The sequence below is a fragment of the Mercenaria mercenaria genome, chromosome 1 (genome assembly GCF_021730395.1).
Source record: "Mercenaria mercenaria strain notata chromosome 1, MADL_Memer_1, whole genome shotgun sequence".
Classification (NCBI taxonomy): domain Eukaryota; kingdom Metazoa; phylum Mollusca; class Bivalvia; order Venerida; family Veneridae; genus Mercenaria; species Mercenaria mercenaria.
Window position 1 is genome coordinate 108,348,792 of NC_069361.1, and position 122,604 is coordinate 108,471,395.

The following is a 122,604-nucleotide window of genomic DNA, read 5'->3' on the forward strand; positions in this document are numbered from 1 at the left end:
ACTTGTTAAAGTATCATTATTGAACGTAATTTAAAAAATTTAGACACCTGAACGAGGCGTAGCTTAGTTTTAAACATGACTGGAAACGGACCAAATTGTTGCACTTGCATTCTAGACAAATATTGCCTTGTTTATTGCACAAATTAAAAAAAATATATGATGTTTTGTCAATAAGATATTGACAGAAACTGATTGACGAACGATACATCGGAGAAATCGGTACACCTGCACACCATTGCCCAGATTTTCCAAACAAGTTGTTGATGCTCACATGTAATGTGTAACTTGGTTGATGATTTGTTCCTAGCTTACACGTCAGAATTTTAGCGAACATTTTAGACTCCAAAGGACACTGAAGTATTGCTGTAAGTCAGTGATTTTAACTGGATATACATAAAAACAATATTGCTGCACGATAACGACATGAAAATACGGTGTTCCGTCTGGACCTCGAGATTTTCTTCAGAGCACCATGCCTCGGAAGTCGAAATCATGAAACTGCGATGCTGTAAGTCGAAATCACAATGGTGGAAACTGAAAGCTGCGATGCTGTAAGTCGAAATCAAGAAAGACACGATGATGGAAACGCGACATAATTTCACGTTATCATCATTTTGGTTTCGTGTTCCATCGTGGTTTCGACTTTCATCGTCGTTGTTTCGACTTAGGACTCAAGTTCATCATCGTTGTTTCGACTTAGGACTTTCATCATAGTATTTGGACTTTAGTCTTCCAGTGCACTTGTTTTTTTATCAAATACATGCAAGTAGTTGAATATGGATACAAGTTTTACAGCTTATATCTGGGTTTGGTGCCACGCATGTCTTCTTTTCAATCAGTAGCCATCGTGAAAACAGAAGAGAAAATAAAACGCGATGGTCTAAACGGGACACCGTAAAAACTGATCTAGATCGAGGCTACCCAGAGAAATGGTCTGTCGAAAATACGCCACACTGTTCAAAGTATCAGTATCAACACTCACTAAATGTATCCAACCATATGTATACATTCAATTTTTGATGGTTAATGATAATTTGTTCCGTCCTAAAAATAACTGCACAATATATACGCAATCTTAATTAATGAAAAAAACGAGAGAAAATATTACCAATGCTAAAAATAGAAACACAAACTTGGAAAATAGTTAAAACATGTATTCGTCAGGTAGCCCGTAATAGTTCGGCATGCTACCGTCATGTACAACTTTTTATTCTATACCTATTTTATCTATCCAATCGCGAACGTTCATTTGCAACACGTGACCGTACAATATATTACGGTATTTGGATGCACGTGCGTACAAAAATCCTGTATTTTCTGTATTTGGACGCACGCGCGTACAAAAAAATCCTGTATTTTCTGTATTTGGACGGTTCAACAGTCCCATGTTAAACATACGATAAAGCCCGAAACGCGTGAAAATGTTCCGAATGTAAATCGGATGAAGTTGGCGCTCTGTGTACAGAGTTTGATGCGTATTTAATTTGAGTTGTTGTTTTTTGTTTACAACACACAAAAACGATTCAAGGGATAACAATGCTATCTGATTTAGATATTAAAACGTTCGTTAATAATCAAAAACTTAAAAATACAGTAAAAAGGATCATCAGATGTTGGAATATTTGAAAAGTCGCAAAAAGAAGCCGTTCCGGACGAAACCTAGAAATTGGTATCAGCCCTGACTATCTGAATAGCTACCTCAGCATTTTTTGTTTAACGGTTAAGAAACAAAATAAATGGCAGCGGGCGGTCAGCATCCAAAACATGTCTGCTCTATAATTCAGTTTTCGTCGGCTCTTCACCAAACTTGCTGAGAATGTTTGTGGGCATTACATCTCGGCCAATTTCGATAACCAGCCAAATTGTACAAGGCACTCTTTGATTATAGTCCTTGAATTACTCGAAAAACGGGGAATTTAGCCTTGTCCGCTCTTTTAAGTCGAACAGTTTTCATCCGATCTTCACCAAACTTGCTGACAATGTTCGTGGGCATAATATCTCAGCCAAGTATTATTACCACCCAAATCGCCAAATGGCTGTTGTAGGGAGGTTGCACCATATACATGTACTTTTCTTAATGATAATACGCAGAAAAAAAAAACATTCAATGAATTACGTATATTACGTATGAAGTGAAATAAATATAGAATAAAAAGGTTATTTAAGGTCTAACATTGTTCTGTATAATATATATTTGCACTCATGCCAAGCTGGGAAAAACTAGAAAAGGCAGGAATACAATATTCAGTGAAACATTTTTAATTTAAACTATTATTATAGTAAGATAAAACAGATATAGAATAAAAAGGTTATTTAACATTGTACTGTACAATACGAGATATATTTGAACTCGTACCCAGCTGAGAAAACCATATTGAACTCGCCTAGCCGCTCGTCCAATATGGTTTTCTCAGCTGGGTACCCGTCCAAATATATCACCGTATTGTACAGAACAATGTTAAATAACCTAATAATGCTACCTCAGATATGTCGTTAGCATATTACGAAAAAGATTGTTAATGGTTATTTTACTGAAATAAATTGCTATCCCGCTGTTTGATAATTTCCGCCAACAGAGTTGGCACTAAGAGCTGGCGAAGGCGTTGTCTGTTGCCCAAAGCTTCCCAGTAAATTAATATCTACAGAAGGTGTAGCCGTTCCAAAATTATCAAAAAATAGTGGTGTTGTTCCAATACCAGCCCCATAAAGAGCACCCATACGCATGTCCCGTAAATTATGAAGTATGTTTATTTCTAACTGATGTTGTGCTTGTTGCTGACGCTCTCTTTCCCGTTGTTGACGCCGAGCAGCGCGCATGTTTGCGTATAATATTGACTTCCTAATTATGTCTGCGTCCAGGGCAATAAAATCCACCGTATGACTTTTAGTTCCGTTCTTGTGTGTTTCCGTCTTCGTATACTTTCGCACAACTTCCGGTGTGCGCCGCGCAACTCTTTTCATCATTTCCACGTAAACGTCTCTTTCTGCCTGGTTCCGCGGCTCAGATCTCATCGCCATGCCATAATTCACCATTTCCGGACTAGGAGTCGCCGTCTCGCCCACTATGAACTTGACAGCGCCATTTAAAGCAGTGTTAACGAACGAGCTTCGGATCCCGTGCGCTATCACCCGGCCGATTCCAGAGCCCCTTCCTCCGCCTCCACCATTCAATGTTTGTTGTGCTTCCAACAACGCATCAATTTCGAGTTGGCATTCCACTGAAATAATAGAAAGTTTAATTAGAAAAGCACGTGGTTAAACTTGTTTTGTTTGCTTGTTTGTTCTGGGTCACACCGGCACAACTTGGGTCATATGGCGACTTTTCAAGGTTATGATAGCGGGGAAAGAACCCATTTTTTAGTTTTTTACTATTAGTCTGATATAAATTTTGCAAAGTTGACAATATCGGTCCGATATTGTTGCCGAAAGAGAGCGATTAAATCTTGATGTCGACTGAATGTCGGACCAGATATCGGATTGCCCATATTATTCCAATACACCAGTGTTTGTTGGGAAACGGACACGATGATCTGTACAGTTAAAATAATTCACAAATGTTTCATTTATGCTGTCAAAATGGTGTGGTCATTTGACTGGTCAAACTTTTATTTAACGGACTTTCTGGCTCGGCCCCTGTACCTTTTCCATATTTTTAAAGCCATGCATAACAGACGTTGAATTGACTTTTGGCATGAAGGTAGGTTATGTAGATGTACAGATTCAGTTCAACATGGACTCCTTTGGGTGACATTTAGCACGTGGACACACACATTGAGCCTGATCACGGACGGCGTATGTTACGTTGGCGTTGCTCTTTTTGAAATATCGTTTTGAGCCGTTGGGCAACCGTTGTAAATGGATACAACCGGCGAAATGAAGTACGTTTTATACTTTAAATTATGAAACAGTCTTTAATCGATCTTATGGAAGAGAATTGTCCGAATATTATCTGGATCAAACAAGTGCTTAGTGCAATAAAACGCTCTCCCGCGTTAAAAAACTTTATTCATTTGCACGTGTACATAGTGACTTGCCCAAGTGACATTTCGGTATCTTACACAACGTTGCTAGTTTCACGTAACATCATTTTTGTTTGTAATTTCATTGTTAACTGATAGCTTTTGATAAAACTAGATGTGTGTTCAAAGGACACTATCTCCTCCTCACCTGCCATTATGCATATATTGTCTAAATCGTAGGAAATCGAGCGCTTTTCCTCCAAGTATACGATACAAAAAAATGGCATGGGCAGGCCATCCCGACGCAAAGATACCCCCGAGAACGGCGATCATTCAGTCAGATAAACTACAACAGACGATGCTACTTAACATGGGCATGCAAGATTATGTCAGGACTTTTGACGTTTATCTTTATCGAAAGACTTTTGACAAACTAAAGTCGTGACGGCAAAGCGATGCGGAGAACATATTATGCTAGAAGTGAAAACATATTTTATCTTTATCGGTAGACTTTTTTATACGGAATGTCAAATATTTTGCCTTCAGTTTACCGAGGGCAACGACATAGCGAGTAGGTCAGTTGTACTTTTGGAAATTAAGAGTCCATGTAACAATTAATCAACTAATAATAGAGATATAACCCGTCAAACAGTCATGATTACAACACCATGGTAAGTGTACATGTCACTGCACGGGAATAACCACCAGGTGAGACTGAGGTCAAAATAGTTTTCGAAGAATATGGAGAGCTATACTACTCATCCCCGGCGCCGGTTAAAGTGTTTATAAAATGGTAATATCTTGTAAACCATCAAAGATATTTACTTCAAAACTAGGAATACTTGTTAATTATAACAGTCTCTCGTTTGTGTGTTTGTTTTGGGTTTTCGTTTGTGTGTTTGTTTTGGGTTTAACGCCGTTTTTCAACGGTATTTCAGTCATGTAACGGCGGGCAGTTAACCTAACTAGTGTTCCTGGATTCTGTACCAGTACAAACCTGTTCTCCGCAAGTAACTGCCAACTTCGATCCCCACATGAATCAGAGGTGGAGGACTAATGATTTCAGACACAATGTCGTTTATCAAATAGTCACGGAGAACATACGCCCTGCCCGAGGATCGCACTCACGACTCCGCGAACCAACAGTCTCTACTTGTTCGCAACAGTATATAACTTGGTCAAGTATTTTGGCTGAATTATGGCACCTTTTTGGACTTGGAAATTGGTTAAGATTTCGTACAAGGCCACGTTTTGTAAAAACCATTGGATATATGGCTTTGAAACTTTGAACACTTGTTTATTATTTTAGTCTCTACCTGTAGGCAAGAGTACACAACTCTGTCAAGTATTTTGGCTGAATTTTGGCCCTTTTTGGACTTTCGTACAAGTCGACGTTTTGTCAAAACTATTTGATATGTGGTTTTGAAACAATTTTGAACACTTGTTTATCGTCATGATCTCCATCTGTAGAAAAACGTATATAACTCTGTCAACTATTTTGGCTGAATTATGGCCCTTTAGGACTTGGAAATCAGTTAAATTTTTCATACCAGTCCATATTTTGCCTAACTTGTTTGTCACATGCGTGCTGTGTTTGTCTTACTTTTTAAATAATTCCATGCTTTTATACTAGAGAAGTTTGAATATTTGCTGACAGAATACGAAAATTTGTCCAGAAACACTGTCTTTCGATTTTTGTTGTTGTTACTGTTGGAAATATGTTTTAATAGTGAAGTGTTTAATAACTCCCAAGAAAATAGATGCTTATAACTTAGTCTATGATCTAATCAAGGCGATATTCAAAATGTCAGTCCTATTTTTTTTTATTTGAACAATACTGACCGCAGGTGTTGTTGACTACCCACACGTGATTTGACAGAATTTTCTGTTATCTGAAATTCATCATATCTAAAGTCACCATACCCCAAAATTATACGAGTTTGGTAATCTACTGACTATATAATATGATAATTTTAAATAGGATAACTATCAGGCAGTCAACATGGCAGCTATATGTCCAGCCGTAGAGCCATAGAGCTCCTGTGATATTGCCCTTTAGGCTATGTCAGTGTTTTATCTGTTAATTTGTATTTTTGTTCTATTTAGAAAGTATATATATCTATAACTACACATTTTCGGTCTTTTTAATTTCTTACCCTGTGTGATCTATGTAACATTCTAACATGGCTCGATTCGATTGTAAGTAATAAAGAAAAAGATCAAGATCTATATATTCTGCGATAAACAACAGTTGATGTGCAGACCGGTAGAAAGCATTTTTACGTCAATTATGATGTCAAATTGCCCAGTGACATCCGGTTCTTTACTTCTACAGCATGATTTTATTAAAATATTTCAACGAGCATGTAAGAATGAAAACAATCAAGGCCTTCTTGTGATTTATTGTCTAATTTACCACAGTTCATCGTTCAGATGCTTCAGTATTTAACCATGCACTGATTAATGTACAATGTACAAAAACATGGCTGATTATATAAGGTACGAAAATATGACTTATTATATAATAAGATACGAATGCAAAATAATGACTTACAGGTCGGACAAATAAACTTTACTACAATTCATATTGCACTAAGTCTTAATTGCGAGAAGCTGGCAACAGATTTTATAAATATGATTTGCTTGAATTTATTTTTTTTAAATGGGTTGTGGGAGGTAAGGTGGGAGTATATAACCCACACTTCACATATATACGGGCATAAAATGTATTTGAAGATATATAACAAAACTCTGTGGCAAAGTTCCCTCGGTTACAATGTATAAATTGCAATAAAACTTGTTTAAAAATTGATAATGGGGTCAATGTTTAATTCCTTTTAGTGCCTTCTTTGTGGAAAAAAAAATATGATCAGTTTTGTTTTACCTCTTTAGAGATTTCAAGCCCTTCTAAAAATGTACTGGTACAATTATTTATTTAATATGAAACAAATCTTTGAAGATTTTAGCAAATAAAATTTCATTAAGCATTATCTGCTACCTCCATGACTGCTTCTTAGGTTTATAAAAATGTAAAAAGTAAATTAGCAGTTGTTGTTATAAAAGTAAATTAGCAGTTGATCTTACAGACCCTATTTCAGGCAAGAGTGCATGTTTGTCTACTGTAAAATCTGTAGAAATTTAGAGGGTGCCATAATGAAATGTAATCTTTGCAGAGATTGCATAGAAGTAATCTGATGAATACCTGAAATATTTACACTTTGGCAATTTTTAAATGAATGGCAGTTAACTAAAACAATCCATTTGAATGTTACATTACGTAAATGTACTTTATTTGGTAATCTTTTAAAATGCTTTTTTAAGACTGCAATACATTATTTTCAACCATTTTCTTTGTTTTCAGAGCAAATGAATCAGGTAGTCTAAATAATTGTACTCAAGAGTTGAATATCGTTATATTTTTTTGACTGGTCGATATCCCCCTCCGACAACGTAAAATATTAGAATGTAAAATTGGTCTAACTGAGGTCTCATTATTTAGACTAATGTATCAGGATGGTGGCAAAGACATTTTGCAATAAATGCAGATATGTACAAAATTAATTATGCACACCTGTATACACAAAAACAAATTTATCTATAGGTCTGCTAAAAGATCTGTTCCTATATTTAACCCTAATCATGCTGGACACAATTGATTTTGACTTTGCGACCAGTGTAGATCATGATCTACCTGCACATCTGTGCAGTCTGATCATGATCCGCACTGCTCGCCATTCAGTCAGTATCATATTGGTAAGCACCCCTTTTAACAGTCAATGGTACAGTCCAAATTGAAAGATGGACAAGTTCATTATAGAAATTTAGCAAGGTAAGTGATTTCAGAAAGCTCTCTCATTGTACCCTAATACTTCGAATTTATCATCAAATGTACTGAATTTAACTATTTTAACTATATATGCATGAATATACATTTGTAAAGATATATATAAGAACAATAGGTTGTAATACAAATGGTCTATTAAAAATCACAACAAAAATCTCTCCTGATAATATTTAGTGATTCTAATATGCTTGTCTCTGTTAAAACACTCTTACACTCGAATGACATCATGTTAACGTGCGATGACTTCAACGTTTTTGTTGCGACCAAGAAAGAGCGCTTCTATATTTTATCTAGTGTTTGAGATTAAGGGCATATTAGAATCAAAATAATTTATAGCACAAGCGTGCTTTAACACAATTTATACACCCGGGTGGTAATACGTCGTTCAAATAATTTCACTCGGGCTTCCCCGTGAAATTATTACACCCGACGTATAACCACTCATCGTGCATAAATAGTGTTAAAGCACTCTTTTGCTATAAATTATTTCTTAAATATAGCATCCTTTACCTTCCAAAAGGAATGTATAAATAACTCCAAAAATTGCTGTTGATGTAAAAATCTTCATCTTCGCTGGATAAATCGAATTCACATATGTTTAAATGCTTTATTTTCCACAAGATTAAATAAAAAAGATATATTCTTCCACTGGCGAAAAAGTCCCAGATATATCCTACACACTGTACTATTAACTTATATAAAGGCCTCCCCATGTAGGGTGACACTGATTGACAGCATCAGTCATTTTTACATGTGCACCAAAGTTCTTAATTAATTTCTTACTGACAGTACAAATTAGAGATAATTATCTCCCAGACAGACAATCACAAATGACATATATGACTGTATATATTGTTTACAACCGTTTAATTTATCTTAGTGTAATGCAGGCAAATGTATATTAACTCTTGTCATTTGTACGCAGTAATTTATTCATTTTCATTTCCGTCTTCAGTAATGTCCAAGATAAATAACTACCCTTTCTTTGATACGGCTGATGGTAAAATTTCCTTAAACATTAAGGATAATTTTATCCAGGCCTAGCTATAACATGCAAATATTGAATTTATAGCATTGGTCAAGCATAGGAAGATGGGTACTACTATTAATTACTGCGTATGTTTATGACTGGACTGCTCGACTATTTCGATGTTGGATAGTGAAAATGGGCACATCTGAGGAAGCTGGAGCAGTCACTGCAGTGTTTAATAACTTCAATGTGGATGAAGGTATTGGACAATAGCTTATGTTTGTTTCAAAAGAATAAAGTAATAAGAGAGATAAAGATAAAATTATCAAAACATTAAATAAGTATAATTCTTAGCAAAAAGGGGCCATAATTCATGAAATATTGGTTCAATGATGTCATATGATGTGGGTGATGATGTGTAACAACTATTTTAAGTTTGAATCAAATCCATTTAGTAATAACTGAGATAGAGTGAAACTGCACCAAAACTTTAACATGAAATTCTAAGTAAAAAAGGGGAACAATTCATGAAATATTGGTGCAAGAGTTATGGCACTTGTGTCATATGATGCGAGTGATGATGTGGAACAACTATTTTTAGTTTGAATAAAATCCATTTAGAAATAACAGAGGTAGAGTGAAAGTGCACCAAAACTTAAACCTGAAATTCTAAGTAAAAAGGGGGCATAATTCATGGAAAATTGGTTCCAGAGTTATGGACCTTGTGTCATATTGATGAAAAAAGGATATTCAAAACTACAACAGATTTTCTCTCTGTGTTATTTATTTATAGTAACAAGAGATCACAGAGTGATCTTGGTGCCACCAATGTGTCATTTTTGAGTGTTCCAAATTTCAAGACTTATTGACTAGCTCAAAGTCAAATTTCATTTCCGTACACAACACTGTGCATGTGGTCCAAATTCGAATGCTGTATCTTGAGAAATGTGAAAGTAGGTCACTTGATCAATTTCAAGTACAAAGTTCTTTGTACACAAAACTATGCATGTGCATCAAGTTTGAAGGCTGTAGCTTGAGAAATTTGAAAGTAGGTCACTAGGTCAATCTTAAGGTCAAAGTTTATTTTGGTACACAAAACTATGCAAGTGGTCCAGATTTGAAGGCTGTAGCTTGAGAAATGTGAAAGTAGGTCACTAGGTCAAAATCAAGGTCAAATTTAACTTCAGAACACAAATCTATGCATGTGGTCCAAATTTGAAGCCTGTACCTTCAAAAATGTGAAAGTAGGTCACTAGGTCAATGTCAAGGTCAAAGTTTGTTTCGGTACACAATCTTATGCATGTGGTCTAAATTTGAAGCCTGTAGCTACAGAAATGTGAAAGTAGGTCACTAGGTCAATCTTAAGGTCAAAGTTCATTTCAGTACACAAAACTAAGCAAGTGGTCCAAATTTGAAGGCTGTAGCTTATGAAATGTGAAAGTAGGTCACTAGGTCAAAATCAAGGTCAAATTTTATTTCGGAACACAGAACTATGCATGTGGTCCAAATTTAAGCCTGTACCTTCAAAAATGTGAAAGTAGGTCACTAGGTCAATGTCAATGTCAAAGTTTGTTTCAGTACACAATCTTATACATGTGGTCTAAATTTGAAGCCTGTAGCTACAGAAATGTGAAAGTAGGTCACTAAGTCAATCTTAAGGTCAAAGTTCATTTCGGTACAAAAAAACTATGCAAGTGGTCCAAATTTGAAGGCTGTAGCTTGAGAAATGTGAACGTAGGTCATTAGGTCAAAATCAAGGTCAAATTTTATTTCGGAACACAGAACTATGCATGTGGTCCAAATTTGAAGCCTGTACCTTCAAAAATGTGAAAGTAGGTCACTAGGTCAATGTAAAGGTCAAAGTTTGTTTCGGTACACAAAACCATGCATGTGGTCCAAATTTGAAGGCTGTAGCTTGACAAATGTGAAAGTAGGTCACTGGGTCAAAATCAAGGTCAAATTTCATTTCGGAACATGAAACTATGCATGTGGTCCAAATTTGAAGCCTCACCTTCAAAAATGTGAAAGTAGGTCACTAGGTCAATGTCAAGGTCAAAGTTTTTTTCAGTGCACAAAACTATGCATGTGGTCTAAATTTGAAGGCTGTAGCTACAGAAATGTGAAAGTAGGTCACTAGGTCAAAATCAAGGTCAACTCATGTCAAGGTTCATCTTGCCACTCAAAACCATACATGTGGTCCAAATTTGAATGTTGTAGGTTATTGACAAGAAGATTTTAAAAGCTTTTCCCTATATAAGTCTACATGAACCATGTGACCCCCAGGGCGGGGCCATATTTGACCCTAGGGGGATAATTTTAACAAAGTTGGTAGAGAACCACTAGATGATGCTACATTACAAATATCAAAGCCCTAGGCTTTGTGGTTTGGACAGGAAGATTTTCAAAGTTTTTCCCTATATAAGTCTATATAAACCATGTGACCCCCGGGGCGGGGCCATATTAGACCCCAGGGAAATAATTTGAATCATCTTGGTAGAGGACCACTAGATGATGCTTCATACCAAATATCAAAGCCCTAGGCTCTGTGGTTTTGGACAAGAAGATTTTCAAAGTTTTTCCCTATATAAATCTATGTAAATTATAGAAATAAACAAAGGGCCATAACTTACTAAAATTGTTGAACCAGTCTGATTTTCAGGGGGACACAACTAGGGTACCAATACATCATTCTGACAAAGTTTGGTCAAAATCCCCCTGGTAGTTTCTGAGGAGATGCGATAACGAGAAATTGTTAACGGACGGAAGGATGACGGACCACGGACGCAGAGTGATTTGAATAGCCCACCATCTGATGATGGTGGGCTAAAAACATGAATACAGCAAGAGGCCTGTTCATACTCTAGAAAAGCTTTTCTACCTCCGATCAAAGCAACAGATGCCTTTTCTTCCCACTGACAAAACTGATTAAGGCTTTAGATGACATAAATGAAACAAGAGGACCATGATGGTCCTGAATCGCTCACCTGTTCCCAAATGACCCAGTTTTGAGTAAGACGTTGTTTTTTCTATTATTTGACATAGTGACCTAGTTTTTGAGCTCATGTGACCCAGTTTTGAATCTGACCTAGATATCATCAAGATAAAAATTCTGACCAATTTTCATGAAGATCCATTTAAAAAAAAATATGGCCTCTAGAGAGGTCACAAGGTTTTTCTATTATCTGACCTATTGACCTAGTTTTTGAAGGTATGTGACCCAGTTTTGAACTTGACCTAGATATCATCAAGGTGAACATTCTCACTAATTTTCATGAAGATCTCATGAAAAATATGGCCTCTAGACAGGTCACAAGGTTTTATTATTATTTGACCTACTGACCTAGTTTTTGATGGCACGTGACCCAGTTTCGAACTTGATCTAGATATCATCAAGGTGGACATTCAGACCAACTTTCATACAAATCCCATGAAAAATATGGCCTCTAGCGAGGTCACAAGGTTTTTTCATTATTTGACCTACTGACCTAGTTTTTGAAGGCACATGACCCAGTTTCGAACTTGACCTAGATATCATCAAGATGAACATTCAGCCCAACTGATTAATTAATGATCAATTTTCATGAAGATCCATTCAAAATTATGGCCTCTAGAGAGGTCACAAGGTTTTTCTATTTTTAGACCTACTGATCTAGTTTTTGACTGCAGTTGACCCAGTTTCAAACTTGACCTAGATATCATCAAGATGAACATTCAGACCAACTTTCATACAGATCCCATGAAAAATATGGCCTCTAGAGAGGTCACAAGGTTTTTTCATTATTTGACCTACTGACCTAGTCTTTGAAGGCACATGACCCAGTTTCGAACTTGACCTAGATATCATCAAGATGAACATTCAGACCAACTTCCATACATGAAAAATATGGCCTTTAGAGAGGTCACAAGGTTTTTTCATTATTTGACCTACTGACCTAGTTTTTGATGGCACGTGACCCAGTTTCAAACTTGACCTAGATATCATCAAGGTGAACATTCTGACCAATTTTCATGAAGATCCATACAAACATGGCCTCTATAGAGGTCACAAGGTTTTTCTATTTTTAGACCAACTGACCTAGTTTTGGACCGCACGTGACCCAGTTTCGAACTTAACCTAGATATCATCAAGATGAACATTCTGACCAATTTTCATAAAGATCCCATGAAAAATGAGACCTCTAGAGTGGTCACAAGCAAAAGTTTACGCATGCACCAACGGACGGACGCACGGACCGACGACGGACGCTGCAAGATCACAAAAGCTCACCTTGTCACTTTGTGACAGGTGAGCTAAAAACAATATTTATAACAAGAACACCGTATGCAGGCGCCATCGCTCATCTGCAAGTGCTGGACAATATTTAAGAAAGAGTTTTAGCTCAGATTTTATAAGTACAACAAGGGCAATAATTCTGACAAAATGCAGGTTGGAGTTATGGTTTTTGGCCTACATAGTCAACTTATGATGATAAACAAGTGTGCAAAGTTTCAAAGCTGTAGCTCTTACAATTTTTGAGAAAAGTTGGACCTAAACAAAAAATTTTAACCAAGAAAATCAAATTTTCTAAGTACAAAAAGGGCCATAATGCTGACAAAATGCAAATCATAGTTATAGTTCTCGGCCTACTTAGTCATTTAATGATGATAAATAAGTGTGCAAAGTTTCAAAGCTGTAACTCTTATAGTTATAGAGAAAGGTGGACCTAAACAAAAATTTTAACCAACGCAGATGATCAAGAAATGACAATACCTCCTAGATTTCTTTAAAAAAATCAGATGAGCTGAAAATTACTTAAAAGATTAAAATTAATAAAAGAACTTTTGTTTGTCTCAAATTCAGGATCAAAACATCTTTCACAAATCCCATATTATCTTACATTTGTTCAGTGTCTAAAGTTATAGGTCAATTTTATTTACTGTCACTTTGTGAAACAATGAACAGTCTGAGGTGATTGTGATCAAGTGCCTTGCCATAATGGGACTGGACACACCATAATGGGGCTGGCCAGGTATCAAACCTGAGAAAAGCACCTTCTTAGCACTCTCAGCCAATGCTACACCACTCATGAAAATTTTGCAGTTGGTGTTCACTCATAAAAGACATGTTGGTCTGACACAAAAGTAAATAAATATCCTCCATATGATTATATTCTTATGAAAACAAATCAAATAAATAAAGTTTCAATAACACAGACATTGATTTTTGTGTACATTGCTTCATCCCATTTTTTTTGACCAGCAATATTGGAAATGAAGGCTCAACAATTTAGCATTCAAAAGTAACTATTGTAAAGATGGAAACTTTTGCCAAATACTAATCCTTCAAGTAATTATTTGACGAAATCTAACCTGAAGAATATTTAGACCATACAAATATTTTAAAAAGTGATTTGTTTTCTTTCAAGGTTCTTGTTCCAGATAAAGTTTTGTGACAGACAGACAGACAGACTGACAAACAGAAAATCGGTATTAAATTTTCTCTCCCTAACTCTCCCTCATCCCCTACTTGAAAAGTAAAACACTGGTGTATGGAAAAAAAAAATTAACATCGCTTCCCTTCTACTTTTCTTGACAGGTTTACTTGCATCAAAATATTGTGATTTTTTTCCGTCTTATTTATGAATTATATCTGTGTGGCATTCACAATATGTATTTAGGGTCAGGCCTCCATATTTCTATGATTGCATGACCCTTTAAAACAAAAGTATGTTACTATTAATTGTTTATTCAATTTTCAAGTTTTTTCTACACTACATGTTTTTTGTACATCTTTTGTATCATCTAGTTCTGCTAGGGTTCTTGCTAAAACATCTTCTTGAACAAGAGGCACAAGTTCCTGAGTATTCAGAGCTTGTCTTTCTGGATTTAATTTTCTCTGTATTGATGTTATCATTGACTCACTAGTATCAGAGGTAAAGTCTTCACTGTAAGTGTTTGTTGTACTGTCTGAAATATACTGTGATGAATGCAAATCTCGGGCTTCGTGTAAACTTTGTATCATGTCTTTAGGTTTCACTGTGGCTGACTTTCCTTTTATTTTGTTTAGTCTTTTCTCTAGAAAAAAAAAGAGATTGAATAGAGCACAACTGTCAATAAAATTATAATTATACATGCTTACAATTTTTATTTCATGTAACTGATATAATATTTAATGGTAATCATCATGTCAACATAAAGAATATTATCCATAGGTGTTCAAAGCAGCCAGACCATCTAGTATGCTTCTCAGTCAGATTGAAAATTCACTTTATTCTTATACAATAATCATATTGATTACAAATTTCCAGACCCGTATTAATTTTAGTGAAAATGTATTAACTGACATTGATGAGGAATTATTTAGTCAGCCTAAGACTGTTATTTCACTGCAAAATGAGTGTGTGCTGCCTGGTATGTATATCATGCAGTATTCAAATTTATGTTTTCCATGAATATTCTTCATTTAAGGTAGTTCCGCACATTTGATAAACCGGAAGTGATGGCGTAACGTCATTTATCTGGAAAACATAGACTAAAGCCTGGATTCGGAGTAAGGAAATGAAACTAATTTTGTGAATTACTGACAACCTGTAAGTGAATTTATTAAAATGGCACTGTTACTATATTTCTAAAGTCAAAATATGATATTTAAAACTTAATTCATGTTAAATAATTAAAAATAATGTCTTAGAATTTATTAAGCGGGAAATAGTTGGTTCACTTCAAACATGGTCAAATATCTCAAAAATAAGCAAACAGGCCTATACATTTTATTTCACCATATTATAGGTCAATGTTTATTTACAACAGTATGTTTATTTACAAGAGAAGTTTCATCAAAATCTACAGTGTAGGAAAATTTCTGTTCACGAAAATGTTTTGAAAGTTATGATTTTCCAAAAGACTTTCATTATGAAAAATTGCATGAGGTCCAATTTTTTCAGATCTGTCAAGCAAAAAATCAAGCACATGACCCGATTTTTATTTGCTGAAGTTTCTAGGTATAATCTGAAGTTTTGAAAAATCAGAGTTTAATCAAATTCTACATTGTAGAAAACGTACTGAACTACCTTAAAGGGACTAACCTTGGTTAGTATGAACCTACCATTTTAGGTGAAAAATAATTTCTCATAAAAATAAAAAAGCGAGTACTCCGAAAGTGACTAGTGGTACAAACTTATTGATGTAAAATTTTTGCAAGATAATCTTATAAATATCCTGAAATATTGTGCAGAAAGTAGTAAACCATTGCAATGCTTTTGAATGTGGCAAAAAATTACATTCTTCTTGCATTTTTACCAATGTCTTACTTTTAATTTTACCCGTTTTATCACTGTTCAGTGTTATATATGATTTATAATATTATAATACAGGAGAGATCGCAGTGACGTCACGCATTAACACCTGTTTATCTGGTGGTGGGCAAAACAAAATAATGTTGTTACATCGTTTATGTATGGGATCAAAATTTTTGATTTTTAATAACTTTTTCACTCATTTATGGATTTTCAAAATTCAAAAAGTTTTGAAATACTTACAATTATCATATTCAAATATATTTTTAAGACGAATAACCGTTTTAAATGGCATTTAATTGATTTTAATAGCGGCGTAGTGGAGTGATAGAAAAGCACTGTAAGTTAAGCGTTCATAATTAATTCATTTTATATCGAAATAATAATTAAAAGTAATTAATAGATTGCTTGTTTTATAACCTTTCTATGGGCGGCAGTAACCGCCAAAATGAGTAAATATACAATCCATTCATAAACAAGTCAGTCAGTGCAGTGCATTTCAACGCCGTCTAGTCTAAAACTCCATCCCGTCCAATATATTTGCATTCAACGCATGAATTTGTATTTTGAAACCATTTAATGCAAAACTTCATTCCATCTATTTAAACATGGAACGATGCATTGAAAAACTTGTTACGATGCACCGTAATATGAAATCATCATCATATGGATTCATTAAAGCTTGACGCTGTCTAATGCATACCGTGTTGTGTGATTTGGAGCGGCGTATCAAAATTTGATGCCATGCAGCCAAATGTGAAGCCGTTTAATGAAACACGAGTACGTGTATTGTAAAAGGTAAATACGACTATCAGTTCATAAGTTTGACCTGTTATAAATATAGATTCTGGATCAGTTTTATATAAAAATATCTTAAAATTTGTCCTAAAACCGACCTTGTGGTAAAATTCTAACATTTAATTTTACACAGTTCCTGTGATTTATCTTAATATTAAAAAGGGACCTTACTTTCGAGAAACATGATCTTTCTTCTTAGTTTAAGCTTTGTCAGAAGTATGCTTCGTGAAACAGACTCAGTAACAGAAATAATAATGACAAAATTAACAAACACTAAAACTCGCCCGAGTTAATTATCAATTATCATGATTATATAAAATAAATGTTAACATGTTTATGTTTTTAGACAGTATGTCAAAATGAAATGTACTTCACTGTATAATACAGTGCAATGGTGTGTTTTTTCGGGGATGGGGTGGGGGTTGGAGGGGGGGGGGGGTGGGGGCAGAAGATCTAATGCCATTTTTAAACAGTATTTCATTTAAGATGGACAGTCAGTTTCCTGGATTTCATACGACCTTAAGGGGAATTGTGAACCAAGCGAGCGTAGCTTATACTTGTGGAGATAAAGTTAATACTTGTATGAAATCCAGGACTTACATGAAATACTGTTTAGAAATGGCAGTTAATACTTGTATGAAATCCAGGACTTGAATGAAATACTGTTTAGAAACGGCATAAAATATTCTGCCCCACCCATCCCCGAAAAAACAAACAAACAAACATTAAGCTGTGTAAAATTAAATGTTAGAATTTTACCACAAGGTCGGTTTTAGGACAAATTTTAAGATATTTTTATATAAAACTGATCCAAAATCTATATTTATAAAATGTCACACTTATGAACTGATAGTCGTATTAACCTTTTACAATGCACATACTCCTGTTTCGTTAAACGGCTTCACATTTGGCTGCATGGCATCAAATTTTGATACGCCGCTCCAAATCACACAACACGGTATGCATTAGACGACGCCAAGCTTTAATGAATCGTTTCATTTTACACTGCACGAACCCATGTTGCGTTAAACGTCTTCACATTGGACTTGCATGGCATCAAGTTTTTATACACTGCTCTTAATTACACAAAGCGGTTTCAATATGCATTAGACGGCATCAAGTTGTAATAAATCATCTCATTTTACACTGCACGTACTCAAGTTGTGTTAAACGGCTTCACATTGAGCTGCATGGTATCATGTTTTGTTGGATGATTTCATAGAACGGTGCATCGTAACAAGTTTTTCAATGCATCGTTTCATGTTTAAATAGATGGAATGAAGTTTTGCATTAAATGGTTTCAAAATACAATGCGTTGAATGCAAATATATTGGACGGGATGGAGTTTTAGACTAGACGGCGTTGAAATGCACTGCACTGACTGACTTGTTTATGAATGGATTGTATATTTACTAATTTTGGCGGTTACCGCCGCCCATACCTTTCCCTTAATCAAAAAAATATTGATATTAATTGTGTTTTAAGAAAGTTTATGGCGTTAGAAAAACATCACTGTTTACAAAAACATGGACGTTCGGCGTCTGCCCACCCGAATACTGTCTTATCAGTTCTAAAAAAAGAAAATACAATGGATTTGTATACAAACACGATCTCTCCTATTGGAGAGATCGCCGTGACGTCACGCATAAATACCTGTTTATCTGGTGGTGGGCAAAACAGATAAGAAAATATGAAAATCGTAAGCATTTCAAAACGTTTTGAATTTTTAAAATCCATAAATGAACGAAGAAGTTATTAAAAATTGAAAATTCCGATCCCATAAACAAACAATATAAAAATATTTTGTTTTGCCCACCACCAGATAAACAGGTGTTGATATGTGTGACATCAGGGCGATCACTCCTATACAATCTATGCCAAACTTGGTGGAAATGAACACGTTTGAATAATTTGATCCAAACTGTGGGCGAGTGGCTTTAAACGATCGGTTCAATTCAAAAACATAGAAAAAATTTACTATTAAACACATTCGATCTCGTTGTAACAATGTAAAGAATACACTGAAAATATAATTTACGAACTGGACCGAGTACGAAAATGCAATAATTTTCGTACCTAATGATTTGACGTAAGACTCCGAACTTATAATGTTCTTCAGAGGGTCTTGAGGAGCAGCGAGTATCGTTGGAAAAGCAGAATCTTTAGATTCTAATGGTGTCCATGGATCATTTTTGTTTTTATTGATGGGATGCGTAAAATTACTTTGGGATTTCTCCATTTCCGCATCATTTGCTTCCATACTTTTCACACAGATCAAAGTTGGCACACGAAAACGCTTGAAAAGTGGATGAGTCCATTATTGACAGCGGGTGTTTGTATATTAATTAAAAAATGATGAGCAAAACTGATACGTGTATAATTTTGTTCATCATTAAACTTTTACCAAGCGTATTTAATTTATTTTCTATCTCAATCATAATAAGTATTTCCAAACAATTTTTATTTCTTTTTTTAAGAAAAAAAATAAAATTTTAAAAGACTTCCTCCCTCTATTATTAAATGAGATGATCCAAAGAGATGCAGATGCTGGAGATAGCAATTATTCAACGAATGTGTTAGGTAATTTGCTTTTTATTTATTGAATATTCAAGAGTTTTATTAATAATCCTTTGAAAAGTCTTTTAATTGCAATAACTGACTCGGTTATTTTTCGGTAACACTTGTAGTGGGAACGTAGTTAGGGTTAGTTAGGTCACTGTAAGAGGTCACAGGAGAACCAGCCAATCAGAGAGGAGGATTCCCATCACATGGCCAGGAGGACCAATCACCGACGAGCAGCATCGCTTCACGACCAGACTCCATTGATTGTACATGTACTTTTGTATCATCCACCGAAATCCAGGGCCATCTGGGTAGTAAGTGACCTGTATTGTAGTTATTTCTGCCTGTTAGGGTTAGGAACCTTTTCTGTCTCTAATAGGAGTGTCAACTCCTGTATTAGCGAAGGCCATTTTCGCTATATTGGTGTCAGAAGTAATCGCGAACATCTCGCCTGGAAATTCCCTAGTAGGTCCCTGTCCGTTACGTAGTAGAAGGCGAAAGCCTTTGAACTGTCCCTTCGGCCAGGTTTTTTTTTTCTGAACAGGATTCCTGTGTAAGATTAGTAAGGGTTATTTCTATAATTTCTAGCCCGGTTTATACAGCCTGCGGACTGTCAAAAAACTGGGAAAATCGCCGTAAGGCTCAAACGACTATTCTTTTGGGGTTATATCGATTTAGTTCGAACATTCTTTTAGTGGATTAAATTTTCTTCGACAAAAGAAATTGTTTTGTCATATTTTTCAGAAGTTTAGGCCTCGCGCACGGAAAACGTGCCAAACCGAAAGTACTTTCATTTTACGCCGGAAGTTCCGGTAACAACAACAACCGGTGACTTGGAATTTTTCAAAATTATTCAAAAAGTTATTTCATTCCATTCTATTCAATTCAAGGATAGAAAGATAGTAAGTGTTACTGTGTACTGTTTCTTTTGGTTCATTTGTGGAAGGTATCCTTCCCTGTACATATCTTATTGCTGTTGCACCAAAGGTCAAAAAATAAAAATTAGAGAGGGTGTAGGGATATTGTCTGTTATTGAGGTTTTCAGAATTCAAGAAAACAAATAGCAAAACGTAGAGTATTTTAATTTACAACAGATATATCAGCTTTATACTTTATATCTAAGGTTATGGCTGAGAAAGTAAGTACTCCTTGCAGCAATACAAAATCCCCAGGTAACTCGGGTGGGACTGGGCCTCATTTGGGATGTTACCCGCCCTATGTGGGGATATGGGTGGCCTTCACCGGGAGGGGTAGCCCCTCACACACCGGACATGAGGGCAAATTGGGGGTTTGGATATTGGTCCCCAGGGGCGTTATCCCAGTTCACACCAGGCATTACAGCCAATAGACAATTAGAATATTTTCCCCCTGAGGTGGTATCCCCTCACACACTAGGCGTGACGGCAGAAGATGGCATGGTGGTCTTCACCAAAAACAGTAGTCCCCCACACACCATGTAAGACGACCTATGATACGCCACCTGTGACACCAGTGCGGGCTGCATCTCCGGTAAAGGTCTTGAGCCAAGGTCATGCTAATAACCTCCAGTATCTCTCAGAAACACATGTCGGGTATCCCGTGACTTTTCCTGTAACTCCCCATGGGGCTAACTGTTCGTACAATTCGCCAATACGTAAAGAAAGTTTATCACAGAGAATACAAGTTCTGGAGGGTGAAAATCAAGAACTAAAATACCAGAGGGATCGCCTCCAAAAGAAAGTAGATACATTGACAGAGAAATGCGACATATATTGTGTTTGTGTGGAGTATCTGATGACTTGTACACGAATTCTAAGAAATAAAAATAAGTCCCTGAATGACAGATCATCATGGTGGAAGAACTACTCCGACGAAATTGTTGAGTCTAGTTTAAAGAAATTTAAGGAAGATGATGAAGTCATAGGAGCCCTTAAGTCAGAAATTAAACTCCTGAATGAGAGTGTGCTAAGGGAGGAAGCCTCCTCACACTTCTCCAAATCCGAGATTTCCCCTGAAATGTGTGAGGTAAGTACCTCAACGGAATTGGGGGATTTGTCCTGTGATACTCCAGTTAAGGATCAGGGTAGTGTGTCATGTGTCCCCCGGGTTCCACTAAAATCAGATGATGACCTTGAACAAATCATAGGAGCCCTCAAGTCAGAAATTAATCTCCTAAGGGAGAGTGTGCTAAGGGAGGAAGCCTCCTCACACTTCTCCAAATCCGAGATTTCCCTGGAAATGTGTGAGGTAAGTACCTCAACGGAATTGGGGGATTTGTTCTGTGATACTCTAGTTAAGGATCAGGGTAGTGTGCCTTGTGTCCCCCGGGTTCCAATAAAATCAGATGAAGACCTTGAACAGTTCTTTAACTTTCTGGACTTTGCAGAGCAGGATTTGTCCCAAGTTACTGAATGCAAATCATCAAGCTCTCTTAGAAGTGGGGAGAGTGTGGGGAAAATGATAGTATGCTCTCATGTGGGGAGCATGTCTGAAACCTTGGGGAGAGCAGGCAAATAGCTCTGGGGTTGTTAGTTCTTTATTGAGTCCAGATTCCAGTCTTGAGGGAGTCAGTGATGAGTCTCTGCAGAGGAGCAGTACACTGACCAGTAGCCAGTTTGATAACTCTGCATCAGATAATGGTGGGAGTAATTTTGCTGACACCACTAAATTACTGATTCCCAACAAGTTAATTAGTGAAGGAGACCATTCACAATCAGAGACTGTACCCACTCATGATCTTTGCACTATGTGTGTTGGTTCAGATACCGTACTTAACCTTTCTCTGAGCGCCCCCAGTAATTTAGAAAATACGGCTACCGTATTAACCCTTAATGCCAGCACCCAATGCAATATGGGCAGTAATGCAAATACTGTACCTACCATTTTGTCCAATGCCAGGTGCAATATAGACTATGTGGATGCCAGCATCCAATGCAATATGGACAGTAATACAAATACTGTAACTACCATTCTGTCCAATGCCACGTGCAATATAGACAATGCGGATACCGTAGTAAACCACCAGTCTAGCACCCCATATGAATTGGATGGTGTTATGGATACTGTACTTACCTTTCCTTCCAACGCCATGTGCACTGTTAATGACACCGGTACCATATCAGCCACAAAAGCTAGCGCCCTATACCATAAAGCAGATACCATACTTACCATATCTTTGGATGCCCCAGAAAGTATGGTTACCCTAGTCACTCCTGTCTCTAGCGCTCTGTATAATAAGGCAGATAATGTATGTAACACTTCTCCTAGTTCCATGTGTGCTATAGACAACATGGATGCTACATTCATCCCCAGCTCTAGCACCCCATGTGATTTACACATTAATACTGATACAGTATCTTCTTATCCCCCAAGGGCCTTGTTCAATTTAAACAATACGGAAACCGTATTCTCTCCTGATCCTAATGTCCAGTTAGCTTTGCACCAAAGCATGAACATTGCAAATACCCTGGTTGCAACAACCCTGTGCAAATTAAACACTATGGGTACTCAATTAGCTCCAGTGTCCGAGTGCCCTGCAGATTGTGACAATAACAAAGATACGGTTTTTAGGGAGCAGTTATCCAATAATGTTCTTGAGCACAACACTGTGACTCTTTTTAATACTGGCCTGTATATTTTAATGGTAATTCAAGAAGATAATTATAGGAACTGCCTTACAATAAGATATCCTATAAGTGAAATTGATGTATCTCTGGTGGCTAAAGGAAATAGGCAAAATGATACGTCAGATTTGCCCAACTCGGAGACTGGTTTTTACAAGAGTAACTCTTTTGACAGCAAAGCTGGGACTTCAGACTCGAGGGGTGAAGGCCATGACCAATGTCTTCCACTAAACTTCTCGCCAAGTTTATGCCAAACTAAAGCCCAGTTCAATACAAAGTCATCTGGACCTCAAGTGGCATCTGGGGAACGTAAGGTCATAGATGAATCGGAAATAGTAGGGAATCTTGTTACTAAAGGTCAAGGCACCGGTGGAAAGCTCAGAGGCCATTGTATTCCAAAGGTTTGCGGACCTGATACTAGCAGCTATGTTCAATATCAAGAGCATGGTAGGGTATTGCCCTTCAATCATTCTGGGAAATTGCCACCTTATCACGTTGGAGAACCAACAGTTAGTTTATTCCTACCTGGCTTTGCCCATGAAGGTTCACTTGCTTGGGGGTTGCCGCCACCAGCAACCTTGTCATTGTACTCTGTACCACTCCCTCCCTCAGGGTTTTACTCGCCCCTTTGTTCAGAGATAGAAAGTTTGTACTACACTTTCCATTCACAGTCCAGGGTAATAATGTTGAATTCTGACAGGTTTAGTCAGGGCCTCATTGCCTCTGCCGCAACAGTTTCACATCATCGTGGAAATACTGAAAGAGAGGTTGTTGGTGTAGGGTCTCTGGGATGTGTTCAGGTCTCCTGTTCAGATGGACAGAACGGTAGGGGCATGGTGTGCCAGAGTCTCACTTGTGGGTCTGATTGTATTTTGGTATCACCTACTAACATTCCTAGTGTGAGACCAAAGTCTGTGCAGCCTTTATTTAACCACAGCATCCTTTGGGCTGTAGCAAAAACCTCTTCCAGATGGGGATGGGGATTCCGGGATCTGTCACAGGACCGGTCTGGTCTTAGCAATAGAGATCCTTGGGCTAAGGGCCTGGGTAAAGGGACTCCGGGTCACGGATCACCTACTTCAGATCCTTTTTTCCTATACGGATCAGTAGAGGCAATGCCTCGTCCTTCAATAGACGCAGAAACTGTGTCCATCTTCTTGGGGTCTCCCCAGCCTCCTGGTATCCCGGGTTTATCCTTGTTCTAGATGTAGAAATTGTCCATCTGCTCAGTGCACCCCAAGCCTCGTGGGCATCCCAGGTTTATCATTGGGATAACTTGTCCTGATACTGTCAAGTGCTAAACTATTTCCATAGATTATAAATTCTATTGGTCTCTTTAAACCTTAATGCAGAATGGTCCAAACTTTAGACAGCTTTGCTTCTTAAGATCAATATGGGGGTCCCATGATCTTAAATGAGGTATTTCAATGACTGGGGAGTTCTCAGATCTGAATGTTTTGCTAGGTAAATTTTGTGGTATGTCCTGGTGTACTGCAGTATGGTATCCCATGATACACTTTGATAAGACAGTTGTTCCGCAGGGTATCCCAGCACCTTAATGATTTATTATGCCTTTTCCGGGTAACCTTAAAGTTATAAACTGATGTAAGTATGTGTAGTTCCTGGTATGCATTAGTATCGGTATTAGTTCTTCCCCTGGGTATCCCAGGACCTTAATAATTTAATATGTTTATCTGGGTTACCCAGAAAATGATGAACTTAGGTCAGTATGGGGATCCCATGACCTTAATTCCAGTTATTAAAAGAGATGTTTGGAACAACCACTTCTAAATGACAATCTCCTATGGGGGAATCTCGTCCATGATTTCAGAAGTCCTTGTTGTCTGGTCTGTTTGGCACGAGATGTAAAATCGTTATTGGGGAAACCTCCATGATTATTATTAAGCAGGGTATCCCTGTTATGCCTGTCTCTGTGACGAACCCATCTATAGCCTCCCAGGCCATCTCTTTTCTGTGTGACTCACACGGACCCTGGTGACCAACTTTATAGAACGGGGGGGAGTGTAGTGGGAACGTAGTTAGGGTTAGTTAGGTCACTGTAAGAGGTCACAGGAGAACCAGCCAATCAGAGAGGAGGATTCCCATCACATGGCCAGGAGGACCAATCACCGACGAGCAGCATCGCTTCACGACCAGACTCCATTGATTGTACATGTACTTTTGTATCATCCACCGAAATCCAGGGCCATCTGGGTAGTAAGTGACCTGTATTGTAGTTATTTCTGCCTGTTAGGGTTAGGAACCTTTTCTGTCTCTAATAGGAGTGTCAACTCCTGTATTAGCGAAGGCCATTTTCGCTATACACTGTTGAACCGAGTAAAAAATACTAAAGTGATCTGTGCACAATTTCTTGAATCCAATGCCATGGGGATTTTTTTATTTTTGTTGAAATTTTGTGAATATGAAGACCGTACATCATATCTTTGTAGTTCTGGATACCATAACTAATCTGAGTGACGCTATTTTTATTAGGCAGTGGCTAGGTAGGCTAGCTGGTTCTGGCTACCTAGACCTTTAGTCTCATAATACGTAGCCGGTTCAGGCCCGCTGGCTCTATACTGGTTGGGAACCATTTTCCAGACACAATTTCATATTTTGGCTCCATTATTCCCTAAAAAAATATTTGAGATAAATGAAGCCCACACTGCACAAACTTCAGCTCCTTTCGCAGCCGATGTTGTAATCAGCATCACATTGTGATGTAAAAAATGGGTTCCATGGGGCCTCAAATGGGGTCACCAAACGAAGTTATTTTCCCCGTGAGGTAAATCAGTAGCCGGACAAATATTTTGACGGTGTTTTGCTGTTAATTTGATATCGAAATAAGTAATTAAACTATTTTTACACATTTCTTTATCATTCATCTCTTCAAAAATGCACATGAAACATAAACAGTCAGGGGTGTAACTGTTTCAAGTTATCGCAATTTATAACCCATCTGAGTTATTGGTTAAACTTCCATAACTTGTTTCAGTTATCATAAAATATTACAAAGCCCTCCTGTGCCAATTCCTCATTTTGAAAGAGACTAATGCAATTATTTCCTGAATCCTTGACCTTTTATCTTTCCAGCTATGCAGTAAATATTTTTACGCAAGGCTGATAAAGTTTTACGCAAAAGCTTTAAAGCTATAAAACTCTTAATATCTCATTATTATCCCATTATGCTTATCAGGTCATGCTCAGACTAAAAGAGAATTTGATTAACCTCAGTTTGCTACTAATTTCACTTTAAAGGTCACTTTGTGAGAACAGCAAAAAGACTTTTTTTAAATAACTTACCTGAGTTAACTATATTTTATAACTAATACAGGTTATAAAATGCTTGAAAAAGTAACTGAAATAGGTTACATAACTTAAAACAGTTACACCCCTGACTGATAAACTGACGTTAAAAAGCAGCTACGAAAGCAAACAGAAGTTGACAATAAAAATCTCGAATTTCGTCTAACACAAATTCTCGATAACTCCAGTAGATATAGAATAAAATTAGTGCAAAAATCGACAGCCCTGCATTTAATGTAACTACTACTGTGAAATTATAAGAAGCACGTGTTATCAGCAGACAATCAATATGTAAATTAATTATTTCTTCCCCACTTGATACCTCTGCAAGAGTGAACTACTGCGCATGCGCAATGCTATCTTCATGCCCCGTTAAGAACGAAAGTTGAATTGTAAACATAGGTGAGTTATCATCATAAAACCTAATTTTTATACAGTCTTGTAATAATAATTAGTGGTTTGTTCTAGACATGAAGAACAAACATCTAAATGATCTAGATGAAACAATTACATGAATAACAACGAAATAAAGCGGATATTACATGTGTCCGGAAACTGGTCCAGTCCGGAAACTGGTTCCCAACCAGTATATACATATCGTATATGAACATGTAAGTCAAGGTAGCTGGCTTTTTTTGCAGTATTTATCAGAGCTCCAGATAAGCTGCGTATTTGCGTATTTACGCAATTAAAATTGCAGAAAACCCAATTGAATTCATACAGTGTGCGTACTGAAACGCAAGTAAAATTCCTAATACCCAATTCGTAAAAAATAGCTTGCGTATCGCATTTTCCTTATAACTAGAACGGGTATGGGACTTTAACGCTAGATTTGACTGACTGGTTATACGTTACCGCAGAACAGGTTGCAATTTATCGGAAAAATCACAGGACCATTCTTTCAGCTGATCGGTGTTATTTGGACGCTTTGTAAACAATGTTACGCCGATAAAATGTAAAGAGGTTGCAGGAAAAAACATTGTTGCAGCACAAACAAACAAATTAGTGGGATATTTTGCTGTTCAACAATCACAGTTACCTGTTTGTGACGATGTAGTGTCATCAATACTGGATGACATCTTTTGGAAGAATGCATATTGCATATTGCAGTGACCACATCATTCAGGATATTGTGGATGAACTGATCTCTGACTACATTAAAAGTGAAAAAGAAAACAACAGTATGAAACATTCATTACAATTTTTAATACATTTTTGTATTAAACATTGAAGGGCGCCATTAAAATACTTAGTCAGTTCTGTTTAATGATATATACCATGTATACTGTAAGCAAAAAAATACTCAATTGTTAGTGTGAGATTGGTAAAATACCCAATTGGTTTTAGCAAATACCCAGTTACTTCTGAAAAGGCTGGGTAATGATATTATTTTTACCCAATTCAAATTTCCAGTACCCAGTTCAGACAAAAAGTGATGGGTAAATACCCAATTGCACCAAAAGCTTATCTGGAGCTCTGATTTATGCACTCATATCATATCAGCTGATATTTTGTTATGTTAAAACGTACTCGATACATATTTGAGATACCGTGATTCATTCTTAAAACAAAACAAAACAAACAGTTTAAAAACAAAAGGGCAAAACAAAGAGCATCAACGCACATTAAATGATGCGGCTCTACTGAACATACTGGCGTTTTTTTAGGTTGTTAAAGTGATAATTGTAGGTGATCATCACTTTCGCAGCTCTATGTGCGTCTTTAATTAATTAATTACTACATAATTTCTCCACCAATTTTTTTATTAGTCAATAATCTTGATAATTACACATCAAAAGACCTAATTCTAAAGGAACACCTACAATTGACATCCTCTATCAAAAATGGTTTTCAGTATATAACATAAACAACCTGCAAAAATTCATTAAAAACTTTTTTAAGAATTTATAAACACGCCGATGACGATAACGACACTCTGATCATAACAGAAAATATTGGCCGATATAATATGAGTGCGTAAATACGGCGAAATAATCAAGTAAATCACAAAAAAAGCAAATAATAAATCGCAAGAAATGTAATTTATTTAACTAATATAGTGATCCTTTATAATACAGTGTAGCCGGCTACCATGACTTGCATGTTTATATACGATATGTATATATATATATATATAGAGAGAGAGAGAGCCGGCTACGTAGACCTTGCCTTTTTATTATCTGATGGTTGCATTTTTTAATAAATATTTTCACATAGATCTAGTTATATTTTGCAATGTAGATCATACATGTGATCACTCTGAACTGCAAAAGTCCAGGTAGATAAATTTGTTTCCAAAAAGTGGTAGATTGGGTATCAAAAGTGGAGAAAAAAATTTCTTTCCGTTTAATTTACCTGGTTTCCATTGTTTCTTGTGAAAGTAGATTGAAAAAACGTGTCCGTAAATACAACAAGATTACTTGTGACACAAATCATTTATTATTATTATTCAATGAATACATTGTAGATATAGTGGACGCAACTTGACCCCGATGGTTGACCTTTGCATTATAATACATAATGAGGCACAACCTATTATTGAAAAGGAGTGTACGTAAAACACGAGCTCCACGAGAAAATGGACATAGAAATTTGTGTAAATATAAATAAGTGTATTGGAAAATTTTAACTGATCAAATGTAAGTATATATACTTTGATACTGCACTGTATACAAACTCATTCCATATAAATATACACGGCTACCCTAAGCACCCTTGATTTCTGCAATGAAATAATCGATATGAATAATCAGCCTAAGGTCAACCATCGCGGTCAAGTTGCGACTACTATACAGCATCTACATTGACAAAATATAACTAATCTAAATCTATGTGAAGATATCATACACATTGATGTATTTTCTACTGTAAACTCTTCAGTCACAAGTGGGTTACAGAAGCCAGTACTAGCTGGCTTTCTGTTCAACCCTGAAGATGTGGTAAATGGAAATGGTAAAACTTTTTAAAAGTTTGGCAACATCACAATTTCTGATTTTTTTTTAGAAATATTACAAAACTTTTGGCATGTAGGTGTTGCCTTCATGCCAAATAAGATGTACCGGCCGGGGATTAGTGCAATCAATTCAAATTTGAATGTTTCAAGAACTTGGTGTTAAAAATCAATGGGTTTTTAGCTCGACTATTCAAAGAATAGGGAAGCTATCCTACTCGCCCCGGCGACGGCGTGAGCGTGGGCGTGGGCGTCACACAAATGTTAAAGTTTGCGTACCACCCAAAATATTTTCAATGTCCATTGAGATATTGCTTTCATATTTTGCATACTTGTTTACCATCATGATCCCAGTCTGTAAAAAGGAGGAGGCAACTCTATCAAGCATTTTGACTGAATTATGGCCCTTTTTCGACAGAATAAATGTTAAAGTTTGCGTACCACCCCAAATATTTTCAAAGTCCATTGAGATATTGCTTTCATATTTTGCATACTTGTTTACCATCATGACCCCAGTCTGTGAAAAGGAGGAGGCAACTCTATCAAGCATTTTGACTGAATTATGGCCCCTTTTCCATTTAGAATAAATGTTAAAGTTTGCGTACCACCCCAAATATTTTCAAAGTCCATTGAGATATTGCTTTTATATTTTGCATACTTGTTTACCATCATGACCCCAGTCTGTAAAAAGGAGGAGGCAACTCTATCAAGCATTTTGACTGAATTATGGCCCCTTTTCGACTTAGAATAGATGTTAAAGTTGGCGTACCACCCCAAATATTTTCAAAGTCCATTGAGATATTGCTTTCATATTTTGCATTCTTGTTTATCATCATGATCCCAGTCTGTGGAAAGGAGGAGGCAACTCTATCAAGCATTTTGACTGAATTATAGCCCCTTTTCGACTTAGAATATGCTTATTGTAATGTTAAAGTTTTACTCATTGCTTATTATATTATACTATCAAGCACTGAGAGTAGTCAAGCGCGCTGTCCACTGACAGCTCTTGTTTTTTTTTCAAGCTTAAATCTGGGGCCAAAATTTGGCAAAAGCTAATTAAAATGCCCAAAGTTAAAGAAAAAAAAAATTCTTATTTTACTTTTTCAACAACTTTTTTGAAACCTGAAACATTTGAAACATATATAGCAGTATGCTAACTAAATAATGCATTTATGCCACCCAGTTATAAAGGCCCCGGCCCCATTCCCAAATCAGTTAAAAAAAAACAACACAGAAAATGACAGAAATTTACAAGTTTTGCAACTGAAAATATCCCATTTTTCTTTATGATAAATTCAAAACTTAGTTGAGATATTTTGAAAATTCAAAAAGTTCCTATGATCACACTTTGAGTTCTTAGATTGTTTTGCTATAGAGTAAAGAAAGAAAAACCTTGATACAGAAAAGGTGGATCAAAAATGGTAGAACTTCATCACCAGCTGTAGGAGAGTCGATCGCCGTGACGACTCGCGCATTAATATCTGTTTATCTGGTGATGGGCAAAACAAATGTTTTAACATCGTTTTTGTATGGGATCGGAATTTTTTATTTTTAATAACTTTTTTGCTCGTTATGGATCTCAAAAATTCAAAAAGTTTTGAAATATTTACAATTTTCATATTTTCGTATTCAAATATCTTTTTAAAATAAATTACCTTTTTAAATGACATATAATTTTGATAGCGGCATTGTGATGTTCAAAACTTTTAGAAAAACACCATAAGTTAAGCGTTCATAATTAATCCATTTTATTTCGAAATAATGATTAAAAATAATGAATAAATTGCTTGTGACAAGGTGAGCTTTTGTGATCGCGCGGTGTCCGTCGTCCGTCGTCCGTGCGTCCGTCCGTAAACTTTTCCATGTGACATCTCTAGAGGTCACATTTTTCATGGGATCTTTATGAAAATGGGTCAGAATGTTCATCTTGGTAAATTCTAGGTCAGGTTCGAAACTGGGTCACGTGCCATCAAAAACTAGGTCAGTAGGTCTAAAAATAGAAAAACCTTGTGACCTCTCTAGAGGCCATAATTTTCAATGGATCTTCATGAAAATTGGTCAGAATGTTCACCTTGATGATATCTAGGTCAAATTTGAAACTGGGTCACGTGCGGTCAAAAACTAGGTCATTAGGTCTAAAAATAGAAAAACCTTGTGACCTCTCTAGAGGCCATAATTTTCAATGGATCTTCATGAAAATTGGTCAGAATGTTCACCTTGATGATATCTAGGTCAAGTTTGAAACTGGGTCACGTGGGGTCAAAAACCAGGTCATTAGGTCTAAAAATAGAAAAACCTTGTGACCTCTCTAGAGGCCATATTTCTCGATGGATCTTCATGAAAATTGGTCAGAATGTTCACCTTGATGATATCTAGGTCAGATTCGAAACTGGGTCACGTGGGGTTAAAAACTAGGTCAGTAGATCTAAAAATAGAAAAACATTGTGACCTCTCTAGAGGCCATATTTTTCATGAGATCTTCATGAATATTGGTCAGAATGTTCACCTTGATGATATCTAGGTCAGGTTCGAAACTGGGTCATGTGGGGTCAAAAACTAGGTCAGTAGGTCTAAAAATAGAAAAACCTTGTGACCTCTCTAGAGGCCATAATTTTCAATGGATCTTCATGAAAATTGGTCAGAATGTTCACCTTGATGATATCTAGGTCAAATTTGAAACTGGGTCACGTGCGGTCAAAAACTAGGTCAGTAGGTCTAAAAATAGAAAAACCTTGTGACCTCTCTAGAGGCCATATTTTTCAATGGATCTTCATGAAAATTAGTCAGAATGTTTACCTTGATGATATCTAAGTCAAGTTCGAAACTGGATCACGTGGGGTTAAAAACTAGGTCAGTAGATCTAAAAATAGAAAAACCTTGTGACCTCTCTAGAGGCCATATTTTTCATGAGATCTTCATGAAAATTGGTCAGAATGTTCACCTTGATGATATCTAGGTCAAATTTGAAACTGGGTCACGTGGGGTCAAAAACTAGGTCAGTAGGTCTAAAAATAGAAAAACCTTGTGACCTCTCTAGAGGCCATATTTCTCAATGGATCTTCATGAAAATTGGTGAGAATATTCAGCTAGATGATATCTAGGTCAGGTTGGTAACTGGGTCACGTGCGGTCAAAAAATACATGTAGGTCAGTAGGTCGAAAAATAGGAAACCTTGTGACCTCTCTAGAGGCCATATTTTTCACGAGATCTTCATGAAAATTGGTGAGAATGTTGACCTTGATGATATCTAGGTCAAGTTTAAAAGTGGGTCACGTGCCTTCAAAAACTAGGTCATTAGGTCAAATAATAGAAAAACCTTGTGACCTCTCTAGAGGCCATATTTTTCAATGGATCTTCATGAAAATTGGTCAGAATTTTTTATCTTGATGATATCTAGGTCACATGTGCTCAAAAACTAGGTCACTATGTCAAATAATAGAAATAACGACGTCATACTCAGTTCAACACTGGGTCATGTGGGGATAGGTGAGCGATTCAGGACCATCATGGTCCTCTTGTTTTATAACCTTTCCATTGATCAAAAAGTTATTGATATAATTTGTGTTTTAAGAATTGGCCGTTAGAAAAAACATATCACTGTTGACAAAAAACAGACATTCGGTGTCTGCCCACCCGATCCCCGCCTAATAATATCAGTTCTAAAAATAGAAAATACAACGGATTTGTATACAAACACCATCTCTCCTATTGAAAACCAACTTAGTCCTATAGGCGAGAAATTGCATGATCAAAGTAAGTTGCATATAAGTCTGATGTAATATGGAATTAGGTGTTGACCTAATTAGAAATATTTTGTAATTTTGGTCCTTCCCATACTTTCTGCAGAAAAGGGTATTCCATTATTTTCTCGTTTGTTCCCTTCAATATTTCGAGTAAGCTTGAAATCATTTGCTCTTGGCCACCGTGACTGAGGCTTAGCTTTGATTAAGTTCCAAAAGGTAATTAAATAATTTGAACAAAATATATGATGTCTGAATGTGATGAAATCAGTATTGATTGGAAACCACTACAGAATATTAGATGATAAGGCGTAAAAAAAAAATGTTTTTTTCTGGTATCCCAACCTACCCTAAATTTTTGGCCCGACCCTTAATGTTTTTATGGCCTTGGAGAATATTTTTTTTCAACTTTTTCACAAAATGTTGCAAAACTGCAATTTTTATGCTTTAAACATGGCCAGTGATGTTAGAAATCATCTTACTGATGCTCTAAAGGCATAATCCCCCTATTTGTATTCATTTTTTGACACAAAAATATTTTCCGAAAAGTCTCCCTTAATAAAAAAAAATTCAAAAAAAAAAAAAATCTTCCGACCTACCTACCCTAAGGTGAGCTTTTGTGATTGCCCTTTGTCCGTTGTCCATTCACAATTTCTTGTGAACACGATAGAGACCACAGTTTGCAATCAATTTTTATCAAACTTGCACACAACTTGTATTGGCATTAGATCTCGGTTCCTTTCGAAAACTGGCCAGATCCCATCATGGGTTCCAGAGTTATGGCCCCTTACAGACCAAAATTTACTATTTTTGGCTTGTGAACACGATAGAGACCACATTTTGCAATCAACTTTAATCAAACTTGCAGACTACTTGTATAGGCATAATATCTCAGTTCCTTTCGAAAACTAGCCAGATCCCATCATGGGTTTCAGAGTTATGGCCCCTTAAACGGCCAAAATTGGCTTGTGAACACGATAGAGTCCACATTTTGCAATCAACTTTAATCAAACTTGCACATAACTTGTAATGGCATAATATCTCGGTTCCTTTCGAAAACTGGCTAGATCCTGTCATGGGTTCCAGAGTTATGGCCCCTTACAGCGTTCGACACTAACTTTTTTGCCAGGTATCCCGAAGGAATACCTGCTGGGAAATTTAGGAATCCCTGCTGAAAATTAGGAGTCCCTGATAACAAAATGTGGTTAAAACATGAAAAAACTAAAATCTAACAAACACAACTGTTTACAGTACTACATGTATTTTATTTCCACTTTATTTCCATTTTACATCAATGACAACAATAGCTTGTATGACTTTTGCTGTAAAAGAATAATGTCATTTCTGTCCAAGTCCTCTTCCCCCTCATCTTCACTACCATCGCACTCCTCTGCGATTTGTTGTAGTTCGTCTAATGTATGCCGCCTAGTTCATTCCCCCTTATAACCCCCTTATTTGTAATCATTTTTTTGACATAAAAAAAAATTCCGAAAAGTCTCCCTTAAATAAAAAAAAATTCAAAAAAAAAAAAAATGTTCCGACCTACCTACCCTAATTTTTTGAGCATGTTACCAGATACAAAGATTTTTTAGGCCTTATTAATGCAACTCCAACAGACTTTATCTAAAACTAGTACATTGGTCATAACAGATTTTCTTAAACATTTCATATTTTAATTGTTTTATTTTGCACATTGCCTAAAAGTGGGTGGGGTTTAGTGTTTGCATGCTTTTATTATCAGCAAATTATTCTAAATAAGAGCTGCTTTGGCAACAGTGATCATATTTTTCGTAAATGCAGACGTTTTATTGGCTTTTTATTTTAGTTTGTACTAGAAAAATCTTGTAAGAAATGATAAAAATGTTCGAAAATGTCGGTCTAGAAAACGAGTAACGAAAAACAAAAGTAACAGTTAAAGTTCTTGAAAAGATAACTGTTTTAACTTTATTTTCTCATCATACCACGTATAATTTCTGCTTATTTAATTTGTTTTGCCCAAACAAAGCCTCGGCAATGATAATAAATTTGTTATAGACCGTAACGGCCGACCGGCTCATGTAATCGTATCGAGCACACAAAATAATGGTACAGACACGATAATCTAAGGCTGCATTGTTTATCAATTAACTTGTAAACATTGATCAATAAACACCTTTGATAATGACAAGGCATATTGTACTAAATACAAACCGCGAGATAAGCACATGTCATTTGGCGCGTGGCGTGACTGACATCTGTCGGTAGCTAATTAACATACGACGCTCCGCCTACTGCCATATTTCCGCTTGTGCCGGCGAACAATATTGAAATTCACTGGGATTTTGATTGACAGGGGGCAGAACTATCGAACTTGAAACGCATCTAAGTAAATTTCCGCGAGTCAAGCCGACGCGCGTGCCGTAATTTATGCGGGTAAAATACGAGTTTTTCTCGATTTACGCGGGTCAAAACCCGGGACCTCGGGTCAACTGAAGCAAAAGACCGATGTTTGAGCGAACAAGACTGGGGAATTTCATTTTTTTAGAATCATATTTTATCTGAAAATCAAGAGTCCCGACGGAACACCGAAATTGTGAGTGGGATCCCGGGACACCGTTAGTGTCGAACGCTGCCTTAAAGGTCCAAAACTTGCTTTTTTGGCTTTTGCAGCAATATAGAGACTTCATTTATAGTTTGATTTGATACAAACTTACAGAATGCGTTCAACAACAATAAATCTTGGATTCCATGATGAATCTGTCAGATCCAATCATAGATTGCGGAGTTACGGCCCCTAATTGACCCCTAATAGTGCCAAGCTTTGGTGATTTTTACCTTTTGAACATGGTAGAAGTGACATTTTATATTTGAATTTAACCACACTTACATACAACTTAAGTCACAATAAGATGTCGGTTCCTTTCGAAAACTGGCTAGATTCCATCATGGGTTTTAGAGTTACTGTCCCTAAAAGAGGCAAAATTTTCTATTTTGGTCTTTTCAGCCATATAGAGGTTTCATTTATGCTTTGATTTTATACAGACTTGCACAGAATGATTATCTTGATGATCTCTAGGCCTGGATCGAAACTAGGTCAAAAACTAGGTCATCAGGTCAAATCAAAGGAAAGCTTGTAAACAGCCTAGAGGCCCCATTTATGACCCTATATTCATGAAAATTGGTCAGAATGTTTATCTTGATGGTTCCTAGGCCAAGTTTGAAACTAGGTCATATGGGGTAAGAAACTAGGTCACCCAGTCAAATCAAAGGAAAAGCGCATTAACAGTCTTGTTCATTTGATGTGCATGAAACTTGGTCAGAATGTTTGTCTGTATGAAATATCTTATGAATTTTTATCTGGGTCATGTAGGGTCAAAAACTAGGTCATCGGGTCAAATCAAAGAATAAGCTTGTTTACACCCTAGGGGGCACATATTTTTAATTCTATCTTCATAAATTTTGGTTGGAATGTTTGTTATCATTTAGTCTTGGACAGGTTCGTATCTGGGTCATGTCGGGTAAAAAACTAGGTCACTTGGTCAAATCAAAGAAAATGTTTGTTTACACTCAAGATGCCACATTTTTTGGTCCAATCTTACTGAAAATTGGTCATAATATTTGTCTCCATGTAATCACTAGGTAAAACATGTTTACACTGTAATGGTATGTTACACAGGTGAGCGACCTAGGGCCATCTTGGCCCTCTTGTTTGAGCATGTTACCAGAAACAAAGAATTTTTTTTTTTAGGCCTAAGGGCTTTTTTTGCCAGAATTGTGTAAGGAGACTGGGCCTGGTCAATTTGTGAAAATTAGATTAGTAGTTATTAAGGAAATAAGAGTTAAAAAATTGTGCTTTTTGATAAAATTGTGGATTTAAGTTAAAAGATAAAATGACTTCATTGACTTTTAAAAACTTCTTAATCAGTGAAGAAAAAAGACAATTACTGAGTTACTTAATTGATAATTTGTGAACTCTGCACACTATTGTGTTGTTTTTTTTCAAACCTGAAATAGTCTTAATCACCCCCGTGTTTTAATCTTTTCAAAGTTTACACCTGTCAGAGTTATTTCCTTCTAAAGCAGGAGCCATTTTAATTTTGTAGGCATCTTCCCCTCAGAAAATTTCTTTCAAACCATAGTTTTCCCCAAAGTTGACATTATCATGATTATGTCAGGATTTTATTTAAAATAGGTAGCTTTATTTTTCCCTAAATAACAGTCACTGGCCTCTTGCCCTCTGTTAGTGAAAGAGTTAAAACATTTTGTTGATCTTGTGTACAAGTGAAATAATTTCTAAAGTAATTTTGTTCCAAATCTCCATACTAGAATGCCAAAATCTGCTTCAGATAATTTGTTCTTAAAAGTTTACACATATTAACCTTTACCAGGTGTTAAATTTCTATAATGAACTTGTCCATTTTCCAATTTGGACAGTACCATTAACTGTTTGAAGTGGTGCTTACAAGAAAGATGACTGGCTGAATCGCAAACAGTACAGACCATGATCAGACTGCATGGATGTACAGGCTGATCATGATGTACACTGGTCGCAAAGACAGAACCAATCATGTCCAGCATGGTAAGGGTTAATGTCGTTTTTCTATGCTGGTTTCAAAATATGTCTGATTATGAGTTGTTCATGTTTTCAGTGCCTTGTAAATTGTTTACATTATTCACAATTTTTTTTATTGTTTTACAGAAACTTCAGTCAAGAAATCTCCAGGTTTTGCATTGTTGAAAAAGGGCATATAATGTGTAAATGACAGAATACAGGAAAACATACAAACATGACTTCTCATCCACTTACTACACATGCAGTAACATGTAAGTAAATTTCACAATTTTTGTCGAGCCCGCTTGCGGAAGCAAAGAAATAGTTGTCCAAATGGCTGTTCGGTGTATGTGCGTCAGGATTTGTTTGTCCGGACCATAACTTTGACATGCATGGAGCAGTCTCGTTTATATTTGGCATGAATGTTAACCTCAGTGAGACGGAGTGTCATCTGCAAACCGCAGGTTCCTATCTCAAAGGTCAAGGTCACACTTGGAGGTCAAAAGTTAAATTCAATAATGACTGTCCGGAGCGTACTATTTCGACGAGTACACAGCATGTACGCAGGAGGTCACTAGTACACTTCAAGTACGCAGCACAGACTCTGAAAATTTAAGGAGTACACTGCATGTACGCAGGAGGGACTTGTACAAGATACTTTGAAATTTGTGCAGTACACTTCATATAAGTGGGAAAGACTTGTACAATTTCTTTTGGCATTTATACTTAGTTTTTTTTTTATAAGTTAAAGTCTGAAGTAAACTTCATATACGCGGGAGGGACTTGTTCATTTTCTTTTGGTGTTTATACTTTGAATTTTTTTAGGTAAAAGTCTGAAGTACACTTCATGCAGGAAGGATTTGTACATTTTTGTTTTTTTTGAAGCAAGAACTTGATTTCCGAGTAACTTTTATCTTAACAGCATAGAATAGTTCAGATTACCAGTATTCTGAACAATGAAAATTTGCCAAACTATTTGCAATGTTCATTTGTGAAGCTTACATCTTAGTGATTTCTGAGCTGCACCTTGTATGCAGTGTAAAAATATATTTTTTTTCATTTTGAATTAATCCTGGAGCTTTCTAACTTGGAAGGGGCCTCCGTGGCCGAGTGGTTAGAGTCGCTGACTTCAAATCACTTGCCCCTCACCGCTGTGGGTTCGAATCCCCGCCGGGGACATAGAATCTTTCATGTGAGGAAGCCATCCAGCTGGCTTACGGAAGGTCGGTGGTTCTACCCAGGTGCCCGCTCGGGCCTGAAATAATGTCCGAAGGGGCACCTGGGGTCTTCCTCCACCATTAAAGCTGGAAAGTCGCCATATGACCTACATTGTGTCGGTGTGACTTAAAATCCAACAAATTCTAACTTGGATAATTGAAAAGCCTTATTTGAACTTCGTTGCAATACATTTAGTAATACATGAAATAATTACCAAGATAATGCCTCAACAGTGCCCGAATGAGAAGAATTAATAGCTCTCACTGTTATTTGAATACTCCTAAGCAAAACACCATTCTATCATGTTTTATAAAGGCTTTAATGCTCATTATGTTAACTCATTAAGGCCTAACCAAATTAAAAAGTTGTTCATCGGATTTGCCGCTCGTATATTTTCAGAACGTTTTTGGCTAACTGCGCTCGCCCCATTGGAAAAAATCAATCCAAAGTTTTTTGGCACGCTACTTTTTACGGACGTAAATGTGTATAAATGCTTATATAATTCCAGTCCTAGATTGTTCTCAGATGGATTTTAATCAAAATAAATACATACTACGCACACATCGTCTATAATAAATCATAACACTTATATTTAGTTGCATTAAAGTTGTTTCCCCTTGATGCAGTTACGCCATTTTCTTCAAATGTTTACCAAATTACATGCTACAAAAATTGATTTATTTCATTGAAAAGTGGATGAAGAAAAGCATACTAATTTATTTGATAACATCAATCTACATTATTTTGGTAAGGGTAAATACTTATTGATGCATGTCACTTATCTTTTTTCTGTTTTTTTTTCTGTCCAAATGATCAGCATTTGCATACGAAAGTTGGTGGGGTAAGGAGTTTACATTATCACAGCAGTTTCGCCACAAGAGTACACAGCATGTATGCAGCAGGAGTACACAGCATGTACGCCGCAGGACTTGGGCCAGGAGTACACAGCATGTGCGCCGCAGGAGTACACAGCATGTACGCCGCAGGAGTACACAGCATGTACGCCGCAGGGGTAGTACACCGCAGGCTCATTTGCATGTGAAAAGTGTATGTGCCGCGTACATGCTGCGTACTATTTCCCTCATACTAAATTCCTCCAGCGTACATCCTGTGTACTATGTAGTCCACAGCATGTACGCAGCAAGTAGTACGCGGCAGAGCTCATTTGCATGTCAAAAGTGTACTACAAACGTACTATCGGTGTATGTGCGGTGTATATCCTGCGTACTATTTAAAGCCCTTGATTTCAGTACACATCATGTACGCATCATATACGCTGTATGTACACAGCAAGAGTACGCAGCAGGCCTTTTTCTTCTGTAAGGGTTACTATAATTAGCTTATATTGTAACTTTTTTATTACTGGTCATAGGGAAAAATCAAGACCACTTTTCTGTAGTACAATATGCATGTTACATCCAATTTTGAAGTGTATAATGACCTATCTCTACTGGTAAAAATTTTTGTGTGGACTTAGATTTTTTTAAAGATTTACTTCCCTTTGTTGTTACTATAAATAACTTATATTGTAATTTATTTGGCATAAATGTTTGCCTCATTGAGACAGGGTGTCATGTGCAACTCCTAGTCCTTTTGACAGCTGGCGGGCTCGACATGGTGCCCGTGGGCATCTAGTTGTTATTAAGTAACTTAGTTTTAATCACTATTGGTGTGCCTGCCCAGTTAGATCATAAATCAACCATAAATTTAGAGTTTTCGAGTTCAGTTTCCTTGCAAGGCTCAGTATTACGTTAACTGTAACAAACTGACAGGAAGTCATTCTATCTCCACATTTGATCCATGCGGGGAAGTTGTTAAATACTTTAAAAAAACAAGTGAGCCTGCCATGGGAAAACCAACATAGTGGGTTTGCGACCAGCATGGATCCAGACCAGCCTGCGCATCCGTGCAGTCTGGTCAGGATCCATGCTGTTCGCTAACAGTTTCTCTAATTGCAGTAGGCTTTAAATGCGAACAGCATGGATCCTGACCAGACTGCTTGGATGCGCAGGCTGGTCTGGATCCATGCTGGTCGCAAACCCACTATGTTGGTTTTCTCATGGCACGGCTCAAGTCACTACTATTACAGAATTCAGGAACACTGGTTAGGTTATACAAGAAAGGTTACATAACTGAAATGCTGTTGAAAAATGGAGTTAAAACTAATCAATAAATTAAACAAACTCTAGGACAGTGTTGGTTGGAAGGTTTTAAAGAATTAGTACATGTACCTATGTTGTACAATGTAAGTTAATGTTCACTCTAGCAGATTTAAGCTTATGTACGTTAATTTAAGAGGAAGTATATTCAGTCAAAGACTGATTCATATAATCTAAAATTCTTGTTTATGTTAACTGCTTACTGGTATCGCACAGTAATAAGGCACTTTGAAATGTAAACAAACAAAGTAGTAGCATAAATTAAAGTCAATACACAACGTTTACGCTGCAAATAGTAAATCCTCGTTGGCCGAGCCGTATTAGCGTCTGTCTTATACTTTTTCGTTGAGAGTTTGGTTCCAGGACCTGTAAAAAAGTATTTTGAAAACTATTTCTTTTCAATTTTTTCAATATGATTCAACAAAAACAACAAAGTCTCTTAATCTAGTTCTAACTTGTTCACTAACATATATGTCATTGTTAACACGTAATCATGTTTAAATAAGTTTCATCTTTAATATGATCTAATGTTTTTGTGGCTTTCGTGAATAAATTAGAAATCAGAGACAAAGTATATAAATTAAATACAAAATAAAAAAAATGACGGATGCAAGGTTCGAACTATCAAAACTATTACTACAAAATGATTACATGTCTATCCACACAACCTGCTGCGCCATCAAGCCAACTATTGATCTTACTTTCAATATCTTTCCTTTTAAAAGAGATTGCTAAGGACTGATTGTTTATTTATATTGTGCTAAAACTAAAAATGCCATAATGCTGTGCAGTACTTATGCAAGTTCTTTGAATATTTACAAAACAGTGCTTGATTTCAAAACAATTGACATACATCACCGAATCTCAACGTAAGCGTTGACCGGTGGTATAATTACGTGCGAGCAGAGCGCTTTTTGCGGGTTTTGCCGGGCTAAGTATTTTTGAAACTGCATACAACGGTGACCGATCTGTTAAAGTAAGTATATCCTACCTGTATGACGAAAATACGAGACATTTTAACACTAATTTATCCATTTACAATGAGAAAATTAAGGGTCGGTAGGCAAATACGTGTTTTTTAGTGAATATTTCCTGAATGTTAGAAAAAACTACAAATGATAAGAAAATTTCGAAACATCCCCATAAAAGCGTGTTCATTGTAGGTCATCCTCGGCCAATTCCCAATAACAAAGCTTAAATAATGAAAAAACTGCGAAGGAAAACATTACCTTTACTGGTGAAAAATACCGCAAAAAGCGCCCTGCTCGCACGTAATTATACCACCGGTCAACGCTTACGTTGAGACTCGGTGTACATTCTAAACTTTCGTTCCAGTCACATCAAAGATCAGGAATCTACGAGATTATCACCACAGTGTATCAAACAATCTGACCCCACAACCAACTGGTGTAGATATTGCCAACACCTTGAAATACTTTTCACAAACACTTCTTAGGTATGTATAGAACAGTTTGATAAAATAGATATTATATACTGTAACTAAATACTTGACAACAATTTATATTTTGTGGTCAGATCTGTTGCTGAGGTTAGAACAGGTGTATGATCGGTCTTCCTTCTTCTATAGCCCATGGTTCTGCCTCAGCATGTTTGCTGAAACACTTTCTACCTGTTAGAATTACACTAGACTTGGTCTGTAATATCCAGTTATGTAGCGCTTCTAAATATTTCAGATGGTTACACCAGACTGTTTTTAGCTCACCTGTCACAAAGTGACAAGGTGAGCTTTTGTGATCGCGCGGTGTCCGTCGTCCGTCGTCCGTCCGTGCGTCAGTGCGTCCGTGCGTCCGTGCGTCCGTAAACTTTTGCTTGTGACCACTCTAGAGGTCACATTTTTCATGGGATCTTTATGAAAGTTGGTCAGAATGTTCATCTTGATGATATCTAGGTCAAGTTCGAAACTGGGTCACGTGCCGTCAAAAACTAGGTCAGTAGGTCTAAAAATAGAAAAACCTTGTGACCTCTCTAGAGGCCATATATTTCATAAGAGCTTCATGAAAATTGGTCAGAATGTTCACCTTGATGATATCTAGGTCAAGTTCGAAACTGGGTCACGTGGGTTCAAAAACTAGGTCAGTAGGTCTAAAAATAGAAAAACCTTGTGACCTCTCTAGAGGCCATATTTTTCATGAGATCTTCATGAATATTGGTCAGAATGTTTATCTTGATGATATCTAGGTCAAGTTCGAAACTGGGTCACGTAGGGTCAAAAACTAGGTCATTAGGTCTAAAAATAGAAAAACCTTGTGACCTGTCTAGAGGCCATATTTCTCAATGGATCTTCATGAAAATTGGTCAGAATGTTCATCTTGATGATATCTAGATCAAGTTCGAAACTGGGTCACGTGGGGTTAAAAACTAGGTCAGAAGATCTAAAAATAGAAAAACCTTGTGACCTCTCTAGAGGCCATATTTTTCATGAGATCTTCATGAATATTGGTCAGAATGTTCACTTTGATGATATCTAGGTCAAGTTCGAAACTGGGTCATGTGGGGTTAAAAACTAGGTCAGTAGATCTAAAAATAGAAAAACCTTGTGACCTCTCTAGAGGCCATATTTCTCAATGGATCTTCATGAAAATTGGTCAGAATGTTCACCTTGATGATATCTAGGTCAAGTTCGAAACTGGGTCACGTGCGGTCAAAAACTAGGTCAGTAGGTCTAAAATAGGAAAACCTTGTGACCTCTCTAGAGGCCATATTTTTCAATGGATCTTCATGAAAATTGGTCAGAGTGTTTACCTTGAAGATATCTAGGTCAAGTTCGAAACTGGGTCACGTGGGGTTAAAAACTAGGTCAGTAGATCTAAAAATAGAAAAACCTTGTGACCTCTCTAGAGGCCATATTTCTCACCGGATCTTCATGAAAATTGGTGAGAATGTTCAGCTTGATGATATCTAGGTCAGGTTTGTAACTGGGTCATGTGCGGTCAAAAACTAGGTCAGTAGGTCGAAAAATAGAAAAACCTTGTGACCTCTCTAGAGGCCATATTTTTCACGAGATCTTCATGAAAATTGGTGAGAATGTTCACCTTGATGATATCTAGGTCAAGTTTAAAAGTGGGTCACGTGCCTTCAAAAACTAGGCCATTAGGTCAAATAATAGAAAAACCTTGTGACCTCTCTAGAGGCCATATTTTTCAATGGATCTTCATGAAAATTGGTCAGAATTTTTTATCTTGATGATATCTAGGTCACGTGTGCTCAAAAACTAGGTCACTATGTCAAATAATAGAAATAATGACGTCATACTCAGTTCAACACTGGGTCATGTGGGGATAGGTGAGCGATTCAGGACCATCATGGTCCTCTTGTTTGGAACTTAAAAAAGGGAAAAATCCATTAAGCGGCTTTGTTTTCATTTAGCATTTGGTGGACATTTACTAATGAGCTAAAAATAGAAGAAAACAACAAACCTGTGACTTCTTTTGTTGAACAGTTTGATGAATCTTCATTGATGTTGGTCTGTAGTATCTTTGGAAGGACCTTTCTCAACTGTGTTCAGATGTTTTTGCTTGATTGCATTTAGCAAAAGCTTGAAACAGAAAAACCTTAAAACAACTTCATGAACTGCTTCATAGAACTTCACCAAACTTAGTTTGTAGCATCCTGTTATGAACTTACCTTCTTTGAAGCGGGTTAACTTGCTTCTGCTTGATTGCCGATAGGGACAGCCAGAGCTAATGTCTGTTCATCAGAATTGATCTGTAGAATATGACCCCATTTGCTTTGACATTTAGTGAGTTAAAGTTGCAGTGACACATTTAGTGAGTCAGAATTGCAGTGACTGTCATAACAAAAAAGATTTTTACTCTACTATTGTTTTAGATATCCTTGACTAATGATTCTCAAACTTGGCAGTCAAATTGCCCATGTGTAGTGCATGAGCCCTATTGATTTTGAAGTTAGTAGGTCAGAGACTGTTATTACAAAACGTGTTTCCACTCAATGTCTAGAAAACTCCTTGACCTATGGTTCTCTTGTCTGGGCACTTTGCCCTTAGGTATTGAATAACCCCTATTGATTTTGAGCTCAGTGAGTCAAAGATGAGCTCAAAGGTCAGGGTCACACTGACTTTCTACATGATTGTGTTTCCTTTCAATATTTTGAGAACGACTTGACTTAGGTTGTGAAACTTGGCAAACACATTGCCAGTGGGAAATAAATGATCCCTGATGGTTTTGAGATAATTGGGTTAAAGGTCAAGGTAACAGTGACCATTACAGTACCAAAAGAACTTACACCATGAACCCTCCTAAGTTTTAAGGTTTCTTAGGTAAAGGTCGTGGTCAGTGTCATGGAAAGTGGTCTGATGGACTTTTTAGACAATGGTTCTAGTCATTCATCCATCTACTTTCAATTTTGTTTTCACTCTGACTTCAGAATGCTTTGACTTTTGATGTTCAGACTTGACAAGCACATTGCTACCGCCTCGATAGCCTAGTGGTAGAGCGTCCGCTTTGTGTGCGAGAGGTTGTTGGTTAGATTCCCGGCTGCGTCATACCAAAGATGTGAAAAATGGTACTACATGTAGTAGCTCCCTTGCTTGGCACTCAGCATTAAAAGGGAAACTGGCCTCTTCTCTCATACCCTTGTGGCAATGGATTCCATCAGGAATGAGGTGTCGAGAGTGATTCATATAAGTTATAGAACTTACTTCACAATCGACCTAAAATAAATTATGTATAAACTAAGCACATTGCTTTGCGTATGTTGTGGTCCACAAAGCGATGCTCTTTTATCCACTAGAAAAAATACCTGATGGATATAGATTTTATCTTGATAGAAAACTGAAACATTATTTCAATTCTTTTTGTATTGTAGTATTCTGAAAGATGTACCAAACATACCAGCTGAGAGCTATGGTCCAGGACAGAGAGACAGTGTTCGTCTGTCCGTGTTTCCTAATAACAACTATGCTGGGTTATACAAGGCTGCACTGAATATGATAGACCTGGTTCCTGTCATTCAAATTGGACAGTTAGGTTTGTATTTTATATGTCTAGTAATGGTTCAAGTTTACTAAATGTTATACTATAATGTTATTAATCAAGCAATTTCATATTGGCCTTGTTATTTGTCCAAGGGTTGTCGTATTGGCCTGAGGCCATAGGCCGAGGGCCAATACGACTGCCCGAGGACAAATAACTAGGCCAATATGTAATCGCTTGATTAATGATAATATTATTATTCAACTTTCGACTGTTGGCGGTAACAGTACAAGAACTCACTAGTGAGTGAGTTACCTTATGGCAGCTATGCGTGTTCAGGTGAAAAATCTTGACAAGTTGTTTAGACTTATTTTAGAAATCATAATCATTTTAGCCGGTAAAACAGAATGAGTTGTATGTGGGTACTTGAGAATAATTTTGAGAGATATTTTTGATGTGACATAATCAAGAGTAACTAGAACTTAACTTATTTTTTGAATTCCTATTTATTTTCTTCACAGTAGTGAGTTATCTTATCATGTGAACTGTGACAAAACTGCTTTAAATATCATTTCCTTTTAGGCTGCAGGCAACGAGACACAAAATTGTACACATATGTGTTGATCAAGATAATACAACCAACCAAGCACACATTATACACTCCCATGCCTCGTTTAATTCTTATCTGAAATTGTTTGCAGTTCACAACTGACACTCTTGTTCGCCAATTTATTCATCCATTTTCCAGCATTTGAATCGCTATTTATCATTGCACAAATAGTCCACACTATCAAAATGTCTGTTAAAGATAAGTCTCATCCTTTTAATTAATCTGAGTTTCCGTGTTTTCTCATTATTTTCCTCGACAACTGCCAGAATTTTTGACAGGAAACACTTGCATTTTACACAATACCGAATAAGCGAAAGTATCATTGTAATCTATGAAGACGTGCACCAGGCTCAGTTATACTTGGTTATTACATGAACATGTTAAATGATTTTTTGTCAAAATGTGAAAGAAAAAATGTTATCTATAACTCTGATGTAAAACAAAATGGCGTCATTTAAAACTCTGACGGAAGTGACTTCTCCATATTGGCCCTCTCTTTTGAACCAATCAAAATGCTTGAATTCCGTATTGGCCCTGTTTTTCTCGTATTGGCCCTGTTTTTCTCATATTGGCTCAGTTATGTTTTGTATTAGCTCTGTCTGTTTCATATGATGTTTGCAATTGGTCTAATACAGTGTGTAGTATTGTAAAGTTGAATAATAATTTATAGAATTATGTATTATAATTAGAAAGGACAGTGTTCACAGAGCTGCCACGCATAGACCCATTTCAGAGAACAAACCCTTGCCTATTTTGAAGAATAACTTAAACCTGACATAAAGTTACCATAGAAAAGTAGGGTCATATATCTTCCAAGGGAAATTTTTCCTGTCACAGTCAGTCACTTAGAATTTCATCAAAATCAGAATGATGTGACATAAATACTTAAACTCGTACTGAAATTGAGTTTTAATTTGATAAATACAACCTCAATTCTCTCTCCACTTTCTTCAACATTGTCAGATATATACCCACAATGAAATTTAAAACAAAACAAAACAACTAGTCTTAGTTTAGACCCTTGCGGCCCCCCACAGTGAGAGATTACTGTCGTATAATAAGTCTGCCATTATGAGACCAGACCAGATATTCCCGGGAGTGGTTCCTGTACCTCCTTTAGGCCTTATAGTACAAGTTGAGTTTATATATAACTAGACTAAAAATTTGAGAAGTATGTAAGCACAGAATCAGATTGAGCTACTTCAAATTTATGTTTACTACATGATCAGAAATAAATATTATTTTGCTGTATTTTATGTTGATTATTAAGTGAAAATGAGTCATTGCAAAAACTCATATTGTAATAACTTTTTAATATGGAAAAAAATTATGGCATGTGTCAATATTGAACCACATGTTTTAGGATCCAGTCTCATTTTGAATTTTCTGAAATTTTGTTGAAGTGAAATTAACTAATATTAAACTAAGTAACTCTTTTTATTAGATATGGGTTTGAACTGTAGAGATCAAAGAATATTATTTGTATGACTACTGACTATATAATCTAATTTAACTTTTTAAAAACTTATTCACATTTTCAACTTCTCACTTCTATCATCTCAGCCTAAGGATTTAAAATTTGTGCGGCAAACCCGCTCGCTTAGCTCAATAGCGAGAGCACAAATCTACGGATCACGGGGTCGTGAGTTCAATCCCTAGGTGGGGCGTATGTTCTCTGTGATGATTTGATGAAAGACATTGTGTCCGATATCATCCGTCCTCCATCTCTGATTCATTTAGGGAAGTTGGCAGTTACTAACTTACTTGGGGAGAACAAATTTGTACCGATACAGAATCCAGGAACACTGGTTAGATTAACTGCCCACTGTTACATTACTGACAAACATTATGTTACGGAAACACATGAGAATTTGCTGTTTTTACTCCTTTTGACGACGAAAATCGAAAAGCATTTGTCACGCTTTTACTCCAGGTAAACTGTCTCGATTATAAATCTCTATAGTTTGAACTCATTATTCACTACTTCAGCTATAGCGCTATTGGTTATGACGACGGGAAAATGTCTTTATTACTGAGGCGGTCCAGGGTTCGACTCCAGGCGCTGTCATATATTTTTCTTGATTTGGAACTTTTAAAATATTTTAGAAACAAAAATTCATTCTAATGTTCATAATATGACCAAACTTCAATTTGAAAGAGAGATTATTTTTTAGCCAAATCTGGAGGCATGCTGCTTTAAACCCAAAACAAACAAACAATGAAAATAAAAAACTTGGGTAGCAAAACATAGGGACTGAATACAGACTTGTTTGATTTGAATTCGTTAGCAAGCAGAAATATTTTGTTATTGTAGTAATATTCAAATTTGGTATAAACTGTTAAGTTTGCTCTCATGGATGCATCTATTCTAACAGATTATTGTATTTACCCTGGTTGTTTATTCAAGTTACATAAAAGGTAATAGACTTTTGAGGTATCTTAGAATATTAGAATAAGATAGAACATTAGGGTTCTATGACTTTTGAAATTAGTTTTGCATCTAAGATTGTTCGGACATTTTTTTAGTAAAATCATAGAAGGCTGATTATGATGAAGAAATGATAAGTGCCTGTTAACTTAAAAAGACAAGGTTGCTAAAAATTATGAAATGCTGATGAGCAATAATTGTGTTTTTATGTTTTACAGAGCTGGGTGAAGCAGTTCTTAATGTTCTTGGCTGTCTGGTGCCATTTCTGGAGAGTGATCTGCTGGATTCTCTCCCTTACACAGTGGCCTCGACCTTGGCAATATTTCCACCAACTTTACACAAGGACACAATTGATTTACTCTGCAGCAACTTACTGCCTATGACACTTGGTAATTTACTTTCAGTTTATGATGTCATATTAAACTTTAAATTATATAGATGCAAGAATTAGAAGTAGGAAATCTTTGTGTTGGTTTTGCAACTCACTAATATTTATTATATCCTCAACAGTTTTGCCGTAGATTGCATATATATGTTGTATGTTTATTCAAAATAATACTTTCAGATATCAGAAAAGGGATTATATTGTTTATCGTCTGTTAGTCTCTAGTCCATGACAGAAGGATGCTTGCACATATGGCTGTCAGATTTCATAGAATAATTGCCATATTCTGACCCTTATTGTTGCTGGAGTAAGCAGGTGAAAGGTCAAGTTAACTGTGACTTAAGTAGGCGTCCACCAACGTAAATCAACTTATGAGGGATGATAGCTTGTAGTCTGTAAATGACCTCTATCATTTTGGGGTAGGGGGTGGGTAGTTCCAAAAGTCCAGACCATAGAGCCTCTTGAGATTGAAAACAATTTTGATCAGCATCAGAAGAACAAGTGGACAAGCAGTTAAAAAAACTTGATAGAATGATTGCCTATGGTCAGTAGGTCAGTGGAGAAAGCCACCCTTATTTACAAACTGAAAATAGTTTCAGAACAATAACCAGAGAATGCTGAGGTAGTGCTAACTTAACAAAAAAAGGACAAATAGATAATTTAGTACTAAGCCAAAAACTCAGATCATTGATGAATATAGGGTCATACCTTGACTAGAGATTAGTTATGGCTTGTTGGAAAAGTGGCTGTAATTTGCAAATTCAAATGGTCCGTTAGTGAAAAGTTCTTATCTGATTCATACTTGAGTGACATACCTACTTAACTGAAGCAATATAATTATATGGTCAATTTATTTATTTTGGGCTATTTTTATGGACAGTTTTATTGCATATGTTTGTTTTTGTTAAGATCATGTTTGATAAGGACAGTCTATGGTCATCACCTATTGTTCATCTACCTTCCCCTGTCATTTGTGTTTTTATAGTACAATACACTGTCATTTATGCTTTTATGATATAATACCTATAAGTGCTGTTTCACTTACATTATAAAATGTTATCTTGTGATCAGTTATATTTTCACCATTTAAAGATACCAGTAAGGATGATAAGAGACACTTGCAAACTATTGTCTTAAATGTTGAGGCTTTAACTTGAAAAAAATTGACCTTTTAAAAAAAAAAGAATTATGTGCCTGAGTTAAGTATCAATACATGTTTTTGTCTTCACCTATTGCCAGATAAAATCTCTCATTTCTCTCATTTCTCAGACAGATATACAGTGAAATCAATATTCAATGTCAGGGACTAATTTTTGTTGTCAGTTCACAAAGCTAGACTACAACAAAATAAATTCAGTTTATTTTTTTCTTCAAAATTTGAAATCCACAACTGGATATCCCCAGGAAATAGCCATATTGGCAAAAAACACAGAAGTTTAGGTGAAGAAATTATTTTACAGCGTAAACTACATAGATATCAGTTGCTTAGTGGTTGCATTCAGGATCATAGACTTCATCTTTAGGTTTTTACTCGCAGATTTTTCATGTAATAACAATCTTCCACTTGTCTGTGCATCAAACTCCATGTTATCACAGAATATACAATGCTTGATCTCTTATAAACAAATTGAGACATGTTAGAATTTTGCTTTATTTTTTGAGGTCTCTCTAGTAATAAGTTAAACTGTGGAGAAATATCAAAGATACAGGTTACAGAAACTTGTTAATGAAATTATATAATTTCTCTTCCATAATCTGTAGCAGTAACAAATTTAACAGTTACAGAATGTGAATGATTGATTGCAGGTTTTGACGGGTGTGCTGAGCCAACGTATGCCAGTGAATCAGCTGCTGCTATAATAACCATGGTGTTTCAACATACAGACAATGGATGTAAGTCAGTCATGCTCTATCCATGATGTAGTTTTACATTCTGCATATATCAGTATGATACAACTTTGAAAATTTATTCTTGCATAATTATGTCCTTATCATATATTCTTCTCAGATAACAATTTTGAATTGAATGTGTAAAATATTTTAGAATATTTTTTGAAGAAATATATAAGCTGTAGGTGTGTGGTTTGCAAAACTGTATTACACTATGAAAGGAGAATTTAGTTTTATGTCATGTTTAAACTTGCTGCTTGGCAAAGAAATTATGTGATTAAAAGATAGATATCATTGTAGAGGAAGGGAAATTCAAATCACTTTTGCATCACCAGTATGACAAACTCTTAAAAAAACCCTTCCTTTCAGCTTACCATTCCCAGATCCTGGAGTGTTTTATGAGTTTAAAGAAAGACATTATAAAGGATGTTCTGAGCATCATAGCTTATGGGCCGCCATCTGCGCGAGCCCCAGCTGCCAACCTACTGTTCTATTATTGGCCACAGCTAAATCCATCTCTGTCAGACAGAAGGGGCATCCATTATAAATACAGTGGTTAGTATTAGTATTAATTTTTCTTATATTTCCTGTTTAGGTCAGTGTCTATATTTGGCTTCATGTTGTATGGATTTTAAGTTTACTTAATGTAAAAAAATAATGTTATTTCTGGAAAATATGTTTCCCTAGGAGGGCATTTATCTGCAACTGATAGACCATAAAAGTAGCAATATAAATGATTCTTCACTATGATGGCTGACTACAAATTATTATGCTGAATAACCTGATGGCTTATACATAACGGAAAAACAGTAGAAAACTGCATGAAACTACCAAATAATACATTCTAACAATGTTCACTTGTTTGACAGTTTAAACAAAGAAGAAGTCAGTAATTGTTTATTATGGTGTAAACAATGACTGAAGCACAGAGTGTTAAGAGAGCATTATGACACCAGTTATGATGTCAAATAGCCGTTTGATGTATTATTCCTTACCGCTCAGATTAATATAGTCGGCATATTTTGTTATCGTCATGTTTTAATGAGCATGTTAGAATGAAAGACAAAGTAAACAAGGCCTTGTTGTATTTTATTGTCTGAGTTACCACAGGCTTTGATATTTAAGCACTTGGGCTAATGTCCTCTTGATTCAATTCCTAGGCATTTGAACTGTGGTAAATCATACAGTAAACAATGTGAAGGCTAACGCTACCATGTTTACACATTTAGACAAGCCCTTGTTATAGAGATAGTACCTAATTTTTTCAAATCATAAGTATGAAGTTAAAAAGCCTTGATATGAAGGCAAATGTCCATATATTTCTCAAAAATACAGTAGATTTCAACGGGCACGCCAAAACAACGGGCACGCTGAAATTGCTGCCAAAGTACAAAATAAATTTGTTCTTTATTCATTATAAATATTGACCAGTACAGTGGGCACATCGCTAATGTGGCATAGCGGCCACTTTTTGTGGAACAAATTGCTTATTTACTATGTGCTAACTGACCATAATTACGGGTAGACAAAAAGATGGAACCAGACATCCTTTGTTTATTTAACGCATTGACCTTGTTTATTTAACTTTAATTGACCTTATTGAACATAGAAAATTATGACACTCTACGTGTACATAATTGACCCAAAACATGGATTAAGATCAAACTCCACATCCAAATCAAACATATAAATGAGGGATTTTAAGTATGACACTACATGGTTATATATAGAAACAGCATTATGACCTCATAGAACAAAGGTTGTTGACCAGTCAGTAACACGGGAAATCTCAAATTCACTATTAAGGCCAGACCACTATTAAGGCCACCTTTGGACAGACCGCTGGGTGCACTTAATAGAGAGAATCTACTGTAGATATATTGACAACATTTTAACCAGAAGCATTTAGTTATGAGCATTTAATATTTTCATATAAAAGAAAATTTTGTTATCAAGGAAATGTACCGTATTTTCCCGAATTAAGGCCCCCCCTCTAATTAACGCCCCCCACCCATTTTGGAGCGGAAAAAAGTCAACAAGAACGGGAAAAAATCACCTACCTCATTTTTATAAGTCCACATAATAAGTAATTTACAGTACTAAAGTCCAATGTATTAAAAATTAAACACACTTTTAAACAGTCCATGTACCGTAAGTCCAAAACATTTGTACTAAGTACGGTACGTAACAGAAAATTAAACGGTAAATACATTTTTGATTTGTTTTTACACCACTTGCGCACACGCTTCCTGCCGACTTTAAACAAACTTGCAGCAATGTGTTTACGATATACCCTTTTCTTCGGCAGTTTAAGAACTTTTAATTTAAAAGCAGGCACAGCAGCGTGTCAAACCATTGACATTGTGTATTGCGCTATTAGCTACCCGCATGTACTAAGGAAAATGTTATCGGAGTACACAGCTGTTTGGGTCATGACGTAATGTGTAGTGTCGCGAGCGTGTCAAAAAGCCAGACATGGAATACACGAGGTACCGTATTTAAATGCATAAAAGACACACTACATTAAATTGGATGCCAAATAATTACGTTTTAGGGGGATTAAACAACACAGAAACATTTTACAGCTAGTTTGAACGATGTTTTTAAGTTTTGTAAAAATTTTCATTTTTTATTTTTTTACCTCAAATAAACGCCCCCTCTTTGGAAAATGTAACGCCCCCGGGGGCGTTAATACGGGAAAATACAGTAACTCTTCTTGAACATGGAGAGCAGAAACATTCAAGGGACATAATATATTGAATATTTTCTATTTGGGTGTACTCCATTCAACATTCAGCAGTGATCTGGATTGCTAAATAATGATCCTTGATACTGTTCTCTAAAAATATAGAACATCTGGAACAGTCTGCAAAATACTTGCTGTTACAGAATGCAAATATTTAAGCTCCTTAAGGACCTCTCACACCTAAGGCAGACACTCTACCACTTCCCTATAACAGTTTCTGCAGTAGCTAGAGCTAGGCAGTTTAAGTGCAGCTGTATTCTCTTCCTGACTACATTACGTAAACTGGAACAATTTTGTGACAATAACATGTTCGTTGTACTCCGGATTATCGGCGAATTGGCTTTGTTACCTAACAGCAATATTCGTGTAAAGAAAAAATATAACCTAATTTTGCCAACATTTTAATTGGTCAAAACTGCCCAAATTTTTCTGTGTTTCTTAAGAGTATGAACTTACTAACTGGTAGTACCAATGAAATATAACTTGCATCGAATCTTTAATATTTGCCCTTTTAGCAGCAGGTGAACGGCAAAGACAGCGAGCTTTGTCCAAAGGCTTTAAGCAATAATTTTACAAGTTTCGAGAGGATTTCAGTTGATAGGAAATTACAGTAACTGTTACAAACTAAATACCTTTCTGCAACACACAAAGTCATTAGCATTCACTGTCAATTAGTATTATGACTAAGATCGACTGTCATTCATTCATTCATTCCAGTGATTCATAGACAGAGTCTGTGTAAGATATTAGCATGACATAATTACAATTGCAGTTAACTATTTATCACTGTATAATTATGAATTGTATGGTGATTTGTAATACAGACAAAATACCACCTAGTCAATTTGACCAAGGCTGACATGAGACAGTTCTCACCAATTTATAAGATCCCTCTTCGATTTTGTAAATTAATATCCTATATTCAGTATATTGAGGTCAGTATATCCTAATTCTCAGCCATTCTGTTTTTAAAAAAATTGTGGCTATCACCTTAAAAAGTGTGTTTTTTTTTCAATTTATGTTGGTATTGTTTTAATTTTATAATTTTTATTTCACAAAATGAAAAGTGGGATTTTGTTTGCCTTGGTCAGAATTTTTGAACAGTGGGGGAGGAGGAGGATCTTGTTCTCCAATTTAATTGATGTTAATGACAGTTTGATTTAATTACAGCATGGCCTCCAGTTTTGTGTCAAAGAGAAGATTGTGTCAATTCAGGCAAATGTCAGGCTGTCAAGGTAAAGTCATGTTTATTGCTTGCTTTTATGTAGGTAATTAATAGATGTTTTTTGTGTACTTTTGTTTTTGATGAGCAGTTTTATGTAGGTAATTGATAGTTGCTTTTTGTGTACTTTTGTTTTTATGACCAGTTTTCACCGATTTATAAGGTCAAACATTCAGAAAGAAACCCAGTGTACTTTTGCAAGAAACTGAACCAAATGGCTGTGACAACAATAGAGAAAATGAAATTCTCACTGAACATACAATAAAATACCCTGCATATAAATTATTGTGTTAGAATAAAAAAAAATTCTTTTGATTTGTGTAAAGGTAGATTTTTTATCCCCATTTATCAGATATATTGTTGTTAAAGCTTTACAAAACATTTACAATTTTAATTGACATTTTTCTGATTTAAATAAATAATCTTGAAATGGAGACTTACCGGTATCTAGTGAATCAAATATGTTATAATGAAATTATTGATGATATGATTAAAAGTGCTGTTTATTTATAGATGTGCTTGAACCCATCTTTAGCGATCCAGTCGAGGGACAAGCCACCGCCCCTGTATATCTGTAGTGACTGTGCGGAGGTGTTAAAGAAGGAACACAGTGACTACATGATGGATATCCTCCTACCAATGTCGCATGTATCACAGAAATGTGAAAATAAGGTCATTATTTTTATTTGGAACTTAATTCCAAGTTTATGAGAATATGAATACATTTTTTGTTCAGAATATGTTGTATATAGTTCTGGATTTTGCACAAAACACAATGTCATGTATCTTCCCCTCTCATTTTTAGTTTGACTATACTAAGTATGGAGAGCTGTCCTATTCGACCCAGTGTTAGCGGCATCCGGCATCTTTCTGCGTCCGCATCTTTGTTAAAGTTTTGATGCACTTTCTCTTTATATCTGTAATTATTTCATGGATTTGTTTCAGACTTAAAATAGTTACGGTATTCCTCATCATCACCCACATTATATGGCACATGGGTCATAACTCTCGTGCCAATATTTCATAAATTATTCCCCCCTTTTTACTTAAAATTTCAGGTTAACCCTTATCGTGCTGGACACGACTGATTCTGCCTTTGCGAACAGTGTAGATCATGATCAGCCTGCACTGTTCGCCATTCAGCCAGTATCTTTTTAGTAAACACCCCTTTTAACAGTTATTGATATTGTCCAAATTGAAAGATGGACAAGTTCATTATAGAAATTAAGCAGGGTAAGGGTTAATGTTTTTGATGCACTTTCACTCTATCTCAGTTATTACTAAATGGATTTGATTCAAACTTAAAAAAGTTGTTCCACATCATCATTCACATTATATGACACAAGGGCCATAATTCTCACACCAATATTTTATGACTTATTTCCCCTTTTTACTTAGAATTTATAGTTAACGTTTCGGTGCAATTTTACTCTTATCTCAGTTATTACTAAATGGATTTGATTCAGACTTACAATAGTTGTTCCACATCATCACCCACATCATTTGACTTGTAGGCCATTACTCTTGCACCAATATTTCATGAATTATGCCCCTTTTTGCTTAGAATTTCAGTTTAATTTTTATGCTTTTTCACCATGTCCCATTTATACTTATTTAATCTTTTGATTTCTAGTTTTGCTTTTAGATTTTATACAGGTGATCAGCTTGAAGTGTTTCTGTGTAATACAAGTTTTTATAGAGTCAGTTGAGGCATTGTAAAATTATTCATCCTTATTTAAAATGACAAAGCATTATTGTGGAGGTAATATTCTTGCTTTTCTAGCAAGGGAGGACAAGAATATCCTGCTAACAGATCATCCTATCTTTTCCACAGGGAAAAGATAGGCTCCACTTCCACATTGTGATGCTATGAACGACTTGCATGATTTTATAATGTGTAATGTCTTTGGAAATTTTGCAGTTGTAGGCAAGAAAATTGATCTTACCTGTCTACTGGTGTCAGAAACCTCAGGACGGGACAGTGTGGATAAGAAAACTCTCAAATTCTCATTCCCCCTTGTCTTTCCACTTTGTGGCTCGGGTAGGCTACTTTTCCAGCTTTTTAAGGTGGAGGAAGACCCCAGGTGCCTCTCAAGGCATTGTTTCAGGCATGGCAACACCTTGGTATAACCTTCAGTCATCTATAAGCCAGTTGGATGGCTTCCTCAAATGGAGAATTCTACATTCAACACAAAGCAGTGATGGGCAAGTGATTCAAAGCCAGTGACCTTAATCACTTGGCTAGAGGAACCCAATCAATTTAAGTGTATAGGAATTATTTAACATTCTTCAGGGAATTTAAACAGACCATGCTGTATTGCATCTGCAACAAAGCAAGGAACTCAATTTCTGTAATGATATTGTAAATAAAAATAATAAGTAGCTGAAATGTATTCAGATAAGTATGTTTAAACAGTATTCAATGCATATTAAAGATATTACCAAAATACAGATAGTAGAAAAAATATTTCCTGAGGGCATTTGATCCTTAATTTTCATATTTTTTGTGACTGGTTGCTATTTTAAATAATTTCAGCAATTTTGATTTTTTTCAAGTTTCCTTTTATTTTTGAATTTAAAATGCCGTATCTTTACTTTATACCAAATTTGATGCTTTTCCCATAAATAGCATATTTTTTTCACCGTATGACTGCACTAATACAAAACAAGACAATGCTTTCTGAAAAGATAAACATTTTTTTTTATTAAATACCAATGTTACATTAGCTTTTTTTTTTATCTGATTTGTCATGGCAATTTTTTTTTTCAGCACAGAGTGTTTATTTACCTGAAGATACATGCAAAAAAATCCACACAAAACAGGCATACAATTTAACTACGTATACGTTTGATAATCTTTATACATTGTCGTCCTCTCTTAATCTAATAGGGGTGACAGTTTATTGAATTTTCTTGTTTGAAGTTTATATATTGTTAATATTAATATTTATTACTCAAACAATTTTGTAACATATTCGATAGACAAATTTGACAGGTTATGCAAATAGAAAAAAAGGGGCAAATTTGTCCTGGGAGCTTGGATTATATGTTTGATAATATTACTATTATATTAAAATTGTTGCTTCAGTGAAATTTAGACAGAATGTTTTATTCTTAACCTCCATCATCATATTGATTATCTGATTATAAATACAATACAAGTGTTGTGCTCTAGGCAGTGTGGCGAATAAGTGATAACCGATAAGAGATAACTATGTTACACATATTTCTACACAGTTGTACTTCCTGTGTTATGTTCTATTTTTATCCTCTGTTTATCTATTTATAAACTTGGATAGTAGCCATATTGTAAAGTTTTTTACTTTAATCTGATATAAATTTTCTGATTACATAAATTCAGAAGACAGATGATTGTAGTGTTATCTTTATGAAATATAATAAAATTAGGACTTTATTTATAATTGAACACATTAAATAGATCAAAACCAGCTGAATTAATAGAAATGAAGTTAGATCTTCTGCTTATTACATGTAATTGTTGTGCTCGTGGTGACGTCTTTGTAGAGCTGAATAAATACTGCAGAAAATCTGTACAAATCATACTTACCTGGTACAGGGAACACCGTGATCAGCAAGGCGGTTTCCCAAGGAAGAGGCCCTTCCATTGCACTTCGGTTGGGCTGACGCCTTCGATAGCCCCAAATGTGGGTTACTCGGGTACGCAATTTATTGGTGTGGGGACTGCGTTCGCGCTATCCCTGAAATAAAAAACATATAGCTGCAAACAAGAAAAAGTTTAGATGTACGGTGCTTTTTGCCAGTTTACATACTTTTAGATTTAATGAGAGTAATTTGCAATTTTTTTATTCAGAATTTTTTTTTTAAACAATTTAAATTGCTAGCAGGTACCTGTGTCAAACATGATGAAAACAATACCGAAGATTTTTCAGTTTATCTCTTTTAAAGTACAAGTAAATTACATTATTTTCTAAACTGTTCATATCTAGTTAATGGTTACAGACTACTCTTTACTATTTGTGAATAGTAAGCCTTCACATACAGAAAGGCTGTTTGTTATTCAGGATTTATTTTGAATTTTAGAACATTGCCAGGTTTCATTTGTGAACATTTGCATATAATTGATTTGTTTATTGTTATTTAATATAAATAAAGTATGGTAAATTAGTTAGAAGTTTTTTCTTACCCACACTTTTGGTAGTGGGCCGATAAATGCACTTGGCAATTACTGTGTGATTATGTATTCTCATTAGGCAGGTCAGCATTCTTCGTCTGTAAATATAGCTCGACAAACACATGGCTTTTATAAAAGGAGACATTGCTTACAGAGAATATGTGATTGTCATGATTATGAACCCACTGCCTTACAATTATTTAAATGACATAATATAATCTTCATTCACTTTGATAATAACAGCATGCTGCTTAAATTTTTAGGACTGTTTTCATAGTATTTGTTGAATTACAGTTGTATCATTTTCAAAATTCCAGAGTTGTAAATCCATCCGGACCAATACAGCAATCTCAACATGCTTCTCAATAGAGTGTGCGAGTGTGAATGGAAACCGACCGATACGTTATTGCAACAACTGTAATAGAGAACGCCATGGTAACAAGAATGGTGAAGGTCATGTGTATCATCAGAGTATAGAGCTGATCTGGTCATGTACACCAGAGATACAGAGATATCTCATGGATGCTATAATTGCGTATGTATGATCCAACATAGATTACTTGTGATGTATCCTGAGAGCTGGAGATAAGTTTGGAATGTTGAGCTTGTGTTTTCTTACTAGTGTTGCAAGCAGAATTGTTGCAAATAGACTTTAAGAACAGAAAATGATGTGAATTCACCTGCTTAAATTTTTACAGTTATTTTACTTTTCAAAAATGTTTTTATATGTTACTTCATTTCCTTTATATTGTTATTTTCTGAAGAAGTCTCAAATAGAATTACTGTGTGGGTATACATTTCTTATTATTTCACATACAAAAGTTGATCAAGAAGTGTCATTGGAGCAATAAAAACTACTTATTACCAGTCAAGCCAGCAGCAGGTGTCATATTTACCTCCCCTGTTACAGATGTCGTATTTACATCTCCAGCAGCATGTGTCATATTTTCTCCTTGGCAACAAGTGTCATATTCACCTTCACAGCAATAGATGTCATATTTACCTTCCCAGCATCCAATACCAATTTCATTAATCAGCCAGCTTAGAAAAATAGTCCGAATATCAGTCTAATCTGGGAATGAACACAGGTCACTAGCATAGGTTTTTCTGTAATTTTGCCTCAAAGTGTGTAAAAAAAAAAGTACTTGGAAATGCCAGATACATAATTTGAGAATTTCAGATTTCTCTTTCACAGATTACTGAAAGAGGCACAGCCATTAGAATCAAAGCGTACAGTGGAGATGGGAGAGGAGCATAGACATCGCCATGGTGATGATGATGTTCTGTTTGAGGTGGAGGAGGCGGGAGAGAGGAAAATGTTGAGTCGCTATGGTATCTGGCTACTGGTAGAATTGTGCACACCAAAAGAAGATATTCCTATAGTAAGACTAAAGTTACAAGATATTTCAGCTTAATATTTCAGGGTCATTAAGAGAGGTTTATTGGATTTGTACAGAAAAAAATAGTAAACAGTGTAAGAAGTGTGTATTCTCCATGAAGAATTGATTGAAGACATTTTGTCTGAAGAAATCATTTATCCTCCTCGTCTGATGTGGAGAAGTTGGAATTTACTTATGGACGACATGTTTGAACTTGTACATAGGGTAAATGCCTAACCAGTGTTAGGGTAAATGCCAGCAATGAGTAACATATCAGAATTACGTTTGAAAAAAATGGGATTAAACTCAAAACCAGCAAATCAGGAAATAAGTTTGTATGATATGCTTAAGTCATGTTTTTCAAACCAGTAAATTCTAAATTGTCAGCTAAGAAGTACATCAGATTCTGACATGTTTCAAAAGCATCCTGATTCAGTTGAAGGGATAATGTTTATTTCTTCTTAGCATTGATTTGAGGGCAGATTTCTAGATTTTCTGTTGGGGATTTGTAGTGTCTAGTAGTTTATGTCGAAAGATAGCTTGAAAGATAGGTGTCATTGAAGGTGGTTCTTCTTCGGGGTTTTCTTGTATATACATTTGCATGTCCATGAATGTGTATTATGCATATTTGTTTGTATATAAATCTGTTGTTTATTTCAGATATGTAGACTAATTATTATTACATGATCAGCATGAAGGTGCATGATTTTTCTGTGTGTAAGTGTTTGTTTGTTAGTAATTTCATTTACTTCTTCTTAATGTCATAGTAAATAAAGTTATCTTTTCAGTTTTCTTCTTTTGTTTGTCTTTTCAGATTTTATTTTATGTGCTGTAGATATTTTAGTTTTTAGCTCACCTGAGCCAAAGGCTCATGCAGGCTCTCCAGCCGTTCCTAGTTTTTCCTAGTTTTTTAAAAGTGTTCCTAGTTTTTCCTAGTTTTTCTAAAATGCTCCTTGTATTCCTAGTTTTTCATTTGCAGCGTTATGTCTGAAAGTTTCAATTTTGTGTTTTAAATGTGTTTTGAAGATTTTCTTGCAGAAAACAATGTAGAGATGTTCAGCTGACCTGCCTGTGTTACTTGCAGTAGTGGTTTGGTGTCACTGATACATTTGGACTATGCTTAAGTGATGCCAAACAGGAACTGCGGAAGCAAATTTACAGTCAGCTGAACACCAGGCCCTGATCCATGGCCAGGCCGAGGGGGCCGTGCCCCACTTTGGCTGAGAAGCAACCTATACTCATCAAAGATGCAACCTACTGTTTTAGCAAAGGAATAATTTTTTCTCAAAATTTAGACCCAGAAACGTACCAGAGGCCACCATTTAATACCTGTATTTCAAAATTTTCAAAGGGGAGAGCCCCCTGACCCCCCTCATCAAGAGTTACCCCTCGATTATTTATTTATTGACATTTAACATCAGTAGCAAAAAACACAATAACAAAGGCAATAAATATAATATCACAGCATGTAAAAACTATTATATCAAAATTTAGACCTAAAAATGCACCAGAGGCCACCATTTCATGCCTGTATTTCAAAAATTCAGAAACCCTCTAATATGGGCAAAGGCACCCCTCAAAAACCCCGCTAGGTTTCTCGGCGGTGACATCCTCGTTCTAGACTGGTGACCCCCCACCCCCACCCAGTCAAAAATTTCTGTTTAGCTTATATGTATGGTAATTGGATAGAAAAACAGCAGTAAGGTAACACTTTATCTGATAATACCTCCTAGTTTTTGTCTCAGTATTCCTAGATTTTCCTAGTTTTTTCCTAGATTTCTGCTTGAAAAATTCCTAGTTTTTATGCCCCCAAAGGGAGGCATATTAGTTTTCAACTGTCCATCCGTTTGTTAGTTAGTTTGTTAGTTCGTTCGTCACAACATTAACTTTTTGCAAGAAGGCCCTTTACTCGCAAACCACTGCACCCAGGACCTTCAAACTTCACATGCTGATAGAACTTATTGAGTACACGACCCCTACTGACTTTGGGGTCACCAGGTCAAAGGTCAAGGTCACAGGGGCCAATGTTAACTTTTTGCATGAAGGCAATTTACTCGCGAACCACTGCACCCAGGACCTTCAAACTCACTTGCTGATAGTACTTATTAAGTATATGACCTCTACTGACTTTGGGGTCAAAGGTCAAGGTCACAGGGGCCAATGTTAATTTTTTGCATGAAGGCACTTTACTCGCGAACTACGGCACCCAGGATCTTCAAACTTCACATGCTGATAGTACTTATTGAGTACACGACCCCTACTGACTTTGGGGTCAAAGGCCAAGGTCACAGGGGCCAGTGTTAACTTTTTGCATGAAGGCAATTTACTCGCGAACCACTGCACCCAGAACCTTTAAACTTCACATGCTGATAGTACTTATTAAGTACACAACCCCTACTGAGGTTGGGGTCTCCAGGTCAAAGGTCAAGGTCACAGGGGCCATTGTTAACTTTTTGCATGAAGGCTCTTTACTCGCAAACCACTGCACCCAGGACCTTCAAACTTCACATGCTGATAGTACTTATTGAGTACACGACCCCTACTGACTTTGGTGTCACCAGGTCAAAGGTCAAGGTAACAGGGGCCAATGTTAACTTTCTGCAGGAAGGAATTTACTCTCGAACCACTGCACCAAGGACCTTCAAACTTCACATGCTGATTGTAGTTATTGAGTACAGGACCCCTACTGACTTTGGGGTCACCAGGTCAAAGGTCAAGGTCACCAGCTCAAAGATCAAGGCGCAGCGGGGGCATTTGTCACCATTAGTGACAGCTCTTGTTTCAAATGTATTGCTGGAGAGCCTGCTCATGGTGAGCTTTTGTGATGTCTCAAGTTTTACATAGACTTATATAGGAAAAAAACTTTAAAAATCTTCTTGCCTGAAACTGCAAGACCTAGGCTTTTGATATTAAGTTTGTTGCCTTTCCTAGTGTTTCTTTACCAAAAATGTTCAAATTATGTCCCTAGGGTGAAAAGAGGCCCAGCCCTAGGGGTACCAAGTTCAACATAGACTTATATAGGAATATATGTAGCATTGCCTGGTGGATCTCTAACAAGTTTGTTCAAATTGTGCCCCTGGGGTGAAAAGAGGCCCCGCCCTGAGGGTCACTTGTTATAATTATGAGTTAAATAGGAAAAATAACTTCAAAAATTATCAGATCATATTTCCTAGACTGCACATGTTTAATTATAATTACCTGATGACCCCAAGCAATTAGGGATCACTTGACTGTGATCTTGACCTACTGATCTACTTTCTTGTTTTTAGCTCACCTGTCACGAAGTGACAAGGTGAGCTTTTGTGATCGCGTGGCGTGCGTGCGTGCGTGCGTAAACTTTTGCTTGTGACCTTTCTAGAGGTCACATTTTTCATGGGATCTTTATGAAAGTTGGTCAGAATGTTCATCTTGATGATATCTAGGTGAAGTTTGAAACTGGGTCACGTGCGGTCAAAAACTAGGTCAGTAGGTCTAAAAATAGAAAAACCTTGTGACCTCTCTAGAGGCCATATTTTTCATGAGATCTTCATGAAAATTGGTCAGAATGTTCACCTTGATGATATCTAGTTTAAATTCGAAACTAGGTTACGTGGGGTCAAAAACTCGGTCAGTAGATCTAAAAATAGAAAAACCTTGTGACCTCTCTAGAAGCCATATATTTCACAAGATCTTCATGAAAATTGGTCAGAATGTTCACCTTGATGATATCTAGGTCAAGTTCGAAACTGGGTCACATGCGATCAAAAACTAGGTCAGTAGGTCAAAAAATAGAAAAACTTTGTGACCTCTCTAGAGGCCATATTTTTCACGGGATCTTTATGAAAATTCGTCAGAATGTTCATCTTGATGATATCTAGGTCAGGTTCGAAACTGGGTTACATGCGTTCAATAACTAGGCCAGTAGGTCTAAAAATAGAAAAACCTTGTGACCTCTCTAGAGGCCGTATTTTTCAAGAGATCTTCATGAAAATTGATCAGAATGTTCACCTTGATAATATCTAGGTCAGGTTCGAAACTGGGTCACTTGCGATCAAAAACTAGGTCAGTAGGTCTAAAAATAGAAAAACCTTGTGACCTCCCTAGAAGCCATATTTTTCAATGGATCTTCATGAAAATTGGTGAGAATGTTCACCTTGATGATATCTAGATCAAGTTCGAAACTGGATCATGTGCGGTCAAAAACTAGGTCATTAGGTCTAAAAATAGAAAAACCTTGTGACCTCTCTAGAGGCCATATTTTTCATGAGATCTTCATGAAAGTTGGTGAGAATGTTCACCTTGATGATATCTAGGTCAAGTTCAAAAGTGGGTCACGTGCCTTCAAAAACTAGGTCATTAGGTCAAATAATAGAAAAACCTTGTGACCTCTCTAGAGGTCATATTATTCAATGGATCTTCATGGTCAGAATTTTTTATCTTGATGATATCTAGGTCACATATGCTCAAAAACTAGGTCACTATGTCAAATAATAGAAATAACAACGTCATACTCAGTTCAAAACTGGGTCATGTGGGGATAGGTGAGTGATTCAGGACCATCATGGTCCTCTTGTTTAAGATACAGCCTTGAAATTTGGATGACATGTACAGTTTTGCACACTGATAATAAAACTGACTTTCAGTTACCATGAATGTGACCTATTGTCCTACCTTCTTAATATTTTAGCATCAGTTTGCCATTTGAAACATATGGCTCATATTACTCAGGTGAGCGATCCAAGGTCATCATGACTCTCTTGTTTATTGATGTTTCTGTTTGATTGGAACAATTACTGATACTTTTTATACCCCCACCAAACATGTTTGGAGGTGGGTATATAGGAGTCAGTTTTGTCGTGTCCCGTCCCGTCCCATCCCATCGCGTCGCATCCCGAAATCTATTATCTCAGTTATTATGCCCCCCTTTGAAAAAGGAGGGGTATATTGTTTTGCAGATGTCGGTCGATCTGTCGGTCGGTCGGTCGGAATGTAGACCTATCCGTTTCCGGATGATAACTCAAGAATGCTTGGGCCTAGGATCATGAAAGTTGATAGGGAGGTTGGTCATCACCAGTAGATGACCCCTATTGATTTTGAGGTCTGTATGTCAAAGGTCAAGGTCACAGTGACCATGAATAGTAAAACGGTTTCCGGATGATAACTCAAGAACACTTGGGCCTAGGATCATGAAAGTTGATAGGGAGGTTGGTCATGACCAGCTGATGACCCCTATTGATTTTGAGGTCAGTATGTTAAAGGTCAAGGTCACAGTGACCCTGAACAGTAAAACAGTTTCCGGATGATAACTCAAGAACGCTTAGGCCTAGGATCACGAAATTTGATAGGGAGGTTGGTCATGACCAGCAGGTGACCCCTATTGATTTTGAGGTCAGTATGTCAAAGGTCAAGGTCACAGTGACCAGGAACAGTAAAATGGTTTCCAGGCAATAACTCAAGAACGCTTGGGCCTAGTGTCAGGAAAATTGATAGTTAGGTTGGCCATGACCAGCAGATGACCCCTATTGATTTTGAGGTCAGTATGTTAAAGGTCAAGGTCACAGTGACCCTGAACAGTAAAACAGTTTCCGGATGATAACTCAAGAACGCTTAGGCCTAGGATCACGAAAGTTGATAGGGAGGTTGGTCATGACCAGCAGGTGACCCCTATTGATTTTGAGGTCATTAGGTCAAAGGTCAAGGTCACATTGGCCAGGAACAGTTCAATGGTTTCTGATCTTCTTGTCCAAAACCATAGGGCCTAGGGCTTTGATATTTGGTATGTAGCTAGTGGTCCTCTACCAGGATTGTTCAGATTATTTCCCTGGGGTCAAATATGGCCCCACCCCTAGGGTCACATGGTTTATGTAGCCTTATATAGGAAAAAACTTTGAAAAACCTCTTGTCCAAAACCACAGGGCCTAGGGCTTTGATATTTTGTATATGACATCATCTAGTGATCCTCTACTAAGATTATTCAAATTATTCCCCAAGGGTCAAATATGGCTCCGCCCTGTGGGTCACATGGTTTACATATACTTATTTACAGTGTGCATATAATTTCTGTTCCTTGTGCAATTACTAAATGCATCAAGGGGGGCATTTCGTGTTCGACGAGCTCTTGTTACTAAATGGATTTGATTCAAACTTAAAATAGATGTTCCACCTTATCACCCACATCATGTGACACAAGGTGCATAACTCTGACACCAAGTTTTCATGAATTATGTCCCCTTTTACTTAGAATTTAAGGTTAATTTTGTTGTATTTTCACTATATCTCAGTTATTACTAAATGGATTTGATTCAGACTTAAAATAGTTGTTCCACATCATCACCCACATCATGTGACATAAGGTGCTTAACTCTGACATCAATTTTTTATGAATTATGTCTCTTTTTACTTAGAATTTAAGGTTAATTTTGATGTATATTCACTGTATCTCAGTTACTACTAAATGGATTTGATTTAAACTTAAAATAGATGTTCCACCATGTGACACAAGGTGCATAACTCTGACACCAATTTTTCTTGAATTATATCCCCTTTTACTTAGAATTTAAGGTTAATTTTCATGTATTCTCACTATATCTCATTCTGATTTGCTTAGGGCCAAAAGGAAGTTACCTTTTTTTTAACTTTTGTACTGAGTTTCTTCCCCTTAAATTCCAGGAATTAGTCTATTTTTAGAAATCCTATTTTTAGATTTTTGATATTTTTGGTATTTTTCTAACTTTTTAGCTCACCTGTCACAAAGTGACAAGGTGAGCTTTTGTGATCGCGCAGTGTCCGTCGTCTGTCCATCCGTGCGTCCGTCCTCCCGTAAACTTTTGCTTGTGACCACTCTAGAGGTCACATTTTTCATGGGATCTTTATGAAAGTTAGTCAGAATGTTCATCTTGATGATATCTAGGTCAAGTTCGAAACTGGGTCACGTGCCTTCAAAAACTAGGTCAGTAGATCTAAAAATAGAAAAACCTTTTGACCTCTCTAGAGGCCATATATTTCACAAGATCTTCATGAAAATTGGTCAGAATGTTCACCTTGATGATATCTAGGTCAAGTTCGAAACTGGGTCACGTGCCATCAAAATCTAGGTCAGTAGGTCAAAAAATAGAAAAACTTTGTGACCTCTCTAGAGGCCATATTTTTCACGGGATCTTTATGAAAATTCGTCAGAATGTTCATCTTGATGATATCTAGATCAAGTTCGAAACTGGGTCACGTGCGGTCAAAAACTAGGTCAGTAGGTCTAAAAATAGAAAAACCTTGTGACCTCTCTAGAGGCCATATATTTCATGAGATCTTCATGAAAATTGGTCAGAATGTTCACCTTGATGATATCTAGGTCAAATTCGAAAGTGGGTCACGTGCGGTCAAAAACTAGGTCAGTAGGTCAAATAATAGAAAAACCTTGTGACCTCTCTAGACGCCATATTTTTCATGGGATCTGTATGAAAGTTGGTCTGAATGTTCATCTTGATGATATCTAGGTCATGTTCGAAAGTGGGTCACGTGCCTTCAAAAACTAGGTCAGTAGGTCAAATAATAGAAAAACCTTGTGACCTCTCTAAAGGCCATATTTTTCATGGGATCTGTATGAAAGTTGGTCTGAATGTTCATCTTGATGATATCTAGGTCAAGTTCGAAACAGGGTCATGTGCAGTCAAAAACTAGGTCAGTAGGTCTAAAAATAGAAAAACCTTGTGACCTCTCTAGAGACCATACTTGTGAATGGATCTCCATAAAAATTAGTCAGAATGTTCACCTTGATGATATCTAGGTCAAGTTTGAAACTGGGTCACGTGCCTTAAAAAACTAGGTCAGTAGGGCAAATAATGAAAAAACCTTGTGACCTCTCTAAAGGCCATACTTTTCATGGGATCTGTATGAAAGTTGGTCTGAATGTTCATCTTGATATCTAGGTCAAGTTTGAAACTGGGTCAACTGCGGTCAAAAACTAGGTCAGCAGGTCTAAAATTATTAAAATCTTTTGACCTCTCTAGAGGCCATATTTATCAATGGATCTTCATGAAAATTGATCTGAATGGTCACCTTGATGATATCTAGGTCAGTTTCAAAACTGGGTCACGTGCGGTCAAAAACTAGGCCAGTAGGTATAAAAATAGAAAAACCTTGTGACCTCTCTAGAGGCCATATTTTTCATGAGATCTTCATGAAAATTAGTGAGAATATTCACCTTGATGATATCTAGGTAAAGTTCAAAACAGGGTCACGTACCTTCGAAAACTAGGTCAATAGGTCAGATAATAGAAAAACCTTGTGACCTCTCTAGAGACCATATTTTTCAATGGATCTTCATGAAAATTGGTCAGAATTTTTATCTTGATAATATCTAGGTCAAGTTCAAAACTGGGTCACATGAGCTCAAAAACTAGGTCACTATGTCAAATAATAGAAAAAAACGACGTCATACTCAAAACTGGGTCATGTGGGAAGAGGTGAGCGATTCAGGACCATCATGGTCCTCTTGTTTATTATCAGTCCTATGTAAAAAGTAAATACATTTTTCTGTGGTAAGATGGGTTGGTAAGACATTTTTTTGTATTTACTTTTAGTGTATCTCTAATAGAGATTTTTTATATTTACCTCATCCCTCATCCAGGGCACATAATTATACTTGTATTACTTATATGTGGAGGCCCAGGATGAAGTACTCCAAAGACGAGTAAACTTCTTTTTAAGTATTAAGCTTTTTTTGACATTTTTATAATATTCTAAGTATTTTTAGCTCACCTGTCACAAAGTGACAAGGTGAGCTTTTGTGATCGCGCGGTGTCCGTCGTCCGTGCGTGCGTGCGTCCGTCCGTCCGTAAACTTTCGCTTGTGACCACTCTAGAGGTCACATTTTTCATGGGATCTTTATGAAAGTTGGTCAGAATGTTCATCTTGATGATATCTTGGTCAAGTTCGAAACTGGGTCACGTGCCATCAAAAACTAGGTCAGTAGATCTAAAAATAGAAAAACCTTGTGACCTCTCTAGAGGCCATATATTTCACAAGATCTTCATGAAACTTGGTCAGAGTGTTCACCTTGATGATATCTAGGTCAAGTTCGAAACTGGGTCATGTGCCATCAAAAACTAGGTCATTAGGTCTAAAAATAGAAAAACCTTGTGACCTCTCTAGAGGCCATATATTTCACAAGTTCTTCAAGAAAATTGGTCAGAACGTTCACCTTGATAATATCTAGGTCAAGTTCGAAACTGGGTCACGTGCCATCAAAAAGTAGGTCAGTAGGTCAAATAATAGAAAAACCTTGTGACCTCTCTAGAGGCCATATTTTTCATGGGATCTGTATGAAAGTTGGTCTGAATGTTCATCTTGATGATATCTAGGTCAAGTTCGAAACTGGGTCATGTGCGGTCAAAAACTAGGTCAGTAGGTCTAAAAATAGAAAAACCTTATGACCTCTCTAGAGGCCATATATTTCATGAGATCTTCATGAAAATTGGTCAGAATGTTCACCTTGATGATATCTAGGTCAAGTTCGAAAGTGGGTCACGTGCCTTCAAAAACTAGGTCAGTAGGTCAAATAATAGAAAAACCTTGTGACCTCTCTAGAGGCCATATTTTTCATGGGATCTGTATGAAAATTAGTCTGAATGTTCATCTTGATGATATCTAGGCCAAGTTTGAAAGTGGGTCACGTGCCATCAAAAACTAGGTCAGTAGGTCAAATAATAGAAAAACCTTGTGACCTCTCTAAAGGCCATATTTTTCATGGGATCTGTATGAAAATTGGTCTGAATGTTCATCTTGATGATGTCTAGGTCAAGTTCGAAAGAGGTTCATGTACGTTCAAAAACTAGGTCATTAGGTCTAAAAATAGAAAAACCTTGTGACCTCTCTAGAGACCATACTTGTGAATGGATCTCCATAAAAATTGGTCAGAATGTTCACCTTGATGATATCTAGGTCAAATTTGAAACTGGGTCACGTGCCTTAAAAAACTAGGTCAGTAGGTCAAATAATAAAAAAACCTTGTGACCTCTCTAGAGGCCATACTTTTCATGGGATCTGTATGAAAGTTGGTCTGAATGTTCATCTTGATGATATCTAGGTCAAGTTTGAAACTGGGTCAACTGCGGTCAAAAACTAGGTCAGTAGGTCTAAAATTATTAAAATCTTTTGACCTCTCTAGAGACCATATTTTTCAATGGATCTTCATGAAAATTGGTCAGAATTTTTATCTTGATAATATCTAGGTCAAGTTCGAAAGTGGGTCACATGAGCTCAAAAACTAGGTCACTGTGTCAAATAATAGAAAAAACGACGTCATACTCAAAACTGGGTCATGTGGGAAGAGGTGAGCGATTCAGGACCATCATGGTCCTCTTGTTAAGATTACTTATGGTTGCCATTCTTCTGTGACAAGACCGTATGGTGGGGGTATGAGTCACTCCTGTGACAGTTCTAGTTGTTTTAGACATTGTTACTACTTAATGCATGCACATTTAGTGTGGTACCTTGGATTATATCAGAGGTGTGATAGGGCAATATTTTAGGTACTGGTTGGGAACCAGAAGCAGTTTCACAAGCCTGTATTTATGATAAGTTTTGTGATGTTTCCTCATCTGTGTTTACAAAACAACTTTTGGTCACAATGGGGCATGGAGATAGCATTACACATGCTTAATCTTTTTAATTTGTTGAGGTATGAATTGGGGAAGAAATTAACTAGGACTGGGATTATTACTTATAAAGATTTTTTTACTTATAAAATTTCTTTGACCAGCACATAGATCGCAGTATATTTCTGCTCAAACACATCAACATAATCAATAGTCTCAGATTTGCCAGTCGTGATATATTTAAAAACAGAAAACAGATTTTCAATATGGCGGACAATTAACCGGTTCGATATGATTTCACACAAATGATTAACTGATTTCAAAATTTTGAAATCTTCCCAGCCCTAAAATAAACTGCTTATTCCATTTGTGCTGATGGCATTGCTTACATTTGATATCACAGTAATTGTTACATAAAATGCAGGACTGTATTTTTGCACAAATTTGATTCTGTATCAATTTGAATTTTCAAGAATTCCTGTAAGATGAAATCTAAGTTTTTGAGAGTTGAATAATCAACAGTTAGCTTATCTTTTTGTTACATAGCTGCCTTTGAAAGTTGGGATGTTATCTTTAATGTACATCGTTGGAAAGATTGATTATAAACAGTTGGGTAAAATATGTTATTTACTTTTTCGATATTAAAATAACAGCAAAGCATCATTAAAATATTTGTCTGGCTACAGGTTTCGCACACTGGGAACATTACTACTTTTTCGACCCCGTTTAAGTCCTTAGGGAACCCATACTTACGTCATTATGTGATGCTGACTAAATTCTCGGGTGCAGTAGGAGATGAAGTTCATGCAATGTGGGTTTCATTAATATAAAAAATTATTTGAAAACATAATGGATGAAAAATATGAAAAAAAAATCTGGCTACTGGTTCCCAGCCAGTATATAAAAAGTGTACATTATTGAAATTACCAGTGCAGAAGAAGTGATCTGTATATAAATGTATTTTGAGTTTGCATGCACCCACAAAAACCTAAATTTTACATGTCAGCATTGTACTGAAGTAATGTTATTTCAGGAAATCCTTGGTCGTTTACTTGGTATGCTGTTCCAGTGGTTTGATGCAACAGCCTATCTCCCTGATGGTAGGTTCATTGTTCAAATCATTTACCTCAAAAGACTTCCTTCATGTGAGGAAGCCATCCAGCTGGCTCGTAGAACTCCCATGGTTCTACCTGGTTTATTTTTTCTCTATTTCTGGTCATAATAGTAAAGTATATGGTCCATTGTTGATTGTGAAAATTGAATTTAAAATCAGGAGTTTGTTCATTAATGAATCTGGCATAAGTCATTGACAAACAATTTTGTTCTGTTTTATGTCAAAAAGTCAAAGTCCACCAAACTAAAAAGGTAGTGTAGAAGACTTCCAGAGTTTTGTAAGTTTGAATCCCAAATAAAGTTGTGCTGTTCATGATGATTTATAGAATGCAATATGTCTCTGGTCGTTGTTTATCACATCTGGTGGCTTGATGTTCTAGTGGCAACAGGCTTGACTTTCGGTCTAAAGGTCTGGGTTCAAATCCTGGTCCAGGCATGGGATATTCTGAGATGCTCTTGAGTGTCTCCAATCCAAGATGCCAGTGTTGCTTCTTCCCAGTTGAAGAGAACAGAACTATACTATAAGAAATTCAGGAGCAGTAGTTAGTTTAACTGCCCAAATATGTAACAGAAATACTGCCAACAATGGCCTTAAATCCAGCAAAACAAGAGAACAAAATAAAAATAAAACCTTAAAGGAAGAAAGTATTTTTATGTGGGGAGCTGATTTAGATAGAATAAAAATTGCATAAAGTAATAATCCTGGTATGACTATTTAGAAAGACAAACTATTTTGCTATATCTTTCACAGTTTAGTTTTCATACATTTTTTTTCACGATTGCATGAAATAAACCAATATCCTATGAGAATTGTTTATTTCAGATAATGTTGGCAATGCCTTGGAAAGATTAAAGCCAGATGTAAGTTTGTACATTTGTATGACAACATTACTTATGATTTTTTCTAGTTTTAACAAAAATGACATGGAGATTGTATTTAAAACAGCAATGAACACTTAAGTGGCATTATATGTGTTTTGACTTATTTTTGTTTTCACCAGACATGTTTCCCCCAAGTACAGTTTTAATATTTTTGTATACTGTATAATTAAAGTTGATCTGAACCCTAGAATTCTTATCCTATAGCATTGCCTGTGTTGTTCATTTGCAGTATATCTGTAAATGGCTGAAAGACGTAAACAAGACTCATTTTGAAGTTGTGGTGTCATGTCTGTTACCCCACCCAGTGGAATATGCTAGAGTTGGAGGTTTCTGGTAAATAATCATTTATCTTTTATTAGTGGTGCACAGATAAAAACAATTCATAAGAGAATCCTTACGTTTGAATAATATATTCAGCTTACCAAGCTAGAACTTCAAAATATCTACCAATATAGTGGTCAATTCTCTTGGGAGGCAAATATTTTCTATGATGATATTAAATACACTTCTAACACTATTCATGAAATACATGTAGGGAAGTTGTCAGTGACTGGTAGAGAACAATTTGTTACTTTAAGAAAGTGAGAAACGCAGGTCAACATACATCTGTATGTAGACAAATACTGTACTGTAAAACTCAAGTATAGTTAACTCACTGGGGCTTAATGTATCCATATGATGAATAGTATGGAATGTGTTTACTATGAAAATCTAGAGAAATTTAAAGAAAATTATATATATTTCAGGGATACATTAGCTACAAGAACAACTCAGATAAAGGAAGGTCTTAATTGCTTCTTTTGTTTGGTGCCATATGATATCATCTCTTATCAGGTATTGTGCTAGATTTATTTCATCACTTTACCTTTACCATGCTAAATTTCTGAAATGGACTGGACCATCATTCAGTTTTGGCAGTACCAATAAATGTTTGAAGGGGTGTTCTCTGAAAATTTACTGACTGAATAGCGAATAGTGCAGACCAGTGCAATATCTTGGTCTGCACTGGCCGCAAAGGCCAAATCACATGCCAACTGCAGGCTAAAGGTTGAAGTTGTAGAGCACCAGAAACTACCACTTTCATGACTTTTATGCATCTAGTGTCGAATACCCAGGGGCCATGTGGTATTTAAACTGTCTGTCATCCATTTGTCCATCGTCAGTTCATTCCACTTTCTTGCGTACTTGACTCCTACAGTTTCCATCCAAGTGAAATGAATCTTGGTGTACATTGTCAATGGGAAGCTTAAGTGGACATTTGTAATATCTTGGGACTTTAGTATCTGGGTTTTTTTTTTAAGGATGGCCCTTTTCTGGACTACCAAATATTACAACAAAATTGTTCATGGATTTCTTGGTTAAATCTGAACAAACAGATAAAACTGCAGTTCACTGCAATTGAAAATCCAGGAATTCATACCCAATGAAATAGCAATTTTAGCTCAATCTGAGAAATTTATGCAAACAAAATGAAATGATTTTACAGTATTTGTACATATAAAGATGGCATATATATATATATATTATTTACATTTTGATAGTACACAGCATTTTGTTTTTGTTCATGGTTTATTCTCATTTGCACCACATTAGCACACCTTCATTTAGAAAACAGTTACTTTCCACACATTGGAACGTTAATATGGGAATTTTGATTGACATATTATTATTATTATTATACCAGATTTATATAACGCCCCTTTTCATGATAAACACGTTCAAAGGCGCTTTACATATAGCAAATGCAGCCACACAGGGCGCGAAATTCATCCTCTACTAGTACAGACACAGAGCGATCTGACCAGAGGGACAGAGTGAGATAAAGCCCCCAGAACAGACAGAGAGAATATTTTTTTAGATACAGACGTATCCAGCTAACTTAGCCTAGCTCTTTGCAAATAGACAGTCTGGTTCTTTAACGTGCCTGGTGTATAGCACCGATACATGCGAAGCCGTCTTTCCTGAGAAGAACCAGTACAGGCCTCTAGTTAGGTGGGAGACACTCAAGATTATCTCAGAAATTTCCAGTGCCTGGACCGGGATTCCAACCCCGGACCTCTGGATTGACAGTCAAGTGTGTTACCACTAGACCACCGGCCCACCTATGAATTAAGATTTACCTTGACACACCCAAAGTCATAGTTTTTCAGATCTGACATACATGGAGTGAAAATACATACAGTAAAAAGGAATTTTAATGGGACTTGAAAAATTGTTCATGATTTGCAAGTTTTGAGATACCACATTTCGTCTATATATACGTTATTAACAAATTCTTAACATGTGTTAGATTTCAGATTGTTAAGTTAACCTTAGTTTTATCACTAAATTTTCAGAACAATTTGTTGAATTTAAACAGTTTTGAACATTTATACCCATAGTAATTTAACAAAAATATCATTTCAAAGAAGGTATTTGGCAACGTCATGTTGTTGTTGTTTTTTTTTGTCAAAAATTTATGCCTAATGATGATCTTACAATTTGTAGATGTCCATTTGCTTCTGATATTCATACAAAAATGCATATCTGGGCAAGACTTTTATCAAACTTTTCTAAATTGATTTGACATTTATAAATTTGGATATTTGTTTCAATAGATATGGGACTATGTTATACCATACTGGATGGAAGCAATCAGAACTGAGGTGCCCACAGAGGACCTTCATCTCTTGAAAGTACTTCTCAGGTTTGTAGTCTGGTCAGTTAAATATTTCTTGAGTTCATTCCTCTGGTGATACACAAGTACTAAATGACCATTGTGCCATAAGTCATTCATGTTGTAGATGTTTTTTGTTACAAAATAGCATGTGAATATAGATGAGATGCTTATGAGTTTATTATGATACAGAGAGAGAGAGAGAAAGCATATTTTGATGAAGGTTGTTTGTATTAACCAATAAGCAATTGAATCTGGTCATTTCAGTAAAGCATTTGACATAGACATGTGTCCACTGCCATTTATGTTGGACAAGATGTATCATTTTGTAGAGGTGAGATTTGCTGATGCCAGTGCATATGTACAGGAACAGGCCTTACAGTGGCTACAGGTAACACTTAATCAATTTATCTACCTCGTTTCTAGTGTAGGGCTAAATACTGTCAATCTGTATGGCTAAGTAATAAAGCAAATTACATTAATTTACAGATTAATCATTACAATATATGTACATTTTTATCTACAGGGCTAAACAGAAACTCCTTATTTGATATGAATTACAGCAGTTTTTGAGATGACGATCTTGATCGTGAGGTGTTCTCACTATATTAATTTCATATTGCACATCTTGATTTAGAGCTTTTAATCTGTATAATTATAGACTGTAAGTATTTTCATGGTAGATCTCTGCAGTTTTTTATCCCCCGCCGATGAAATCGGGAGGGGGGTATTGAAATGGCGTTGTCCGTCCGTCAGTCAGTCCGTCCGTCCGTCCGCAGCCATTTCTCAGTAACTACTTGGTAGAATTTCATGAAACTTGAAATAAACATGAACCAACATACTGCGATGATGCCCGTCAAGTTTTTTTTTTGATTGGTCAATTTCCCTCAGAGTTATTGCCCTTGATTTAATAAAAAATGTCCGTCTGCAGCTATTTCTCAGTAACTAACAGGTAGAATTTCATCAAATTTGAAATAGACATGGACCAAGATACTGTGCTGATGCCCGTCAAGTTTTTTTTTTGATAGGTCAATTTCCGTCAGAGTTATTGCCCTTGATTTAATGAAAAATGTCCGTCTGCAGCCATTTCTCAGTAACTAGCAGGTAGAATTTCATCAAACTTGAAACAGACATGAACCAAGATACTGCGACGATGCCCTTCAAGGTTTTTTTCGATTGGTCAATTTTCCATATAGTTATTGCCCTTTAATTGTTTAAAAATCCACAGATCTGTACATGACAAACCAACCAATTGGAATAATTTCATTAAACTTCTTTCATTCTTTTCCATGAACATTTATTATAAACATGTGATGTTGTGTACCTACACCTGGTCACCACCTTACCTTGGTCCCCCCCCCCCCCTGCCCCACCCAAACAAACCATTCATTTTCTTTTAATTTGATTTTGACTAATGAAATTATTTGCTTCTTGGTAACATTCTTAACTTTTTGCTGGATATATTTTTTTGCTGTTCCTCAACTCTGACCCTTTCGGCGGGGGATTCCAATTCATCGAATTTGCTTGTTATATATGTCATTACAGATTAGCCCCACATGTTTATGATTACAGATTTTATCCGGTCTGGAGATTGTAATTCCCCTACATACCTTGTTCTGTATGGTGAAGCTGGGTATAAAACATCTGCAGATGATAGACATGGATCATGAAACAGCAGCTCCAGAACCCAACTTGGCTAGGGCTTCACCTACAGGGGACATACCACCTCCGCTGAGCCCAAACAAAGAAGACCCAGTGGTAGTGGAAAGTTTTGAGATATATGAGAGAGAGACAGAAATTATTCTGCCATGCTATATCATGATGCTGGATCTAGCACTGAAACAAGTGAGTAATAGCAATGCTTTTTAATACTATTTTAAAATTATTAAAGACATTGGCCTCCAGATGGTACAACAACAAAAAAAAAAGAACAAAAACGTTAGGTATCAGAAAATTCATACTATATTTGCTAAGAAAGCTTTGAAACTTTAAAAATTAATGACAGACTACATGTTATGGAAACACATGAGAATTAGTTGTTTTTACAAATTTTTACGATACAGTCAAACCTTTGTTAAAGACCTCCTCTGAACAGAGACCACCTGGCTCTAAAGACCACATGATTAGTTTCCAGTTTTAAAATTTAGAGTGTATTTTAACCTGTGAATAAAGACCACCTCCCAATAAAGACCACATTTTTGCTGTCCGAAGGGTGCACTTAATAGACAGGTTTGATTGAAAAGCATTTGTAATGCTTTACTTGAGGTAAACTGCCATTATTATAAATACCTATATTTTAACGTATTAAACATATAATCCACCATGGAAGTATTGGTAAAAACAGATGAAATGTTTTATTGTTAATCCCCCACCACAAGTTGTGGGGCGTTACAGGAATGGTCTCCATCCGTCCTTCCATCTTCCATCTTCCGTAACATTTTGTGTCCGCTCTGTATCTCCTAAACCCCTTGAAGGATTTTCATGAAACTTGGGTCAAATGATCACCTCATCAAGACGATATGCAGAACCTATGAGTCAGCAATGTCAGCTCAAGGTCAAGGTCACAACTCAAGGTCAAAGGTTCAAGCCTACCATTTCGTGTCCGCTCTGTATCTCTTAAACCCCTTGAAGGATTTTCATGAAACTTGGGTCAAATGATCACCTCATCAACACGATATGCAGAACCCATGAGTCAGCCATGTCGGTTCAAGGTCAAGGTCACAACTCAAGGTCAAAGGTTTGAGCCTTCCATTTTGTGTCCGCTCTGTATCTCCTAAACTCCTTGAAGGATAATCATGAAACTTGGGTCAAGTGATCACCTCATCAAGACGATATGCAGAACCCATGAGTCAGCCATGTCGGTTCAAGGTCAAGGTCACAACTCAAGGTCAAAGGTTTGAGCCTTCCATTTTGTGTCCGCTCTGTATCTCCTAAACTCCTTGAAGGATAATCATGAAACTTGGGTCAATGATCACCTCATCAAGACGATGTGCAGAACCCATGGGTCAGCCATGTCAGCTCAAGGTCAAGGTCACAACTCAAGGTCAAAGGTTCAAGCCTACCATTTCGTGTCTGCTCTGTATCTCTTAAACCTCTTGAAGGATAATTATGAAACTCGGATTAAATGATCACCTCATCAAGACTATGTGCAGAACTCATGAGTCAGCCATGTTGGCTCAAGGTCAAGGTTACAACTCAAAGTCAAAGGTTTGAGCCTTCCATTTTGTGTCCGCTCTGTATCTTCTGAACCCCTTTAAGGATTTTCATCAAACTCGGCCATGTCAGTTCAAGGTCAAGATCACAGCTCAGTGTTAAATGTTTACCCTTTCACTATCCATACCAGTGGCGGGGGATTTAGCTGTCTTTCAGACTGCCTTGTTTTGGTTATCTGGGTTTGATTCCCAAAGCAGGCATTTTTTGTTCATCTTGATTTTGCATTTTAAAGATAGTTTAGAAACAAAAACTCATATTCTTATGTTCATAATATTGCCAGATTTCAACAAAGGGTGGACACAAAACAAATTCATATGACCTTTGACCCCTAAGTGTAACCTTGACCTTGAAGCAACAGTCTGAAAGGTCTGCTCTGTGCGTCGTCTCGATATGTCTTCGTTTTCATTATTATAACTGTTTATAGTGACAAGGCTTTTGAAGAGTTGAATGTTGTTGTCCTCTGACTCCTCTTGATGTGTATGTTTTGGTAATTTGAAATAATAAAAATTACAATTTTCAAGTACAAGTACATTTATATGACCTTTTGGATGTACAATTTATTTATCTATATTTATGTAGCTTGAATTACAAGAAAGCCCAAGACATCTAGGTATCTATAATGAGACCAGTAAAGAGCTCATGTCTCTGTTAACACTGATGTTATCAAAGCACTGGGACGGTACTCACACCTGTGTCGAGGAGAAGGAAACTGTCAATTGTCAGTTTTGTCAGAATATAGCACTCTGGCACCAGATGGCAAGTTCTGTAATGCAGATGTTCAGCCCTAGAGACCCGTGTAAGATACCCAGCAAAGACATTCCTAGAGTAGAGGATCTACAAGGGTCTGTGGCTGCAAGCAAGGATTCTTCATCAAGTAAGCAATGTTCAGTAAATTATGGACCAGTAGTTATTGTTGATTTGGTGCCAATTTGTGGAGAAAGAAATAAAGGAGTTACTAGTTCCTGTGTACTTATTCAAAGCTTTTTGCCAAGCATTGTAATAATTGCCACCTAGCTACTATATTCCGAAATTTCGTTGTATTACTGGAAAGGCACCAGCAAAAATGTTAAGGTTGAATATTTTCAGTTGCTTTTCTAGAATAATGTTCATAGATATGGTTAAAAGATATCCAATTGGCAGATTTGATAAAAGGATTGGCAAACAGGCAGTTAAACAGCAAATTCATGGGGCAGAGAAATATCCTGCTGCAGGAATGTAAGAGTAAATTCTATCTTGAAACTAACAAGTCAGATTATAACTTTGATACTCAGTATTTCTCATTTGAATTGAGTTTCAGTAGTAACTTTGTGATGTGACAATTAGATTGATTTTCTCTTAAGGTGGTGAAACAAGAGATGTTTGTGGAAGTTTAGAGATTCCTGACGTGAGTTACGACACATCACAGATGCCAGTTCATCTCCGGTTGTTTAACGCTTTAGTACAGGTACTGTTGATATGCTTACTTAATATTGATTTGTCAGTAACTCCAGTCGAGTTAGCTACTATGTATGTAGGCTAAAATGTAATAATGAAAACTAGTTGGAAGAAATCTAGCTTCTAAAGCAGGGGTCATGACATTGTGGTCAAGCACCAAGATCTTCATACTTTTTGGGTGTGAGTGCTCACTTGTCATATAAATGAAACAGCAATGCCTGTGGAATTGGAACTTATTCATACCTTGCACCCTAAAGTGACTAAAATTCTGTTAGAAGATTTGTCCATATATGTATAATAGGTTGCACCTTTAATTAAACTTGGTTACGAACACACACTGGTTGCGACTTCATTTTATTTTAAGTGTATCAGTATGGGAAACTCTGGGTATCATTAACAGTTATAGCTGGTGGAAAGAGGTAGATCTTGTGTTATGGGAAGTTTGCTGATAAATGTCTTGTAGGTCTGCTTTATTATCATACCACTTCACATTTGAGTTGCGCCATGAGAAAACCTTTAACCAACATAGTATGTTTGCGACCAGCATGGATTTAGACCAGCCTACACATCCTCGCAGTCTGGTCAGGATCCATGCTGTTCGCTTTCAAAGCCTATTGCAATTAGAGAAACCATCAGCAAACAGCATGGATCTTGACCAGGCTGTGCAGATGTGCAGGCTGGGCTGGTCTGGATCCATGCTGGTTGCAAATGCATTATGTTGGTTTTCTCGTGGCATGGCTCATTTGTAAACTGGCATTTTTCAGTTGTTGTTAACCACTGACATTTAGTCCAGTGCCATAGTTGTGAATTGATCACAAGCCACTTGCATGAACCATGTATAAACTTTGCTATAATTAAGTGAAACCCTGTTTCTTGTTTATTTTATAGGAATTTACCACATTGAAGGATATAGATGCTCTACACTCATTGCTGTTGTCAATGAAATACCTGATATTGCATGGTGAATGTCTGAACTACTCTGTGAACCAGTACCCAGAATTTCTCAAGTTTTGTCTTGCAAGAAAACTTATACCAAAGTAAGTTCAGTGAGATGCTTAGAATTAAGTTCATTGAAGTTTGTTCTTGTGGGAATGGCTATGTTTCTGGTAACCATGGTCCCTTAAACCTCAAGAATCTGTTCTACTCTTGTAGCCTTTTTGCATGGTGATTCTGTCAAAGGCTCAAAAGATATTTGTTTCTTTCATTACAAGCCTTAGGTTAAAATACCTTTCACCTAGTGAAATTTTGCCACCTGTAGCAATGTCAAATCTAATGTTCATAACTGAGGGAAAGATTGCAAAGAACCAGTTTTTATGCCCCCAGCATCTACTGATGCAGAAGGCATATAGTGATTGTCCTGTCCATCCGTTCGTTCGTTCGTTCGTCCGTCCGTACGAGGTTAACCAAATGGGACCGTTTCGTCTAGCATCAATACCCCTTACTAGAATGAATTGATATTAATGCAGATGTAACCTGTGACCATTCCTCATCTTCAGACATCACCTGACCTCAGTTTGACCTTGACCATGACCTCATTTTGGACTTAGGGTGCTTTATATGGGCCATCTATTGGTTAACTAAATGGGACCGTTTCGTCTAGCATCAATACCCCTTACAAGAATGAATTGATACTAATACATGTGTAAACTGTGACCATTCCTCATCTTCAAACATCACCTGACCTCAGTTTGACCTTGACCTTGACCTCGTTTTGACTTTATGTGCAAAATCTATCGACAAGGATGCCACTGGGGGCATCAAGCATTTATAGAACGCAGCTCCTTGTTTTCTTCGTATTTCATGCCTTTTCTATAGTTATTAGCAAATTAGCATATTGTACAGTCATGATGTCATGAAGTCTGCACTGGAAAAAGTCAAATAATTCTACGGGAATAGATTTCATTAACATTTTAATATGATTGGTCATACATATGAATGTTTTTGTACTTATTTCAGTACATCAGTGTCTTAACTGAAACATAATTTGACGAAAATATCTGATTACTTGTAATTCATATTATTTGAAATGAATTTCAGTACGAGTCAAATTATATTTTGATTTGCTCACTGTTTGAAATACTGGATTTCTTTCTTCTTGTTTCATCAGTTATTTATATCTATAATTTACAGTAGTTTTAATAATACTTTATAATTTATTTTACAGTTTATGGCATAAGTTACAAGCTAAGCATTCCCAGGTTGCCTACGAATGTGTACCCCTATTGTTACATTGTCTAACACTGCCAACTGGCGCAGATATGTTGTGGAAAATTGTGGAGGAAAATTTTAGTAGTGATGATTGGAAAGAAAGATTTGCTGCAGGTCAGTTTAACAAAGCATCCTGTATTTACCAGATGAGTTTTTGACACAGTATGCTGGTAGGAAAGGTCTTCTTGTTTTAGCGAAAGTGTAGAAAGTTCTGAAAATTTTTGTGAAAAGTCTAAAGTTTGAGCTATTAATGCATGTTGTTAAAATGATATTAAACATATTCAGCCAAATCAGACTGGGATTGATTATTTGTCAGTTTTGTCCACCTTAAAATAGTTCAGTGAGAAAGAGCTGAAAGTCAACTGGACTGTTTTCATGTTAAAGATTTTGGCTTTTCTAGTTTGTGTTGAAGTAAAAAACAAAACTGATCAGATTATTTAGAAAAATTGTTTTGAAAAAATTAAATAATTGCAAATACAAAGAACTGAACATAATTGTCTTCTGTTCTTATGACTGGAGATATGCTGTATTGCATTTTAAATGAAATTGATACCATGTATGTCATAAATTATGCGCTATTTTTTCATTTACAAGTAAAAATTGTGTTTGGATTACTAGTATTAAATATGACATTTGCTGATACAATTATACAACATATTTCCCCATTTAATATTGCAGTTGAAAAAGCCACTGTGCTAGCAAGATTTATGGAGAATGAATCGGTGATGCATAACAAAACAATAAAAACAGCATTTGCCCACATCTTCTGTCTGCTGCTGGGATCACTGGAGGATATAAATGCTGCTGTCAGCCAGAGAACTATACAGTACCTGGAAACCATCAAAGCTTCGTCCATCAAGGTAATCTTTCTGTTGATATTGGAGGAATGGCTGTGCTCTCACCTTTGATTGTACACGTATCAAATGTGTATATGTGATATTGTATCAGATTGAATATGTACTGTCTATCTGTCTGGCCATCACCATGTGAAGCTGTAATTTGCCTGATGCATTTAAACCACCACACATTTTATCAAAATGAAATCTACAAAACTGATATTTGTTCTTAAAAGAATTCAGATCCATTTTTTGCGGCATGAATTTAGAGACTGTGGAGACTACATTCCAAAACAATTTAATGTTTTATTATTAATCACTTTAATTTGTAAATGTAATTATTTCTTAAGCAGCTTACATGGTATGCAAAATGGTATGATAATGGGGAATGGTTTGTAGATTTGCTATTAGTCTTTTGGTGTTTAACATGTTTTCAGTTGTTCCATAAAATTTATATGCCTCCTAAAGGACGAGCATATAGTTGCTGCTTTGTCTGTCCTTCTGTCCGTCCATCACACTTTTGTCAGGAGTATAGCTTGAAAAGTATTAGTGGCATTTGATTGAAAGTTAATATAATCATAGAGGCCATTGAGACAAAGTGCAGTGTCAAAGAATCATAACTTAACTTACCTTGTTTTTTAATTATCTCCCTTTATTGTACAAAATAAGGCTTGCTCGGAGCATTACTTGAAAAGTAATGATGGCATTTCATTTGAAAATTTACAAAATGCATCTTTTTTTTTATTTCTAAAACGTTATTCCCCATGTAGGGACAAGCACTTGCATTGGTGAGCAGCATTTGGTTTTACCAAAACCTTGTTTGTATTAGATTGTGTCAAAGCTCAGAGTTCCAATTTGATGCAGTGATCAGTGAAGAAGCTATAATTCTATGATTTATGTTACAGTGTATCTGTCAAAGCTCAGAGTTCCAATTTGATGCAGTGATCAGTGAAGAAGCTATAATTCTATGATTTATGTTACAGTGTATCTGTCAAAGCTCAGAGTTCCAATTTGATGCAGTGATCAGTGAAGAAGCTATAATTCTATGATTTATGTTACAGTGTATCTGTCAATGCCTGGAGTTCCAGTTTGATGCAGTGATCTGTGAAGAAGCTATAATTCTATGATTTATGTTACAGTGTATCTGTCAATGCCTGGAGTTCCAGTTTGATGCAGTGATCTGTGAAGAAGCTATAATTCTATGATTTATGTTACAGTGTATCTGTCAAAGCTCAGAGTTCCAATTTGATGCAGTGATCAGTGAAGAAGCTATAATTCTATGATTTATGTTACAGTGTATCTGTCAATGCCTGGAGTTCCAGTTTGATGCAGTGATCTGTGAAGAAGCTATAATTCTATGATTTATGTTACAGCGTATCTGTCAAAGCTCAGAGTTCCAATTTGATGCAGTGATCAGTGAAGAAGCTATAATTCTATGATTTATGTTACAGTGTATCTGTCAATGCCTGGAGTTCCAGTTTGATGCAGTGATCTGTGAAGAAGCTATAATTCTATGATTTATGTTACAGTGTATCTGTCAATGCCTGGAGTTCCAGTTTGATGCAGTGATCTGTGAAGAAGCTATAATTCTATGATTTATGTTACAGTGTATCTGTCAATGCCTGGAGTTCCAGTTTGATGCAGTGATCAGTGACAGAGCTATGATCCTACACAATATGCATCTCCTCTCCAACATCTTACCAGACCACAATATTCTTAGCTGGGAATTTTTCCTTGCACGGTTTGACAGTCTCTCACTGGAGGCCCAGATTGACTTAGAAAGTACAGGAGATCTCTCCTACCCAACAGGTAAATAAAATCATTGTGGTAAAGTAGACATCAGCAACTGTTCTGTTTTATTAAGAACATTGTATTTGAACAGTGATGTTGTGAAAAAGTAACACATGTTACAGTCATGGTAAAGAGAAGGATTAAAATTTGAATTTGTGATGATGCTGGTGATGATGATGATGATGTGGTTTTCCATTTGACATAGCTGACTGAATTTAAGTTTAAGATTCAGACAAGTTGGTTATTGTTTTTAACCAATAGAAATTTAAATTTGAATTTCAAATACTCTCAGCCTGGCAGTTTTAGTAAAATTAATTGTGATATAATTTGTTTTGGAAAAAATTTTGTTGACGATACAGTTTGTTTATCTGAAAATGTGTATGTTTTAATCAATGTTTGTATGTTTTTATATTTATATGCCATTTACTATACAAAGCCCCTAGTTAGTGACCCAGCCCATTCATTGAACCCTCAGTATATATACATGTATTTTAGTTTTGCTTGTGAATATTTCCCTTTAATTGCTACCACCCTAGTCATATGTATAAACCATTTTTGTTTTTACTAACATTCAGAAATCAAGAAAAACAGTTTGTATTAATTGTTGGCATACATGTATACTTACATGTTTATAATTCCTTGATGTGAAAAAAAAGTAAGGCAGATAATTGTGCTCTTTTAATAACTAAGTATTAAGAAAAACGTTTTTGTATTGTCAAATTCATAGATTTGAAATCTTATGTTCACTTGATAAGGTTATAAGATACTCAGTTAACCTGTCTGCCTGTTTGTCCATGTGCCTGCCATTCTTGCTGTGTAATGATTCTAATTATTTGCTCTAAAACCATTTAAGTAGATGGCAGACAGTCGGATATAGAAATATCAGAGCATAAAGAGCATTATATTTCTTTGTAGTTTGGTCTTTTTAAAGACACTTATGCGAGGTATGTGGCCTTTGGGGATGATACGGTCTGCGTATTGGCAGTAAGGGCTAATATACAAGACTGGACCAATGATAGACTAGCTTCTGTTTATCATAATAAGCTACTGTATGCTACATTATGGAAAGTTAACATAATATGATATTTGTACTTTTACTGGATGTTGCTCTTTGGTGTCGTTAGTTGTGACACATTCTAAAAAAGGTTGTGATTCAAACAGAGTTACAGTAAAACTCCACTGGCTCAAGCATTGATGGCTCAAACCTCCCAGTTTTTTCGAGCAATTTATGCATTCCCCAGCAGTTTTCCTTACATTTTCTGTTTGGATGACTCAAAAACCCTGGAAAGCTCATACAATATTAGACCTATCTGCTTGCAGTCTAGTGTAATCAGTGCCTTACTGTTATTTCTTTGGGTTTGAAATGGTTGTCTTGAGGATATGTAACATGGCTTCGTCCACATACTTTGTACTTGAATGAAAACTAGCAGTGCTCTTAGTAAGTGAAGTTGAGTATAAATTAATTTGGTCTTCCTTTTCAATTTAGTTTTGTGTCAGCTGAAATGATACATTTATTAGCTCACCTGAGCAATGCTGCTCAGGTGAGTTTTTCTGATCGCTCGATGTCCGGCGTCTGTCTGTCGTCTGTTGTCCGTCAACATTTAGCTTGTGTATGCGATAGAGGCTGTATTTTTCAACTGATCTGCATGAATTTTGGTCAGAATGATAACCTTGATGAAATCTAGGCCGAGTTCGAAAATGGGTCATCTGGGTTCAAAAACTAGGTCACTAGGTCAAATCAAAGAAAAACCTTGTGTATGCGATAGAGGCTGTATTTTTCAATTGATCTTCATGAAATTTTGTCAGAATGATTACCATGATAAAATCTAGGCCAATTTCGAAAATGGGTCACCCGGAGTCAAAAACTAGGTCACTAGGTCAAATCAAGGAAAAACCTTGTGTATGCGATAGAGGCTGTATTTTTCATTTTATCTTCATGAATTTTGGTCAGAATGATTACCTTGATGAAATCTAGGCCGAGTTCGAAAATGTGTCATCCGGGGTCAAAAACTAGGTCACTAGGTCAAATCAAGGAAAAACCTTGTGTATGCGATAGAGGCTGTATTTTTCAATTGATCTTCATAAAATTTTGTAAGAATGATAACCTTGATGAAATCTAGGCCAAGTTTGAAAATGGGTCATCCGGGGTCAAAAACTAGGTCACTAGGTCAAATCAAAGAAAAACCTTGTGTATGCGATAGAGGCTGTATTTTTCAATTGATCTTCATGAAATTTTGTAAGAATGATAACCTTGATGAAATCTAGGCCAAGTTTGAAAATGGGTCATCTGGGGTCAAAACTAGGTCACTAGGTCATATCAAGGAAAAACCTTATGTATGCAATAGAGGCTGTATTTTTCATTTTATCTTCATGAATTTTGGTCAGAATGATTACCTTGATGAAATCTAGGCTGAGTTTAAAAATGGGTTATCTGGGGTTAAAAAGTAGGTCACTAGGTCAAATCAAATAAAAACCTTGTGTATGCAATAGGGGCTGCATTTTACACCTGATCTTCATGAAATTTAATCAGAATGTTTGTCTATATGAAATCTAAGTGGATTTTGAATATTGGTCATATGGGATAAAAAACTAGGTCACCCAGTCAAATTAAAGAAAAACCTTGTGTATGCAATAGGAGCTGCATTTTACACTGGATTCTCATAAAATTTAGTCAGAATGATTGCCTTGACGAAAATCTAGGTCAAGTTAGAATATGGGTCATCTGTGGTCAAAAACTAGGTCTTTAGGTCAAATAAAAGAAAAAACTTTGTATATGCATTAGAGACTGTATTTTTCAATTGATCTTCATGAAATTTGGTCAGAATGCTAGCATTGATGAAATAAAGGTCAAGTTTGCATATGGGTCATCTGGGGTCAAAACTAAGTCGCTAGGATATATCAAAGAAAAACTTTTTGTATGCGATAGAGGCTGTATTTTTTAATCGAGGTTGATGAAATTTAGTCAGAATGATTGCCTTGATCAAATCTAGGTCAGATTTGAATGTAGGTCATCTTAGCTCAAAAACTAGGTCACTAGGTCAAATTGAAGAAAATGCTTTTTACACTTAAGAGACCACATTTTTGATCCAATCTTAATGAAAATTGGTCAGAATATTTGTTTCCATGACATCACTATGTCAAACATGTTTACACTGTTATGATATGTTTATCAGGTGAGCGACCTAGGGCCATCTTGGCCCTCTTGTTAACAGTTTCTTGGCTCTTCTTCACACTGTAAGCAAACATGTTTAAAACATTTTTTTTTATTAGATAATGGCCTGTTTTAGGTACAGTGAGAACCAGTGTCCATTGAAATTAACTGTTTTTATTTCCCTGATGCAAAACTTATACTCTAATAACACTTGCTAAAGTCTTTGTTGAGCCAAAAACAACAAAAAACTGGTGATTTATTAAAAGGTAGAATAAAAATTGCTTACATTTGTTACTAACATTTACCTTTTCAGAAGAGTTGGCTTTGTCCATTAATTTCATAGGTTTGATATCATTTTATCTGTTTCCATTTATTTGTATAATTCTCTTGTGTTGCAGTGCACTGTTCTTGGTGTCTTGTTTTGTATGTAGTTTTAACTTCTGTTCTCTGTATGGTTTATATGTACCAGTATATTATTTGTTTTGGGTTTAATGCTAAGTAAACCTTGTATCAGTATATAAATTAACAAAATATTCTTTTATGTATAACTGTGCTGCCAACAGATCTTGCAGATTTTATTGTGCATTTTAACTATTCCTCATACATGTAAGTCATCACACTTTGCTTTCCAAATGGTACTATTGTAATGCAACTAAGACAAATGCTAATAAGAGTATATGAAGTAAAACAAAAGGTCAGATTTGAAAATATGCTTGTCATCTCTGGAGCAGCTTTCTTTTTTTTTAGTACACTTTCTTAGTTACATAAGAAAAATAGTTGTTTTTTTACAACATAAACAGAAGCTTTTGGAGTCGTTCTAATAGAAAATCAACAATGTTTTCTTCACAGATCAAGTTGAGAAATGTCATGTACAGTCATCGTTTTTAGCAAGCCTTGACTTGTCATAGTACTAAAGATTTCAAAAAGTTTCTATCACCTTACAAAATGTGAGAGAAACATAAAATGCCAGCAGAATGGCAAATGTATTGTTAGACTCGCACTGTAAGCAAAATGTAAAAGAACCTAGTGTTGACAATAACTGGCTGGATTGGTCATTTATCAGAGTCAAAGTATTTTTTAAGTATTATTAATTCAAGCTGTTGGTGGTGTTTCAACTAATTGGTGTGGTTGTCTTTTTAAAGTTTTCATTTACATAAAGTATATAAAGAAGAAAAAGTTTTCTTTAAAATGTAAGATTAACTTTCTGATTAATGCACATCAAGATTATGTTTGAAGAAGAAGTTAAATGAGATAGGCATGTGAGAACTATTATTCAGCTTTGTACATGTGCTTTTGTTCATACATGTTTGTCGTTATTAATGATTCTATGTATGATGTTCTGTTGTTATACGTTCAAATATTTCTGTGGTACTGGACATCTGTATTTCATGTTTTATTTGTAGTTGTTCAACATTGTTTGCTGTTTCAACCTTGAACCTCGGTGATAATTATGTATCCCACCACACAGTGGTGTGGAAGACATATTGATTTACTCCTGTCTGTGTGTGTGTCTGTCACAAATCTTGTCCGCACAATGTGTTTGACAATAAGTCCTCGGCCAAGTTCGATAACTAGCCAGATCAGCCCAGGCACTTCGGATTATGGCCCTTGGATTACCGAAAATCGGCCTCTTTACTCCTGTCTACGCTCCAAGTCGTAACAGTTCTCATCCGATCTTCGCCAAACTTGAACCAAATGTTTTTGACCATAACTCCTCGGCCATGTTCATTAACTAGCCAAATCGCCCGAGGCACTTCAGAATTATGGCCCTTGAATTACCCAAAATCAGCCTTTTCACTCTTCAAAGGTATATTTGTAGCGAGTAAACAGTATATAAAGACTGAGTTGCTATTTAGTTGATTAGGCAGTTGTAGGAGACATGTGCTTTTCTCAAAAGCAGCTCTAGTTTCCTTAGCAGTACATCAGTTTTGTTGATTTGAATTAAACAAGATGAATATAATTATTTTGTGTACAATATCTATAAGCCCTAGTCATCTTTTTAGTCATATTTTTTTATATGGGTTTTATTAAATAATAATCATGTTTATTAATTTGAGAATGACTGAACATCTTATACACTTCTATAGTCTAGATTGTTTTATCATTTGAGAGCATATATTAATCTTACAGAACCATTCATTTTGATAAGTCTTATGTAGTAAAAATTCATCAGATTTGGTGGTCTACAGCCTATACCCCTTGCAGCTAAGCTGTGTATGTTGCATGTTGCATAATTATAATGTTAATACATTCAGGAGATCTATCAAATCATTAAATGTAAAAATGTATTTTCATCAGTCAAACATCTCAGAGAATACCTGTGCTGTGCCCTTGTTAGTGACAGCTTTATCCTGTCTTTTAAGATTGAAAATGCTTAAATGGTTTTATATTGTGTTTTTTTTTTCTTTAAAAAGTTGTGAATGGAAGAATTATAGATTCCTTTATGTAACAAGGATGTAGTAAAGGAGGGATGCATTCCAATGTGGACACTTTGTCTACTGTTGATTACACAATTAATTTATAGCCAATCATCATTTTACAGCAAGGATAATGTCTATTAGAACAGCAATTTTAGTTGTATGTTGTAAGGCATACACTATGTTGTTTAAGAAATTAAGGTTAATGTTGTGAAAATGTTGATTTTTCTTAAATATCAAAAAATGCAATGTAACATGTAAATTTTTACTGGATTTACAGAATAATTTAAAGAAATATAATTTCATTACACAGACTTTCTTATCTGCAAGGATGTCATTGCATTGATTTTAGGCTGTGTTCTGTACTTTTCTTTTCACATGAAATAGTAGTGTAAATCTGCAAACAAAGACATATTTCAAGCATTTGTCTTTGGTAAACAATACTTTTGGCAGATTATCACATAACAATAAAACATTTACTTCATAATGTTGTACACTAAGTTTTGTCTAATTTTCATTTGTATTATTTCAGACCTCACCAGTAGTGACCGAGAGAGTGAGCATTTCTTGAGGAAGTTGAATCGAGCAAGGTTTGCATTGGCACGGACAGACAGTATACGTTCTGTGAGCAAAAGTTTAGGTGGAAAACCCCCATACAGAAGGGCTGTGTCTGTTCCTATACATCTTCTCACCAAGTCACCTATCAAAGGTTGGTAAAATATTTATTCCTGTATATCTTTTCACCAAGTCACCTATCAAAGGTTGGTAAAATATTTATTCCTGTATATCTTTTCACCAAGTCACCTATCAAAGTTTGGTAAAACATCTGTTCCTATACATCTTCTTACCAAGTCACCTATCAAAGGATGGTAAAATATTTATTCCTGTATATCTTTTCACCAAGTCACCTATCAAAGTTTGGTAAAACATCTGTTCCTATACATCTTCTCACCAAGTCACCTATCAAAGGATGGTAAAATATTTATTCCTGTATATCTTCTCACCAAGTCACCTATCAAAGGATGGTAAAATATTTATTCCTGTATATCTTCTCACCAAGTCACCTATCAAAGGTTGGTAAAATATTTATTCCTGTATATTTTTTCACCAAGTCACCTATCAAAGTTTGGTAAAACATCTGTTCCTATACATCTTCTTACCAAGTCACCTATCAAAGGTTGGTAAAACTTCTTCTCACCAAGTCACCTATCAAAGTTTGGTAAAATATCTATTCCTATGCATCTTCTCACCAAGTCACCTATCAAAGGTTTGTAAAACATCTGTTCCTATACATCTTCTTACCAAGTCACCTATCAAAGGTTGGTAAAACTTCTTCTCACCAAGTCACCTATCAAAGTTTGGTAAAATATCTATTCCTATACATCTTCTCACCAAGTCACCTATCAAAGGTTGGTAAAACATCTGTTCCTATACATCTTCTCACCAAGTCACCAATCAAAGGTTGGTAAAACATCTGTTCCTGTATATCTTCTTACCAAGTCACCTATCAGAGGTTGGTAAAATATCTATTCCTATACATCTTCTCACCAAGTCACCTATCAAAGGTTGGTAAAATATCTATTCCTATACATCTCACCAAGTCACCTATCAAAGGTTGGTAAAACATCTGTTCCTATACATCTTCTCACCAAGTCACCTATCAAAGGTTGGTAAAACATCTGTTCCTGTATATCTTCTTACCAAGTCACCTATCAAAGGCTGGTAAAATATCTATTCCTATACATCTTCTCACCAAGTCACCTATCAAAGGTTGGTAAAACTTCTTCTCACCAAGTCACCTATCAAAGTTTGGTAAAATATCTATTCCTATACATCTTCTCACCAAGTCACCTATCAAAGGTTGGTAAAACATCTGTTCCTGTATATCTTCTTACCAAGTCACCTATCAAAGGTTGGTAAAATATCTATTCCTATACATCTTCTCACCAAGTCACCTATCAAAGGTTGGTAAAACATCTGTTCCTGTATATCTTCTCACCAAGTCACTTATCAAAGGTTGGTAAAATATCTATTCCTATACATCTTCTTACCAATCACCTATCAAAGGTTGGTAAAATATCTATTCCTATACATCTTCTCACTAAGTCACCTATCAAAGGTTGGTAAAACATCTGTTCCTATACATCTTCTTACCAAGTCACCTATCAAAGGTTGGTAAAATATCTATTCCTATACATCTTCTCACCAAGTCACCTGTCAAAGGTTGGTAAAACATCTGTTCCTATACATCTTCTCACCAAGTCACCTATCAAAGGTTGGTAAAACATCTGTTCCTATACATCTTCTCACCAAGTCACCTATCAAAGGCTGGTAAAACATCTGTTCCTATACATCTTCTTACCAAGTCACCTATCAAAGGTTGGTAAAATATCTCTTCCTGTACATCTTCTTACCAAGTCACCTATCAAAGGTTGGTAAAACATCTGTTCCTATACATCTTCTTACCAAGTCACCTATCAAAGGTTGGTAAAACATCTGTTCCTATACATCTTCTCACCAAGTCACCTATCAAAGGTTGGTAAAACATCTGTTCCTATACATCTTCTCACCAAGTCACCTATCAAAGGTTGGTAAAACATCTGTTCCTATACATCTACCTATCAAAGGTTGGTAAAATATCTATTCCTATACATCTTCTCACCAAGTCACCTATCAAAGGTTGGTAGAACATCTGTTACTGTACATCTTCTCACCAAGTCGCCTATCAAAGGTTGGTAAAATATCTATTCCTATACATCTTCTCACCAAGTCACCTATCAAAGGTTGGTAAAATATCTATTCCTATACATATTCTCACCAAGTCACCTATCAAAGGTTGGTAGAACATCTGTTACTGTACATCTTCTCACCAAGTCACCTATCAAAGGTTGGTAAAACATCTGTTCCTGTATATCTTCTCACCAAGTCACCTATCAAAGGTTGGTAAAACATCTATTCCTACACATCTTCTCACCAAGTCACCTATCAAAGGTTGGTAAAACATCTATTCCTATACATCTTCCCACCAAGTCACCTATCAAAGGTTGGTAAAACATCTGTTCCTATACATCTTCTCACCAAGTCACCTATCAAAGGTTGGTAGAACATCTGTTCCTATACATCTTCTCACCAAGTCACCTATCAAAGTTTGGTAGAACATCTGTTCCTGTACATCTTCTCACCAAGTCACCTATCAAAGGTTGGTAGAACATCTGTTACTGTACATCTTCTCACCAAGTCATCTATCAAAGGTTGGTAAAATATCTATTCCTGTATATCTTTTCACCAAGTCACCTATCAAAGGTTGGTAAAACATCTGTTCCTATACATCTTCTCACCAAGTCACCTATCAAAGGTTGGTAAAATATCTATTCCTATACATCTCCTCACCAAGTCACCTATCAAAGGTTGGTAAAACATCTGTTCCTACACCAAGTCACCTATCAAAGGTTGGTAAAATATCTTTTCCTATTCATCTATTCTCAGGAAGTCACATGTCAAAGGTTGGTAAAACAATTATACCTATAAAACTTCTCACCAAGTCACCTATCAAAGGTTGGTAAAATATCTGTTCCTGTATATCTTTTCACCAAGTCACCTATCAAAAGTTGGTAAAAGAACTCTCTATACATATTATGAAGTCACCTATCAAAGGCTGGTAAAACATCTGTACCTACACATTTTCCAACCATATAAAAGCCATGCCATTACATTTGTATACTTAATGATTAGAAATTTTAGTCTCAAGGATATTTAATATGTAAATATTGTTTGTAGATAAAGACAAGGATAAACTATGTATCAGACAACAGTCAGCACCACAGTTCAGATTGAATAGACAAGGAACATCCAAGTTTAATCTTGGGACTTTAACAAATTCTGTATTTCAAGGTAATGTTTTAAGATATCTTTGACCTTGAGTAATTCAATGTCCCCCATAAACCCTAGTTAAAGCTCACTTTAAATGTATGAAATTTAAGTTTCATAATGCAAATCCACAAGAAATAAAATAAATATTTTAGTATATCTTAAGATATTATCTTACTACATAAAAAATGGTGATTTATGGTAAAATTTATATATCCACCTAAATAGCACAGTAACGAGACCAATAAACTGCCAGTCTAAAAGTTCAGAGTTTGATTCCTAAGCCAGCAGCATTTTCGATGTACCAGTTTGACTACAGTGTTTTATCCTGAACCTCTTATTGTTTGGGGAGTTGTTAGTTGCTTGCAGATAATGAGCTTGTACTGGTGTTTAGTACAGAAAACAGGTAGATTAAGTGACTCTTATTATGAAATTTATGTGAAACACCGCTTGCTTGAATGAGGATGGCCCGGGCAACCTGGCTCACTGGAGAAATTCATGTGGTCCATGGTAGTTTTCTACGAATAGATGGCTTAAAGTCTCGATAACTTGAGTATTTTGCTCATCTCCTTATGACTTTGAGCTATTAGTGGTTTACTGTACATGAAATAGTACTGACAAAAAAGTGTGTTGCATCTAGTAACAAACATGACATGAGCCGCACTATGAGAAAACCAACATAGTGCATTTGCAACCAGCATGGATCCAGACCAGCCTGTGCGTCCGCGCAGTCTGGTCAGGATCCATGCTGTTCGCTTTTAAAGGCTATTGCAATTAGAGAAACTGTCAGAGAGCAGAATTGATCCTGACCAGACTGCGCGGATGCGCAGGCTGGTCTGGATCCATGCTGGTCGCAAATGCACTATGTTGGTTTTCTCATGGTGCGGCTCATATATCTGTTTCCTTTCCTGGTAAAATAACTTTATAAGCAAAATGAAAAGAAAAGTTAGCACTGTGATGATCTTCAGTGAAACAAATGTGATTACTTAGGTATTGATGATTGCATGATATAACATTTTAGGAGGATATTTGAAGGAGTTTACAGATGAGGAGAGTAATTTTGCAGCACTGTTACACCGAGCTATGGACCTTGAGGGGGTTGATAGGGAGACGGTACATCAGCTTGTAGCACTGCTAATGAAGGTAACACATATGGGGTGAATTGCAAAGCTTATTCAAAGTTGCAAACTTTAGTGTACTGTTTCTAGATTTTTAACATGATCTGAAGCAAGGAAGGTAAAAATGATGTACTGTGAAATCCTTTAACCATTAGCCTGCAAAATGATTAAAATGGACTGGTCCGTCATTCAATTTGGGCAATACCATTTATTATTTGAAGGGATGTTCATTGAATATTTACTGACTGAATATTGAACAGTGCAGACCATGATCCTTGCAGGCTGATCTTAGTCTGCACTGGTCACAGAGGCAGAATCACGTGTCACCAGCAGGCTAAAGGCTAATTTGGTGGGCATATAAGTTTTAGGGGATATGAATTAGACAATTTCAAGATTTGAAGATAGAGGGAATTGAAATTTTATTTGTTTGTTGGAAAATGACTCAACCATGAAATCCATGAAAATTACTCTTTGGAGAATATTATGGTTTCACAGTTTTAACATCATTTCTCAATGAAACTTTTGTATGATGTAGACTCTCTGTTGCTGTTGTTGTTAACATATTCCTCACTTGAACTCAAAATGTTATCCTTCAGTTTTAATTGTCTTATACATTATTACATTGTGTTACTTATTGACTTTGATTATTGTTTTCTTATTTCAAGTATATGATCAGATGTGAGCAGGACAATATACCAGATGAAGGCCAGAAAGCTGAGGTTTGTTCTTGCTTTGCTCATTAAGATATGCACAAACTTTGTCTTTCGAATTGAAATTTTGTGCCATCGAATAAATAATATTAATAGTGTTTTTGAAACGGAAAACACAAAAATGAAATCTTAGTCTGTTCAGCTATATAAAGGTTTTGTCAAAATTTATTTTAAGTGGCTTTTAAAATCTAGAAGCAGTCACCAGTTTTACAATAAAATGTTTTACATGAACTCGTATTCAGTGATTTGAAGTAATAGTTCTTTCCAATGAAAAGCTAGTAGTAACAATTTTTTATACGCCCGAAGGGACGTATTATGTTATGACGCTGGTGTCCGTCCGTCCGTCTGTCCGTCCGTCCGTCTGTCCGTCTGTCCGTTAGCAATTTCGTGTCCGCTCTGTAACTCTTGAACCCCTTGAAGGATTTCAAGGAAACTTGACACAAATGTTCACCACACCCAGACGACGTGCAGAGCGCATGTTCCAGATGTCTCGCTTCAAGGTCAAGGTCACACTTAGGAGTCAAAGGTCATATCAGTTTGTTTCGTGTCCGCTCTGTAACTCTTGAACCCCTTGAAGGATTTCAAAGAAACTTGACACAAATGTTCACCACACCAAGACGACGTGCAGAGCGCATGTTCCGGATGACTTGCTTCAAGGTCAAGGTCACACTTAGGGGTCAAAAGTCATATCAGTTTGTTTCGTGTCCGCTCTGTAACTCTGGAACTGCTGGAAGGATTTCAAAGAAACTTGGCAGAAATGTTCACCACATTGCAACGATGTGCAGAGCGCATGTTCCGGATGACTCGCTTCAAGGTCAAGGTCACACTTAAGGGTCAAAGGTCATATATGACTTTGCTTTGTGTATATTGCTCTGCATTGCAGTGCTCTTGTTTTTATTTGGCAGATTTCTTTTTTTGTACTTACAATAATTTATTTTTGAATTACTTCCCTTTTATGTTACTATAAATAGCTTATTTTGAAACTTTTTTATTATTGGCCGTAGGGAAAAACCGAGACCACTTTTCTGTGGTACAACATGGATGGTACCTCCAATTTTAAGGTGTATTTTTACATACCTGTACCTGATAAGGATTTTTTTGTAGACTTTGAATTTTTTTTTTTTGGATTTGTTTTTTGAAGTTTTCCTTTTGTTGTTCCAGTCCTTTGGGGCTTCAACAGTCAAGTTCTTAAAATTTTGCTCCCATCCTATGATGTAAGCCTTCGGGCGTATATTGCCCCGCTTGGCGGCGCTCTTGTCTTTATATATATTAATTAAATTTATATAATTGAGACAGTACAGTTCTATAATAGTGATTGAGCTGTCTTCTCCAAACCTGAAACACTTTCTGTTGTAGAACATAGTGTTGAGACATTTAAATGTGTTGCTTGGTTACAACCAGTCGGAGAAGTCTTTCAGTGTGCCACCATATAAACTCCGGTAAGTCAGTAACTTCATATACAGAAAATTTTTTTGAAGACTTTGAAGCAAAGAAATGAAGATAGTTGCTGCTGTCTGCACTGATGTTTACTTATGAATTTGTGCCATGTGACTTAAAAGCCTTTTTTTTCTTCTGTTTCTGTAAAGGATTATCTTTTAAATTAAAATTTACTTGTAATTGACTTAAATCTAAGAAAGACTTGAACTTTTCTGATCTGGTAGAGGAAATGTTTAGTCCAGTAAATGTAATCTGTACCAGTGGATAAGTCCTATGACTTGACTAACACAGTATAATTTTTTGTGCATATTTTGCTTAAAGTTTTCTTGTGACTATACATTTTCAGAACCTCTGCTGTGTTCAATTCTTACTTGAGTGGAGCACCTTATGTGAGTAGAAATCTTCTGTTACCATCTTTAATTGAGTTGTAATTATAATTAATCCTTTTTACCTCAAATATCAGAAGAATGTTACAGCAAGCTTATCGGTGTCAATATATCTTTTTAACTACTGTCCCTAGTATCATTAAACTTATCATAAGGGCTGGTCTTCATAAGGGACAGACATGGGTTTTAGAGTTATGACCCCTTAAAGGGCCAGTTTGCTATTTTTGGCTTGTGAACAAGATAGAGACCACATTTTGCAATTGATCTTAATCAAACTTGCACACAATTTGTATTGGCAAAATACCTTGGTTCCTTTTGAAAACTGGCCAGAGCCCATCATGGGTTCCAGAGTTATGGCCCCTTGAAGGGCCAAAAATTTCTATTTTGGCTTTTGCAGTTTTGCAGCCATATAGAGACTTCATTTATGGTTTGATTTGATACAAACTTGCAAAATATCTTTAACAACAATAGGTCTTGGATTACGTGATGAAACCGGCAGATCCAATCATCGGTTCTGGAGTTAAAGTCCCTGATTGACCCCTGAAAGAGCCAAAATTTGTTAATTTTACCTTTTGAACATGATAGAAGTGACATTTTACATTAAGTTTTAACCAGACTTACACACAACTTAAGTCACAATGTTTTCTTGGTTCCTTTTGAGAACCGGCCAAATTCCTTCATGGGTTCTAGAGTTACTGCCCCTGAAAGGGGAAAAATTTTCTATATTGGCCCTTTCAGCCATGCTTTGATTTGATACAAACTTGCACAGAATGTTTATTTTGTTGATCTCTTGGCCAAGTTTGAAACTAGGTCATATGGGGTCAAAAACTAGATCACCAGGTCAAATCAAAGGAAAAGCTTGTTAACACCCTAGAGGCCACATTTATGACCCTAACTTCATGAAACTTGGTCAGAGTGTTTATCTTGATGATTCCTTTGCCAAGTTCAAAACTGGGTCATGTGGGGTCAAAAACTAGGTCACAATCAAATAAAAGGAACAGCTTATTAACATTTATAACACTATCTTCATGAAACTTGGTCAGAATGTTTATCTTGATGATTCCAAGGCCAAGTTTAAAGGGTGAGCAATATAGGGTCATCATGACCCTCTTGTTTAATTTGGTTAATTTTAATCTTCTCCCTACACTCACCCTGCAAATTCTCTCTTACATTTCTCACACTTGCTTAATATATCTTATAATAATAATGTTATAGGAAATATTTTTGAATAGTTAAGGGCCTTGATCTTCTGTCAGCTCTTGCTCATTTTGTAATTGTATTTGTAGCTAATTCTGATATGCCATACATTATTGACCCTGTTGAATATTCAGATAAAATTTCTTGTATACATGTATTCCTCTGGTTAGTCATACTTACATTGCCGCTTGCCTTAGGGAAGCGTTTTGTTTTTTTATACGCCTGTTTGAAAAATGGACGTATTATGGGAATGCCCCTGGCAGGCGGGCAGCCAGGCGGGAGGCATCCACAGACTTTGTCCGGAGCATATCTTTTTCATGCATGGAGGGATTTTGATGTAACTGGGCACAATTTTTCACCATAATGAGACAGAGTGTCATGCGCAAGAACCAGGTCCCTAGGTCTAAGGTCAAGGTCACACTTGGAGGTCAAAGGATACAAGAATGATAACTTTGTCTGGAGCATTTCTTCTTCATGTATGGAGGGATTTTGATGTAACTTGGCACAAATGTTCACCACCATGAGACAGAGTGTCATGCGCAAGAACCAGGTCCCTAGGTCTAAGGTCAAGGTCACACTGAGAGGTCAAAGGTCAGATTCAAGAATGACTTTGTCCAGAGCATTTCTTCTTCATGCTTGAAGGGATTTTGATGTAACTTGGCACAGTTGTACACAATCATGAGTTGGAGTGTCATGCGCAAGAACCAGGTCCCTAGTTTAGAATTTCTTCCCTTTGATGTTACTATAAATAGCTTATATTGTAACTTTTTTATTACGGGTCGTAGGGAAAAATCGAGACCACTTGTCTGTAGTACAACATGCATGTTACATCCAATTTTGAGGTGAATTTTGACCTATCCCTACCTGATAAAGATTTTTGTGTGTACTTAGAATATTTTAATACGCCCGTTTGTAAAACGGGATGTATTATGGGAACGCCCCTGGCGGGCGGCCAGTTGGGCAGGCAAACGACATCCACAAACTTTGTCTGGAGCATATCTTCTTCATGCATGGAGGGATTTTGATGAAACTTGGCACAATTGTTTACCATCATGAGACGGAGTGTCATGCGCAAGAACCAGGTCCCTAGGTCTAAGGTCAAGGTCACACTTAGAGGCCAAAGGTCAGATACAAGAATGACTTTGTCCGGAGCATATCTTCTTCATGCATGGAGGGATTTTGATGTAACTTTGCACAATTGTTCTCCATCATAAGACGGAGTGTCATGCGCAAGAACCAGGTCCCTAGGTCTAAGGTCAAGGTCACACTTAAGGTCAAAGGTCAGTGACTGTAAATAACTCATATTTAGGTGTATTTTGACCTATTGAAACTTAATAGGATGATTGGTCATGCAGAGTAGATGACCCCTAACGATTTTGGGATCACTCTGTTAAAGGTCAAGGTCACAGGGGCCTGAACATGGAAAACAGTTTCCAGTCAATAACTTGAGAACCTCTCGACCCAGAATGTTGAAACTTCATAGGATGATTGAACATGCAGAATAGATGACCCCTATTGATTTTGGGGTCACTCTGTTAAAGGTCAAGGTCTCAGGAGCCTGAACATCGAAAACAATTTCTGATCAATAACTTGAGAACCATTTGACCCAGAATGTTGAAACTTCATAGGATGATTGAACATGAAGAGTAGATGACCCCCATTGATTTTGGGGTCAGTTTATTAAAGGTCAAGGTCACGGGGCCCTGGTCATGTAAAATCATTTCTGGAAAATAACTTGAGAACCACTTGACCTAGAATGTTGAAACTTAATAGATTGATTGGACATGCAGAGTAGATGACCCCTATTTATTTTGAGGTCACTTGATCAAAGGTCAAGGTCACAGTAGCCTGAACAGTGACTTGAGAACCACTAGGCCAAGAGTGTTGAAATTTAGCGGGATGACTGGACATGCCAAGTAGATGATCCCTGTTGCAGGCAACCATCAGTGTCGCTTTGACTTTCGCTCCTGACCCCTATTGACCCCTTTTTGCCTATAGGACTTTGCATTGGGGGAGACATGCACTTTTTTACAAAAGCAATTTCTAGTTTTCATGTTTTTTCAACAGCTTGCCATTGTGCCATGTTAATGACTGCGACATATTTCAATTTGACAAAATATTGCACTTTCAGTGAAATATTTACATAATAATTATGTGATAATTGTCCCCAGCCTTTGTCGAAGAAAAAAAGGGGGACATAGAATTAGTCTGCATCCTTCCATCCATCCGTCCTTCCGTCTGTCCGAGCTCACATTTGCATACTTAGGTGGCTATAGGAACAATAGGTAACTGTACTTTTTCTTTGATGTCATTCATTCTGTAAGGCTTTTATGTGGCTATTTTTCTCTTACGTGGCTAAAAGAACAATAGAGAGAACAAAAGAGTAGCCACATAAGTATCCATATGTAGGAACTTCCGTCCTTCCGTCCGTCACACTTCGTGTCCGGTCCCTAACTCCATGAAGGGATTTTGAAATAACTTTGCATTAATGTTCATCATAATGAGATGACCTGTCATGCGCAAGACCCAGACCCCTAGCTCCAAGGTCACACTTAGAGGTCATAGGTTAACAGGGTCTGTTTTGTTTCCGGTCCATAACTCTGCCATCCATGAAGGAATTTTAAAATAACTTGGCATAAATGTTCACCATAATGGTCACACTTAGAGGTCAAAGGTTAACAGAGTCTGTTTCGTGTCCGGTTCATAACTCTGCCATTTATCAAGGGATTTTGAAATGTTCCCCATAATGAGAAGATATGTCTGCACAAGATCCAGACCCCTAGCTCTAAGGTCAAGGTCACACTTATAGGTCAAAGGTCAGATACAAGATTGACTTTTTCCGGAGTATTTCTTCGTCATGCATGGAGGGATTTTGATGTAACTTGGCACAATTGTTCACCATCATGAGACGGAGTGTCATGCGTAAGAACCAGGTCCCTAATTTAGAATTACTTCCCTTTATTGTTATTATAAATAGCTTATATTGTAACTTTTTTATTACTGGCCATAGGGAAAAATTGAGACCACTTTTCTGTAGTACAACATGCATGTTACATCCAATTTTTAGGTGTATTTTGACCTATTGCTACCTGATAAGGATTTTTGTGTGGACTTAGAATTTTTTTTTTCAAGATTAACTTCCCTTGTTGTGACTATAAATAACTCATATTGTAACTTTTTAGCTCACCTGTCACATAGTGACGAGGTGAGCTTTTGTGATCACCCTTCGTCCGTCGTCTGTGCATCCGTCCATGCGTCCTTCCGTCAACAATTTCTTGTCCGCATGATAGAGGTTTCATTTATGATTTTATTTTAACCAAACTTACACACAGCTTGTATCACTATAAGATCTTGGTTCCTTTCTTGAACTGGCCAGATTCCTTTATGGGTTCCAGAGTTATGGCCCCTGAAAGGGCCAGAATTAGCTATTTTGACCTTGTCTGCACAATAGCAGCTTCATTTATGATTTGATTTTAACCAAACTTGCACATAACTTGTATCACCATAAGATCTCGGTTCCTTTCTTGAACTGGCCAGATTCCATTATTGGTTCCAGAGTGATGGGCCCTGAAAGGGCCAGAATTAGCTATTTTGACCTTGTCTGTACCATAACAGCTTCATTTATGATTTGAATTTAATCAAACTTGCACAAAACTTGTGTCACCATAAGATCTTGGTTCCTTTCTTGAACTGGCCAGATTCCTTTATGGGTTCCAGAGTTATGGCCCCTGAAAGGGCCAGAATTAGCTATTTTGACCTTGTCTGCACAATAGCAGCTTCATTTATGATTTGATTTTAACCAAACTTGCACACAACTTGTATCATCACAAGGTCTTGGTTCCTTTCTTGAACTGGCCAGATTCCATCATGGGTTCCAGAGTTATGGATCTTAAAGGTCCAGAATTTGCTAATTTGGCTTTTGCAGCCATATAGAGACTTCATTTATGGTTTGATTTGATACAAACTTCCAAAATACCTTCAACAACAATAAATCTTGGATTCCATGATGAATCTGTCAGATCCAGTCATAGGTTTCAGAGTTATTTTATATCTGTTTACCTCCTCTGATTGTAATCAAAATGGATTTATATCAGTAAGTACTTATAGGACTGATTTGAAATTTCATTATTGTCATTAGATGGACTGAGACAATCAGGGTAGATAACTATGGACTGATTTTATGTCAAATTACCTCCCTATATTTCAAATTAAAACGGGCATATCTCCGTAACTAATGAAGATACAGATCTGAAATTTCATTTATGACAACAGATGGACTTGGACAATCAGTGAAGATACATATTGACTGAATTTATGACAAATTACCTCCCTTTATTTTTTATCTAAATGAAAACACCTTAGCACCTTCTAATGAGATTGGTTTGAAACGTTATTTATGTCTTCCAGGGTAAGAAATAGTCATATTAGACTCTTGATTGAACATTTATCGATACGAATACTTTACTGATATGTCTATGTCTATGTTATACTGCTTAACAATCGTTATCGATTATAACTAGCAGGTGCTTTGTCAGGGATAGCTGTTAAAAGTAATAAGAATACAGAGATTATGTGCTATTTTACAGTTCAGGTTAAAAAGTAAAAGCAGGAAGTTGAATTAGAACTGATAGAAGGGTGGTAGCTGCCCAGCAAATACTTCTAAGCTGGGACTAGCTTGCAAAGACACAGGGAGACTGTTCCATTGGAAAAAAGGAGTTTGCATGATAATGTGTCTTTGAATACGGTATCAAGTAGTTCAAGTTTCTAGTAGGTCTAAGGTGACTGTGGTCAACAAAAACAAGGTGTTGTTGGATCTTGTACAACATAGTAACTGAGCTGATCTTACGGCGTTGTTCTAGGGTTTGCCAGTTTAGTTCATTTATCATTTTGGAGACACTACTGGTGTAATTGTAGTCGTTATAGACATATCTTGCTGCAGATCTTTGAACTTGCTCAATTTTATGGGTTAGGTATTTTTGCCATGGATGCCATTTGGTGGAACAGTACTCTAACTGGGGTCTAACATAAAAGATGCTGTCTTGGCATGCAGTATGTTTTGTGAAAAATGTCCTTAGGTGGGGGACATTGTTAACTCTGTTACAAATTCTTGTTTGGTATAAATCTTGGGGCCTCCATGGCCGATTGGTGGAGGTTGCTGACTTGTAATCACTTGCCCCTTGAGTCTCACTCGGGGTGTTGAATTCATTATGTGAGGAAGACATCCAGCTGGCTTACGGAAGGTCGGTGGCTCTATCGGATGCATGCTCGTGATGAAATAATGCACGGAGGGGCACCTGGGGTCGTCCTCCACCATCAAAGCTGGAAAGTCGCCATATGACCTATACTTTTGTCAGTGCGACGTTAAACCCAACCGAAAAAAAAAAATATATATATATAAATCTTACAGGTATTGGATAGGAACTTTGAACTTGGTAACAAGATTCTTCCGATAACATTGCTGCTGCTACAGTATGGACCCTCACCACAGAGATATGCAAGTGACTACCAACCTCCTAACTACACCCTGTGGTACCTAGAGCCTCATACTAGACTGTCATGGTTACATACACTGCTGGTTATATTGTACAAGGTAAGTGACTACCAACCTCCTAACTACACACTGTGGTATCTGGAGCCTCATACCAGACTGTCATGGTTACATACATTGCTGGTTATATTGTACAAGGTAAGTGACTACCAACCTCCGAACTACACTCTGTGGTATCTGGAGCCTCATACCAGACTGTCATGGTTACATACATGTACATTGCTTGTTATATTGTACAAGGTAAGTGACTACCAATCACCTAACTACACACTGTGGTACTTAGAGCCTCATACCAGACTGTCATGGTTACATACATTGCTTGTTATATTGTACAAGGTAAGTGACTACCAATCACCTAACTACACACTGTGGTACCTGGAGCCTCATATCAGACTGTCATGGTTACATACATTGCTTGTTACATTGTACAAGGTAAGTGACTACCAATCACCTAACTACACACTGTGGTATCTAGAACCACATACTAGGATACCTGGGTTACATACACTGTTAAGCCCGCATGCTTAGATCAGTAGGGAGAGTAATGCTCTGTGGATTGAGTTTGATTCCCAGTTGAGGCATATGTTCTCCCATGATGATTTGACAAAAGACCTTGAATCTGAATTTATTCTATCTGCACGTCTGACTCATGCGGAGGAGTTGGCAGCTTCTTCCGGAGAACAGGTTGGTATTGGTACAGAATCCAGGAAAAGTAGTAACTTAAAGGTTAACTGCCAGCCATTTCAAAAATTCAGAAACACTGTTGAAAAATTATGCTAAACCCATAACAAACAAACTGTTAAACCACCTAATCACACACTGTGTTACCTGTTACCTCATACAAGGTAATGTGTGGGGTTTGAAACACAATATAATGTGGAATTCTGTTGAGTTGTATTCTGTTTCAGTATGCATGCATCATATTGGCAAAGGTTGTCAATTTCTATACCAGTACAAACACTGGTGAAAGTACATGTATTAATTTGTCTATTTCAGTAGCAAATCAGTACTTTCCTTGTATCAGCTATAGTGGAGACACTGGTGGTATTACATATACTGGTTGTCTGTATGAGTACCAGATCAGTACTTTCTTTGTATGAGCTATAGTAGAGAAACTGCTAGTAGTTAATATATTAGTTGTTTGTTTCAGTACCAGATCAGTACCACTCTGGTATCGGCTATAGTAGAGACACTGGTGAAAGTACATAATATATTAGTTGTTTGTTTCAGTACTAGATAAGTACCACTCTGGTATCGGCTATAGTAGAGACCCTGGTGAAAGTACAATGGTACCTCTCCAGTATCAGCTATAGTACAGACATTAATGTCAGTACATCAGTTGTTTGTCAGTTTCAGTACCAGATCAGTACATCTAGTATCAGCTATAGTACAGACACTAATGTCAGTACATCGATTGTTTGTCTGTTTCAGTACCAGATCAGTACCTCTCCAGTATCAGCTATAGTACAGACACTAATGTCAGTACATCGATTGTTTGTCTGTTTCAGTACCAGATCAGTACATCTAGTATCAGCTATAGTCAAACACTAATGTCAGTACATCGATTGTTTGTCTGTTTCAGTACCAGGTCAGTACCTCTCCAGTATCAGCTATAGTACATACATTAATGTCAGTACATCGATTGTTTATCTGTTTCAGTACAAGATCAGTACCTCTCCAGTATCAGCTATAGTACAGACACTAATATCAGTACATCGATTGTTTGTCTGTTTCAGTATCAGATCAGTACATCTAGTATCAGCTATAGTCAGACACTAATGTCAGTACATCGATTGTTTGTCTGTTTCAGTATCAGATCAGTACATCTAGTATCAGCTATAGTACATACATTAATGTCAGTACATCGATTGTTTGTCGGTTTCAGTACCAGGTCAGTACCTCTCCAGTATCAGCTATAGTACATACATTAATGTCAGTACATCGATTGTTTATCTGTTTCAGTACCAGGTCAGTACATCTAGTATCAGCTATAGTACAGACACTAATGTCAGTACATCGATTGTTTATCTGTTTCAGTACCAGGTCAGTACATCTAGTATCAGCTATAGTACAGACACTAATGTCAGTACATCGATTGTTTATCTGTTTCAGTACCAGGTCAGTACATCTAGTATCAGCTATAGTACAGACACTAATGTCAGTACATCGATTGTTTATCTGTTTCAGTACCAGGTCAGTACATCTAGTATCAGCTATAGTACAGACACTAATGTCAGTACATCGATTGTTTCTCTGTTTCAGTACCAGGTCAGTACATCTAGTATCAGCTATAGTACAGACATTAATAACAGTACATCGATTGTTTCTCTGTTTCAGTACCAGGTCAGTACATCTAGTATCAGCTATAGTACAGACACTAATGTCAGTACATCGATTGTTTATCTGTTTCAGTACCAGGTCAGTACCTCTCCAGTATCAGCTATAGTACAGACACTAATGTCAGTACATCGATTGTTTATCTGTTTCAGTACCAGGTCAGTACCTCTCCAGTATCAGCTATAGTACAGACACTAATGTCAGTACATCGATTGTTTATCTGTTTCAGTACCAGGTCAGTACCTCTCCAGTATCAACTATAGTACAGACACTAATGTCAGTACATCGATTGTTTATCTGTTTCAGTACCAGGTCAGTACCTCTCCAGTATCAGCTATAGTACATACATTAATGTCAGTACATCGATTGTTTGTCTGTTTCAGTACCAGGTCAGTACATCTAGTATCAGCTATAGTACATACATTGATGTCAGTACATCGATTGTTTGTCTGTTTCAGTACCAGGTCAGTACCTCTCCAGTATCAGCTATAGTACATACATTGATGTCAGTACATCGATTGTTTATCTGTTTCAGTACAAGATCAGTACCTCTCCAGTATCAACTATAGTACAGACACTAATGTCAGTACATCGATTGTTTGTCTGTTTCAGTACCAGGTCAGTACCTCTCCAGTATCAGCTATAGTACATACATTAATGTCAGTACATCGATTGTTTGTCTGTTTCAGTACCAGGTCAGTACCTCTCCAGTATCAACTATAGTACAGACACTAATGTCAGTACATCGATTGTTTATCTTTTTCAGTACCAGATCAGTACCTCTCCAGTATCGGCTATAGTCCAGACACTGGTGAGGATTGTTGTGAACTCAATAGAAGCCCAGCATCACCACTGTAAGGTGCTACTTGATGATGCCATGCCACCAGCTAGTCCAAACCTTCCTAGGAGCAAAGGTACATTTAATGGCTAGATCTTGTCTGCAACTATGCACCCACACAGTTATTTATGAAATCACTTGTTCTTTGAAAGATCCACACTTGTGAATAACATGACCTTGTATTCCTGGTGAATAACTTTTGAAAAGATGAATTTCTGCCATGGACAGAATTATGAAACTGAAATTGTTTTTGCTTATCTCTATGTTGAGCTACTACAGTAAACTCCATTTCATTTGCAAAACAGAATTGTAATTTCTGCAAGAATATCTTTGCTTACTTGCAGCATCCTGTACTAGATTTATTGAAAATATTTGGTTATTTCCTTATTGCATGTAGTGCTGAGAGACTTGAATAGAGTGCAGTCTCTCTAGGACAGTCTCTTCTGGCAAGACTGAACTGTGTTATACTGAGATTGTTGCACTAGAAAAGTTAATTTAATATTAGAAAGAAAATATCTTTCTACAGTGGTATTTTTAATTGAAGATGTCATAAACAGTAGTTTTTTATCTTAGTATAGTTGATCATATAAGAAAATACATGTAATAATATTTGTCATTTAAAGAATACAGGTAAGAGATGCAATACTGTTATGTGCATTTTATTTTGCAGATTCTGCAAAGATCAATGTGAATGACCTTGAGAACATACTAGAGACAGAGACCCCACCCCAAAGCCCCTCCCCTACCAATGTGAATGAGGATGTATTTATAGAGATGGTCCGTGACTCGGGCACCACAACTGTTAAATACCAGAAAGCTAGCAAAGATGATGCCAGTAAGGAGGGGTCATCATCGACTGAAAAAGAGTCCTCAAAACCTGGGAGCAGGAAAATTTCTCCAGCATCAATAGAACATGGTATTTCATTTATTATATATTTGAAAACATGTTTACTTGTTTAAATAAACCTGACAGGAACAAATAACTGTACTTCAAGTACTTTGAAATCAGAAATATTCATGGGGCCTTATTTTTGTGGTTGAGTCAGTCCACCAAATTCAATACCAATGAAAAAGAATAACTGCCATTCATTTTACATGAGAAAGTTGAAATTCACAAATTCATATCCATACAAATTAACCATAAAATTTCATGCTCACAGAATTAAATGATTTGACAGTAGTCATATGCTCTATCAGGTTTTTTTTTCGGCTGTTTTTATAGCCGTTATTCGGCTATATTCCCAATGCCAAAAAGTATGTATTTTTCCCAAAATGAGTGCAAAAATTTCCAATCTACATTCTGAAAAAAATTTCATCAAAATTGCACAAACATTGACCAAATTATGGACAATTTTGTAATGGAAGTATGTTAAAGAGGTTGTACAATGTGAAACAAGTGTATGGGAAAGTGCTTAAACACATCCTTGCTATATCCTATGGGACTAAATATTTCCCAATTTGGAACATTTACACGTCAAAATTCCCAATTCTGGGGGTATAGGTTATGTTCCCAAATTAGCTAGAAAAAACCCTGTCTATATTTGGTTGTTGTAAATATGAAGCAAAACAGTTGGTTAAAAGAAATTCTGCTCTGGAACAAATGCCATTACTGTGCATCTGAATATTAAAATGTTTTGAGTGAAAGAATGACGTAAAGGCAATATTTAGTCAGTTGGACTACCAGTTTGAAAACTTGGCAAGTCCAATACAAAGGTACTCTATTGCTAGTGGTCTAGTGTTAGTTTTAGACTCAGTCATTTGACACCATCCCTCAAATGCTGCTTAACACTGATCTTGACCTAGAACCAAAGTTTTTTAGAGATGACAGTATTGAAAATTCAAATATTTAGTGATGCAACATTCCCATTTGGCTTTTACCTGCTAAATGTAAACGTCTGGTTGAGATGATGAGTTTAAAACTTCACCCATTCCTTGATCTGGGAATGTATTGGTTACAAGTAATTGCATAGTAAGTATTTCTGTGTACCTGGATTAACACCTTTGATCTGTATTTCAGTATCAGAAACTCCATCAAGAAAAATAAAGCAGCGTAAACAGCAGCCTCCTCGTAAACTTGTACATTACCTGGAGAACGAGACAGAGGACTCATCTGATCAGCATAGTGAAACACAGGTATCTATCTTACCATATGACCTAAACCATGTTGGTGTGACCCAGACCCAACAATAACAACAACAAAATCTTCACTACTGGCTCATTTGTAGATACCAACTAGTACCTATATTTTTTCACAGTTAAGGTGTATAAAGATTGATTAGTCACCATGCTCAGCAGATATGAGTTATATAGAGTACTAGGAAAGTTGCCATAGATTTTATATGTTGGAATACTTACTATATCATTGTCACACTCTTCTAGTTTCTCTTTCATTGGATATAAAAATTATGAACATACTTGATCTGGTAATAAGAGATGAACTACTACATTAATTTAAGGTCAAAATAAACAAAACTATGTGAATTTACTAATGTTCATAAGAGAAAAGTGGTATATTTACTTAAAACAAGGGCCTCAAAACAATGGCCTCTTTCCAACAACTTGACAATAAGGATATTAGGTATATCTGTAAGTGTCACCTCTTGAAAATCATGTCAGTAAATTCTGTTTGCTTGAGTTTTACTTAATTTTTTCTGTTTTTAGGGTGCCACTGGGGGAAAGCCTAAAAAACCGCTGAGCGTAGAAAAGAAGATGGCAGAACAGTTAGAGGAGTTTGAACTACATGTCGACAGAAAACCAGGCACTGGAGTAGTACAGACAGCATTGAGGTTAGATTTTGAAATTTACATACTTGGGACAAAAAGGTTGAACAATTACAGGAGTTTGAACAACATGTTGATAGCAAACCAGGGATTTGGAAAACAGATTGCTCTTTGGTTATTTTAGGCATTTAGCAATAGCAAAAACCCTATAGGAATTGTGCAATCCAGCTTAATGAATTTTACCTTTTGTTTCATATGATGTGCACCATTCACACTTATGAGTTTTTACAGTGATCTTACAAACACTAGATATTTATGTGTCTAGGTCAAATAATTTATGGATTTCATAGTCACTAAACTAAATTAGAAAAAAGTGACATTTATGTCCTGTTAACCATAAATGGGTTTTAATATGAGATTAGATATTTACCATATATGGTATACTACAGACATGTAAGTAGTCACCAGGCAGACATGTTGAGTAGTAAGGAAGGTACAAGTGTATCAGAGACCAGTAAAGATGGACTCATGTCTGAGGATCCAGAGAGCGCTGAGGAAAGTGAAAAAACACAGACAACATCTGATGCTGACTCAGTTGGTGGATCCAGGAAAAATTCAGTTAAAGGTATAAAGATGAGAAAATTCAACTGATAAATTACATTTTTAGCTTTAATATGTATTTGAGGAATAAGAAGGTTATTGTAATTGTGCTGGCGTCACTATCACCATAACATTTATGTTAAAGTCTCTTGACAAGCTTCAGAATTTCACTTTATCTTCTGAATAATTCCTTAATAGTATCAACAAACCTCACATTGGTCTCAGTGACGGGAAGACATCTTTTGGTTTCACGTACCCCAATGATGAAGGTCACTAAGGGCAGATATTGTAATAGTGTTGGTCAATTTTTCATGGCACAGTTTACTGTATCTTCTTAACTACTATCCCATTTATCATTAAAACACACATGGGGACTGGACTTAGTGAGAGGGAAGATAGCTTTTGGATTAAGGACCCCAAAAGTCACGGTCTCTGGAGACATGTTCCTCAACCTAACTAATATTTGTTTGTCATTTTCCTCATATGGCTCCTATATATTAATTGCTTATTGTTTCTTAGTATCCCCATATATACCCACCCCTTCTATTATCCCAACCCTATCATCCATTCCACCTGAAAGTAAAAAAAATATTTATTTTGTTTAATCTGTCTTATACTACTCCATATCTTTTCCCCTCATACAGACCAACTTCTGTTCTGCCATTACACCCTGAGAAAATTTAAAAAAAATCATTACACCCTCCCTCAAAAAATGTTTTCTAAACTTTTTTAGCTGAACTATTCGAAGAATATGGGGAGCTATACTACACAACCTGGCGTAGACGTTGGTTTACGTTTTTATGAAATTGTAATTTCATGTATACCATCAAAGATATTTACTTCAAACTTGGAACTCTTGTTTATTAAAACAGTCTCTACCTGTTGGCAAGCAAGAGTACATAACTCTGTCAAGTATTTTTGCTGAATTATGGCCCTTTCTGGACTTGGAAATTCTTACAATTCGTACAAGTCCATGTTTTACTGTCACTTATAAAAAGTCCATGGTTTGTAAAAAAACTACTTGACATGTGGCTTTGAAACTTTTAACACTCCTTTATTATATTATTCTCTACCTGTAGGCAGGAGTACATAACTCTGTCAACTATTTTGGCTGAATTATGGCCCTGTTTGGACTTGGAAATCAGTTGAATTTTTCATACCAGTACATATTTTGTGTAACCTGTTTGTCATATGGCTTTGAAACTTTGGCAACTTGTTAACCATCATAGTCTACATACATTGTATGTAGGCAAGACTACATAACTAGGACAAGGACTTTAGCTCAGTTATGGCCCTTTTCTTTTTACATAGAAATCAGTTAAGTTTGGCATACCATTCCATATTTTGTTTAAACTGTTTGATATAATTATGGCACTGAAGCTTTGAACACTTGCTTACCATCATGGTCACACATTGCCATATCGATATAGTCCAAGTCTTATCCAAATGCACAAATACAGGTACATTGTTCATCTTATCTATTTTTCTTCTTTTGTCTGAAAATCTCTGGCAATATTTTGACCCCATACTTCCATCAATTCTTCGAATAGTCTAGCACACTGTCAACAGACAGCTGTTGTTGTTTTTTACTCCTTCCTCTTTCAGTTTCTTGTACTTTAACTTCTTGTTCTTAGTAAATTCACCCATATATTTACCCTACCCCCAAGTATTTCTATTTATTCCTCCATTAACCACTTTGCTATTCCATATTATTTCTTTTATCCCATACACACACACACACACCATCTACCCGATAGTAAGAAAATATTTCTATAATTTTTCTATTGCGTGCGCTGTTTTCAGTCATTTTCTTATTTTTATAAGACTTTTGGTAAAGCCATTTAAAATAATCAAGCACGCTATCCCTCCAACAACTGTTATTGTATTTCCTCTGCATATTCATACCTGTATAACAGGCACAACAGGGAGAGTTGTTAATCACACAAAGCTAAAGGTCATAAGTTGAATGACATTGAGAGCGAAATATTTCTTGTATACAATGAATGATTATTAGACATTTGTTATATTTTTGTTGAGAAGTTTTCAGATACGGACATTGAGGTTTTATTTTTTCTGCTAAAAATTGACAAAAGACCTGTAGATGCTACATGTAAATGATACCTTATAAAAAGTGAAAACTGTTGAAAAAGAACTTAAATCCAGCTTAAACAGTTGGTCAGAGTCCAGTTCTTTACACAATACGTTGTAATATTTAAAATTTTAGAGCCAAAGAAAACAGGCAAAAGTGGGATAAAGCCGAACTTCAGACAGAGGAAATCAAGGAAGACAGGATTATCAACAATAGAATTACAGAAGAAATTTCCTGAACTGGCTTCAGATAGTCCTGATACTGATAAATCTTCTAGATCTGAGTAAGTTAACCTCTTGTTGAAAAGATAATTTAATGAAAAATAAAACACAGACACTAGGATGATTGAAAAAATATCTGACATTGATTTTAAATAGTTTGTTAGATATTTAGCATGAAATAGCTTCTGTTGAAGTAAAATTATTTGAATACATTGTGATCATTAATATTTTTAGGTGTTTATCTTCATAAAGGCATTTCTTTATTGTTATTTTAGTAAGATGGTCATATGACTTTTCCAAAGCATTTTTGTTACACCCTTATAAATTCCTTATGCAATTTTTGATAGAAACAGACGAATGAGGAAGATTGACCTACTTTCAAAACCACCAACAAAGAAACCTGTACCAAACCGACACAGTGAGAATGCTATGGTTGAACGATGCCAGGACTGTAGTGCCATACTGGAGCAATACGATGATGAAATCATTGGTTTGAGTGTGGTTGTCCTGGCAACCTATATCCACAGAGAGCCTTCTCTAGCCACACCAATGTTACTGGAGAGCTTAATTGCTGTTTCAAGGTCTGTTCTTACTTAAACTTTCTTAAAAATATACTCAAGGCTCTCTGATGGGTCAGAGAGGCAAGTAGTCCACAAGGTTCTCAGATGAGTCAGAGAGGCAAGTAGTCCACAAGGTTCTCTGATGGGTCAGAGAGGCAAGTAGTCCACAAGGTTCTCTGATGGGCCAGAGAGGCAAGTAGTCCACAAGGTTCTCTGATGGGCCAGAGAGGCAAGTAGTCCACAAGGTTCTCTGATGGGCCAGAGAGGCAAGTAGTCCACAAGGTTCTCTGATGGGTCAGAGAGGCAAGTAGTCCACAAGGTTCTCTGATGGGCCAGAGAGACAAGGTTCTCTGATGGGCCAGAGAGGCAAGTAGTCCACAAGGTTCTCTGATGGGCCAGAGAGGCAAGTAGTCCACAAGGTTCTCAGATGGGTCAGAGAGGCAAGTAGTCCACAAGATTCTCTGATGGGTCAGAGAGGCAAGTAGTCCACAAGGTTCTCTGATGGGCCAGAGAGGCAAGTAGTCCACAAGGTTCTCTGATGGGTCAGAGAGATGGGCCAGAGAGGCAAGTAGTCCACAAGGTTCTCTGATGGGTCAGAGAGGCAAGTAGTCCACAAGATTCTCTGATGAGTCAGAGAGGCAAGTAGTCCACAAGGTTCTCTGATGGGTCAGAGAGGCAAGTAGCCCACAAGGTTCTCTGATGGGTCAGAGAGGCAAGTTGTCCACAAGGTTCTCTGATGGACCAGAGAGGCAAGTAGTCCACAAGGTTTGATGAGTCATAGAAGAAAGTAGAGCAGCTGGAAATGTGTATACATATATGTACTTAACGTAAAGTTCTCATTCCTATTAACCCAGTTCTTGCTAGAACCCAGGCTGGGGAGACTTATAGTTTTGTCCTCATTTGTCTATCCATCAGTCCACCCTTCTTTGTATCTGCAAAATCTAGATCCTGCAATAAGTTGAAAAGTGTGTAATGAATTTCATTGAAACTCATTTTTTTTGCTACATCTTAAATCATGGTTGCTATGGCAACAAAATGTGATAAATATTTTGTTGCAGTTGTCGGAGGTTATGTAATGATGTCCTTTCTGGTAGGGGACTTTATTTATAGGCAATAGCCTTTTAGCCTTTTTGTTCATCAAATTATAAGGAAACGAGTGCCTCAGTAACAACTAACATGTCGCCAAATTTTAAGAAATAATTGTAAATATGCCACTCAGAGAAAATTTGATGTAGAATAGATCTTAAAACTGAATAATTCATTTACTGATGAAAATACCATTTCTTATACTTGCTTCTTCAGAACTGTCTCAAGCAGTCTCTGTGTTAGTATCCTATATAGTACAGTTAAATAACAAAATGCTGTATTTTATCATTACATTCCAGGATTGCATCCAGCAGCCCTTATGCCTGGCAGATGGAAACCAATGTTATGGTACCTGGTAACAGTTTGAGTATAGCTCGCCAGTTTCTCAGATGTTGTCTACATCAGCTAGCTCCAAATGGAATATTTCCTATGCTTTTCCAGAGCGACTTTGGTGGTATATCCTACAGTTATTGTAACTATTTACAGCACTGTACATCAGTTGGTATCTGCAATGGTTTTATTTTGCACTTACATTAATTCACAGAGCAACATGCCAATTCAAAACACGCGTGAATATTTATCAGCATTGTATCCAGCACTATAACAGTTATAAAGCACACATTTTTAACAGCAAAAATACAAGTACTGTTTATCAAACTGACATAAAAATTGTCCAGTCTGCAGTACATGCTTACAGGATAGGATGGGGTAGGATTGGTAGAAATATTAAGATTGATAAAATGTACAAACATAGTAGGTCATGATACATACAACAATAAAAAAATATAAAAACATGATCATGAAAACCATGTCCATTTTTATTTTTAGCTCACCTGTCACAAAGTGACAAGGTGAGCTTTTGTGATCGCGCGGTGTTCGTCGTCCGTGCGTCCGTAAACTTTTGCTTGTGACCACTCTAGAGGTCACATTTTTCATGGGATCTTTATGAAAGTTGGTCAGAATGTTCATCTTGATGATATCTAGGTCAAGTTCGAAACTGGGTCACGTGCCGTCAAAAACTAGGTCAGTAGGTCTAAAAATAGAAAAACCTTGTGACCTCTCTAGAGGCCATATATTTCACAAGATCTTCATGAAAATTGGTCAGAATGTTCACCTTGATGATATCTAGGTCAAGTTCGAAACTGGGTCACGTGCCATGAAAAACTAGGTCAGTAGGTCTAAAAATAGAAAAACCTTGTGACCTCTCTAGAGGCCATATATTTCACAAGATCTTCATGAAAATTGGTCAGAACGTTAACCTTGATGATATCTAGGTCAAGTTCGAAACTGGGTCACGTGCCTTCAAAAACTAGGTCAGTAGGTCAAAAAGAGAAAAACCTTGTGACCTCTCTAAAGGCCATATTTTCATAGGGATCTTATGAAAGTTGGTCTGAGTGTTCACTTGATGATATCTAGGTCAAGTTCGAAACTGGGTCATGTGAGGTCAAAAATAGGTCAGTAGGTCTAAAAATAGAAAAACCTTGTGACCTCTCTAGAGGCCATATTTTCATGAGATCTTCATGAAATTGGTCAGAAGTGTTATCTTGATGATATCTAGGTCAGTTTCCCAAATGGGTATGTGCCATCAAAAACTAGGTCAGTAGGTCAAATAATAGAAAAACCTTGTGACCTCTCTAGAGGCCATATTTTTCATGGATTGTATGAAAGTTGGTCAGAATGTTCATCTTGATGATATCTAGGTCGGGATTCGAAAATGGGTCACGTGCCTTCAAAAACTAGGTCAGTAGGTCAAATAATAGAAAAACCTTGTGACCTCTCTAAAGGCCATATTTTTCATGGGATCTGTATGAAATTGGTCTGAATGTTCATCTTGATGATATCTAGGTCATGTTCGAAACTGGGTCACGTGCGTAAAAAACTAGGTCAGTAGGTCAAAAATATAAAAACTTTTGACCTCTCTAAGGCCATATTTTTCAATGGATCTTCATGAAAATTGATCTGAATGTTCACCTTGATGATATCTAGGTCAGTTTCGAAACAGGTCACGTGCGGTCAAAAACTAGGCCAGTAGGTATAAAAATAGAAAAACCTTGTGACCTCTCTAGAGGCCATATTTTTCATGGATCTTCATGAAAATTAGTGAGAATGTTCACCTTGATGATATCAAGGTAAATTCAAAACAGGGTCACGTACCTTCGAAAACTAGGTCAATAGGTCAAATAATAGAAAAACCTTGTACCTCTCTAGAGACCATATTTTTCAATGGATCTTCATGAAAATTGGTCAGAATTTTACTTGATATATCCTAGGTCAAGTTCAAAACTAGGTCACTATGTCAATAATAGAAAAAACGACGTCATACTCAAAACTGGGTCATGTGGGAAGAGGTGAGCAATTCAGGACCATCATGGTCCTCTTGTTTAGGGTACTTTTCATGCCCCCGTCATAAAATGTGGTAGGGTGGGGAGCGTATAGTGTTAGCCCTGTCCGTGTATGTGTTTGTCAGTTTGTGTGTTCGGGAAAGGGTGATGTTCATGTCCGGTCCATAACTTTGACATGCATGGTCCGATTTCAAAATAATTTGACACAAATAATAAGCATGGATAGACCATATGTCATATGCAAAACCAGGTCCCTAGCTCAAAGGTCAAGGTCACAGTTCTTGGTTGAACTTAGCCAATTTTCACTACATATATACTGATAATGTGGTCTTTGTGTCCGGTCCATAACTTTGACATGCATGGTCCGATTTCAAAATAATTTGACACAAATAATAAGCATGGATAGACGATGTGTATTGCGCAAAACCAGGTCCCTAGGTCTAAGGTCAAGGTCACACTTAGAGGCCAAAGTTCACATACAAGAATGACTTTGTCTTGAGCATTTCTTCTTCATGCATGGAGGGATTTTGATGTAAGTTGCCTCAGTTGTATACCCTCATGAGAAAGAATGTCATGCGCAAGAACCAGGTCCCTAGTTTAGAATTACTTCCCTTTGTTGTTACTATAAATAGCTTAAATTTTAACTTTTTAGCTCACATGTCACAAAGTGACAGTGTGAGCTTTTGTGATCACGCAGCGTCCGTCGTCCGTGCGTGCGTCCGTGCGTAAACTTTTGCTTGTGACCACTCTAGAGGTCACATTTTTCATGGGATCTTTATGAAAGTTGGTCAGAATGTTCATCTTGATGATATCTAGGTCAAGTTCGAAACTGGGTCAACTGCGGTCAAAAACTAGGTCAGTAGGTCTAAAAATAGAAAAACCTTGTGACCTCTCTAGAGGCCATATTTTTCAAAAGATCTTCATGAAAATTGGTCAGAATGTTCACCTTGATGATATCTAGGTCAAGTTCGAAACTGGGTCACGTGCCGTCAAAAACTAGGTCAGTAGGTCAAATAATAGAAAAACCTTGTGACCTCTCTAGAGGCCATATTTTTCATGGGATCTGTATGAAAGTTGGTCTGAATGTTCATCTTGATGATGTCTAGGTCAAGTTCGAAACTGGGTCAGCTGCGGTTAAAAACTAGGTCATTAGGTCTAAAAATAGAAAAACCTTGTGACCTCTCTAGAGGCCATACTTTTGAATGGATCTTCATGAAAATTAGTCTGAATGTTCACCTTGATGATATCTAGCTCAAGTTCGAAACTGGGTCAACTGTGGTTAAAAACTAGGTCAGTAGGTTTAAAAATAGAAAAACCTTGTGACCTCTCTAGATGCCATATTTTTCACAAGATCTTCATGAAAATTGGTCTGAATATTCACCTTGATGATATCTAGGTCAAGTTTGAAACTGGGTCACGTGCCATCAGAAACTAGGTCAGTAGGTCAAATAATAGAAAAACCTTGTGACCTCTCTAGAGGCCATATTTTTCATGGGATCTGTATGAAAGTTGGTCTGAATGTTCATCTTGATGATATCTAGGTCAAGTTCGAAACTTGGTTAGCTGCGGTCAAAAACTAGGTCATTAGGTCAAAAAATAGAAAAACCTTGTGACCTCTCTGGAGGCTATACTTTTGAATGAATCTTCATGAAAATTGGTCAGAATGTTCATCTTGATGATATCTAGGTCAAGTTTGAAACTGGGTCACGTGCCATCAATAACTAGGTCAGTAGGTCAAATAATGAAAAAACCTTGTGACCTCTCTAGAGGCCATATTTTTCATGGATCTGTTAAATACCATTGTAAAATGAAACAAGGAGCTGCGTTCAATAAAGGCTTGATGCCCCCGGTGGCATCCTTGTCGATACAAAGCAACCTAAGTCCAAAACGATGTCAAATTCAAGTTCAAGATCAAACTGAGGTCAGGTGATGTCTGAAGATGAGGAATGGTCACAGGTTACATCTGCATTAGTATCAAGTCATTCTAGTTAGGGGTATTGATGCTAGATGAAACGGTCCCATTTGGTTAACTTCGTATGGACGGACGGACGGACGAACGGACGAACGAACTGACGGACGGACGGACGGACGGACAGGACAATCACTATATGCCTCCCGCATCAGTAGATGCCGGGGGCATAAAAATAAAACTCACATAAAAGTTACATGTTCATTTCCCGTTTACCAGATATTGTGTAACTTTACTTGTATTTGGAGATCACCTATAAATAAAGACAATATTTTCATCTTTCTAGGATTCTAGGATGATCGTTTACAGACATGTTTGACTGTATATCAATATATATATATATATATATATATATATATATATATATATATATATATATATATATATATATATATATATATATATATATATATACAAAACTATATCTTTAACATACATGAAAAATGTCATCAAGGTATATGGAAAAACAGGTGTTCTACCACTCAAAATTCTTACTGGGCCAGACTTATTGACGCAACAAAACTTTCATCAAAAGTATATATTGTTTTAAGAGAATTAAAAATTAATATAGTGAAGTCACTATGGTTAGAAAATGAAAAGCAATGTCTATTTGGGACTGGTTTCTCTGGAGTCTGGTATATACAAAGTTTTAAGTGAAGTAAATGGCTTATAAAAGCAACGTACCAAAAGCGAAGAGATATACACATACAAAACTGGAGATCTGAAATCAACAGTACGTCAGAATCATATGTCTACAAACATATTAACAGTAACTTCTCAAGAAGTCCATATATAGATAAACTACCTCTTTATTCATTTAAAAAGATTTGTCTATTTTTAAAAAGAAATCATCGCCTTCCGATTGAACTGGGGCGATGGCAAAATATACCGGCACATGACCGTATATTTATAGTAGAGATAAAGATAGTTCATTATATTTTTGTTTGTCCAACATTTCAAACCGAGAGGAGAAAGTATATAGATAATTTCTGAAGGTATAGACAATGTATGTTTAAATTTATCAACATCTATTAATATGAAGAAACATGAAAAACTAAGTATTTTTTGTGACAAGATTATGCAACACTTCAATTAAGACTATTTTTCTTCCAATTTAACTTGGATAACCTTTTTGTTCAAGCCAGTGTGAAGTTGTTAACATGTTATTTATCACTGTAAAAAGTTGAACATACTTAAGATGATATGATGATATGTTTCAAGTTTTAAATACGTTTGTTTGAATTTATATAATATTATACTTTGTATATTATCGTGTAAATGTAATATAGCCGTTTTCCATTGTGCATTTTGTACATTAGTATATGTTATCATACTGATGATGTTTTCCGCTATTGTGGGACTTATGCATTTATTGTAAATAAAATCTTGAAAAAATATCTTGTTTTCCGAAACGTTCGTTTTAGCATTGATTCATTAAATACATTTTATTTGAAAATAACTAACGTGAAGTAAATTATTTACCTTAAGAGAAATAAAATGCTTTTTTGAGAAAACATGGGATACTTTAAGAGAAGATTAAAACTTGTTGGTATATTCGAATTGATCTGAAACTTAGAAAATGTTATTTCTAACACAATTTAGTCATTTTGTAGTATTCTCATTAATATTCATGGATATAGAAATTAGTTAATAAACATAAAAATACTGCTTATATAAGGCCGGTGTCTAAGTTCTATTATGCTATCAGTTTTAGATAAAGTTATGGTGGATTCTCATCTATACGGTTGTCATTTTCAAAAAATGAACGGAAACAGTGAAATAATATATATTTCAAAACAGAGAAAAGTGGAAACTTCTCAGGTCGCTCAACACGACAAAAACAAAAATGTTGCAGGCTCGGTTTGATTGAGCCTGTTCATGGACGGTAGTGGAAATACATGCTACCGTCCACGCCCTCTAGCCCCGGGTTGAGCAGAACTCAACATTTACACATGCTTAAAGTACAAAAAGCAATTTAGAGACATCCGCAGATGTATTCAAACGGCGGTGAACATGGAACCTTCAATGATAAACGTGTTGAGGCGTGTAATTCCATGAAGAGCGGCGTTTGGTCCCCAGATAAAGTAAAGGGTTTGCCCCAAACGAGAAAACAATGGGCAGAACTAGACAAACTGGAATTTAGGAAGGGGATCTGAGGTTATGGAGCCTGCGTATCACAGGAACTGTCAAAGCCTTGTTTTCATTGGAACATTTTCACAGCTTGAAACAATTGACCCTACCAACAATTTACTATCTAAGAAAAATTGTCTAGAAATGGAGGGGCAGGAAAGGGTGGAGTTGCGTGGTAGACGTTGCTAGCCATTTACCTAAATACTTGTAACCTGATTAAATTGAACTTTTTAATATTAGATAGTGAATTATAGCTGCATTCTTCACACAAATAGTTATAATCTTTAGTTTCTACAAGCATTTTAGATAGAGGGATATTTTTGATGCTTAATTGTAATATTCAACATCACTCTGCCTCTCTCTCGAGGCAGATATTGTGAAATTTTTGCTTCAGTTATAATAATCTTTAATCTCTTTAAATGTTGATTAATTTAGGTAACTAGTCTATAGATAGTGTGGACAACAAGCTGAAATTAAATCATTGTAACTTGCGCAAATA

General features: G+C 36.4%; 3 protein-coding genes and 1 non-coding gene across 7 annotated transcripts; 2 read left to right on the forward strand and 2 right to left on the reverse strand.

Annotated features, from left to right (window-relative positions):
* Positions 1-2,442: 2,442 nt before the first annotated feature.
* Positions 2,443-11,360, reverse strand: LOC128545833 (uncharacterized). Its single transcript, XM_045306348.2, has 2 exons — positions 8,314-11,360; positions 2,443-3,218 (listed from the first exon to the last, which is right to left on the reverse strand). The coding sequence occupies exons 1-2, from the start codon at positions 8,369-8,371 to the stop codon at positions 2,545-2,547; spliced, it is 732 nt and encodes a 243-aa protein (XP_045162283.2). The 5' UTR covers positions 8,372-11,360; the 3' UTR covers positions 2,443-2,544.
* Positions 11,361-13,905: 2,545 nt separating this feature from the next.
* On the reverse strand, positions 13,906-19,199 carry LOC123527076 (uncharacterized). 2 transcript variants are annotated; one of them, XM_045306372.2, is made up of 2 exons: positions 19,069-19,199; positions 13,906-14,827 (listed from the first exon to the last, which is right to left on the reverse strand). In XM_045306372.2, the coding sequence occupies exons 1-2, from the start codon at positions 19,103-19,105 to the stop codon at positions 14,508-14,510; spliced, it is 357 nt and encodes a 118-aa protein (XP_045162307.2). In that variant the 5' UTR covers positions 19,106-19,199; the 3' UTR covers positions 13,906-14,507. The 2 variants fall into 2 exon arrangements, with proteins under 2 accessions (XP_045162307.2, XP_045162298.2); XM_045306363.2 differs by having other exon boundaries at positions 18,922-19,143.
* Positions 19,200-19,323: 124 nt separating this feature from the next.
* LOC123527068 (protein unc-79 homolog) lies at positions 19,324-116,245 on the forward strand. Of its 3 annotated transcripts, none has more exons than XM_053520196.1 (40): positions 19,324-19,425; positions 37,684-37,808; positions 42,249-42,369; positions 45,759-45,919; positions 49,122-49,292; positions 51,095-51,181; positions 51,548-51,733; positions 55,095-55,159; positions 55,660-55,818; positions 59,617-59,834; positions 60,495-60,681; positions 72,283-72,349; positions 73,186-73,223; positions 73,474-73,577; positions 73,991-74,078; positions 75,842-75,930; positions 76,168-76,291; positions 77,473-77,745; positions 79,693-79,987; positions 80,454-80,557; positions 81,436-81,584; positions 82,712-82,869; positions 83,434-83,615; positions 85,199-85,400; positions 88,847-88,876; positions 91,483-91,659; positions 94,728-94,841; positions 95,839-95,960; positions 96,601-96,654; positions 98,002-98,084; positions 98,429-98,471; positions 105,073-105,255; positions 108,317-108,464; positions 109,059-109,304; positions 110,406-110,521; positions 111,050-111,174; positions 111,558-111,733; positions 113,933-114,080; positions 114,366-114,599; positions 115,964-116,245. In XM_053520196.1, exons 2-40 carry the CDS (start codon positions 37,772-37,774, stop codon positions 116,199-116,201), a joined length of 5,502 nt encoding a protein of 1,833 aa, XP_053376171.1. In that variant the 5' UTR covers positions 19,324-19,425; positions 37,684-37,771; the 3' UTR covers positions 116,202-116,245. The 3 variants fall into 3 exon arrangements, with proteins under 3 accessions (XP_053376171.1, XP_053376174.1, XP_053376173.1); XM_053520198.1 differs by lacking the exon at positions 19,324-19,425 and adding an exon at positions 37,244-37,563; XM_053520199.1 differs by lacking the exon at positions 88,847-88,876 and having other exon boundaries at positions 115,964-116,244.
* Positions 58,707-58,868, forward strand: LOC123545834 (U1 spliceosomal RNA). The gene has a single exon (XR_006685456.1). It is a non-coding gene; the product is annotated as a U1 spliceosomal RNA (small nuclear RNA).
* Positions 116,246-122,604: the final 6,359 nt, after the last annotated feature.

Excerpts from the sequence above, each read along its gene's own strand:
- LOC128545833 (XM_045306348.2), bottom strand. The coding sequence starts at position 8,371 with ATGAAGATTTTTACATCAACAGCAATTTTTGGAGTTATTTATACATTC. Across the intron at positions 3,219-8,313 it reads TTATACATTCCTTTTGGAAG|TGGAATGCCAACTCGAAATT; the intron begins GTAAAGGATGCT and ends CTATTATTTCAG.
- LOC123527076 (XM_045306363.2), bottom strand. The coding sequence starts at position 19,105 with ATGGAAGCAAATGATGCGGAAATGGAGAAATCCCAAAGTAATTTTACG. Across the intron at positions 14,828-18,921 it reads GTCTTACGTCAAATCATTAG|AGAAAAGACTAAACAAAATA; the intron begins GTACGAAAATTA and ends TTTTTTTTCTAG.
- LOC123527068 (XM_053520196.1), top strand. The coding sequence starts at position 37,772 with ATGACTTCTCATCCACTTACTACACATGCAGTAACAT. Across the intron at positions 88,877-91,482 it reads TTTGTCCATTAATTTCATAG|ACCTCACCAGTAGTGACCGA; the intron begins GTTTGATATCAT and ends GTATTATTTCAG. Across the intron at positions 105,256-108,316 it reads TGCTGGTTATATTGTACAAG|TACCAGATCAGTACCTCTCC; the intron begins GTAAGTGACTAC and ends TATCTTTTTCAG.